Source organism: Ostrinia nubilalis, chromosome 14, assembly GCF_963855985.1.
Source record: "Ostrinia nubilalis chromosome 14, ilOstNubi1.1, whole genome shotgun sequence".
NCBI lineage: Eukaryota > Metazoa > Arthropoda > Insecta > Lepidoptera > Crambidae > Ostrinia > Ostrinia nubilalis.
The window spans coordinates 4,765,593-4,909,771 of record NC_087101.1 but is presented as its reverse complement, the minus strand read 5'-3'; the positions used below and the strand labels follow the sequence as shown (position 1 = coordinate 4,909,771).

The 144,179-nt window shown below is 35.5% G+C and overlaps 1 protein-coding gene and 1 long non-coding RNA gene across 4 annotated transcripts; one reads left to right on the top strand and one right to left on the bottom strand.

The window, feature by feature from the left end:
* Positions 1 to 41,063: 41,063 nt before the first annotated feature.
* On the bottom strand, positions 41,064 to 43,860 carry LOC135077992 (uncharacterized). The gene is made up of 4 exons (XR_010258557.1): positions 43,534 to 43,860; positions 43,194 to 43,347; positions 41,624 to 41,819; positions 41,064 to 41,215 (listed from the first exon to the last, which is right to left on the bottom strand). It is a non-coding gene; the product is annotated as an uncharacterized LOC135077992 (long non-coding RNA).
* Positions 43,861 to 45,639: 1,779 nt separating this feature from the next.
* Positions 45,640 to 132,487, top strand: LOC135077991 (uncharacterized). Of its 3 annotated transcripts, XM_063972530.1 has the most exons (3): positions 45,640 to 45,789; positions 95,131 to 95,176; positions 130,784 to 132,487. In XM_063972530.1, exon 3 carries the CDS (start codon positions 130,785 to 130,787, stop codon positions 131,271 to 131,273), a length of 489 nt encoding a protein of 162 aa, XP_063828600.1. In that variant the 5' UTR covers positions 45,640 to 45,789; positions 95,131 to 95,176; position 130,784; the 3' UTR covers positions 131,274 to 132,487. The 3 variants fall into 3 exon arrangements, with proteins under 3 accessions (XP_063828600.1, XP_063828599.1, XP_063828598.1); XM_063972529.1 differs by lacking the exons at positions 45,640 to 45,789; positions 95,131 to 95,176 and adding an exon at positions 121,773 to 122,022; XM_063972528.1 differs by lacking the exons at positions 45,640 to 45,789; positions 95,131 to 95,176 and adding an exon at positions 130,071 to 130,297.
* The last annotated feature ends 11,692 nt before the right edge of the window (positions 132,488 to 144,179 follow it).

The following is a 144,179-nucleotide window of genomic DNA, read 5'->3' as shown; positions in this document are numbered from 1 at the left end:
CAATATATTACCCGCCTTTTAAGGAATGACTCGAATCATTGCGCGAATGTGTTTAGTTGCTATCAAGTGAGTATTTATTGTTGAGGTAGAGCTAATTCCGTACAAATGCACCTGTAAAATAAGAGGGGAATATATCGTATGATTTTCTATACTTGACTAACTTTTCTGCATTTTCTGTGACATAAATATTACGTACTTCTGCGGTAGGATGTTACAGGGTATTTATTGGGCGTTCCACAATAGAAAGCTGGGTTGCACCATCTTACTTTAACTTTAATAAACATCAAAAATCTGTCAAACTCCAAACACAAAACATCGGTTATCGTTTTAGTTACGTTTAATGTTAGGCGGTGCAACTCAGCCTTAGAGAATTTAACAAAGCATCTTTTGTCCTACAATGAACTTCTTCTAGGTCAATTTTTTAACTTTTAAGACATAAATAAATGTATATTTTGGGTTGTCTTCTTTATGAATTCAATCCCCCGCACTATGGATCGAAATTGAGATTTATGGACATAGCGAATTTTTTCACAATTTCTATTTGAAAAAAATACCTATCGATAGGTTACGTTATTCTGATGAATAAATGCTGCACAAGTTTTTCTCTAAAACCAATAGTTTGGCTGGAAAAAAATATTTTCCATTTTCGTTGTATGGAATGAAACATAAAGTGGTCGATTTCTACTAAGCCTTGACAGATCTTGCTTTGAAACTACTTGAGCCTTGTTCTATGGCTTGTTGACTATAATCCTACACTATCAGCGCGCGCCCAAAGTTGCCCGTTCACAAGTTATGAGGTTCTGAAAAATTAAAAAAAAGTAAGTAAAAGTGACTTTTTTTTGGAATATCTTTAAAGATTTAACGAAAATATAAAAAATTCTATACGTTAGTAATGTAAATTATCCTTAAATTACTGATAAAAACACATTTTAATAAAATTAATAGTAATAAAACAAGCGATTTTTATTTCACAATTTCTGTTTAAAAAAAATACCTATCGATAGGGTATATTATTCTGATGAATAAATATCATGAAACATTTTTCTCTAAAAGCAATAGTTTGGCTGGAAAAAAATATTTTCAATTTTTGTTGTATGGAATGAAACATAAAGTGGTCGATTTCGACTAAGCTTTAACAGATTTTGCTTTGAAACTACTTGAGCCTTGTTTTATGGCTTGTTGACTATAATCCTACACTATCAGCACGCGCCCAAATTTGCCCGTTCAGAAGTTATGAGGTTCCAAAAATTAAAAAAAAAGTAAGTAAAAGTATCTTTTTTGGGTATATCTTTAAAGATTCAACTAAAACATGAAAATTCTATACTTCAGTAACGTAATTAACCTTTCTCTTGTCGTCTTGTCTAAAGAAAAGTCAATTTTACCTACTTTAATTTTCATTTTTCGGAACCTCATAACTTCTGAACGGGCAACTTTGGGCGCGCGCTGTTAGTGTAGGATTATAGTCAACAAGCCATAAAACAAGGCTCAAGTAGTTTCAAAGCAAAATCTACCAAGGCTTAGTCGAAATCGACCACTTTATGTTTCATTCCATACAACAAAAATGGAAATTATTTTTTTCCAGCCAAAATATTGGTTTTAGAGAAAAACGTTTCATGATATTTATTCATCAGACTAACATACCCTATCGATAGGTATTTTTTTAAACAGAAATTGTGAAAAAAAGTCGCTTGTTTTATTACTATTAATTTTCTTAAAATGTGTTTTTATCAGTAATTTAAGGTTAATTTCCATTACTAACGTATAGAATCTTTATATTTTCGTTAAATCTTTAAAGATATTCCAAAAAAAGTCACTTTTACTTACTTTTTTTTAATTTTTCAGAACCTCATAACTTGTGAACGGGCAACTTTGGGAGCGCGCTGATAGTGTAGGATTATAGTCAACAAGCCATACAACAAGGCTCAAGTAGTTTCAAAGCAAGATCTGTCAAGGCTTAGTAGAAATCGACCACTTCATGTTTCATTCCATACAACGAAAATAGAAAATATTTTTTTCCAGCCAAACTATTGGTTTTAGAGAAAAACTTGTGCAGCATTTATTCATCAGAATAACGTAACCTATCGATAGGTATTTTTTTCAAATAGAAATTGTTGTTATATTCCATGGATAAAAAGCGCGTGCCATCAATTTGTCAGTAGCTCGTCATTGAAGGACTTTATAAAGACGGCACGTGGCTATAAATTCACCTGACAAAAGTGGCCATTGTCGCCATTGTCCGACACAAAGGGGGCTTCAGGTTTGTACACTCGACTTTTGAACAGATAATCGTGCCAGAGTTCCAGAGATTATCCTTACACGTGGTTGTAAGGAAGGGGCGGTGTTATTAACAATATTTAGCGTTTATTAAAAAAAAATACTTTTTTTTTCACCAAATACAAATTACAAAATTTGTGTGTGTGTGTGTGTGTTCCCATTTTTTACCTGAGCTGAAATTGCTGATGAATTATTGGCACAAAAGCTGAGGTAACGATTCAAGCTTTTTGTAATGAACCTATTTATAAATGTACGAAATTGGACTATTGGCCAAAGCGATCTAAAAATGTGTTGTTCCTTTTTAACGAAATCTCTTCATTACTTAGGCTGGGTTGCACCATCTTACTTTAACTTTGACAAACGTCAAAAATCTGTCAAATACCATACAAAAAGCACCGGTTATCGTAATAGTTACTGTCAAATTAATCTCATCATGTCAATAAATTTCATTTTCATTTTCAAAATTAGGTGGTGCAACGCAACTGAGCCTTAAACTTAGAGCGTGAACCGTTGGGAAATAATAAAGAAAATAGTCCTAACGTGTAACAGTGTAACTGGTTGCGATTGCTTTTTCCCAGTGAGATATAAACTATAGGGAAGATATAAACGATGTCCTTACGAGTAACAGTAACAGTGTGACTTGGCGGGATTTTATCCCAACGTGTAACAGTGTCACTCGTTTGGGTGTGACTTGTTGTGAACAAGCGAAATCTAAATGTGCTAGCCTCTGTCTGCGGTTTTGTCCGCAGTTTTGTCGATTAAATCGAGTTTCGAGGGTTGTTTCGTAATCTGGCCTAATTAAGGATCGCATTTGAAACGAGATTCATAACTAGATTCAGTTTCAACTACTCTAGCATGTTATTTGTTTGATTTCAGTTGTTCTTTTTACAGAAACAGGAAGTAGTTTACGTAGTTTTTGACGCAGATTTTAATAACCGCAATGACTTGATTTTGAATTTTTTGAGTAGTGCTAAGTACCCTTCATCCAGGTGTGTGATAGTATTTGCATTCAATTCGATTGAATAACTGCTTTTATAACTCTAAATGCATACTTACTAATCACTGGTTTTTGAGTGCAGATTTAAAGTTGAATGACAAATACAGCCTAGGTCTATGGGATTTTATAGCGTATTAACACAGAAAATCATAGTAAACAAACATAACACAGCTTGTAACACCGTGCGCGATTCGGCGAGTTTTATCGGGGTGCAGTGGCTGAGGGGTTCCTCAGCCCTGAATATTTATGCCGTCTTGCCCTCCCCTCCTCTTTGGGATTCATGCCTCATTCTATACAGTAATCTATTTATTGTTGGAGACAGAGTTTTAATCGGCGCCTTTTTGCTTTATGGTGGTGATTAAATCCAATTATAATGTTATTAATCTTGTAAATGGTGTTTGATGTGATGAATTACAGGTTGATAGAGGTATGTCTTCTTAGTACCAGCTAATATGTTGTCCCGAAGCTAGTGGTAGAGCAAGGTATACTTTTATTTGGTGTTACGTGGTTGATACGTGACCTATGATGTGTCCTGAATCTTTTCAGGCCTACGTACTATAAATAATGGTAATTTATTTTTGAAATACTTTGCAGTATACTTACTTTTGTAAGTTTTGTTTTCAGAATGTGGTAAAAAAATGCATTTTTGTCGCAATAATTTCGCCTGTGACAAAAATAAGATGTAATACTTGGATGTCACGACTTTAATCTATAAATTTTAACGACAGGTAAGGTAAGTTCTGTTATAAAATCTACGTTGAAACTGATATGCTTAATTTGATATGAAATTCACTCGGTTTTACTATATCGGTTAATTTAACACTAATGTAGGTTAATTGATGAGTCTCAATTTAATAAACTGCTTCCACTATATTAATTATACATAAATTGAGTAATGAGAAGTAAGTGTATTTATTGTTAACATTAATAGCAATTTGTGACTGAAAATAGTCAATATTATAAAAAAGGAGAGTTTTTTATGTCACTATTGCACTTTAATAAGTACAAATAATACGTTTAGTTAAACTGTGATCTCATTAATTGTTTTCATTTCACTATTAAAATGTATGATGGAATATAACCCCCTTAAATTTAGTAATGCAGCTGAGATTTATCACCATTATTATTGCTTTTAATGGTCTATATTCAGTTTAGATAATCATAGAGAGATTTCCTCTTTAAGACTAAATTTTACACAATAAAAACGTCGCCTACGTCATATTTGCGGGCAAATTACGTCACTCTAGATATATGTTTTGAACAAAGGGTGTTTTTTCCCATAAAAACGCAATGCTCTCCCCATGCCCTGTAATGACATGACGTGGTAGATTGAAAAGAAAATGTGGCTATTGACGCACTGGCTTTGTCTCCAGCTTGCATTATGAAAGCTCTGTAAGCTCATTTTTAGCGTAGATGTGTCTAGATTATAGACAGATAAAAGCTTTAAGCACAAGAAATCTGTGAAAACATATTTATCGTAACAGTACAGTAAATATATTTATTTTACAAATAAATACAAATATAATCTATACTAATATTATAAATGCGAAAGTAACTCTGTCTGTCTGTCTCTCTTTCTTGCCTAAACCACTGAACCGATTTTGATGAAATTTGGCAGTGAGATAGTTTGAGTCCCGGGAAAGGACATAGGATAGTTTTTATCCCGGTTTTTGAAACAGGGACGCGCGCGATAAAGTTTTTCTGTGACAGACAAAATTCCACGCGGGCGAAGCCGCGGGCAGAAAGCTAATATTAAATAAATTAAGCTAAAAATGAAACTATTTAAATATTGTGTCGAAATATAATAATAATGTGCACGTGAAAGTTTTAATCGGCTGTTTATTATTTTTTTCAAGACTGTTGTTACATAAAATAAGTAAAATGATTCGTTTGGATTGTTTAAATAACAAAAAACAGCGTTTACTCTGTTTGGTTTAGCTCTACCAACATGTTTAGGTCGATAATGCGTTAGTCGTAAAAATGGGACCCCATTTTGTCTCTACAATTTATTGCTAATACAATTTATACTAAAATCACAATCCATAACATGCTAATCATAAGTATCATAGTTAAATATCCGTTTACTATTACTTTGTGTTTTATTTACTTAACTTCTCCAAGTTCGCCTATTGTACCTTATTATATGCGCAATAAAGTTTTTATTATAGAAACATCCCTATAATCCCTAACCTCTTGTATTCTTATTGTATCCTTAGATGACGTGACAACCATCACCTCTGAAAATAAAAGAGTAACCTTGAACAAAAGGACGTGTATCAAGGCCCAGTCTATCCACAAAAACTGGGTTCTACCTGCCAAGTGGCAGCGGAAGGACATGACGATCTATTATCAGGCAATAGAGCACATTGAACTATACATTATTGTAGCAAAATAAACCTTATTATAACCACATAAGACGCTACAATGTTTAGCTTGGTAGGCCGTCATTCGTACACCCGCCAAAATAAGTGGACAGTAACATTCGGCCGAAGAAAGGAAACTGGGTAAATTTCAATTTGGTTGGTTATGACTGCCGTTACCATTTGCTATTCGTGTTGACTCTCGCTGTGTAAAGTCTATGATAAATGTTTGTTTAAAAAATTTAATCTGATGTCTATCAAGAAGGAACATTCATATGACTGAGGCGACTGAGTTCCTTGCGTTGCTTTTCTACATTGGCCCAATTATTGTTCTGAAGCAGTGGTAAGGTTAAAGTAATACTAGGACGTGTAAAAAAAAGGCTTTTTAAAAGCCTATTTGCAGAAAATTGCGATTGTGGTCAAATATCTGACGTGTTATGCATTAAAAAAAGATTTTTATGACTTTTAATGATTTCAGAATATACTACAGATACATTTTCGTTGCAAAAACCCTATCACGACTACGAAATATTGAAATTGAGCATGATATGCTATCGTCTGTAGACTGTAACTGCTGAGATTGTGAGGATTTTTTATATCGGATGTAAGAAATTCCTTGTCTTATACGTCAAAAGTTGACCAGCAGGTATGGTACGGACTAGCACATCATGCTAATAACAGTAGCTTCTTATCTCGTTGGAATACGGGCTATTTTGCAACAGAAATGTGTTGTCTGATGTACTGCTGTACTTGCTCCTTCCGTGTTGTGAACCCGCAACCTTTTTGTGATGTGTGTCATCTAATTTGTTATCATTGTTGTCGTTTGGTTCGAGAATGCGCTCTAATTCGACCTCCACATTCACGACGCGATCGTTGGCGTGACATATAAAAACTGGTTAAGTGTGTGTCGGCACAGGCGGATAGATAGTTCCGTAGTATTTTATATAGATACTTTTGACGATTTTGCGTACAGGATCATTTTATTATGTTATGGTGTCGAAATTGTTAAATTTTGATCGACATTTGGAATTGAAAGCTTTTTCCACATTAATATAAATTTAGATTAGAGCCTCTAGTCTTAATTTCTAGGCTAGAAATGGCTCTAATCGAATGGTTTGGGTTAATGGAGAAAAAGTTGATTTGTTACACGAGAATGGATCCTCGTGTAAAAAATTAGCTGCAGCTGAAAATATTTTTTGGCTACGAAGGTTTTGTAGGCTCTTAAAAGCTTAGAAAAAAAAAAGACTAAAACATTAGGTAACTGTTTTATAATTTAATATGTAAAAGATATCAAATAACCAAACTGACGAAAAATGCAATTAAGTTATAGTTTTATCTTTTTAAGTTGTTATTACAAGCGAATCCAGACTTATCAGGATCGAAACGAAATTCTTTATTGACTGCGGAACCCTAAAACGGCGAGCTTGGGCAGGGAAATGAAACAGAACACGGTTATCAACGCACAGCTGGTCGGGGCGTTACGTCAGAGACTCCTACAAGTCCCACGCCATACATTGCCCACTCTCTACTCGAATACAAACGAGTCCGAATACTAAACCAGCGATGGACGTAATGTATCGACGTAGCCGTTACCCAGTATGTAATACGGCACAAAACGGTACTGAGACGCACACACACGGGCGATAGGAAACACAAAGAAAGCTGGTAATACTAATAATTAGTTAGAATCTGGTTTTTTATTATGACCAGCATTAAACCATAGATTAATAACTATGAGGTAAGATTAGTTATCACATTTTGGCCAATATTAGTCACACGTGTAACTGATCTAAATTTAAAACGCAGAAAGAAGCTACTGTTGAAAGTCAGTGAAACTGATTAACGCTAAAAACTTATCTCTTTTCATAACTCCAATATAAAAATTTGTCATAAATAAACATTATCATTAGTTAAAACAGTTCATAGCACAGTTTTATAAATAAAGGGATAGTTTAAGACAAAGAGTCCTTGACAATTATGTGAATTAGATATCAGTGAAGTTTAAAAGCTTGTATAGCATTAGATAAGACCTTGATAATAAACTTTTTTTAATAATTGTAATACGTAAGATGCGATACTATGTAGAAAAACATTTTAGTATAAAACCCTTGAATAAAATTGTAATAGGTACATAAGATGCGATACTATGTAGTAAAACATTTTAGTATAAAACCCTTGAAATAACTTTAAACGTTGATATTTCATCTATATTGCGAACACTGTCTTCACTAAATTGAATGGAGAATCAACTTTTTCAAAGGAACCTTTGTACCTAGATAGATTTACTGTCGCTACCTGTCGAACAGTACAAAAGGTCTATTTCTTTTTGTTTGACCCTAGAAACCTTACTTAAGTAACCAATTCCCTTATGTCTACTTACTAAACTGTAAATGTATAAAGACAAAACAATTTAATGCTGGAATGAGTAAATAAATTCATCAAACTGAAAGAAGCGTAATAAAAACGCGTATTGCAAACGTAAAATAACAAATAATCTGTGCACAGTCGTAAACTAATTTAGTTTTTAATTGCTTGTCATTCTTTTCATCTAATTCTACACTAAAATTAAGTAAAAAAGAAACTAATGTGACATGCAGTACAGTTACTGCGTAGCTTTGACTACTCCTCGGTAGATGGCGTTAGTCTCCTCGCATTACTACATAAAAGATAGAGCGAGCTGAAATGGATGAAAACTTAATATAGGCACATTTTTTATTGTTTGTTTGTATGTTGTTGAAAACAGGAGTTGGATAAACTACTACAATCGCACAATCTAGAAATACCTCATATTCATATTCCTAATTATCATGAAATTATGTAATAGAGTCAAAATGGAGAGTTTTGGTTTCTGTCTCATCTCTGTTTAACTGTTTCTTAAATGGAAGGTTAAATGATATCGTACATAATTATGTTTAGAATTGTAAATACAAATATCTAGCAACAATCTAATATTAATCACTCAATGAAAGTTAATATCTTTCTGAGCAAATTGACGATATATTTATTGTTAATATAGAGCACGCTTATGTCAATTCAGCATTCCTGCGTTGTTTCAATATTTATTGAAATGTTATTTATGTTTAATGTATAAAAAAATTTGTTCAATCTTATTTTAAATCGAAGATAGAAGATGCTATTGAGAGATCTTCAATAATAGAAGTTAATTTTGAGAAATTACTTAAGATTAGGTACGTTTATTTTAATTACTTAAGTGGGTGAGATTGAAAAGTACCAGAAAAAGGAGCCCGATACGTTTAATTCGAAAACATTTGTGCGATTTTGTGTACAAATTAAAAATGTAATGGTTTAAAAATACGTGTGCTAGGTTAGAATATATACCTATGACATTATTTCCTGGTTTCTGAATTGAGAATTTTAGCTTGAGCATGCTCTACTAAGTATGAACTTCATCCTATTTTCGTTTCTAGATTGTTCAGTACGGCTAGCACAAAAAACTTTCGAATTCAAATCGTTTGCGTACTCGAATCGCCATCAAAAGATTTAGTAAGAAAACTACAACAGCGACCTCGTGTCGTAAAGTGAACTTAGTATGAGATGTGGTTGCAAGAAACTTATTTTGAGAATCAAAATTGTCACGTTATCGTTTAATTCGAAGATTGAGTATCGAATTTTATCGAATACGCAAACGATTCGAAGACGAATGTTGTTTATGCTAGAGGTACTGAATTGAAAGTGTCAACTTTGAGAATTCGATTAGATGCAGAATTTAATCTCAAATGCAGGATAATTCAGAAAAGATAAGGCTTAAGTTTATACTTAAGTAGGTACAGAAAGAGCAATCTAGAGCTTAAAATCTAAATTCAGAAAACGACCTTTAAACTGAGCGAAGTGATTATATAGTGACCACCCCAGTTGTTGGTTCGAATCTCGTAAGGGACCAACTTATGGCACTTTTTTCTAAACACTAAAAATTAAAATCCAGAACCAGTTGAAATCAATAAACTTTCTGATATTATTTTTCACCGAACTTTTATTTCAATTACTTAACATACATTGTAATAGTGTTAAGTGATTTACGATACAGCCATTTTAAACATACCCTCCCATTCTAGCCATTTCTCCCCTTTCTTGTTATTTTGGGGTCGTCAATCTACAGAACGAGAGGAGAGTGTCACAAGAAGCACCTCTAGTGGTGATCGATTGTGACTTTCTGTTACCCTACCCTAATCTGTAATGTAACATGTACGGTGTATGCCTTGATGTAATGTATCAGGTATACTTCGCTACATATTTAAAAAGAAACAGATTGGAATGTAACAAAATGCCACCAAGATCCATTCACGCTAATGACATCACAATTGGGCGTCATAAAGATACCCGCCATCCAAACAACCACTTATCTCAAATCTCCGTTTAATACACAGGTAACAACTAAATAGTTTTCTACACTCCAGAGTTTTACCAAAAAAGGTTTCTAAAAATTTCCAAGCGTAACCAAGCATTGTAATAAGCGTCGTATTATGATCACAGAAGGTCGTTATTTCAGTGGCAATATCAAAGGCCAATGCCACAAACACATGTTAGCATCGGGCGACCAGTTAACTTGAGCTCCCCCGCCGCTCTCGTTGGCGCATGATATTATACAAGCCGAGGCATCATTGAGGAAAAATGGGGGTCTGCCGTGTTGGTTCGCGTTAGGAGCAAGGGGGCAGAAACGGAATCAATGAACTTGGTTGAGTCGACCGACAAAAGGACGTTTCGGCATGGCAGGTAATTAACTTAATATCAGTCCTTATTTTCTTTGATACACAACACACTCAAAGTAGTGTAACCGCAGTGAGATATCAAACGTTACCCGAAGCTTGCTTTAAGATAATGTAGGCTAAAAAACTTCGCTCAAGAATAAAAGGAATCCGTTGAGCGCAAATAGAAGACAATCACTGGCCGTTTGCTTTTCATGAACGTCTCTGACTGTGGGATGTTTCATTATGGTTGTAAATTAAATTGTAATTATGAAAACAGAAGTTGAATTGAAAAAGTTATTGAATGAGAGCAAATGGGCACGGGTTCGCGATGCAAATTGCCCGTGGGGTCAGTTTAATTAATTAAGATTCGAGCCTTAAACGAATAGTGTTTCGTCATTTCTTTGGACAAAGATTAATGACTTTGAATTTGGAATTCACGGTTATGGTTTCGTTTTACGAGACGTTTCCTAAACCGTGTAAACGTATTTTGGTTAATAAAAACCTTGTTGACATAATAATAAGGCTAAGAACCGCCGATAGAAGCATTGTTCGAGGCATAATCCCGAAACTTGAATGCTCTATTCCCATCACCATAAACGTCTGGCTTCAGTTACTATTGACAGCTATGACGTCACCGCATAACAATGTTAACGCAACTAACGTCCAATTACGCAAACCGATTATATCGAATGTTCAACAATGTTCGACTATAAACAAATCGGTGTATGAAAGTTATAAATCGAGTGTTAGTTAACTGCGTGCTATTGATTTTATTGTTAACCGGCTCAGTGTTATTAATAGGGTTCACATAACTTGCCAGAAGTTCCCGAGCTGAGATTAAAGTGTTTTTGAATACACACGGCCGTGGATTAGACAAAGGATACGGGTTCTCGATATGTCGAGGATCGAGAACAATGTTCCGATAAACTGGGTTACCTACGCCATATCGAATGACAAATGATCGAAAATCAAAATATCGAATACGTTTCATCGAACGATCAAAATATCGAACGATCAAAATATCGAATGCTCAAAATATCGAACGTTCAGAATATCGAACCATCAAAATATCGAACGATCAAAATATCGAACGATCAAAATATCGAAAGTCGATATACCTAGACGTTTTTATTAAATTTCATCATGCATCATTTCTTCAAGTTTATAAATTTTGAGAATAATGTCCGTGGGGACCTATTATAAGCCTAGCCTGTCCCAAAAAGGAAAGTTCAGAAATGATGCGTGATGAAATTTAATAAAAACGTCTATATCGACTTTCGATATTTTGATCGTTCGATATTTTGATCGTTCGATATTTTGATGGTTCGATATTCTGAACGTTCGATATTTTGAGCATTCGATATTTTGATCGTTCGATATTTTGATCGTTCGATGAAACGTATTCGATATTTTGATTTTCGATCATTTGTCATTCGATATGGCGTAGGTAACCCCGATAAACTTGTCGATTTTTAAATTATGAAGCTTAATCGATGGTTAATAAGTCGTTTACAGCAGCTAATCATCTTGTTCATCAATGGAAGAGTAAGTAAAGTATCTTAAAAATCGGATTTAGCTTAAGTTAGTATTAAATCTTGATTAGATAGACTAATAGCTTTGATTGCTTGCCTGGATTTCGTATCACGAATGGATGCTCTAATTGATGAAACTAAATAATTCCTCAAAAGCCAACAGACTCGCTCGCTTCTGAAGTCTGAACTATATCAACACTGACTACATAGATATAAAATTTAAAGTAACTCTACATAGAACTTGTAGACGATATGCCCTTGTTCTTAACATGTATACTTTAGGAATGGACTTAGAAAAAATGGATCAACCCTCGAGTCAAAGTTGAGGGACCCCGCTACCGCAAACCGGTTATCCTATCGGTATAATATAGTCGAAACGACGCCCTTATTATGTGGGGCACAGGGTTTAAAGTTATAAATATTATCGGGTCGATTATTGGCTTCGTACGACCACCCTGCAAGTTACACTTCTCTTTGGCGTTTTGGTGTTCGTGGCGAAATGGGTATTGGATGACAGCGTTTTGTTGTCAATTAATCGCGGTTTTTGTTTTAAAAGGCGATAAACACGCGATGGGTTCTGATAGCTTGTACAGATACAATCTTGGAGCTTATCACTGTGGCATTTTATGTTGTTGCATTAGATGCCAGTTTGCAGCAAAGATGTATATGTATACTCGTAGTTTGATGAGCAGTTGACTGTACTTTATAAGTAGTATTAAGCTAGTCAATTCTAGATTGCCTGATGATGTGTAAATTAATGATGTGCTGACTACACAATTTTGTTGCAAAGCAGTTCTGATTATAAGTACATTAAATGCTCAAGTATTAGCTTGATGTGCCGTCGTCTGTACCTTTAAAACGACAGACTTTCTTCATTTTACACACCTCCTTTTCTCTCTTTTACAGAAACACTTTGAAAAATCATTCTTCACGCCTACTTCCGTTAAAAAATAAACCAAACTTTCAGATATAATTTTATGTATGTAATGTAAACATAAAGCTTTTGGCTATTGAAAGATCAATCAGACATGACAGAACAATTTTATAGCATTATAGGAAAGCTATTACAATATTCATCGAGTAATTTTGTCTCAGTGTATTCAAAGCGAGTCTCTCGGCGCGTGGCTTCGCCTGAAACACGAAAATAGATTGATTTCGGCATACCGAAACAAGCATCTTATAAACATTATAGATGGATAGATACTTAATACAAAACGAAATGTGATCATCACGAAAACAAATACGAAAACGCATCATTTAATACCTGTGTAATTAGACCTAAGCTTTTTACTCCTAATTCGATTATTACATACTGGCTTCGCCCCCGTGGAATTTTGTCACAGAAAACGCGCGTCCCTGTTTCAAAAACCGGAATAAAAACTATCCTATCCTTTCCCGGGACTCAAACTATCTCTATCATCAAAATCAGTTCCATGGTTTAGTTGTGAAAGCAAGACAGACAGACATAGTTACTTTCGCATTTATAATATTAGTATAGATTTTATAGTTTACACATAGGCGAATTAAATGGAATAAGAATAAATATTGCAAAATACAATTAAGTGTCAATAGAATGTTCCTAATTATCACGACAAACTTACGTCCAGTACTTAGCTCTACATAGTTTTTATCTAGATTGCCTGAAATTTCTGAAGTAGTATTTAGGTATAGAGCATAGAAAATCTAGCGTAGACCCTAAAAGAGTTATGATTGAGTCAATTTGTTTTCCTTACAGACGTTACCATTTTGATTTGACACTTCAATTTCAAGTTTTTATCTATTTAAACGACATCCCTTATTTTTAATGACACGGTGTTTTCGAATTAAGTACTAATCGAAAAACACTGTACTGTACAATGAACTGTATGGGTAAAATACTGTAGCGACTTATGAACTTGCAATAAGGTTAAATTTTGCAACAAAAATCAACAGCTTGATGTGCTATCGACATGGTAAGTCACAAAAAGCAACATTTAAACAGCATTTGATGCCCTGATACTCACCACGTGCATTAAACAATGCATCATAAAATATCAATATTTCCTGCGATATTTTAGCTCCGATCCGTCGTTCGGATTCAGAATGTATTAAAAGGACGTTTCATTTGTTCTTTGATGTAGTAAAAAAATATTTTTAAAGGTCATAAACTGTTTATTTTTTAGTTAAAATTCATTGTGAATAAGTTAGATCTGCGACTTCGATTCTACACAAAGGCTGGGTTGCACCATCTTACTTTAACTTTGACAAACGTCACAAATCTGTCAAACTCCATACAAAAAATATTATCGTTTCTATAGTTACGGTCAAAGTTTGGTGGTGCAACTCAGTCTAAGCTTTGTCTACCTAGGAAAGCTCAGTGTCATACCTAGAAGTTTTTTCATGTAAGATATAAAAATACCCCTTGCTGTGTGTTGGTCACTATAATTTTTAATTAGGCCCGCAACACGTTGTTTAATTATACCGCGATTAACATTCGAGTTAACCCTTCGAGTAATAAAGCGAATGTGTCTGTATTGGTATGAAAAAATGGCATGACAAAATAATGAACAAAAAAATTCAAGAGCTTAAATGTTTTCAGTAGTATAAATAAAAACCATATGAACTTACGTATGATTATGCCCAATACAGCCCTAAAAATAAAATGCCTAAATGTAGAGTCAATAGTATGAAATTAATTAAAACTTACCAGAGACCGTCGCCGTCTACTCCACAAATAGGCTTATCGTTGTCTTTGCTATTTATTTACAATTGGATATTAGGTACACTAAAACACTAACGTTACACATTATTGACTACAGAATCAATCGTCATCATCATCATCAACAGTCCACTGCTGGACTATGACCCTCCTCCACTTTAGTGGAGGATTTTGTTAAAATCTCCACGCCATATACCCACGGTAAGAGTAGGGGTTGGTAACAAATGTATTCTACTCTGCCGTCACCACACGGCTAGCCATAAGTATGCCATAGAGTCAATATAATCTTTTTTGAATGCCTGTTGGAATTCAGTTTCATTAAACTGACACGGCTTCTATACTTTAAGTTAGTTTTCAACGCTAATATAACTTTTATTAGTAGGTGAATTTCTTAAGACAAATAATGATTCTCAAAAACCAAAAAGAATACCTTTTTGTTGGGTATAAAGGTTCTAGCTTAAAATCGTATCCCGATTATCATTCGCGTTAACCCTTTAATGCCATATTAGCGTCGTAACGCGACATTGGAGCCGGGCGAGGCTTACCGGGACTTGCTCGGCTCTGTAGCTCCGTTATAAGCCGCATTATTTTGCCGGCGATCTGCAAGTTTTTAATGCGCTCGGAATTGCAGTGTACGATTGAAGGGTTAACATTTGTAGTACTATTTTTTAGGATTTAAAAACCCTTACATTTTCCATTTAAAAACATTGAAAGGATTCATAAACTAATTAATGTATTTTTCACTGGATTATGTAATTGAAAACCCAAGCTCAGATCACCCTTAATAGACTTGTAGTAAGACGTACAAAGTAAAAACCTTTAATTTTATAGGTTTAAGTAAGTACTTACAAATCTTCTAATTATATCTAACAAAGTCGCTACTAAAAACAAACGACCATCACTAATTCATTGCAAATTACAGCTTTCGGATTCTATTCAAAGCTCTTTTAAAGTATGTAACTGGCTTTAAATTGCGCCTTTAGTTCGCACGTGTATCATGTAGTCCACAGTTTCAAAACACAAGTGAGATGAATCATTATTTCTCCAAGGCTATCTGCCCTTTCGAAATGGTAGAGCATTTGCGAGGCTCCGATCGTTTAACTATTGTTTGGTACAAAATACTTTAACGCATTCCGAGGCAACATTGAATAGTTAAAAAAGCTATTCACTGACGGAAACTTTAAAAATAAATATTCGTAACAGTGTCGGTCAAAGTTTTTTTTTACTTCATGTAGAGGTGTAGAGCGCATTGGTTAAATTTTCTATGGCAAATTTGGCCATTGCGGGGTTGATTTAACATCTATGAAAAGAAAAAAATACGAAGGTAACGCTAAGCTATCGGTCCGATTGAGTCAAATCAGAAGCTTAGGCGGTTCATAGACATTGTTAACAGGGTTGTGACCTCAGTGTTTTAATAGAAGGAAAGAGTGAGGATTTATAAGACAATATTTCTCTAGAAGTAGATACGTCATCAAACTCTTATCATCATTCCACGTTGCAAAATAAACTCGCATGTTCCTTTGTAATAAGTACAACAGTCATCAGGATGTCTATTTGGACTGCAAAATCGCCACTATTACAGCTGAATAAGGTGCCACACTGTTCCTGATGTGCCATCGTCTGTATACATAGAGGTGTTATTCCACTAAAACCTATAATCCCTATTTGTTCGGTTCCGCGACAGGCGCGAGCGCAGAGTGAAAGCGTGACGTCACGGCGCACGATATGCATACCGATTCCTACACTGTTCCGCGCCAATGGTCCTTGGTGCAGTGTGAGGAGTAGAAACCTAAGCAAATGGTGACGCAGTTTGTATGTTTGTGGGACGTTATTATTGTGTTTAGCAGGGCCATTATGGCCACAAATGGCTAGAAACAGAGAAGCATGGAGATCATTGGAGGAGGCCTATGTCCAAGGACAAACTGGAGATGAGTGCAACTAAATTGTAAAATGAAATGTTAATGTTGTAAAAATACCTTGTAATCCAGTAATAAAGGCTTATATTATTATTATGTTTGTACGCTTTGGAGCTCACGGGTCAAAAGTGGCCCGGTCCTTTATAAGGCTTGGGTGGGGATACAGATCCAACACGTAGAGGCCGTTTTAAGCGCAAAATAATCGACAAAAGTGAAAGTGGTGCACATGCTGGACCTAGTCTCTGACTATATCATGGGATGTAGCCAGAGACCATCCCCAGCCTGTGCACAGGAGCTATTGCAGTTATTGGAGACTGGACTAGGGTTATGGATGAAGGATGGATTGACTGGTTACTGGGCTATGGATGGAGACTACGGGTCACCTGCCTGGTTCATAGTCTCGGACTGAAAAAATGGCAGGCGGTGACTAGCCAGCGACTAAATGGGCCCCCCCTGGCGTCATGGGTCGTATAGACCGGACTGAGGGGCAACATTGGCGTCTGCCAGCTCAGGGGTGTAGAGAGGTGTGCTGCGCTTTCTCCGAAGTTACTCGCGGCGTTATGCCCTTTAACACTTCCACCCCTGGAGCATATAGCTCTAGCGACTCCACTCTGACCGGCCGGTTAAGGCAAGCCAGAGGTGAAAGTCCTGCAGACCCTCTCGGATTCCACTTCGGCAAGCCGAAGACGAGGGTCTTGACCGACTCTCGGGAGCACTCGGATTAACAACTGGCCCCGTGGTGTCGCTACTCACCAACAGCTCGCCACAAAGCTGCCCTGCGGGGCTTATTATTATTATTATTGTGTTTGACGAAAATAACAATATGAAAAGAGAATGACAGTAGTGACCGTATTGCTTGCGATTGCTTCTTCCAAAACTGGTCCACATATCCTGTAGGATGGATTAAAAGACGAGTAAAAACGCCTTTCTAAAAAGGCTAAATTGCAAAAAAGAGATGATTTTCAACCGACTTCAAAAAAGGAGGAGGTTCTCAATTCGACCCGTATGTTTTTTTTTTTTTTCTATGTTTGTTACGCGATAACTCCGCCATTTATGAACCGATTTGAACAAATCTTTTTTCAGCGTATAGGTAATACCTCAAGGGTGGTCCCATTTAAATTTAATAATAAAAAAAACAACCCCCAAGGGTGGAAAATTGGGGATGAACTTTTTTATACGCAATATCTCCGCCGATTATAAACCAATTAGAACGATTACTTTTTTGTTGAATAGGTACTATCAAAAGGGTGGTTTCATGCGAATTTGAAGAAAATATTTCACCCCCAAGGGTGGAAAATTGGGGATGAACTTTTTTATAATATACATTAAGAATATGGTCTCAATGTACTGCCTACCTTCAGTGGTAACATCAAGGTAATAATTAGTTAACTAAAAAGCAAGAAATAAGTAAAATTTTATTTAAAAAAATAAAACCGACTCCAAAAAACCTACACTAAAAAGTAGAAAAATAATTACTACTTACCTACTTATTTATTAGGACGAATTATTAATATTTATGTAGGTATACCATGATTGATACTTTTGGAGTCGGTGCAGGCAAACTTTACATGTTTCATAATCTTGGCACCGACTCTAGAAGTATCAATCATGGTATACCTACATAAATATTAATAATTCGTCCTAATAAATAAGTAGGTAAGTAGTAATTATTTTTCTACTTTTTAGTGTAGGTTTTTTGGAGTCGGTTTTTTTTTTTTTACGTCTTTTATGAATAATAAACTGTGCGAAATTGTTTTTGTTTAAGCCTAAGAAGTCTTACTTGATTGATAAAGTGGTAGGTAATGAGATCTTCTTAAATGGAATATTTTCCAAATACTTCATCATCATCATCATCATCATTTCAGCCATAGGACGTCCACTGCTGAACATAGGCCTCCCCCAATGCTTTCCATGTTGATCCAAATACTTATGTAATAATAAGTTTGCGAGTCTCGAAAGTTTTATATCACGTATACCTACTAAATTATGTTCAAAGTCACCAAACCTCCTTACTTTTCCATTCCAGAAGAAAACTGTAATGACCTTTCTTCTCACAGATTCTCACCCTATCAATAACCATTTCAACCCAATTTCAATTCCAAATGTCACTCAAACCATCTCAAGTTCAATACCTTCGTTAATAACCCACTCATTAATCATTAGTATTTGTTACATTGTTGTGCGCACTGCCGGGTAACGCATTGGGTCAAGGCGAGGCGGTTCTGCGCATCGCACGTTCTACGTTTGTCTGCGCGTTAGAAAAATATTGAGAGGCAAGTTTTTGTAGTAGGAAATAAACAGCATAACAGCCAAAACCAAAAATCTCTCTTTCTGTATGAAATAACCCTAGTAATAAGACCTATAAATTGTTACTTAATAATTTATTGCAAATCCATTATGTATGTACAAATGTACATAATGTGTCATTTCATTATTACATGGAAAATTGTAGAGTAGAGATGAGTTATACTAGGTAAATTTGATACTAGGTGCACCTATTCCTAGTATTTATTAATACTCGATCCAAATACCTATTCCACCTAGTACGTAGTAATTTAGCATACTTGACGCGACTAGTGCGGACTAATCCACGTAATATGACTAAAATACAATTTTTTTTTTAAAAGATACAACCGTAGTATGAATAATGCAATTTGAAATTGAATAATAATTCCTCCCTTCATACTTCAACAGGCTTAGGACTGACAATTTAAAAGTTGGCGTATTTAAAAGATATCAATTTCATAAAAATATTTACATATTTTTTCTTATTTACATGAATATGGTTTGACTACGTTTGTGTGCGTTTGCTTCGTCGCGCTCAAATTTGTTTGGTCAGACAGAGACGGAGTGAATCTCTACGTTCGCACATAAGCTTAGCGAGAAATACTAGGTGCGCGTAATACACGACTACGGATTACGCAATAATAACCTCTATTACTTTGATGGTAGGGTCGGAAATCGTGTAATTTATAAAATACTAGGTGGATCAAGTATTTTAAAAATTGGAATAGGTGCCGTCTAGTACTGTAAAATAATACCTAGTGTGTGGATCTGTTCTAGTAAATACGTCTCATCTCTATTGTAGAGTTTAAAATCCTACCCTTTAAATATTAATTCATTAAATTGTATATAATTATCCTCTCTCTAAAAAGAAAGTTATCGAGTGGCGACCACGGGCTGGAAGACGTAGCGTGGGCAGGCCTCCTACTAGGTGGACCGACGATCTGGTAAAGGTCGCGGGAAGAGCCTGGATGCGGACAGCGTAGGACCGTTCATTGTGGAGAGCCTTGGGGGAGGCCTTTGTCCAACAGTGGACGTCATTTGGCTGAAACAATATATCCTCATTAGACAGTTATTTTTATACGTTTTAACTGCAGTTAAGTTTTCACGTAAACTTTTGCTTGCAGTATAGTAATTTACTTACGGTTAAAGACATTTATTTTCTCAAAAGAATTCACAAAATCCACTTACAAAGAAAACACAAAGTTTCACTACATAATTATAGATCTATCTTATTAATAATAATTTGAATTATTACTGGCAATTTTACCGTATAAGCTTACCTCACGAATATGAGTAAGCCAACAAGGCAAACGGGGTACAGTATGCGAATAATTAGGAGTCGCAAGGGCACAACATGGCCGCCAAATTCGCTCGGCATTCTTATTTAATATGTGTGTCAAATTTTAAACGTTTTGGATTTACACACCGATCAAAAGATCAAAACATTTTGTCATATTCATAAGCCTACGCGCAGACCACCGACTTTGGCTGATAGTTGGGCCCGATTCTAATTTTTATGAAGAATCAGCCGATACCAAATCGGTGTAATGTGCGCACTTTCATACATACCCATACTGATTAACAGCTCGACCCAACTATCGGCCAACTAAAAGTCGGTGGTCTGCGCCTAGGCTAACAATTGCCTGGTCCAGTGGTAAGCATAATGGACTAATAATGGTTTGTGATGGGTTTGATTCATGTACTTATTTACTCGTAAATTTATTTACAAAACAAGTCTGTCCGTATTTACGAGTATACCTATCTCAGTTGACTGGTTGTGGTTTCCACTGCTTATTTTAGGACTAGATGAAAGCATGTTTAATATATAAAATATTCATTTATTACCAGCTGTTCCCGCGACTTCGTACGCGTTGTAATCCTGTCCTGGACTACAATAATTATTTCAAAACCAAAATCAGCCAAATCGGTCCAGCCATTCTCGAGTTTTAGCAATTCATTTTTATTATAATGTATAGATTGTTATTAGACTTTCAACAATTTAACACAGGATAATGTGGAAAGTACGGAGAAGAATCTTTTATAATTACACCAGGTATGCGTTGTCTTGAAAGTAGACACTCATTAAATCAACATTCTATCGGCTTCGAATATCTAAACCGAAACCTTTAAACGTTATGATTATATTATAATCAATTTCACACTGCCTTAATAGCCTACGGTTACTCAAGTAATAGTCACACAAGTAAAGTAAGTATACACTCGGTAGAGGCGTGCTTTAAACACAAGCGAAGTAAAGGAAAGCCTTCATACATATACAAATACAGGATGGGCCAAAATTTTTTGAAAATAGCAACGTATGATTTCTCGAAAACGTTTCGAGGTAGGAACTTTTGGGTGATGGGAAACTGTAAGTACATAATTTCACGAATTTATTAGTCACTATGGAGCAGTTCATGATTTTTTTTAAATAAATGCATCTCTCTCAACTTAACTCATCGTCGTCTCGTCTCTCGTCAATCGTTTGCGAGAAATCAAGCGTTACTATTTGCAAACATTTTTTCTTTTTTTGGCCCACCCTGTATAGGCCGTTATAAAATTGCTAACCGCTCGACAAGAGTGCGGGGGAGACGGAGGGGCGTTGCGACAATTCTGTCACTTTCAAAGTGATTTTCGATCTGGATAACATGCTTTTGTCATAAATCTTATGTCATTTTCATTGACAGAAGGCACCTTTTAACGGTAGGGCAATGTTAATTTAGCACTTTACATTTTATATTACCTACATTAGAATAAATTCATTTCAACTTTAAAGTTAATTCAAATATTGTTAAGTAATTCATTACTTTGTACATTTCAATATTGTAATTAATTTAACATGTTACAAAAAATATTTAAATCCATGCTCTATCACATCAATTACCTGACCCCAAAATTGGGTATTAGCTACTACTTAATAAATTACTATTAATAACATGAAATTACTTATTCTCGTGGTCATCACACTTGCATATGCTCTCATCGGGATTCAAATCCGCAACTGTACCTACCTAGCCAAATCGGCAATTAAAAGCTCAGCTCAAATCACTAGGTGATTTACGGAAATTTTGATCATTACTTTATGGCTTTAGAAAGATTATTCTATCGATTCCTGGGATAAAATCCTGGTTCAGTGAATCAATTCCAATCTGGAATTCCAGGAATCTTCGCCTGCAATATTTCCGGGGATCAAAACAGGATATTTAAACTTTGGATGTGATTTGCCAGAACGGGTGTCAAAGCAGGTAATATAACTTTACTATCTTTAATCCGCGACTTTGCGTGGAATGAAAGCTCTAAAAGTTTTTCTTGTGCGTCTCAATAGATCAAATTAATGTGAAATACTATTTTTATCTTACCTAATGCAGGATATTAATATATTAATTTTCATATCGACAACTAGAGAAATTATGACGCTCTACATACGAACTTTCATCTGCTATTGCATCCCATTCATTTTCTCTATATGTAAGACTGATTGGTTCAGTGATATATGTTGCCCTCCTGACCTACTCATAGCACGAGATTTTCATGGGACTAAATGCCATCGTCGTCGTTTCAGCCAAATGACGTCCACTGCTGGACATAATGAACGGTCCTGCGCTGCCCGCATCCAGACTCTTCCCGCGACCTTTACCAGATCGTCGGTCCACCTAGTAGGAGGCCTGCCCACGCTACGTCTTCCAGCCCGTTGTCGCCACTCGAGAACTTTCCTGCCCCAACGACTAAATGCCATAATGTTGAATATTCCAGGATTATCTGTTATATTTATTTATTTATTTATTTATATAACATATGTAATCCTAAATGATAGCGATTACTAGCTACTTATCCCACCAATAAACCGTACCCGAACGCTTTGGAGACGTTTTTAATTATCGAGAGTAAACATCCAGGAATCTGTTACGGGAGTTCATAAATGTAAATTGGAGGAGCGCATCCCGTTTATGTGGGGTCACCAGGCGACTGGATTTGTCTGGACTTATCAGGACTCTCCGGCCGGAGTGGGACATTTAATTTTTCAACAGCAGCGCTTGAAACATTTTTAGGCTATGCTTTTTTTTATAATAACTGATTTCACTTCTTAACTCAAATTATTCTAATGGTCGTGCGTTTCCCATAAATGTACTATTTGTCACCTTGGATTGACAAAAATACGGTGATATGGACATAATTATTTCACCAGATAGTCGTCCACTGAGTCCGGCGGAAAACGCAATGTGAACAGACTACTCCGTGGCGGTGTAAAATGTCCTGATGTAATGTGGACTTTTAAATATATGGTAACCCTACGCTTACAGGGCCCTCCCCCACTGGGAGGACTGAGGCGTCGCACTCACACTGGCGTACGACTACACGGACAACGGCACATCAAGGTAAACACTGTGGCACTTTATGACGTTGTAATAGAAGCGGATTTGCAACAAAAATGTCAAGCCTGATGTGCTTTCGAGGTACGGCGCTAGCATTCTTTGTTGCCGACAGATAATTGTGATGGTGAAACTATTAGGCAGTGCGCTGAAGAGGCTCATGGCATTTGCTGCGATATGCGAGGATTATTGAGATTTAATTATTAATAACTTGATTGCTTCATTAGTGAAGTTCTTATTGATTTCATGTTGAATATGAAACTGGATGGATGCTGGACGCAGGCCGCTACCAATCGATCAACATGGAAAGCATTGGGGGAGGCCTATGTTCAGCAGTGGACGTCCTATGGCTGAAATGATGATGATGATGATGATGATGATGAAACTGGATCAAAATTGGGACAGCAGGACCTTAACAGGTAAGTAAATAGTCGAAATGTTTAGAAACAACACAATGTACAATACGAGTTCAAAAGTTTGCACAAAATATGTGGGGGATTCTCCGCAGCACGTGCAAAGATGTGATTTCCACTTAAGAACTCGTCCAACCCCGTTAGCAGTTAACGGCAATATTACACCAACTACCACTTGAGTTTACTTAATCCTTAGGTCCAAATCGATAACTTCAATCCACTATACAACAACACACAACATCGGTCAATTAAATTAAATAATATCGCTGATTTTGCTATAACAACTGGTTGTTAAATCCTACTTTGTATTCAAGTATCTGCAACAAGTGACATAAATTGGGTATCTATTAAGATTTTATGGCGTGTGTAAAGGACACCTCAAACAAACTTTGTTGCTATTAATTAGGTGTAGTTTACTGGTCAGACCACACTGTTAATGCATGAATGTTCTATAGAGGAGATTAAACTCTACCCAGTTACAAATAGAGTACAGTTTGTAGTAAATTTGAGAGTTATGTTTGGGCAGAACAAACGTATCGCTACGCATACTTTCACAAAAGCTCGCAGCAGTTTTAATTCAATACTCGTAAAGTGAGATAATAAATATATAATTTATATAAATAGCTACTCGTAAAAGGCCATCATTGTACAGGTTTCAAAATGAAGCGCAAGAATTACCCTAATTTCATCAAAATCTGTTTGCTAGATATTGTGTGAAAGAATAATAAACATCCATCAATCCTACACCGCTTTGCGTTTAAAATGTAAGTAGAATAGTAGAATGTCAGCCATATTGCAAGATTTATCTTCATTGTTTTAATACTTTTTCATTACAAAAATAAGAATTAATTCTTAAAACCGGAAAACATGATTCATAAAATATTTTCCTTGTGAATTAAACCACAATCAAAGAGTCAATAACATTTAATTACGAGAAGAATAACTCTATCTACCGTATTTGTCGATATGCCGATTATTTTTTGTTAGTGCTTGCGATTGCCAATAATGCTAGCTAGACTCTAGGTACAATAACTACTTTCTCTTTTGATTCTAGGTCTTCTGATTTTGTGTTCAAGTACTAACAGAGTAGACATGAGGAAGACAAAACATTAAGGCTGAGTTGCACCACCTAACTATGACCGTAACTATAACGATAAACCGGTGCTTTATGTATGGAGTTTGTCAGATTTTTGATGTTTGTCAAAGTTAAAGTAAGATGGTGGAACTCAGCCTTAAAGCCCTGTGCTTTAAAAGTTGACTGCGACTAGTAGTTGTTAGACCATTATTTATTCCGTGTTTATTCAAGTATATTGACATGTTCAAATATACCTACTAAATAAGTTCCTAATTAATTCAAGGATTTATAAAAATCATGTTGGATGGATTAGTACGAAATTGAATAAAGATATTGTGAGCTGAATGAGAGCTCGTTCTCCTACAACAGACTGTCGCCCGTATTCACAAACGATGCGTGCTTAAGTAAACCAGCAAATAGAACGCACAGCGTTGAATAGAGCTCTGTGATTGGTTCGTATCATCCTGTGTGATCACTGTGAGATCTAATAGTAATGTTTGTGAATACGGGCGTAAATTATCTGAAGTTGAAGGAGTATGCCATATATCTCTATTGGATTTAGTTAGATGGAACTATAGAGTGTGTAAAACACTGTGTGTATCTTTTTCTTTGTATCTAAAAAATACCTGCTCACAGTAAGCCACAGCTTTCAACCGAACTCATGTCGGCCATTGATTCGCAAAGAGGCGTGACCGTTTTTTGTGGGACAATGGGTACGGCCACAGTGTAAATAAGCTCAGAAGACCCACTATTTCATGACTTTTGCCTATTAATTTTCGGTTGATAAATTGGTTGGCGCGTGCTTAAACTTTTGAGGTATTCCTCGAAGCTCACCCATTCTGAGGCGCACCTAATGAAGCGCACCTAAACTTATCTTCGAAACACACCTATGTTAAGTAGGCCTAGTACTTTTTATTCATCTTAGTAGACATAAAGTTCAAAATTTTTATATTAGTAAACATAGGTGCGCTTCAAGGAATACCTCAAACTTTTAAGTTAGTCGTTATAGAGCTATCAGTGACAAAGCCTCCTCATTATTTATTCAACTCTATGCTTTTTAAATTCTGTATCTAACAATGTTTAATGTGAAAGAATGAAGTATACATACAATTTAAATTAATGTTTTTTGGTACTTTTTCACAGCATATACCTAGCACATAAAGTTAAGCACATTTCCCAATGGACCTTTAACTTTTTTTCTTGTTCCCTGAATTTGACTCTCTATGAGTTGCATCATTTGTTTCAGAGTAAGCCTACTGCAATCATCTCTTTTTTACTGCAGTAAGGGAGCGCTAGCCGTGGACGGCAGGTAGAATAATTAATCGCCTGCAACTTACAGCTACCCAGGATCGAGGAATGTGGGTGACATGATTTAAAAAGATTGAGCTAATGAATTATTAATAAAAATCTGTCAGTATTCACACGGATAGGGACTGCTCCTCCCTTCTCTAGCTTCAAAAGAAACTTAGTTTGAGAGTTCCTTAGAGAGATGTACCTTCACGAGATTAAGCTTTATCTCATTAAGTAGAATGGTATCAAAAGTTAGTGCAAAGCGAGAAAACAGATTGTAAGCAATTTAATCGTCCATTTGCGATAACCAGTGTGACATGACTATAGTTCGAGATGTCACACTGTCTTGTGCTTATTACGTTGTCAATTTCTGCTACAGAATTGTTGTATCGAAGAAAAATGTAGCAGTACCTGTCATAAGAACTGTTTTTTAGCGTCAAAATTAAAACAAAGTATAGTAAAAACTTTTTCCAGATCTAAGTACTCGAGTACTTACATCAGCTGTCATTGGATGCAGTGACGTCATAATGACTGGGTGAGCGGGCCTACTCCGCAACGCGATTTCCGTATTTTTGACTGTGTCTGTCGCTTTCGCTCGCGTTAGCATCACTGGGTGAGTAAAAGAGAGGGGAAATATGGAAAATATGTCGTAAATAGGGCGTGGGGGCGCAAGGGTGTTTGCCAGTTGTTTTGGGGGCATTACGACGTTTATGCGAGCGGTATCAGACAAGCGATTTTAGAAGTGGGCAAACGATGTCACCGCGATATCGACGTGGCTGGTGTCGTTGCGGTGGATTGACACGATCGTTTGTTTGGGTATAAATTAGCGTCAGTAAGGTTAAAGTTGAATGTTAAAGCAAGGTTATAGTTGTATGTTGTAATACGACAGACATGCTGTTACAGTTATTTACCAACTCTCAATAAAAAGTTTCTGTTACAGTGTCCAGTATTAACTTAAGCTTGTTTTTAAGAAACGAGAATATTTGACCTTTATGAGTAGGTAGTGATTTTTGGCTGCTTTAAGTATAACATGTAGAGACTGTAAGAACTTGCAACAAAATACAGAACTTTTTCTTTTTTAACGGTGAAAAATTTATTTTAAAGAAATATTGAGACATTTCGGATCAGTAAAATTATTAGGTAACCTTTCAATACACATTGTAATTGTTAGTTTTAGTTAGCCTAAACTATCATTGAATATTCACTCCATGACGAACCAATACCAAGTTTCGGCTACATTCCAGGAATAATGGGAGATACACTGATGAAATTCTGTTTCAAAATACTTATTCGAGTATATTGTGAAATGTATAGGCTGGATCGAGTTTGGCCTATGAAACTTAACCAGTGAATTTTGAGCTATCCAGCAAGCGGACTGGCTATACTGGAGTTGCAGTGATGTAATGAGTTACTTACATAAAGTAGGTAGTACAGTCCCTTATTCGTTAAAAACGATAAAAAAAGAATTAATTTCTTTATGAATGTAGGCATAAGGGATTAAGCTTCAAGGCATAAATAATATCTATGAATAATATAAGATATTTAGGGTTAAGCTTGCAAATAATGTAGGTAAGTGATCTTTATGATTCAAAAAACTTTACTTGTTATAGAGTAAAGGACCGTTTTACCTACACTTGTAGTTTGTAGTCTTTATGACAGTACAATCGTAAGCGTATCAGACTATACATTTTTGTTGCAGAATAGCATTTACAACAATTAAGTTGCCGTCATCGTTACTAACACTTTAATAGAACCACATCAAATAGGACAAAAACTCTGTAAAATCGCACAAATGCAGTTCTATCACGAAAATAAGTCAAATAATTTGGTAAATAAGCACCTAATTCTCTGCTTTCGACTCAAATGGTGAATTTTCTCATCCGAGATTTCATTGTACCTATTGTCCATCATGAGCATCGATTCGCCACGTAATGAAGAATGTTCACTAATTTTGTTTTTTAGCTTTCTGTATTCTCTGTTAAAAATAAAAAATACACGTGAAAGAATTATTTCGATACGTCAATTAGTTTCCAAGATATTGAATTTTAAAAGTGCGGGCGGCGGCCGGCCCGCCATTTTATGCGCGTGACGTCATATTACAACGAATGGTTCATATTTGTATGGGTGGAATCTTGCAAACTGAATTAAGACCCACTTCCAGGCAACCGATTAAGCTGAAATTTCGCAAACACATGTGATTTGGATGACCATGCAATATTATGATGACATGGAGCTGATCTGATGATGGAGCTGGAAGGTGGCCATAGGAACTCTATAATAAAACGACTTAAATGCATCGAGTTTGGGCTCGTTCGTTTTGTATTGATGAGTATTTTAATTCTATATCGTAATCGGGGTCTAATGATGGAGCTGGAAGGTAATTCGCAATAAAACGACACAATCGCATCAAGTTTGGGTTTGGTTCAATTTTAATTTCTGTGATGCGTCTGGGTGTTAATATGTATAATAAGTTTGTATTTACAAAAAAAAAATATTTAAGTATGTATAGATCCGTTTTCTAGTGAGCGGACGCTGTGAATGTACGTCACACGGGGTCACGTGACCGTCGGCGGGACTCAATATTTAAGCGAACTTTGAATGCCTATAAAATCATAACTACTGGGTATTTTTGAATGAAATAAAAACTAATGTATTTGTAAATGTAAAAGCTTAACTGTAACATAAGTTTCAAGTGATTTTGCATACCTAGTAACATTCTCAATTTTTGTGCACCCTGTATTCTTAAACAGGGTACAGTAAGGCAGAGTTGCACCACCTTATTTTAACCGTAACAATAACAGCAACTGTGTGCCTACCATGAGTTTACGTTAGGTGAGCTCGCTAGCGAATACGTCAAAAAATTCTATGAAGATTTTATTTCTTGAAAGTAGCCGCTAGGGGCGCTGCACAATATGTCATACATTTAAATGTCATTTTTTTACGCAGTCGCTCAGTGTTGCCAGAAGGTCACTTTTGTAACCTTTTAGGTTACTTTTGAACTGCTGTGGTTACTTTTAGGTTACACTAATGAAAAGGTTACTTTTAGGTGATTTTTCAGAAATTGTAAAATTAACTTTACAGGTTATTCAGTAAAAAATATTAATAGTGACAATTTAAAAATTATGTCATAAAGTGCATTTAAACTTGAATTTGATTTATTATTTGTTAAAAAAAATGAGTTTTAGCGAATGTTTTTCGATAATAAAACGCAAATCCATGAAACGTTTTTATACGACTGGTCACTTTTCGAATTTAGATGATCAATTGTATTCATTTTCCATCCATGAACAACCTTACACAATCATCGCTCCGCACCCCCCCCCCCCCCCCCCCCCGTATGAAGGTTACTTTTTATTCAAAGGTTACTTTTTTTAAAATTTCTGGTAATTTCTGACTAGACCCGACTGGCAACACTGCAGTCGCTAGCGAGCACACCTAACGTAAACTCATGGTAGGCACACTGGTGCTTTTTGTGTGGAGTTTGACAGATTTTTGACGTTTGTCAAAGTTATAGTATGATGGTGCAACCCAGCCTAAGTAATACGCCGTGAAATAGAGTTGCCAGTTATAGCTCGCTCGCTGCGACCGTTAGTGGTTTCACTTTCGCAGACAAGTTCCTTGTACCCATCGCCTTTATTGCCACTGTTTTGAGAAATACCTTTTTTAACTGGTTCTTAACCAGTGAGATGCTTTATTTTCAGCGTTTTCGGAGCATGCTGTACAATGTAACATTATTTTACAAAAAAATTGTCTAGCTTACTTGACAGTTCTCTTGATTTTTTGGCTCTAGTCCAAAATGTTGCAATTCGACTAAAATTTTTCATTGCAACAGTATTGTTACTTTCACAGGTATAATCTTATTAATTCAAGCTAATTAAATAGGTATTAAGTTGCTTTCGTAGTTGAATTGAACAAATGTTTTCCTTGCAAAATGTTTATCAAACCAATGAGATTTTTAAATAAAATGTAGAGTAAAATCCACGAATAAAAAGAAAGTTCAACTTAAGTAGGTATTGTCGGATACTCTTTGCATCTATCAACTGAGCTTTGTACAAACTTTGGAACTTTGTGTTGGCTTGGCAGCGAGGACTAAACAACTAAGGCAGTATTATGGATTAAAAATTATACAGGTATAGAACAATAAAATATTGTCATTATTACAAAAAAATTAAACGCACGTTGAACACTGGTTCAAAATTAATGACATTTCCGTACTAAATGTCAATTTAAATAATAGTTCAACGCGCGTTTAACTTTTTGTAATAACGCCCTATAAAATTAAAACGTAGCTACTGCCAAAAACAATAATTTTCATGATGACCTGGTATTAATTTGTAATACCTACAGTAGAATAAATAAATATCCCATTGGACATTTTATACTGCGCCCATTTAGTTCTAAACTAAGCAAAGCTTGTACGAGTTGAGTTACTAGACTTTTCATAATTATGTGTTTGAGTTCTGTTGTTTATGATAGGGCATGAATATCGGAATCTCGGAATTTCGTAATATCGGAATCTCGGACTGCGAGATCCGATATTTCAATTCCGATATTGAGCGACCTAATATCGTAATATCGGAATCAGATAAAAGTTTTAATTGAGATTTTAAACAAAGCGTTTAAACTCGCCACAACCTGCCACAAAGCCCAAAAGTACATGATTGGCAAATACCAATGATTTTCTCATGTCTCTCACCATCACTTTTTGTTCCACTGCAAATATTTTAATATCTTTACTATTTATGGTTAATTTAACTTGTTCTAAATAAATTTTAGCATTTGCCATAGGTACTTGGTCAACAAAGAACGACATCTCAACTCCCTTTCAAACATTAATTTTACTGGCCTATGGACCGTCAGTTCTGCGTACTATGTGCCCTGCCCATTGCCACTTCAGCTTGCTAATCCGTCAGGCTATATTAGCGACCTTAGTTAGTTTACGGAGCTCCTCATTTCTGATTAGATCTCGTAAAGAAACACCAAGCTTATCCCTCTCCATAGCACGTTGTGCCCTATATTCAAAGGCCACGTTATCGAGCCGTATATCATCACTGGTAACACACACTAATTGAAGACTTTCGTCTTCGTATTCGACGATTTACCTCTTTCTCGAAATCGCACCTAACCTAACCTAACCTAGCTGATCGTTTGTCCGAGATAGACATACTTACTTGTCAACAATCTCGAGAATCGAACTCCTAACCGAAACTGGGTAAGGAGCAACATGGACATTCGACATAAGCTTCGTTTTTTCCATATTCATCCGAAGGCCTACCTGTTGGGAAACTCGATTAAGGTCTTCGAGCATTGTGATAAGGTCTCCCAACGGTTCTGCCTTAGTACGCAAAACAGACGGACGAAGAGGCAGCAAGGTTCTGAAGTGGAGGCCACGTACCGGAAAGCGCAGCGTAGGACAAAGTGGACCGACGACCTCATAAAGGTAGCAGGAAGGCGCTGGATGCAGGCCGCCACCAACCAGCCATTGTGAAAATCAGCATCGGAGCCTGTGTTCAGCAGTGTACATCCTATGGCTGAAATGATGATGATGATGGCTTGTGGTTTTGTGAGTTGTACATCGATAATCAAAAAGGAACAAATTACAAGCATATTCAAGTTTTTTACCACTCTCTACAATTTTTGTAACACGTGATTTGAATGACTCTAAAATTCGTTCCACCAACATAAAACAGGGTAATATAATGAAGGAGTAAAAGTTTGTTTGATACCTGTGATTTTACAAAAACACTTTAATTATTTGCTAGTCCATATAGGCTCATTATCAGTAACCATTCATTATCAGGTGATCCGTCTGCTCGTTTGCCTCTTGTCACATAAAAAACCAAATGCAAGGGATGCCCATAACGAAAAATATAACCAAATATTAATTTTATAGCACATGAACTCAATTCCGATATTAATATCGGAATTCCGATATTGAGATCTAATATCGGAATCCAATATCGGAATTGAAAACCTTCCGATATTACATGCCCTAGTTTATGACTTTAATAATATTAGATAGTAATTATCATCTGCTTAATGATCCCTTATTATGATTATGATTAGGTAAACTACATGCATACTTACCTTATTTATATGGAGACATCGGAATTTAATTTTCCCTTTGGAGCGAAGCGCGATCGATACTGCCCAAAAGTGTGCGTAGATGTATTTTTTAGCTGCGTACTTGGAAAATTCCAGTGGAAACTTGTTTACATTATAACGAAGGACTTTTGCGCCTGGACCCAACTTTTGCAAGGATTTAGTATTTTAATATAGGGTGAAAATTTAAATAAATTATTACGTCAATCATTTTTTTTTTGTAAATGCGAAAGTAGATCGAAGCCATTAAATCTGGAAATCATCGGTGAAGACCTATGTCCAACAGTGGACGACCCATGGCTGAAACAATGACAATAGTGATGATAGGACGTAACTTCTTTGTTACATTTTCACCTCTGAAAAAAATTGGGATTGAGATAGGAAGGACCTGGCATAAAAATATGACCGTATACCTTTTTCGCAAAAGAACCTGAGTGAGGTTACCTACGAGTAGAAAGTTTTTATGGACAACCCATCACTTTTTAGGTAAATATGAACATTAATATTTATGCGTTTGGTAACAAATAAAGACTTTTAGAATATTTTACGATCATAAGGAGCGAAAGTTTTATGCGATAGACTAAATTCAAAGCGGGCAAAGCCGCGGTGATGAGCTAGTTATGTAACGTTAATCAAAGGAACAAACGTAATTCGTATTAGAAATGGTACCTTCGAAAATCCTTACAGAAATACAATGGAGGAACATTTTTTGCTAATCAATTGTAACGAATGCTTTAGATTAAACAAAGATATTCCAATCAGGTTTTTGTATCGTTCCGCCGTCCTGACGCCCCACTCAGCAAACTGATTCGACATCATCCACTCCACCTATCTCTTTCATACACCCTCGGGTGCTTGTATGTGTAAAGGAGACGGATATATTGAGGCGAAATTATCGTGCGGGGTTGACCCGTTGAATATTTTACCTCATTATGCGTTTCGCCCATTTATGTCGTAAATAAAAGTTTATACGAACCACCGTTACGCATTTTAGGGTTGAGAAGGAGAAATGTTAATGTAACTCGGGGTAGATTTGTTTTTTATCTTTTTTTCATTTAACATTGTTGTAATGAATAATAATATTATTACTTACATGGTTATTTGTCTTGAGCACTTTTAAAATATCATTAATACCCTACAGAATGCAGAGTATCAGACTATTTTTTTTTTTGCAAAATCGAATCTAATTACCATTGTACTCGTATGATATGCCAGTGTATAATGTATGTATCGAAAGGTCGACAAATACCTAGTGCCTATATTCTGTCTGTATGAATACTGAAAAAAATACTTGTATAGTAGGCAATATCTAACTACCACAACGAAATGATTCCGTACGTAATGATGTAGAGTTCAAAATTAGTACCAAATAAATATTTTTCTTTCTTTCTCTCTTTCAAAATAATTTTACAAAATACGCTAATAACAGCTAAATCTATGTATTTACTGCAAATACTCGTAATAATAAATAATTTACGTATTTAAATTAATTTAGTCTATTTCCAATATAATGGCTAATAATGGTAGAGCATGACACTACACGTGCTACATAATATCTACACCCACACAGTATAAATTATCTTAGAAGTACTTGACTTTTGTCTGCTGAAATCATTGGCTCTGAAAAGAGATCTTTCAAATGAGATTTCACGTAATTGGAAAATAATTTTCCAGAAATCTTTTTCATTTGTTTGTAGTACTCTATGAAATTACGAGTGATGTAGATGTCGCAGTCGGATTGTATAATCCGCCGTTTTACATTACCACTAGGCATTTTACATTAAAGCTCTGTTTTGTAATACGGCGGTTTAACGTTTAGGCGGATTGAATACGGCTGAATGAAAATCCGCCGGAATGTATTCGGCGCCAAACGTTCTTCAATACGGCTAGCCGCAATGTAAAACAGCGTGTCATTACCCGCCGCTTTGACAGTTTTTAGTTCCCATTTTCAATAACGTGGCGCTGCCTGACATAACAACAACAATGGCGTCGGATGCAGAAAATGTGTTGCTAAATTACGGAGTTATTTCTGAATCTAATAAAGAAAACGTTATAAATATGTGTGTCGACAGTGAGTTTAAGAACAATTTTAACTTGCAATTGAATAATTTCTATTCTTCACAATGTGGAACAGTAAAAAACCGTGGACAAGGGACCGAGTTTTGGGGGTTATCAAAACCGCTAAAGTGGCTATGGATTCTGGTGTTCGGCGGAATCCTACTAAATATTATTGGTGCAAAAAGACTAAAGCCAGATATCTAATAATTTCTTAAAATTTTTAGAAAAGTTTAATTGTTTTGAGATATATTTTATTTCAAGATGTTTGTAGGTACCTTGTGATTACTCATTATGTTTAAAAATGACTAAAGCCAAATATTTTATTTCATTATTAATTTTCAAAAAAAGTTTAAATGACTAAAGCCAAATATATAATTTACTTACTTACAGTAACGAAGATAATAATTGTTACTTAATTACTAAGGAATATCGTGAGAAGCAATCTGTCTTATTAAAATTAATTTTCATTAAACATTGTTTTATTTTGTAAGTATGGTCACCCTACAATCTAAATAGTAGTACGATGCGGCTAAAGGGCCGCCGTATTGAAGAACGTATCGCAATGACAATCCGCCTAAACGTTGAACCGCCGTATTACAAAACAGAGCTGTAATGTAAAATGCCTAGTGGTAATGTAAAACGGCGGATTATACAATCCGACTGCGACATAGACACCGCTGAATCAATAATTCTTTTTGAAATTGATGAACGTTTCAATTCAACACTTCAACTGAAAAACGGCAAAATTAAAATAATAATATTTTGAAAATAGAGTCTTTGTTCACTATCCAAATATCTTCACCGTAAAATGTGGTGATGTGGCGTAGTCATGCAGTCTATTCTAATAGACATTAGGTACGCTTCAACTAATCAGTTCTAAGATCCAGTCTAGACTTGCCAGAGTTAAGTGTACTCAAGTACGTATAATTTGTTAAATCGGCCAAAAAATCTCAGAGCTGTTCGAATAAAACGTTAATATTTGAAGTAACCTAGACTATTGCAAAAAGTGCGAGATTTGATGCCCTTACTACCTAGGTATTTAGGACATCAAACTCGGTGTACAATGACCTCGTGGCAGCGTGTTCGCGCCAACCTTGCGCTCGACCGACGCGCCGCTATGGCGTTCGTTTAAAATTTGAATCGACACGAATGCGTTGAGTGATCCCGGGAAGTCATTCGGTTTTTTAAGTTTTTAATTTGGATGTGTGTGTGGGTTGCAAAGGAAACACAAATATTCATTGTAAGTAGGCTGAAAAAAAGTGGTTGTTAAAGTTAGGTATGTTTCAAAGAATGGTGTTTCTTCGAGAACTGCAAATGTTTTGATCTAAACTCACTATGTGAAAAGAATACCTACATTATAAGAATAAAAATAAGAAGAAAAAAGAATATACACTTTGTAAAAAGAATATACAAATAATTTTTGCGTAATAAGAAAAGAAAAGGTGAAAATTGTTTCCTGATATTATCTAATTTCAGCCGTTTCAGCACACAATACATTTGTGATAATGTACCTATAAGTTGCATCTTTTAAAAGATTAATTTTCAAATTAAAAGACTAGACTGGAATCCTAATGTAGCCCGTTACAATAATCCAAGTTCAAGTGGTGGGGTCCCGCGTCGCCTATTTTCCGGTGCATAAGCTATTATAATTGCCTTACGGTTTCTTTAGTAGCGTTGAGCCATTAACCAGAGGTCACAGGCATATTAGTCATACTTGGGCTTTATTGTATCAAATAGCAACAATAGAGTGGCCCATAATGCTGTTCTAAGACCAATTCTGGTCACACACTCAGGTTTGAAGGGTCATATTAATGATGACGTCTGTTATAGCATCTAATATACCCTCTTTTCTAAATTGCATACTTAAGAGCGCTGAACGAGCGAGGGCGTGGCAGCCGGGTCCAAAATAATTGAGTGTATAAATGCCCTTAACATGGATATAAAATTGTCGACTACGACTGCTGGAAACTGAATGATATTTTAAACTCTACATTTTGTAACAATCATTTGTTTTACAAAAATAAAATAAAAATACCGGAAAACTTCAATATTTGTTACAAATTATACGAAAGTTTGCATAATAAAAGATCGTCTTCCTAAACAGATGTCTTGTAGCATTTGGCAATGATGCACTTTTTTGACACGGCAACTCTGAACAAACGCTATGGGACGGTACGGAACAGTTGCCAAACGATTTGCATACGCTAACAAAGATTATATTAAAATTATTGCTTGTTACACTTGTATTCAGGTATTTAATCACTATTTCTGTTAGCTTTAGACATTTTGTCACAATTCCATGTTTTATTTAAAAGACCCACAATATGGAGAGAGTCAAGTTGAGAATTGAGATGCCCTCTGACCATTCAATTATAATTTCAGCTGACTCTACAAAAGTATTTTCTGTCACAGAAGAATCTTAGATTTGAGTAGGTAATCCTGCTGTGTGTCCCATTTGAAAATTGAATCCATAGTATCTAAAGAGTCGCGAGTATCTAAATGATAAATTAGCTCTAATTTCTAACAAATTTTTCGGCTAATCTAGGGTTGTCCTCCTCTCTCCTAATTGCCGAACCATACAGGGTCCATAATGTATATTGATTTTAAGTTCATATTGTCTGCAATAAAAGATTGAGCATTGATTCGAGTTGAAATGCTTTCAAACCATTTAGGCAGAGTTGCACCACCTTTTTTAACGATAACAATAACCGGTGGTTTTTGTATGGAGTTCAGATTTTTGACGTTTGTCTTTAAAGTAAGATGGTGCCCGGCCTTAGTTAATATCAGTTGAATCTACTGCCTCTGCTTTCACAGAAGATTCTCTAAGGAGACCAGGGTAGAGTTCTATACCATACTATATTGCACATTTCGTCTCAACCGTAAGTACTAAAACTTTCCAAGATGCCTTGCTACTTAAACTTTGGCACAGCCTGGCTGTCACCGAACCGGTCCCAAAGGAACTAGGTCATCTAATATCACAACAAATGCGCCAAAAAATCACATATTACCTAAGTAGGTTAATATGGAGTTATGTAACGTCATGCAACATGATCATTCGAAAATTCCAAATCAGCTTTACGTTCCATGTGTTAGGTATTTACCTCCACACTAGATTTTAGGCTTTATTTTGTTCACTATATGACTGTAATCAGAATGGAGATTATTTTTGAAGTAAAAAGTGAAATGTCAACATTGTATGTAAAAGTATTATAAAGTAATCATGCGAACGATTGTATTTTACACCGCTTGATAGGTGTTGTTGTTAATTAAAATGCCAATGCAGAATAAACTGAATTTTTATCTAGTCAATTAACTTCAACTTATGTAACACTTCAGTTAGAGCAATAATATTTTTTCAATTAAGTTAGTAAAGAGACTCAGAGAGGTAAATACGTTTTTAATTTAGTATTAAATTAATTTCAACACCCTTCGCGAACTTTCTAACTTGAGACTTAAGTTCAAGTAAGTCTAAATACCTTTTTGTACCTATTTTACGATCCGTAATAAAAATGACACTAAAGTTTTACACTAAAGGTTTACAGTCAATGCTAAAATAATTTCCTGAATAAGCAAAGACCAGTTAGTTATTTTGCAGCAAAATGTATATTTAGTCTAATCTACTATTTACTGCAGTTAATGTTTCACAGTTACTTATCGTCTCAAGCAGCTTCAATTTCTTTGTCTTTTTTCAAATTTCGAACGAATAATTTTACGCCAGTGCCAAAAATTTAAGACGCTTAATTTGAATGTGTATCAGAACAGCTTTTTAATTGACTCAACCTCAGAAGGTTGTTCAGAAGTCAAACGGTAAAAACTGCTCAACATAGTAACTATAGCACACTAGGTCCAGTACCGGATTTCATCCTAGCCGGCGGCAATTTTTAAACAAGGGCATTGTGGTATGAGACTGCAAATAGCTACTGACATGCAATATTATATGCTGCATATTCATATACGATTTTATACGTAACATCTTAATAACTCTACGTTTTTTTAGTATTGATCAGAGGTGCGAAATGACGCTACATATTAGCGGGCTGACATCATTATAGTCAAATCTAATGTAAAAAGCAAATGTATTCTTGTGATAGATTTAATAAAATCCCAAAAGTTATAGTTCAATTGCATTGTTAAATTGTTGAATCTATTTTTCAGTCTTACACCTTCATAAGAGTCTTTTTTTTTGCTGATTGTTTGTTAATGCTTCCAAAATCTGTAAGTGCAGTTTCAAATAATATCAAAGTGAAAACAGTCTTATAAACTTTTTTACAGTAGCCAGAACGTCTAAGAGGCTAGTCCTTGCTGATATTGTCCAAAATGTGTGTAAGTGTTATGTTTCTGCGAAAAGTGTCTTCACACCATGACATAGCGTAATCCCCATCATTGTTTCTTACTCATGGTGTCTAATCACATTTCAGTTGCACAACCACCAACAAGGCGATCAACCCGATAGCGACTGTTATATGACAGTTCGAGCAAGCGAGTGACCTAGCAACAGTAGCGGGCATCATGCTGAATACAGATACTGCCACAGTGCCACATCACCGGTGTTCACACGGTGTACGTCACACGATTTGAGGGCAACACTACGCAGGCAGGAGTAGTAAGGACTTTTTGGCGGGCTTTTGAACGCACTAGGCGCGATTTTTGAAGCCAATTTTGTATTTTTCTCTTTTTGTGTTATAAATAGTTATCTATCTATTGGAAGTCGTTAAGTCAACTTAAAACTCGACTATGCCGGACGGGGACGGTAAGGACCCGCCCAGGGGCAAGGAAAAAAGGAAGGCACCAAATAGAGATCACACCTATACGAGTGCAGATGAAGATTTCTACAAACCGTACGTAAAACCAGGGTATAGAAGGCTATTCGCGGAGAACACGGTGAGTGGCGAGTTTTCTGTATTTGTGGAAAGCACGAAAGAGAATGAGAAGATCGGGAACAACAATCCCATCCTGACTACCAACCTTTTCAAAAATGAAATCAAGGGCATTACCAATCTTAAAAGAATTAACGCCAATAAAATATGTGTCACATTTTCCCAGTCTAGTAATGCCAATAACTTCCTGAAAAACGATCCCTTCCTAACCAAACACCAACTCAAGGCATACATCCCAGCCACAGCAGTAGAAACAGTCGGCGTGCTTCGCTTTGTACCCACTAGTATCAGCAATGAGGAACTTTTTAAAAAACTCTCATCTTCTTATGAGATCATAGGTGTACGTAGGTTCACCAAAAGAGACAACGGCGACATAAAGCCATTCCAATCTGTGTCTATCACATTTTTATCAACTGTGTTACCCGAACATGTGTATCTAGACCTTTTTAGGTTCAGAGTATTCCCATACAACGCTCCATTGTTGCAATGCTTCAAGTGTTTCAAATTCAACCATGGTGCTAAAATTTGTAAATCTGTGCAAAAATGCTCAATATGTTCTGAAGAACATCATTTTTCTGAATGTACTTCTAATAAAATAGCCAAATGCATAAACTGTCAAGGAGCTCATCTTGCGATTTCACGGGACTGTCCTGTCAAAAAACAAAAAATGGAAGATAAAAAAAATAAATTAACTTACGCTAATATGGTCTCCAGCAGTGCTGCGGCTACTAAGAGTAGCCCAGTTATCAAAAACTACATAAGCGAGTTTCCGCTACTGGCTGCTCCTAAAACTAACTTAAAATCTATTGCATCAAGGAAGCCACAAGCTAGCTCGGTTTCAACAGCGACCTCTTCCACTTCAGCTAACTCGATGGAAGTTAAAGAAAAAGAACCACTTACCAATGAACAATTAATAGATGAAATATTAAACAATGATTTTATTCGCAAGGGCCTTGTAGGCGCCCTTGTCGCTATTGGCAACGAAACGAGGGCAGTTAATAGTTCTATTATACAGGAAATTCTTATAAAAAGTTTCAAAGGGCTTTAAATGGATAAAAGTTTCATAAGAATCTCTCAATTTAACGTCGAAGGTGTTATTAACAAAAAGCCATTACTTATAAAATTTTTGATTGATAATGATATTGATATATGTTTGTTAAACGAAACATGGTTGAAAGAAAACAGTTCTTTTCGTATTCATAATTACAATCTAGTTAGTAAAATAGGTAAAGAAAAAGAAGGCCGGGGTGGAGTCGCCATCCTAGTCAAAGACACTTTGAAATATTCAGTAATAGAGCTTCCCTTTTATGATTTTCTACAACCTGTAGCTATTAATCTGCGAACTGGCATAGGTAATTTAAGTATTCTATGTATATATTGTCCACCACCTAAAGAAAATAGATCAAGATTCAATGGTAGCAAACTGAAACAGATTATTAACTTACTACCTAAGCCACTTTTGCTATCAGGTGATATTAATGCTCACCACATCGCATTCGGCTGTGCTACTAGTAACGGTCGAGGTAATGAAGTTTACAATATATTTGACGAGAGCGACCTCTGTATCCTCAACTCAGGGGCGCCAACCACTGTTGGTAGATCTGTTCATAATCCTTCGGCTATAGATGTAACATGTGTCAGCCCTTCAGTAGCTCCATTATGTGATTGGAAAGTCTATGATGACCCAATGGGAAGTTATCACTATCCCACTGTAACAGATATCCAGACTTCTGTTGATAAATATCAGATAGGTGAACCAGTACACAAATTTATTTACAATAAAGCTGATTGGTTTAAATTTCATACTGAAACAGAAAACATGGTAGTTAATATTAATTTAGATAATACAGATCCATTAATAATTTATGACGATTTTTATAATAATTTAATTAGTATTAGAGACAAATGCGTACCTAAAGTAGTCAAAACCTCTCCCAATATAATGAAAAAGCCTGTACCTTGGTGGGATGATGAGTGTAATAGTGCAGTTAAAAAGAGTAAAGATGCTTTAAATTTTTATAGACGTAATCCAAGCATTGACAACTACATTGCATATAAAAAATTGGATGCTGCTAAAAAACTAACTCTTAAGGAAAAAAAGAAAACTGGATGGAAATCTTTATGTGAATCTTTTAATAGATATACTCCTGTTAGTACAGTATGGAACTATATGAAGAGGTTTAAGCGTGTTTCAATTCCCAAACTGCCGAAGAATGATGAATGGATTCCCTCTTTTTTTGAGAAATATTCTCCTCTATCTCCTCCTGAAAAACAAGTAAATAATTCATTATTGCAAACATATTTCTCTCAAATTGGTGATGAAAAAGCAGCTTTTTTGTCTCAACATTTTTCTTGGGAAGAGTTTATGACTGCTCTGCAGTCTCGTAGGAACACTACTCCTGGTTTAGACAACATTCCTTATGAAGTTATTCGTCGCCTACATATTAATGCCAAAAAACTTTTACTCTACATTTTTAATTTACTATGGCAAACACAGGTCATCCCAGACTCATGGAAGACTCAATGTGTCATTCCTATACTTAAACCAGATAAGCCTCCTGATGACTGTAACTCTTATCGACCAATTTCTCTGTCTTCATGTATAGGTAAAGTATTTGAGTGCATGTTAAAGACAAGATTAGATTATTATGTCGAATCAAATAATATCTTACCAAATGAACAATTCGGATTTAGGAAAGGCCGAAGTGCAGCAGAAAGTTTTACAGCATTGGTCTCAGATGTTAGGAATTCTCTTGACGGTCACTCTGCAACAGCTTGTGTCTTCCTTGATGTACAGGGCGCATTCGATAACGTGGTCCCCTCAATTTTAATAGCCATCTTATGTGATATTGGAGTACCCGGGGTAGTCTGTAAGTGGATTTTCAATTTTTTGTACAAAAGAATAATGTATATAAAATTTAATAACATTATTCATGGACCCGGATATGTATATAAAGGCACAATGCAGGGTGCTACGATTTCGCCATTATTGTACAATTTATACACCAGCCAAATTAATAAGTATTTACCACAAGGTGATATAAAATTTTTACAATTTGCTGATGATTTATTAATTTATACTGTAAATAAGAATGTAAACACTGCTGTGCATAATCTAAACCTAGCTTTAGTTGAAATTCATAATTTTTACTCTGGTAAATTAAAACTTGATATTAGTCCCAATAAGAGCGGCGCTATGATATTCTCGAAAAAGTATAATGACTGTAATTCTACTATTTATTACAATAATAATCCTCTTCCATGGATTCAGGAAAAAAAGTTTTTAGGAGTGTGTCTAGATAAAAAACTCACATTTGAAAGTCATATTAAGCTTCTAATTCGCAACTCTTCTAAGGCTTTAAACATATTGCGTTCACTAGCTGGTGTAAGTTGGGGCTCTGATCCCAAGATTTTATCAATGTTATACAAGAGTTTAGTACGCAGTCATTTCGACTATAGTACTTTGGCATATATGAACTGTAGCCCAACCTTACTAAAAAAATTAGACGTTATTCAGAATAAAGCACTTAGAATAATAACAGGAGCTATGTGTTCAACTCCTATCATTGCTATGCAATGTGAAACATGCATTCCACCTTTAGTACTGAGACGTATTCAACTAGCAGGAAATTTTTGCCTTAAACTAATAACTTCAACCAACAAACCAGTACTAGATAGAATCATGCCTCCCTTATCATCCCAAATGTGCTCTACTCCTCCTCCTCCAATTACAGGTAATGAGTTAATATCTGGACGCACTCCAGCCTTACTAAGAATTGCATTGTATATAGAGTCTCTCACTGTAAATATGTATAAAGATAAGCCATGGCCCATGTATAAAGTTAATTATGAAGATCTTGTTGTAAAAAATTTCACTATTTTAAGAGAAAAGATCACCAATCAAATCGATCTTAATAAATTTCTAAATAAGTCTTATTATAAAGTGTACACAGATGGTTCAAAGAAAGAGAATAGAGTAACCTCTGCATTTTATGATCCACAACTTAAACTTACTCAAAGTCATAAAATTGAAAGCCACTGTAGTATCTTTACTGCAGAAAGTTATGCTATCCTCTTAGCACTTAAACATATCTGTACATGTAATCCACCATCTGACAATATTATTATTCTAACTGACTCTAAAAGCGTATTACTAGCTCTGGAAAATAACTCTTGTAAATATAATTTGAATTATATAATTTATGATATTAAGAAATTAATTAATAACATATATAGACTTACTGGTAAGACACTGCTCTTCCTTTGGGTACCATCGCACCGTGGCATCAGGGGGAATGAAATTGTTGATCTGGCTGCAAGGAATGACTTTGATGTTGACCATTCTACGTTGTTGAAGTTACCTCACACTGACTATCAAGCCGCAATCAGTCAAGACCTGAAAAAGATATGGCATGAGTACTGGACAATTACTAGTATGGAAAAGGGAAAATGGTATGCTAAGATCCAAGGAAGCCCGCCCGCCAAACCTTGGTACCATCGGAGGAATGAGAATATAGATAACAGGAAGTTTATAACCATCATAAATAGGCTGAGATTTGGCCATTGCCACGCTCCCACTCACCTGAAGAGGCTCAACTTGATTCCGAGCCCTGAATGTACATATTGCAATGAAGAGCTTGCTGATTTGGAACACATAATCTTGAAATGCAGAAGTTTTGGAGTTCAGAGACTGGTCATGATCGATGACCTTCAATCTATTTGTGAACGTGTACCAGAGTCGTTGGACGAGCTCCTGAAGGATCCGAAACTTTTCAAACCCTTATATACTTTCGTGGTTTCAACTCTGGGAACTATTTGAGAAGAGAATATCAGTGAATCAGTTGGAATCATCAGTGCTGTGCATCAGTGCAGTGAACTCAGTGAAGTGTCAAACACAGATGTGATGTGTCAAATACAAACAAAAGTTCAACGGACTTCAAAGACTGGCTTAAAAGGGCTTGAACCCAGAGCCGTGAAAAACAATATTAAAAAAAATAAAAAAAGGAGTAGTAAGTTCTCGCCACAGATTAGATTAGAATACTAGTTTGGCGCCAAAATTGTAATGGATATTTGAATTTCAAAAATCGAATTGTACGTTCGGTAAGGCGTCGTTCGTAAAGTAGGTCCTATTGCACAGTTCTTAGGTACAATAATGCTGCTCATTTTAAAATCGAATTTACCAATATTCGATGTGATCGATCATTTTTGAGATACAGATTAAATCCTATTTAGTATCGTCAGTTCAGCTGCTGTCTGGATGCCTCTGTCTGGTGCTTGCGTGAGAATTCAGATCAAATTATCTAAATTTTAAAATAATTCTAAGAAGAACTACGAATAAAATATTAGATTCAGATTTCATTGGTAATTGACAGCTGAATGTTTGATACCTGTTGATGATTTCATTCTTAGAAGTTAATTCAATGAAAGATTTAATTCCTTATGCTTGTTTAATTGGTGCTCGATTTTATCATAATGCCTATTTTGGTTATCTGCTGAATGTTAGTGACAATCTATGGCTATTATTTTACACCTGCTGATCCTGAATCCTACTTACTCTACCTACACAAATCAATTCCGTCAAAGCCTCTTCCGTCTTCTGACGATGGCTCTACTTACTTATTTATTGAAGACTGACCGCGCCGAAAATACTGATCGGCCATATTATTTGACAGCTCTACCAAAAATCTACACAAAACGAGCCGAGCACTGATATGGGCTCTATTAATTCATCATGTACACGGTCCCTCTACGTCGATAGTTCGTTGGCGTGACAGCAAGAAGCTATTCCTTTCCAGCTGCTGTGAGTTACTTGGTTAATCCACTCACTTGTCTCGGACCGCTCTAGGCTCTACCAAACCATTTCCATGTTTTCTCTACCTCTTTGACGACAGCTCTACCTATAAAATCAAGACTAAAAATACTGATCTGGGCTCTATTAATTCATCATGTACACGGTCCTTCTACGTTGATAGTTCGTTGGCGTGACAGCAACTACAGCAAGACGCTGCGCCCGCGCCGTGCGGGAAAGAGAGAGTGCGGTGCACAGGTGTGCGTCCCAGCCGGCACATCAGCTGTTCGCCGCTCGTGCCGCCGCGTGCATTGCGGGCAACGGATGGGATGCCAGATTGGGATTTTTTTCGCCGTTTTGGGGTAATTTTTTTGGGAGACTATTTGGACTTGGTATTTTGTGGGATTTTTTGTACTTAATAAGTGACATGCTATGGGATGGAGTTCTTATATTCGAATCAAATCAAAGAAAGTAGTTATGAAGCTTAATTGAACGGAGGATGATAAAGAAAAATCAGAAGGTGAAAACGCTTTGATGCTCGTAAATCAAGTTTCAAATGAATAGGTAAAATTTTTTGCAGTGATAGAGACAAAATGTTGGGCGCTGATTCCCTTTAAATATTAAAAAGTTCACTGCTTGTTCTCATAAAGATACTGAAATAAAGTGATAAGGTTAGATTTTAATTAAAACGTAAATTGAGTAAGCTCAAAAGTTTTACTGATAAATTGTTTACTTTTAAATAAAATCAGCTAGCAGCATACCAATTAACATTAAACAAATTATGAATACTGTAAAAAATTATGAAAATGATTTGCCGGAAAATTACACAAAAGTGGGGAGATTTCACGAATTTGTAATGGAGACACTGCGGGCACCGGCCTACACAGTCCCCATCGATAGCCGCCCGCTGCCAGACGCAAGGCCCGAGCGGTCGCCTCCCTCTTTCCGCTCGCTCGCACTCGCTCGCGCCGAACCCATGTGTCAGTGTGTGCATGTTTGTGTAACGTGTTGTCACTGACGGCGATCGCGAGCTCTTTGTCTAATTAGCAGGTAGGAGAATGCTTCACTGAACTTTTTCGATTCCAAACTGTTCGGAACTCAAATTTGAATTTGGAACTTTTTTGAATTATGAAGTTTGAAAAGAGAACGTGTAAGCGATAAACAAAGGTTGCAAACTATAACATAAAAACCGAAACAGGTTTTATGTGGAAAGGCATCTGGCACGTACTAATTGATACGGCATCAACTGGCGCGTAATGAGTCGGATCATTCCTGAAACTTGCTATTGTTTTAATTGTTTTGTAAACAGCGCGTCGTGAGAACAACAAGAATGAGTAGGTTCATATAATTGATTTTTAATAGCGTTATCTTGGACGACCTTGAGTTTGGTGATTGTAATTACCTTGGCAAGGCCGTTTGCGGTTCTCGGGCCCCAATTATTGACCTCTATCTCACAATGACTGAGGAACTACTTCCTAAGTTGCGAAAAGTCCTGTTAATATCGCCCGAGTGATTGATAAAGGCACGGAGGGGGGCGGGGAGAGGGTTAGTGACGCCCATGACGTAACCAAATGGTATGCGAGCGAACAACGAAATTAGCGTTGAGTAGTTTGATTAAATTCTTACTAAAATCTTCATTTCAATAATCGTTAGCTTCACTTTTAAGTGTTCCTTTTGTTCCGGAACTCTACATGCTGATTTGAAGCTTAGTGTCTTCCAAATAAGGTTGAAATTAATTATGCATGTTTTGTTTCGAACTCTACATTGATAGTAATGAACCACGGCCTGTTGTTGAATTGAGATACTGTTTCCCACATGGAAAATTGAGTTTCTCCGAAGCGTTCCTAGTATGGTAATCGCTTTGTGTAAGTAAGTATGCATTATAACGTGGCACCTCAAACCGGTGTGAAGTTTAACGCCTTAAATGAGTATCAAGAATCTAGATTTATATCTTAAGTGCGAACTGGCAATTTAAAATAAACCTTATAATAACAAAATAACATTAAAATAAACATTGAAAAGTTCACGGTTCTGTTATCAGTAAATAGATATTATGCATCGATCAGTTCTCTATCGGCTGCATAATACAGGAATGGAAAATTATAAATTAACAATTATCAGTCATACAACGAGGAGCAGAAGTCTTACTAAATCGCTCTACTTTGCGTACCCTCAACGTACAACTTACACAAGGGCATAAAAAACCATAACCAAGCGAATTAAAGTCTAAAATTGACCGCACTTCAACATTCCTCAGCTCTACATTGTACGCGCAATACTCGACTTTGATACTGGACTTAACGAACAGTTCAAGTCGACAAGCGATTTTTGACTTTACAGTATTGTAATAGAATTCAGTTTTTGTCTGAATTGTGAACAAAAAACTAGTAACAAAATGTTAGAGGTAAATAAGTGATGTTGGTTCTCTTTGTTCAGGTTAATGACTAAATACCGAAATTTCAGTAGCACACGCTGCACAGCCTATTTATAAAGCGGCTTACAGCCCAAAATAATATCTAAAATTAGTGGCATATTATTAGATTTAGCATCTGTCGGTGAATATTCATTGCGTAATTGGAAATTATGTTAAATGGAAAAGTTTGTTAAAACAATTTATAATTTTGATCAAAAGATCTCTCAGTATTTTGAATAATGTATTAAATATAATATTTTGCGTAAAAATTATTAATTTCATTTAATAGCTCTAAGACCAAGATTTATTGCGTATTTTTAGGTAAATTCAGCTAATTAACACGTAATAAGTGCGTTTCTAGTTATAATTAAGTATTAGTGCATCAATGTAATTTTCTTAATAATAACTTTTAAAAATGTATAATTATTCCATAATAAAATAATCCCAGCTCTTTGTGTAGCTGAAAAATATAAATCAATTATCCCTATTTTATTTAGTACGCAACAGGCCTCCAATTTTCCAGTGTAAAATTCCGTTCATTACCTAAATAGCATAACGTACTTAAAATTAGCATTAATTTAATACTATTTTGCCTAAATAACTGAACTTCAAACAATACACTAACCTAGTGCGTGAACTCAGTTGACCTAGAGGTCTCAGGTTCGATGCCTGAGGGCGACGAAGGACAAGACACGTCTGAGACGCTTGCCACAAACATAATAATATTTAGAAGCCTCTACCATGAATTACAAGTAATAACCTGTAATCATTTACTGATTAATAATTAAAATGTAAATCGATTTGCCTTTAAGGGGAGAGATTATAAAATAAACGTGTGATTGTCACTCGTTATTCATTTATTAACGGCTGTATTTATTTTGGTGATGCTTTGTTTTTTTTATAAGTAAGTGCTATTTGGAGCTAGTGGAGTGCTCCAATTTATTGCAAGGCAGTGATTGAGATTATGGCTGTATAATTACTTATTTAAGTTCTGTTAAAATCTTTTACACTGTTGACATTGTATGATACGTACTCTTTAAAGCTTTTTGTTTTGTCTTCTTTTCTGGTAATTTCTTCAAGTTGTTTGCAAGTTTTAGGCTGAGTTGCACCATCTTATTAACTTTGACACAAAAATCTATCGGACTCTATACAAAAAGAGCCGGCTATTGTCAATGTTATGGTTAAAATAAGGTGGTGCAAGTGTGGTGTAAGTAACTTAATATAAAAAGTTTATACATAACTAGAAGCTGAAAATCTAAATTCAGAAACCGGTGGTTATATAACAAAAATAAGAAACTAGGCAGGTATTATTTACGTGCAAAATCGAATTGAGGAAAATATGTATATAATAAACAGATTAAATTAGGTTAATTCGGGAAATGAACCCAACAAACTATAAAAGCACTACACAGTGCACACTAATTGGTCTGTATTATGTTCGTTGCATTTTTTCATTACTAATTAATTATATTAATAACGAAGCTGTCTATTAATTATTTTTCTATAAAGTCGCAATAATAGGAAGATTTATAATCTAGAAATCAATGTCAAAGCGCAAATATCCATCTTGTAGAGGAAATTGGATGCAAACAGATAAGTGCGACCTCTAACAGGCGTAGTTAATGCCTACTCCGTTTATATGCAGTATTCAATGAATTTTACTATTTATATTCATTTGAAACCTTCGCCCTGGCTGTGCTTTGTGTCACGTAGGACTCGACCAGTAAAAAGTTACTGTAAACTCGAAAAAATACATTAAATTCCTTATGTATTTGCTATGCTTGTTAAACTGGAAGTAAACAACCATAAGTTCTTAATTACGTCTATAATATCGACGGTCCCTACGTATAAAAACGTATCTGAAAACGGCCAATTTTACAGGAGAGCGGTTTGAAGGTTTAAACATGTGTAGCTCGCGTTCTATTTATCATACATTGATGAAATTTGGTATAATAGTTTTATATGAGGTATATTTTATAAAACATGAAGAATTATCAAAAAATAATCACATTAAGTGTATTATTTGTCATTTACTCACTTATACAACGGAAAGTTTCTAATTACATATGACGTAAGTGGTACTTACTAACTTTTACGTCGGAGTAATATATTTGTTTAAATTATTAACTGCCACGTAAGTGATTGTACACGGGAACAAAGTTCAGCTACTAATGACCGTAACTCTCACTCTAGGCCCATAGTCCTGCTCAACGAGGCATAACAGCGTCCCGCCTCGTTTCCCAGATAGTTGCATATTGGAGGCACTCAATATTTTAAGATTCTTCCTTATCTAAGGGATCTTTTGACTGAAGAATACCTGTAGAACCGGTAAATTTTCCGGTAGGTTTGACAGCATGGCATCGAGTCCTAAGATCCACATGGCTCTTTTTTGAGTTCGAAATTGTGGAACATTGAATACGACTGGGTACTAAAGGGAACCCTTTTTAAGGGCATGGATATTTCAAGGTATCATCTGTCATGCAGATAGTTTCATCATTACAAGAATATCCTCATAAATAAATAAATAACTTTCACAGCGAGGCGGCTTGCCTGGGTGCCACAGACGGCATTATGGTCGCCCTAGGCCAGGGACCACATATATTTAAAGGCATCCCTGACACCTTCACCTGACGCCCACACCACTGTCAAAACTAAGGCCCAGATCAAATATTTAAGAGTTATCCTGTTAATCACCAGTGGCGCCAAGTAGTGAGCGCAAATACGGTGACCTTAACTGTACTGTAAGCTCGCACTTTTTCCAATCCGTCGCCGTGCGAATGGAAGACAGCTTGTTTTTTCGTGGCTGCTTCCCTGATTTGGAGGTCCGAAAACTCTATGTCGGAAGGCTATGGAGAAAGGCCGGGAGCTCTATACTGGCACCCTCAAAAGCATGATTCTGTCCCATCTAAGGCATCACCCTCATAGGGAAGGGTAACGCTGCCCATCTTCTAAGACCTTAACAGGCCCAGAAAGTCTACAGGGCTACATCGTCGGCTTTAACGCAGCGTGAAGAACGAGGTGAAAGCTCCGCCATAGGAGGACAGAGAGGCCGTTTGACGTGAGACTCGCTAGACTGTGCTGTAGTCTAATAGTTGATAAACCACCTCGGCGTGGGCCGTGGCTAAATTGGGTCGCCGAACCTTATTCGCACTCGTGCTGAAGTTTAAGGTTGCTCTAGCGATCGCACCATGACTGGGCACGGATCCTTCGAGCCCTACCTGTATTGCAGTAGCTAGGAGCATACGATACACCATATTCTTGCGGGATAGCATAGTCAAAGCTATTTAGACGGTAACAAAAGTTGGGTGGTAATGAATCACCTCTATCTGAGAAGACAAGGTGCCGCAAGAAGCTGCGGTACGATAGCGCGACTACGAACCAAGTGCGGGTGCATTTGAATTCGCTCCAGGGAAGGTGACAGTATGATTGCCTCCTATCTTCCTTCCTCGGTAATGGCCAGCGTAACGGGGTCGTGAGGCATTGCATACATAAGCCACCACCACCGTCTGCTGACGGTGAGTGTGTGTACGGGAAAGCGGTGTACTTCCAGTTGCTCTCGTCCCAACTGTCGCCGTGTAGGTGGGAGATCTTTGTCCGAAATCTCAAATTTAGCACTTATAGCGAGTGAAGGGGCACCAGGGTATTTTTAGTGGGTATACCTCATCCTTCTGACGGGTATATGTTTGCAATATCATGTAAGCATTATCATGTAATAGTAGATTCTAAATGCAGCTAATTTAAACTTTTGTTTGTATTTTATTTATTTATATGCTTAATAAATAAATAAAATCAATTTTACGATTTTTTACTTGTATCTTGTATTATAAAGTAGCATAGGAAAAGAACTTGGTTGCGTTGAGTCTAATAAATGACCCTAGATACTTCAGTCGTGTTGTATACCTATCATATTTTATATTGTTTTGTCTTTACTTTTATGTCCACCAGATATTGCTAAAATACAATTTCTCAGCGTAAAACAACGTTACTGGCACTAACTTATAGACATAAAACAAACTTTTCCAAAGTAAAACATTTAAAGTGGCAGTTACGGCTAGAAGATGCTTGAATTTTCCGACGTAAAAATAAGTAATTACCACCTACTTATAATAGTAACTTTAATTTTCCCTAGTAAAACAACGCAACTACCTTATGCCTACAATTAACTGATTAATTTTCCGTTGGTATAATGTCGAGTGAAATATATTAAGTCAGAAACCATAATAATACCTATTCCCTTCATAAATTACGTATCAATTTACTCGATCTGCGCGAATGAAAGTGGCAGTTGCGGGGCCGGGCGCGCGGAGTAAGGCGTGCGGTCCAACGTAAAATTTCTTAACTCCCACTAATGCAATTTTACTGCGGAAATCGTTCTAATTTTGTAGTTGCGGGATTTGTTTTTTGACGATTTAAGGTTCAATTTGAATAAAAACTGTATGTTTTTTTAACTGAGCCGAAACTGTTGGGTGCTCTGAAGGTTTTGCAAACAAAAACGGCAAATCACGGAACTGGTAGATACTGAATTATACGTAGGGACCGTCGATATCATTATTTTATGTGTCTTTTCAAAGTAAATATCGTTTTGCGTCGTTTATTTGCGTAACTCACGCCACCGTTATTACATCCGTAACACACAGTGAAAATACTCTGCAACTTCTAATACGTATAATCGCTACAGTTTAAAGTCGGTTCCTTCATTGATATTTCGATTGTAAAATTCATAAAGAACATCGAAATACACTGTTTAATGAAATGTTATAAAACCGCTTCAATTACGTTTATAAGTCATCGACATGTCTGTAGCATAAAAACAGGGCAACAATAGCGGGTCGAGCGTTGCCCGGCCTCCGTCGCTTCGCGCGTTCTCGCTACTTCGCGCTACTCGCGCAACGCGGTCCTCCCTCACTCGCGCTTTCCGCGTTCACGCGACTACGCGCATCGCGCAGGCCCGCGCGTTGTGTATAAGCCCGCGATTTCCATGCCAGCTCGACCAATCAGCCACAAATAAGATTAGGCGCGTGTAACCCATATGTGTTTTTATATCCTACACGCTTGCATCAACTTCATGCTCATAACATTAATTCTAGTATTTAATACACATTAAGACTACGGTCTTATAAAATAAATCGCTGTAATTGGCATGGTGGGAGATGATTTGTTACTTTATGAATTAATTTGACATAAGAACTCGATTTATTTGTTATATTGACTGCCAGTAGCAACGCTAATGACTAAGGGAAAAACTGAAAACGTTTTAAAATAGCTTAATAAATAACCGCGATCGATAAAAGTAACGGGACGCTCGGGAATGAAGAAAGTTTGTTTTAATCAGTATTTAGAGTTGTTTCTATCGGGCTGTAGTATTGCGATTGTTGACATCGCGTTGCGCTGTGACGACACGAGCTAAAACGATTTTTGCGCCACCGCACCGCCTTCGTACTACCTACTATCAAATACATTATTTGTATAGCAACGTTTTCACTATTGAATCTTACATCGCTGTCTGTACGCCGATTGTTTATCTGCGAGCAGCATGAAACTCTTCAATGGATATCGTCTCAATTTTCCGCCGTTCCGCTCGCGCCGCGACCTTGCTCCGCTCGAACCGCAAGTACATAATAACAAAAACTTTGTTTTGCTTCGCTTTGTTATTTTTTAACGTAAACTATTACTGAAGTGGCTCGCCATAGTTGTTATCTTTTTAATACTTGTCGCATTGTTTGAAAGCGGATCGACAGCGTTGACTCTACAAAATTAAATAGGATTATTCAAAAAGCACAGGGCAGAGTCTACTCTAGATAGAAAACTCATTAAATAATATTCCAAAGTAATTTTCAGTACCTAGTCATGACAATCTTTTGTTAATAAATTCTAGCGACACATTTTGGTCTCCATACGAAAAACCTGCAGAATGTCACTGAAGTCTACTCAACCGTATGTTACAGGCATTTTTTCAGAAAGTTTATGATAGATAGACTTAAAATGTACCTACCATGATGTGGTTTGGTGACTAAAATAAATACACACCTAATATATAGGACAGTTAGCATACATACTCAAATGTAACTGAAAACATATGTTTTTTTTTCAGACATAGAATGATAGATAATCCAATACTAATAAATTGTTGTTACATATGTCATTCATTTACCGCGAATTTACTATAGCGACGACTCTACATTTTGCAACTTTTCAATACTTAGTTTGAATAATGAAAGAAATTTTGATGCTATTTTGTCAATAATACCCTTAATAATCTTTATATTCTCAATTCATAACAAAAATGGCGGGAATTTACCCACACTAGACCCAGAAATCGGCCATCAATATTCATCTGCCCATCAATTAAAGTGAGCCGAGCACTGCGGCCGCTGCAGTGCGCTGCGCCAAACAAAATGCATCTTTATCGCCGCGCTCGGCATTTGGCGGGTTTTTATTTACGTTGTCAGCCATGTTTAAGATTTGGAACACTTTTGAATTTTCGAAATTTGTTTTTTTTAACGAAGTGCTTTACGTCAGAGCACATGATAAAAGTACGGAAATTAAATACCCTGAAACAAAATAATATGACTTCTTTTTGTAATTTTAAGACATGTGATTTTCTAGAAGAGATTTCTAACAGTTAAACGAAGATGAGCTTTGTTCTCTAATAAAAAGAACCATATACAGTTAAAACGTAATCACTTTTCACTTAAAACAATTTTATGCTGTTTTATTTGCTGCATTGAAATTTTGATACCATCATACAATTTTGACCCTTGTATGGTGTAAAATTAGAAATAAGTGTCTTGAATCTTGATCGACAGTTACAAAATACCTAGGTATCCAAATTATTTTTGGACAGTTTTACGGAAAGTTTTGATGTCAATGTCATGCATAATATGATGCACAGACCGTGATAAAAATGATATCTGCCATTTAGAGAGAGACAACATTCGCTCTGAGCGGGACTGTTCATCCCTATCGCTCATTTGTCTTTAAATAGCACTCTGTGTACAATGCATCCAACTATATTTTTGTTGCAAAGTCGCTCTTATTGTAAAGACTTAAGATGCCAGTGTTTAGGTTGATGTGACGTCTGTACATGCAACTCAATAATATTGTATTCAGGTCAAGGAATTTCTATACCAAGGTGATGTTTGTAAAAATCGCGATCTCAGAGCTTTGAGGTAAATTATGCAACTAAATCATACCGACATGACCTTCAATTAAGTATTATTAAGATGAGGGCTTCGAGCTTCAGCCCATTTCTGCTACGGTTACCCATCTAAGTTCTACCAGTTCTACCACCCAAGGTTTCTTATATTTCTACAATTCAGCGTGTAGTTCCAACCTGTCAATCTTACTTAGCTGTGATAATGAAATTCATACAATATTAGATTGGTAGGTACTCACTAGTTTTTCACCGCGGCTTTTCCCTCTTGTTTTTCAGTCTGTCAAAGTTTTTCTTCCCAATTTTCAGGTAAATATAAACTTATATTTGTTTAACTAAAATAATACACGTTTATTCCTAAGCTCTTTAGCCACAGAATAATAATGTAGGTTTAGTCTTTAGCTATGTATCAGTGTAGGTCCTGTTCAGCTCTTTCGGAGATTAACTGGAACTTATGATTCTTTTTCAAAATATTTTGTCATTTTCAGACGCATCTACTCGTAGCTATACATATAAATTCTCATTTGACTTTATTTTCAATGTGAAGTTATACTTAAATTTTGTTTATATGTGGAATGTGGATCAAAGACATATCTACTTATGTGTGGATAACTTACCAGTCTAGACTGGTGCGCCCTTTGCCCTACAAACAGGCTTATCGCGCGGCACGGAAGGCTACCCTCAGTGTTCAGTCGTCTCACGTTATCTCTCCTTCAGTGATTTAAAGCGATCCAAATGATTCCTAATTAAACCCTAATAAGGTCTACATTGGTGATGAATAAAGAACTGATTGCAGAAGTTGGAGACTCTTGAAAAATTTGGGAAAACGCTTGGAAACGTGCTGGCCAAAAGTATAATATTACATCATTATCATCAGGTGAGCCTGGATGGAAAGTGATGATCAGGCCGAAAGTGGTAGCGAGCTTCATTCGGAATCCTCAGTCACAGAGGATCTCGCTATCATACCTCAAACTGGTGGAACACAGCAATGCCGTTAGCATCATTGTTATGGCGACAGACAGATAATTTACTTCTTCCTTCACACAAAAACGGTCACAACAACCCTTATGACTGGTGGTGGTCACTTTATAAGCCGTCATAGGTACTAAGCGTTTGGCATGGCTCAATCAAATCAAATGCTAAATAAGCTTGATTGAATGTTTTGAATCAACCAGAAACAATGAAACAACATAAATTCATGCAGGCCAAGGAGCTTTCCCATTATGTTAAAAAAATATTTTCCAATTCGTGTCCCAACTGAGAACTGAACTCATATCCTCTAGAACAAGACTCCACTTTCCAACCACCAGACCTAGAAAGCTACTACTTAACATAGTAATATGATTAAATGAGAGTTTGATTACAATCTATTTACTAAATTACTAGTAGGAAGAATGCGCGACCTTGCGGGCAGACCTCGATCGCGCCCTACATTGCTCTTAGATAACTTGTGATGTACTATATTATTTAGGCATTAACTATCAAAATTAACTGAACTAGCATTTGACGAGTACAATTCATTTTGTAAGTTATGATAAATACCTAAATAACCCGTGACCTCTGGCCATCGAAGTCCAGTACGCGAATCGAGTAGGTAACCATCGTTTGTTAAGAATTAACTAGGTAATTAAACTAGTACAGGTAAATTAGTGTCTCATATACTCGTACTTATTGCAAAAGAACATATTAATAGTATGTTAACTTATAATAATATCCGGATAATTCCGACTCTTCAACTTATCTAGCCGCTAGAGTCTAGCGTATCTCTCTACCTACACACACACAAATGCAAAGTTACAAAAACATGTAAAAATACCCATTCATGCACTAATAATGTCATTGTTACAGTCTGATTGTGAATGAAAATACTATTACAACTGCTACAGTCACTTTTATTAAACAATTCAAATAAAATGACAAATGCTCGGCGAATCTATTTGCGAGTAGGAAGAGCGCGCGGCCTCGTGACGTCACCAGACCTCGAGTCCCTGTATTGTCTTGTTTAGATGCGTTGTTGTTTTAGATAATGTTTTATTTACTTTAGTCTATTACTAATAATAAAACGTGAAAGTAACTATTTGATACCGTTTCATGCCTTAGCCACTGTACCAATTTCAATGTAGAGACACTTTTCATTGATCCCTGGAAAAACACATAGGATACTAATATTTTGGTTTTTAGAGGATGGAATAGAGAATACAAGTTTGTTTTAAATGAGATAAATATCACATCATAATTAAATTGAGGCAAGAAATAAGCGTTTTTCGACTTAGTTTAATTATGGAAGTGCGCACCATCTGTCTGTGATTGTTCGAAAAATTGAGACAGAAGTCAATAAAGTAAGTATGTAACTGCCTATGTGGTCTCATGGTAACACCCAAAGATCCCGGGTTTGATTCCCAGCGGGGCAAAAACACATTAGACTCTACATTTTTGATGCACATTGGCACCACAATACTGTCCTCTGTCGTCCATACTACAGAACAACTCTCTAACAGCGTCAAGGTAAAAATATTTTCCGTAAAGGTAAATTTTGAGCACATCGCTAAATAAACCAGCTTGATTGAATTAATATCCAATCCCAATCTATTTGCGGCGCAGGAAGAGCGGCGATGACGCGTGACGTCACTAGGTCAGTACCGTCCGCGGTGGACTACTTTTGTCCTATGTACAGTCTGCATACCAGACTATAGTACACTTTTGTTGCAAAATCGCACCTATTACCAACTACATAAGATGCTATGCCACCTTGATGTGCCAGTGACTGCACTTTGAGCGGTTCATGAATGAAAGGGGCAAATCATTTGGTCCTGGCTTACTGTATTCCTTTAATAAACATATAAAAAGCATAAAGGAAGAAATATGGCAGCGTTACTTTTGTAGATGTTCCTTAAAAAGTCACTGGATGTCCTGCGTGTTCAGTATTATAATGCTTTTAGGACGCTGTTGGGACTGACTCGGTATTGCAGTGCGTCGGAGATGTTTGCGCAAGCCCGTACGGATGGTTTTCACGCTATAATACGCAAGAAAATGGCTTCTCTGCTAAGAAGAGTGAGAGATAGTCACCACAACAGCATTCTAAAATCAGTAGCGGAGAGATACAACTCTCCGATTATTGTTTTTTTCCAAAATTTATTGTTTACTAACCCTAAGTAGTTTATAAATAAGTAATTTATTATCTGTGACTGTTACTAACACAAATATGGATTAATCTGGTCCGAAATAAATAAATTTATAATTATAAAAAGCTCTTTTTTCGTCAAACGTGTATTTACTGTACCTACTTGTTTAGCTTTGGGCCTCGTGTTCATATACGAGTGCATATAGATTGTAGTAGGTTTTATTTTGCAACAAAATAGTCTGATGAATTTGTGACTCTACCTGTTGAATCTGATACAGCGAGAAAATATATATATTTATAATTTTACATGTATAAAATGTTCGGGCTTAACCGAGAGGCTGGTATTATATTCTATCTATTCTAAAGTCTGAAACTGTGTTAATAGATCTGTAAATCAAACAAAGTTTTTTCAGGACCACACTCAATTATTAATTTGATGTCAACACTCAAGTATCTTTTTTATTTTTTTAATCTGATTGTTTTAGAGACGTTTATATTTAACCTGAACCGCACTCACAGCTTTCTGCATGGCCCAAAGATTAACTGGCGGAGAATGATTTTAGCATGAAGCCCACCTTTTGTACGTTATTTTTGCAATAAAGTATTAAAATAAAATAAATCAATATTTGTTACTATGAATAAATTTCTATTTCAAGAGGTTTCAGATAAGAACACTGCTTCATATACCAAGCTAGATTGACTGAATATCCAATCGCACTCTATATGCAGCGCAGGAAGAGCTCGCTGACGCGTGACGTCACTGGGTCACGTCGAACTACTTTTGACCTGCATCCGCTGTACAGTCTGTATTATACATATTCTATGACTCCAGTTACAGTGGGTGACATGATTACTGTCACTTTTAACCTAGTTAGTGGCCAAAATGATTTTTTATTCGTAAATTCCAATCGCTAAAAGTGTTTGTTGCGGTTTCTGCGATAGAAACACTTAATTTCTTAAACTTAATAATAAGTATTGATTGCATACAAGCTTGTTCTAAGTCCGCCTGGCTAGCTACCACCATCTTACCTACGAGTAAGTCTGTCGCCATAACAATAATGTTAACAGCATTGTTGTGTTCCGGCAGTTAGAGATAAGATAGCCAGTTCCTCCGTGGTTGAGGATTCCGGGTGAAGCTCGCTTCCACCTTCGGCCTGATCATCACTTACCATCAGGTGAGATACAGGCCAAGAGCTTCCTCGTTGTGGATAAAAAAAATATACAAAAATGATACAAATATTCATGTCCTTTTGAAAGAAAGGTAGCGTGTTTGTAATACATCTAATATCCCAAATTTATATAAGTTAGTTCAGCTATGCAGGCGTGAAAACGAAACAAAAAGACAGTGTTTAATGTAGCAATTTTTTTAAATAAATAAATTAACTTTACTCTACATTTCTTACCATATTTTTTTCTATGCATCCCAGATTTTTCCAAGTCTCGGGAATCGGGATTTAACTAAGCTCACCAAGTTAAAGAGGCCTACTTTTGACATCTCGACAGTCAATTATTCATATTTTCTACCCAAACGTTTCAAGGTGAATGACACAATGACATTAGCTATGCCAAAAAGTTACATTTCGACATCGCCGTACATTCGCAACCTTGAGCAAGCCCTTTGAATAAATAGTCGTTACCTATGTGAAGTTTTACTCTGCCATTGCATTGGCAACATGGCATTTTAATTTGAGGATACGTAGCACCTTAAACAATAATACGAAGTGACAAAGATTTATTGATAATTCGTAAGGACAAACAGTTCGACGTTATAAAAAGGTATACATACTCGTAGCAATAGAGGCCACTTGGTACTACATTAAATTGAAAATAACATTTCAGAGGAGACAGGTACTTAGTTAAAAATAGCGTAAAGAATCACCTAATTTAATATCATACTTAGGATACTCGTATTTTCTTTTTAATTTAATAAGCTTTATGCTGATGTAAACGAGATATTATATTGGACATTGGTGTAGCTACGAGCTCCGTTCGCTCAGCATACATTATAAGAAATCTTAAGTAGGAAGGTACCTAACTAGTATTTTTGTAGTTCAAGGAATTATTTGTGAATAGTATTAGATTGAAATTGGTCTCAAAAATAAAACAAATAGTTTTCGACTGCGATTCGAGCAAGGAAGCACCCGAGCCCGCTCATCACTTATTTACGGCGCGCGCCGTTCGCTCCACTTCTTGATTGTACGGCAAGAATGCGCTCGCTCTGTATTCGTTTCATCATTTAAACATTATTTAGTGATGGTATTGGGGGAAGATTTGATTTGAATGTCTTTCTAAGTACCTATAATAGTAACTGTAATTGATTCATTTTCATCATCATCATCACATCAGCCACAAGACGTCCACTGCTGAACATAGGCCACCCCCAATGATTTCCACAGCGCATAAGACTTTACCTAAGCTAGAAGATTTATATGTTTCATCAAAAACGAGTTTGAATCAGCTGCCTTTAGATTTGAAGTTAGACAGAATTTACAATTTCTTGCTATCAGAAGTGTTTTAATCCTGCATATTACAAACGGTGCCTCTATTTTAAGAATGTACAAGTAGGCACATAGTACATACACGGTAATACATATGTTTTTAGGCTAAATGATCTTTCAGTAATATGTATAAAGACCTTAACTGTAGTGATACGTTTCAACTCATTTTCCTTAGTAAGTGTAATGTGTTACCATCATCCGTCTGCTTGTTTGCCTCCTGTCACATAAAAAAAATGTGTCAATAAACTCTACGATTTCGGCGGTCTTTCTCGAAGGATTAATCTTTCAGGCATAGTTACTAAAGTATAATGTAAATTAAAATAGTGCGAGATTAGACCAGTTAATCACAGTTAACTATAATCGTTTAAACCAAACAAATGTTCATTATAATGACTCCACCACTTTGTCTTTAACCTTGGCATGCTGTTAGCGGTTCAAGTTGTAGTTGCTATACTATTTATTCGATACAGTTTTCTGTATAACTCTAGGTGTTTATTTCAGGTGTGAAAGTCCCTGAAAAAATTTTTTGTGTGCTACTCGACAGACTGTATAATCAAATCAAGTAATTTTTGTGTGTTATTTAGGTAAAATTCCTAGTTGTTGAGAACATCTATCATCTTTAGATATTGACCTAAATTTAAATACCTACAAGTTTATTTTTATAAGTGCGTAATTATATTTCATAGTTATTATATTTTAAATTACGTTTCTGTTTAGGTTTAAATAATTGAAAATTATTTTACAAGTCATTAGTCCTGTCATTGAACAAATAAACATGTTTGTGTACCTTGTAAATATGACTGAATAAATAGGTAAGTACAGTCATCAGCACATCAACAAAGTTATCCTTCAATCAATTTTGAACTTTAAATGTATGTAGATAACTAAAGTTAAAATCTGTTCGCCATTTTGTGATAAGTAAGATCTGTTGACAATCGTAGTAGATAATAGTTTCATTTCCTACGCGTCTTATTTTAATAGCATGACGAAGAATCGTACTGTTTATATTGTCTTTGATACAACGATATTTTTAAAATCTGCTGAAATAAATTGGCCGTATGTCATGATGCCTACGCCACGTAAACAAGCGAGACAAGGCGCGCGTCACACAGTCGATTGCGCATTATTGTTACAACGTATACGTAACGCATTGTTATTGTGGCGGATTATGACAATGACGTATAAGTGTATAACTAGACAAGCCGCTCAGAATATTATGGTAATTGATGACATAAATATAGAGAGATTAAGATAGAATGACTGAGTAAGAATGAGTAAGAGTCGATTTTTTCTTCTATTTTTGTGCAGTCACCAGCATATTTTTTTGTAACTGTATAAGATGCAGTAAGTAATATTTACTTGGTGTGCCATCGTACATAGGTGTCATGATACAGTTTATAGTGGAGAATCCCCATCGTCGTGATGCCATAAAATATAAAACTTGTTTTAACTACTATTCTTTATTGTTTGTTTACCCAGTAGAGAGATTACTAAATCATAAAGTTTAAATGAAATTAAAAGTTTTTAATTTGATTTATGTTTTACCAATTTAAAATTTCATTAACCTTGATAAGACTTTTTCATTGTTTTTGGATGTATTATCATAATATTACGGAAAGAATTTGTACCCGACGATGACATATCAAAGTAGTCATTGTGATTACTTGTGTAGTGTTAATTTTGCAACAAAAGTGTAAAGTCAACTGCTGTCGAATCTACCTTACTATACCCACACCGTAAAGTACAAATTTTTTTAATGTTCAGTTAACTAAATCGTTTTAAACCACTTTACTGTGCCTTAAGTTAATAATTCACGTCAAATAGATTGCAGATAGCTACTTAAAAGGGGCAAAAAGCTTTGATGAATTGCTCAAGAAGCTCGCTTTCTGTAGACTTACAAAGCTCCAGTCTACAATGTGATTCAAGGAGGTCTAGTATTAATATTTGAGTCTACCCTCAAAGTCTGAGCTAGAAACAAAGAATTACTACAAATAATTATTTAATATTTCAACTCAATTCGGTTAAGGTTATAAATTTAATTTAATTGGCATCAAAGTTAATGTAATAACAGATAATATTATTGTTTTTGATCTTTAATGTTTAAAGGCGCTAAGTAATTTATTTGAAATTCTAATTTCTACCTGGTCCAAAGGTTGGCTGGAAGACAATACCTCAAGACATTAAGTTTGCCTATTGTACTCAGATTTATTGTGTAAAGTTTTAAATAAATAAGTGAATTGATGATGGTAAAGAGATGTATAAAAATGAATTGATGTTCGTTAGTCTGATTAAAACTCGAGAACGGCTGGGCCGATTGAGCTGATTTTGGTTTTAAAATGTTGGTTGTAGTCCAGGGTAGGTCTAAACGGTGAGCAAATACGCGCGGAATATTGTTTTTCTGTGACAGACAAAATTCCACGGGGGCGAAGCCGCGGGCGGAAAGCTAGTTATTAATAATTACGGTACCTAACAAATAAGTCGTAGTTGTAATTTAAGACGCAATATTATTTACTATGCGTAATATCTATTGACAGAGTTTTAGATAAGATTTTCATATTATCCTTCTTTGAATTAATCATTCAACTACAAACAAAAGGACAGCTGTTTAATAACGTTTTGATCTATTCTTCACTTTTAGATAAATTTTCTAAAGAGAGCTTTAAGCCTTGGGACATTAAGGGTACCTAATTTGAACTCCAAAGGACTGAAATATGAATTTACTTGTAAAAACATATCCTCTTTCAGTCTGTCGAGTAAAACAAAGACAATGCTATCGAACGGTAGCGGCCTTGCCTTTATCGCAAGTGTGATACAGAATGCAACTGCAGAGAACGCATATATGTATACATATGTATACATAATCGTACGCATATGCATATGCACTGCCAGTTCATTAAGTTGCAAACATGTAAACTGCTTAATCAAAGACTTACAAATTATTACTAGACACGCTGCTCAGAATATATCGAGTCACGGTGTTACCTAAAATAACTTTAAATCACATAAACTATTCTGACAATGACTACGTTTGTACGTTTCATCAGTCTCATTAAAAGATATTTGTGTAAATAATGGACTATACATCCATCACGTACCTAGCTACGCTATTTGATAGCCAACAACCAAACTCTTAGGCCGAGTTGCACCACCTTATTTTAACCGTAACAATAACAATAACTGGAGCATTTGTATGGATTTTGACAAATTTTTGACGTTTGTCAAAGTTAAAGTTAGGTGGTGCCACTCCTTACAAAGCACATCAGTCAAATCCAATTCAGAACTTAATAACGAACAAATTACCGCCTACATTAAATATAATACCTTATTATGAATAATATTTTAGTTTATTTGCCAAATAGTCTTCTTTAGTTAGAGCACTCTCAGTCCGTCCAAACTAAAAATAATAACACTTCAGAAAATTAGAAATTGATCTAAATTCACGTAAGTGTTTACCCGATCTCAAAAAGGTTATTATTATACTAATAAATATACGCTTGAACGATTGACCTTTACCCGAGTATTTATTCGGTGACCCGGGCAGAAAACTAGCCTTCCGAAGCTCTCCATGCTTCCATGGAGATTGTGGTAAATGTCAATAAATATGGACACTGATTACGCCTCCACAGTTTATGGATAGAGTGACAAACCCGAGTTTTCTTGGGCTGGAGTCTTAGGTTTGATTCCCGGGAGGAGATTTTTTGCCCTTCTTCAGCGTAATACGTCTGAAATTACTTAGAGTTTTTTCTGGAAACTGCTGTGTTTCCAGAAAAAACTGCTGTTGCTGCTGCGATTGAAAAGTCATTTCTGAGTAGATTAGCTTCCTTCCTAGATTCTGTTGCTCAAGTCAATACTCCTACTACCTACTTTCCATAACAAACTAGGATTTTCATCGAAATTCAAAAAATATTAATTTTCCAGTATTAACACTCTCGTCTCTCATGACCAACTGATACTTTTTAAATTGGAAAAGTGATTGTGTCTTGTACTTATTATCATTCATATTCTATACATACCTATATGCTTTGTTAATTACTGTTAAAAAGCACCACTCTACATTTTGTAAAACATTCCTAATGACTGGATGGCAGCAATTTCCTCACAGTGATTTGATTTAAGATTGAACGGAGATTACAAAATATTAAAACGTTTTTATTTCAACGAAGTCCTTTCTTTTGCACGCCTCAAATAATTATAAAACAAAATTGACTTACATTTTATAAACACAGAGGACTTTTCGGAATGGCTATGGTTTTTGTGGAAGCGACTTTTAGCCACATTATGGGTTAGTCCCAACGGCCCCGGTGGATCTGCCCCGTCAACGGGGTGGATGGGAAAAAGTGTTTCAACGTCCCCGGTAGTCATAGTCTTAGCGTTCAACGGGGTGGTTGGAACACATCAAGTGTCAACCACCCCGGTATATCGTTTAACGGGGCGGATGGATCAAATCAAGTTTCAACCACCCCGGTATTTCACTAATCGTGGCGGATGACACAGATCTAAAAGGTTCCACCTCGGTATTGCATAACGAAAATAAAACCTGTTAATAAAATAAAAAATAATAATATGTAAATAATAATCAGTTTTATTTAACAGTCATTGTTTAAAAAATCTTCAGCATAAAAAAGTAAGTTTAATTGTCACAAAATATTATGGTCATAAACTTAAAGATTACTTTTAGAATCACAGATGCGCAATTGCATTAATCGGTCAATTAATAACACTCTAATAGTCTAATGTGATAAAAAGTAACTCTAAAACTCCTCACTAACAAATAGTAACAAGGAAATCTAAAATTGTTACAAAATACAGTGTGAGTCACGTTAAAGTGTACATATGAAAATAGATAAAACTAGACCTATTTTTATCGACAAAAAAGAGGTCAAAAAATTTTTGAGAATTTTTTGTTTAGTTTCTTATAGAATTTTTTTTCTTCCAATTACTTATTGTAAAGAAAACGTAATAACTTTTAAACTAAGCCGTATATCCTGATAAAATAAAAACAGTAATAATGCTAAATAACAGGCGATACTAAAAAAATACTTCAAATACACAAAAAAGGCCAACAAATAATAAAAAATGATACTTTTTGAAAAAATTCTGCTTTTAAATTCGTGTTTTTTTTGGTTATTTGATAAATTTCTCCAAAAAATGCCTCTATAACCGGTGGTTTTTATTACTTTGTATTATTCTCTATCGTATTACCTTTGTAAAACCAAAAATCGCATGTCTATATCCCTATCACAACATTTGCTATGATCGTGACCCGTTTTTTTTTACAGACTACCTACTATTAAAAAATTGATTTTGAGGCAAATGAGGCAGTACAGAACACTTGACAAAATCAAATTTTTAACGGTTGGTGGTACATAGCTGCCCAGAGCCCTGACGATGGAAAAAGCAAGCTTTTCCGCAAATGCTCAGTCAGTGGTTACGAGACGAGTTTATTCCAATCTGGTGCGTATTTGGAGAGAGACACCGGACTACTAATATGCTTGAGGCATGGCATGGTACAAAAAGCTTAATAAAACAATAAAAAAAAAGCAACCGAATATCATAGAGTTGTTAAACACACTGCTCAGCGACGCCTCCTATTATGAAGTGATTTCAAAACAAGTAGAAAATCTGTCAGCATCTCAACAGTGTAAACGTTTACAGGAGTCTTATTATTAATTTCGCATCTGTGATTCTAAAAGTAATCTTTAAGTTTATGACCATAATATTTTGTGACAGTTAAACTTACTTTTATTGTTAATCAACAACTGATTAATGTAACTAAATAAATAAAATGAATAAATAAATATCCTTAGACATTTTATACTGCGCTTCTAGTCCCAAACTAAGCAAAGCTTGTACCATGGGTACTAGACAACGGATATAAACATACTTAAATACTTTTTTTTTGTAAATACATACTTATTATACGTAGAAACTAACCCCTACACACCCAGTCCAATACAAACAAATAAAAAATACGTATCTATGATTCTTAAATAATAATATTTTGTAACAATTTTAGAGTTACTTTTTATCACATTAGACTATTAGTGTGTTATAAATATTGACTGATTAATGCAATTGCGCATCTGTGATTCTAAACGTAATCTATAGGTTTATGACCATAATATTTTGTGACAATTAAACTTACTTTTATGCTGAAGATTTTTTAAACAGTGTTAAATAAAACTGATTATTATTTACATATTATTATTTTTTTATTTTATTAACAGGTTTTATTTTCGGTATGCAATACCGAGGTGGAACCTTTTAGATCTGTGTCATCCGCCACGATTAGTGAAATACCGGGGTGGTTGAAACTTGATTTGATCCATCCGCCCCGTTAAACGATATACCGGGGTGGTTGACACTTGATGTGTTCCAACCACCCCGTTGTCAACCACCCCGTTGAACGCTAAGACTATGACTACCGGGGACGTTGAAACAATTTTTCCCATCCACCCCGTTGACGGGGCAGATCCACCGGGGCCGTTGGGACTAACCCCACATTATCAGGTCGTCGCGTCGGTCCACCTTGTGGGGGTGGACGTCCCACGCTGCGTTTTCCGGTACGTGGCCTCCACTCCAGAACCTTGCAGCCCCATCGGCGCTGGATGCAGGCCGCTACCAACCGTGCGATGTGGAAGTCATTGGGGGAGGCCTATGTTCAGCAGTAGACGTTCTGTGGCTGAAATGATGATGATGATTAACATCACTAGTCCACCTTTAAACCGATTAAAGATTTTTGTGCGCATATTCGTTACAATGGTTTCAGAAGTATTAAAATTGCCCTGTAAGACCTCCAACTCTCCAATATGCGTTTGGCATATATTTTCAGAATAGTTTTTGTAGAAATAGTACTTACACAATGGACGATAGTTTCGTTGATGAGTAGGTATTGTCGCAATAGAACACTAGAACAACTTTTTACGCAGTTACAAAAGTAGTATTTACCAATGACCTCCCACGCATAGTTCTTGTGGATCTTAAAAACATGTTTACATGATTATTCTATGACCGACTGACTAGAATTAGATTTATTTATTTGTCATCTATCACCCACTTTGCATTTGTGAGAAGTCAATCTAGCTAGGTCCTCTGACATTGTTCCTTTTTTCGATTGTTTTCATTAGGTCCAATGACAGTTCAACCTTATTTGAACTTGCTGCTTTAATGTCAATCAAGGAGTCTTCCAGCGACTTGATCCACGGGTCAAGTCACTGGATCGAATTTCTAAATATTTTTCCAAGGCCTACTTTCAATGTGCATATTAATAAATTAAATAACAAATCAACAAAAATCTACTCAAGAATCTTAGAGTGGGCCCAGTTGCTGAAAGAAAAAATATTTAAAAATTCAATCCAACGACTTGGCCCGTGGACCAAAAAGAAGGCCATGTCCAAGGATAAGAAAAATCCTGGCTACGCAATATCTTGGTTTAGGCCGTTGTGTCTTATTATGGTGCTTATGGTTTGCAAAAAAGTACAGACGGAAAATCTAGACACTGGGGCATCTTTTAAGCAGTGATTATTAGTGCGCTTTTGCAACATAATTTATAATCTGATGTTCGGGCAACTGTACAATATTATTTGTAAATAAGGTTTTTGAACCCCATAATACACTAACGCGTCTTTGTGTTGAAACAAAACTATACACTGTACCTTCGTAAATCATTAATTTCACAATACAGACTGCAATGATAATTAAGAGCGTGCGTTAATGACATATTTTTCTTAATGTGTCGACCTTGCCCGGTGCGTTCACAAACCATTCTATTTAGATTAGAACATACGTTAATCTGTATACATATCGGATACATCGCTGGCTCTATGAAGATAGTAATTGATGATGTAGCAGTTAGCTCGACAATGGATCTGTAGCAATTTTTGTCTGTTGTTGACTAGTATTGGCAGTTCAGAGTTTGCTTTAGTACTTATCTAGGTATTGTGGTATTGATTGCCTATCGATTGTACCTATGTTAAAAAGACACGATGATTAGTTGTTAAGGCTGATTTGCACCACCTAATTTTAACCGTAACTATAACGACAACCTGCTTAGGCTGGGTTGCACCATCTTACTTTAACTTTGACAAACGTCAATAATATGACAAACTCCATACAAAAAACACCGGTTATCGTTATAGTGACGGTCAAAGTTAGGTGGTGAAACTCAGCCAACCAACCAGAATTCTATTGCTTTTTTTAAGTTCAAATATAGTTCTAAAAATAACAACTGAAAATCACAAACTGAAGTGAGAGAGACAAATAGAGCCTATCATATCGCGTATCATTGTTTGAAATTCGAAGTCCATTAACGAGCTGTGACGTCACAGCGCCGATAGCGGCTTTTTGCCGTTCATTGACAAAACATGCCGCGCGGTGCGTGGCCGGTGCGTTAGTGGGGCTGGGGATTAGCGGGGAGTGAACGACCCACATTTCGACAAACTGGGGCGAGATTTTATTAGAGGAGAGTTTGCAACGAGCTTGTGATTTAACCAAGAAAACTTTTTTACCCACAACTGAGAAACTATACGATTTTTTATAAATTAGAACTATGTATAAATTAGAACGATATTCGACTAAAATTGACATCGGATCTTCTGGGAACTCTACATCATGCTACGCCAATAGTTTCATTATTTTAAAATAGGTGAGGATAGGCTGTTATTTACATGTAAAGTTGTTAAAGCTGTCCTTCAGGACAAGTTCACTTGTCTACAACGGGACAGTGCCCGTTTTCACAAACAATCCCTTATTTTAAGTGACCCCTATGAACAAAATTTCTGTTATGTGTTACCATAGGGGTCTCTTAAAAATTAGGGATTGATGGTGAAAACGGGCATTAGACTCTTTGTTAATTTAAAAGTGTCTAACTCTGGATGATAAGGTTTTTTACTTTATGAACAACTTATCTACATTAAGCAATTATCTGGGTTGCACCATCTTACTTTGACATTAAGAAACGTCAAAAATCTGTCAAAATCCATACAAAATACACCGGTTATCGTAATAAAAATTAGGTGGTGCAACTCAGCCTAAGTATATCATGTAGGTACTTAGACGGGTTTTATTATGTACTTTAAACAAAGAAATCGATTCTACATTGCACTACGTTATCTTTATAGTGATGCGTATTGCGTCTTTGTTTTGGCCTAATTAGAGTGTTTCATTAACATTTAAATTGAAATGCTCATTTCAAATCCAGTCGCCAAACAAAGAAACCAATTGCGCATCACATGACTGAGCGAATATTATAATGATCAAGTAAAACACATTACTGCGTTTCTGCGGTAGGGTAAGACTTTACTAAAAAATGTTTATAGTGTAATAACAAAATATGAACAAGTTACTTATATTATGTTCATTATATTGGTTTTTCCCGCGGTTTCGCCCGCGTGAAATTCACTTGGTCACAGACCGTTTTAGGTTTAGGTTTAAAGAACATTATTTCTCATTAAAAACCTTACAGTCACTTACATGAGAAATTAACAAATTTTATGTAGGTAGATAATTTACAAGTTGTCCAATAGCCAGAACAAGCAGATGTAGGTACTTCTGCGGGAACCGTCCTAACAAACCTATAGTACTTACGTGAACTTTGTTGTGCATACGTATAAACACTCACTTTAAATAGTTAGATAGATAAAAAATAGTAAGTACTGTGAAGTTTTATCAAAATCCGTTCAGCAGTTTTTGCGTGAAAGAGTCACGAATATCCATACATCCAAACTTACAAACTTTACAATTTACATTTTTAATATTCGTAGGATACAAATAGGTTAGTACATTATGAATAGAAATAGTTTTAGAGCCAATATTTTAATGGTGAAGACTAAGGTTGGGTTGCACCATCTTACTTTAACTTTGACAAACGTCAAAAATCTGTCAAACTCCATAAAAAAACACTTTTTATCGTTAAAGTTACGGTCAAAGTTAGGTGGTGCAACTTGTCTAAGACATAAAATACTCGTACATGTGTGTTTACTGTCTGTCTTTATCTTAACAATAATAGATCCAAACATCACTTACTTACTTCCTATGTAGGTAATTTGTTATGTAAAGTGTTAGTAACTGTGTCAACCCAGACGAGATTCGAACCGGTGACGTAATGCTTTAAAACAATACGCCATCTTTCTACTAATCAACGATTATTATCTTGCTAATGGTTCTATTTGAACGCGAGATTTTGGTGGGTTTTATAACATTAGGCATCTTATTTTTATAAAATTACTGAGGATAACATTAAGCAAGTTATTTTTAAAACTACTTAAGGTATTAAATATTTATAGTGTTAATTTTACCGTTTCTTTATTACAAAAGACGGCACATTTCGAAATATAGAGCTGGAGAAATTAATGCGTAATTTGATTTATAATATAATAAGAACGTCTTCAGATAAGTTTATGTCATGTACCCTATCAGGTTTATATTTGGACTGTCTTTCCATAGTAGACAATAGTAAATAGTAATCAATAACTCCATAAAAAAACGAGTTAACGATTTATTTACATCCATAAATTTTTCGAATTTTGATCACTGGTAAAAATATTTAGCACTAGAAAAACTTTGTGTTTGTGGAAACCTCACGAAGCCATAAAAAAACTGTTTTAAAACATTTTTCTAAATGGCCAATCCTCCGTCAAATTAGAATTGTAGATGGACACGATATTGACTTATCACGTCGCTTTCGAATCACTTCACTTCAAAGTGACACGCATGTCGCTCTCAGTGCAGAGTGCAGAGTTCAAATGTGAGTGCCGCACACTAGGTCGCCAGTGGCAGCCAATAGTCACTAGTGGACGCCGTAGTTGCAGGTGAAATGCAATCGAAATATTATCGGTGTAATTTTAATAAAAAAATCAAAAATATTAAAATTTATGCTGACAGTCAAATGTAATAAAAATCACAACTAGTTGCCATTAGGCGAAACGGATCGTTTCCTAATAACAAGAATAAAAAATAACAAGATTTTCTCTTAACTCTAATGAACACTTTTTTCTTAATTAATGTCTATATTATACCTACGCAAGCAAGATGGTCTTTATTAAGGGAATTTTCTGCACTATAATTTAATTACCGTCTGTTGCATTGAATATTCATTTTAACTCTTAATTACCTACGTGTGCTGTCAGCATACACGAGGTCCTTAAGAAATGATACTGACGTATGAATCTACACTAATTAAAAGTTAAAATTAAGTTTTGAGATTATTTCATATCGAGCCTGTTCAAGTGACTTGTAAAGCCGATATGTGATCTTTCAAGCTTCTGTGTTCAGAGGCCATAAATGTTTGTGGTAGCCACCGTCCTAGTGTGCGCGGCACTAAAAATGTGTTGACAAAATTCATCTGAAATTTGACAGCTACTAACGTATGTGGCAGCCTTTCTAACTTAGTGTGCGGCGCTAAATAAAGTAGAGGGGTGCTTCGCCCCGAGCGGACGCGGGCTGACTATTATTTGATCTGCGGTAGGGCGCCGCCCCTCCGTATCTGATCCCGCGACTTGATTACCGGCTGGATTGTTTTCCGAACGCGTTTATTGGGGCTGATTATACATATCAACGGACAATTTAAGAACACTTGGGAATTTAAAGTGGAGATAGCAATGTCATTGTTACAGTCAATCTATAGGTACTAATACTATAAATGCGAAAGTTACTCTGTCTGTCTGTCTGTCTCGCTTTCACGCCTAAACCACTGAACCGATTCTGATGAAATTTGGCATAAAGATAGTTTGAGTCCCGGGAAAGGACATAGGATAGTTTTATCCCGGTTTTTGAAACAGTGACGTGCGCGATAAAGTTTTTCTGTGACAGACAAAATTCACGCGGGCGAAGCCGCGGGCGGAAAGCTAGTAAGTAATTAAACACTGATTGGTGTAACCTTTTTAACTTTAACTATATCAAACGTCACGTTAAGTACACAAAATTACGTCACACATACAAAAACACCGGTTACAGTTATAGTTACGGTTAAAGTTAAGGTAATGCAACTCAGCCTGTCTTTAGTAGCCTTTCTTAGTGTACTCCTATTAGATGATAGTGATCTATTTTCAGGAATTTCATTAAGTACTAGCAGGGAAAAAATGTGTTCTTGTGCTAACAATAGTTAAATACACAGGAAATATTATCAAATAATATTAGTAAGATTGCAAATCAAGTTAGTGATGTGTGTTAAACCTTATGAAATTTTCCAGGCTGAAATCGATTTTTGTTTCAATATGTGTACTGTAACTGTAGGCATTTCAATCCAATATCAACGTGGTGTTATCAGCATCGGAGTAGTAATGAAACAATTGACGTGGACCTATTACTAGTACTAGGTCATTCCCGAGTCGATTAGGTACTTACGTGGGTGTGTGCGTCCTTGACTGAATAAAGAACTGTGTTTTGTACTAGGTACAGTCAACGTCAAGTAGTTTTTGACACCAAAAGTAGTCAAAAAGCTCGCAACACGTCTTTGTTACAATGAGGGCTATCGTTTTAGCGCTCACCAGTTAGCGCCACTGTAGAGTAAGGTCCTGTCACTTGCTAGTAGCGAAGACAGTGGCACTAACTGGTGAGCGCTAAAGTGGTAGGAGGACTATCGCATTTGCACTCATCAAGATGCGCCACTGTAGAGTAAGGTCCTGTCAATCGCCAGGGGTGCCAACTGTTAAGTATAAAAACGATAGCCCTCATTGGAATAGGTTGAGTTGTCAACTTTTTGGCCACTTTGAGTGTCACAAACTATTTGAAGCTGACAGTTCTCTGAAGATACGAATGGCACAGATTATAATCAGTTAAAGTTAATTTATCTACTTCATTCACCTGTGGCAATTCAAACAAAGGCATCTCTCTTTCCTACACTCACATTTACCCCAATTCACATTCAACTATTTATACATATAATTTGTAGTTTACTCGATGTTTGTTAAAAGTATTAGGTAGGTATTCAATCAATCGTACTACTTACCTACTTATAAGCAATTTTATTAGGTACAAATATACCGAGGGTGTTGACTTTTGCGACACAGTTCTAATATTTTGTTACATGAGCTAATGTTATTATAACTTTCCTATTGGTAATAATTTATTGTTTGCTTACTACTGAATATCTGCTGAAAACCCTGTTCACGCTGATTTCGAGAACTATGCATTATAATCATGGACAGGGGAAAAATAAGTTTTTTAAAGTAGGTAATATCTTATCGATATTATCAAAACGAAATTAAGATTTATGAAAAAATCATTTTTAAAGTAAAAAAACTAAATAGTAATTTAATTATTATGTATTATTGACAGAATCACTGAAATACATAGTTTGATTTTTTATCCTGACCCATTTGACTCCTGCACAAAGAAGTACTATTGAGTTACCCCAATATAAAGCTATAGGTCAATTAATATTTAAGTAAGTATACGAAAGGACAAGGTTATATGACTAATTGCAAACTTATTGTATTAGTTACTAATAATCAGCGAAATAACAAACTATAATAATATGTTAAATACCTCAAGTTGTGTAGTTTCAGCTGTATAACACCTGTGTTTTTCTACAAAAGCATGTGGCGGGCAAATATTATATTATATGCTAAGCAAACAGTTGCATTGGCATGGTAACATTGGTTGATAGCGCAGTTATTTTATTAATCCGGTTTAGTTTGATCTTTTTATTAGCTTAAGGAGTTTTGTATGTTAACTTTTGAAACCTCATAACTGATTCTGAGAAACAAAACGGGAAACAGGAATAAGTATGTATATTTTGTTTAATAATAATAACCCTTACGCTAATCTTATCATTATCACTATCATTTAAAACCATAGGACGTTCACTGCTCAACATAGGCCTCCCCAATGATTTCCATATAAAGCGGTAACACTAAACTACTAGGTAAATGCATATGCCCTAGCTTTTATGATGAAATACGTTTTGTATATTAATCCAAAGTAACTCTATCTGTCATTGATATTAGAGAGCTATTCCGGGTTCTCTTCCAAATTAGAATATTAAAATTGTTGTGAATTGCGGCGAGAAATATAAAAAATCTCTCACCAAAAATCCAAAAAATACGTGATCTATTGTATAATGGTTTTTTTAGCTAAATAAGGTACAATATAGTGTACTCTTAAGGTTATTTCATTATCACCCTGTACCCTCCATTTTGCAGCAGAAACATATCAAGTTTCACACATCACATGTAGGTAGGTATGTACTAAGTATGTATGAGCAGATCGCGGTTACCGTTGAGATGTCTTAGATCCCCACCTGAGGTAGGTAAATAAGGGATTAGGTATTTGAAGCAGAGTCCATTTACATTTTAATGAACCGACTCGTTTATATTCCGCGCCGGATCTTATTTGTGTCTGTAATTTGTGACTATTGTTATGGGTTTTAATCCCATGGAGGTAGGGTATACTTTTGTATTTTTGTTGCTATGTTGACAGATATTATCTGTGATAAAATAAATAAAAGCTTTCTTTTTTTCCACAATCTAAAAAGTTAGAGCAAGCAGTATAAATAAAAAAGTAACTCTTTGATAATATACCCTGTATGGTTAATATTTCCATTTAGCCTATTTTCAGGGACCTACAATGTTCCTGAAAATAAGTTGCATTTTTATCAAATGGAGGTAAAATTCACTTCTTGAAGACAATCAATCATTGTGTGGGTTGATCTTAATTATAACTTGCTTAAAATTATAAGAGCTTACTTAATGTAATTAACAGATTTTTATTTAAATCCTTTAAACAACAAAATAGCTCATTTCTCGAGATCTCAACGCTAACTAAACATGGCACTGCTTTAATTTAATACAGTTAGTTTTAAAAACTGTTTTATAAAATAAACAAAAGCAGAAAGAGAGACGGATTACACTAATTAGAGGATACAATTTTCAACACAATTAATTACGGAATAGTATTTTAAAGTCAAGAATCAAGATATAAAATCATCTTTCAGCGTTAATTAACGCCCGTATTTACAAACATTACTGTGAGGTCTCACAGTGCGCGTGGACGCACAGGGTGACACACGAGCTCTATTCAACGCAGTGCGTTCGATTTGCTGCTTAAGCAAACATCGTTTGTGAATACAGGCGTAAGCTTACCTAATCATTAATAGTTAAATTATGTGCTAAAACTGGCTCGTAATTCTAGATTTAGGCTAGTATAGTAGAAAGCATGTCAACCTAAACACTGCGGCTATCTTATGTAGTTGTAATAGGGGTGACTTTGCTTTAAAAATGTTTGTTTAGTCTGATGTATTGTCGTAAAGTGCTTATTAGTAGTGATTTTTAATTCGAATGACATACTCTTTTGCGTTGCCGAAATAAAAATGCAATATAATCTCTGGTATGACTTCCAGCAAGTGACAATAAAAATGTTGGAAAACATGGTAAAGGAATGTGAAGAGTAGATTTAAATGTGAATTAGGCTGAGTTGCACCACCTAATTTTGACCGTAACTTTGACGATAATAATCGGTGGTTTTTGTATGGAATTTGACACATTTTTGACGTTTGTCAAAGTTAAAGTAAGATGGTGCAACCCAGCCTTAGTTAATGTTAATGATGAATTTTGTTTCTCTTTGAATTAGTAAGATAGTAAAGATTTTTACTGTGATAAAAATACGAAAGTAAACCTGTTTGTTTGTTCAGTTTTCACGCTTGAACAGCTGAACTAATTTTGATGAATTTAGCATAGAGAAAGAGAGAGATTAGTCTTTGTACACATTACTAGGTATAGTATTAAAAGAATACATGAACTGGAAATAGGGAATGAAAGTTTATGTTAGACCAAAAAAATTGCGAATATGAATAATACTTTAATTAGAAAATATAATTTATCGTATAAACCATGAACAATGATCTTAATTATGGCGGTTGTTAATTAACTGTTATCAAAAATTTCACCAATTACTCCGCACGTATAAATGTAACAATAAGCAATCAGAAGCACTTTGATAATTCAATCCATGATTTTAATAAAATTATTTAAGCAAACAGGCTATTCCGTTGTTTAATTCTCTTATATTTGGGGGCGAAAGAAGCAATTAATCGCGCAACTTCTGTCACTGGTTCCCAAGTAGGGTGGCCATAATTCGTTATTTACCGTGGATATTTCCTAAAGTATAAACAGTCTCTATTTTTTAATATCAAGTAAATTTATTACTACTTAATAATATTTTAAAAAGCACGCATGTATATTATACTCCTAAAATAGGTACAATAAAAGTCACTTTATGATTAAGTGCTCACAAAATAGGTTTATTCTAGAATCATTTTACCAAGCATGATTTTATTCGACTTGCATTTCAATTAGCTTGCGCTTCCAGGTTACATGATTTATCCAGCGGCTATTTTGTATCTAGTTTTAAGTATTTTATTCAGTAATCGTCCACCTACCTAAACTAATAAACAATTCATCCATTATCTTTAAAGGCACCCAGTCCCATCCATAATTATAGAATAATATGGCGACCCTACTCCGAACGTAACCTCTCCCTTGCGCTAACTTGCCGGCCCACAGAAATGTGCCCTTAATTTGAACTGAGCTCGCCGTCACCCAACATTACACCCTATCCCTAAAAACATAAAGTCAACTTTAGCAAACACTCCCCGAGATAATACAAAGGGTAGTTTTTCAAATAAATAATTGCGAGGGATTGTGGCTGTTAACCATTGACTATCAAATTATGCCGTATTGTATTGATTTCATGCTAACCGTACTTCTAAGCGGTAATAAACTTTTGATACTGAGGTGTAAGCAAGTTGGGCGTTTGGGAACTGGCTTGAATATTTTATATCTTAGCTACGTATACTCGTAATTCAGAATATAACTAGGTTTTGCCTGTGCTCTATTAGAAGCCGTGCGTATTAAAGTAGCGTTTACAGACAATGATATTTTATTTCTTCTTCTTTCTTACCTTCTATCTTCCAAAAGCATTGGAAAAAAACCTTACACACCCGCAGAAAGAGAAATAAAGATTTAAATCTTATTACAATCTGCGTACCTAGACAAAACGCACTTTTTGATCGAATCGAAAATCGAATCCGTCAAAACTCCATACAAAAAAGGGGCTTTTCGACCACTTTTCGACTGGTTTGCGATAATAATTTGCACTTTGTCTAGACCCACTGAACTAAACTTCTGACATAATTTGTATTTTTTTTCTTTATTTTTTTAAATTTAGTTTTGTTTTGCTGATGTTGGCATCTCCAACTTTAGACAGATGAAGTGACAGATTTGATAAATAATAAAACAATAATGCAGACAACCCAAAACTTAAAAAGTTACTGGCTGGATATTCGTCTTGAATGAATAAAAAGAAGAAAAAAAATTAGAACGCGTCCTACACGTTCCATTTCACTTTTTCAACACAAAAAAAAACTAAATAGAGTTGTGTATTTTCTGTATTCAAAGGTTATAGCGTGGAAAGGGATGAATAATGGAGTCCTAAACCTAGATGCCCACACGTGTTTGTTGCTGGACAAAAATAACAGAATATTATGCGCATACCAAATATTTATATTCATTCAAAATCAGCGTTTGACACAATGAATTGACATTATACACATCTGTGGAGCATAAGTTAGTTTTTTATAATCTATCTGAATGAACAAATACAGTTTTAAAAAGCAAAATCTTTCTCGTTCTTTCGATTTGAATGAATCAGTTACAATTATTTTAGAATCGCGATTGCGGGAGTGTTGTCATCCATCATATGTTATGTAACGAAAATAAGTTTATTTTTATTATGAAGTACTTACCGTTTTCTTTTTTTAGAAAACTGCTTAGAGATTAGGCTATGATTTCGTTCAAGAAATTAGAGTTGAAACAAGATTCTTGGTAAAAAGTGAGCCTGTTACAACCAAAAGCTTTACTAATTTTTAATTAAATAAACGTTACAAAATTGAAATTGATTCAGGCTTTTAAGACTAGGTCCGTTATAGAACTAAGCCGTCTGCGACTTATCGAAAAACAACTTAACTACTGTTTAATATTTTAATAACTAAAGGATACTTACCTAATTATCTAATAAAAAATTTGACGTTTGTCTCTAACAATGGTTTTTAGTCATTATTCTTCAGACGAATTTCTTTTATTTAGTAACATGCATGAATGAAACAAAAAACGGAGTGCAGACATGAAGTGAACTCTTTTTGCTCCCACATCCCGACCCAAACTCCAAGTCAACACAATAGAAACTTTGATTAATCTGTTGTTTTGTATCTAACTACAACTGTTTCGGACTTCTAGTTTCGCAATTTCCTTGGTAATCACCCACGCAGTCCCACAGCTGGGCAAGGTCGCGTTAAATTACGTAGAAGTTGCTGGTACTTACACTGCTTTTGAAGATATTATAATATTCTAAGATTGGAAATCTCTCTTTTTCCTATACTGAGTATAGCCTGAGTAAGTACGTAGTAAGGACGCAGGGTATCTTATCTTGTTGTAATACAGGCTATTTTGCAACAAAAAAGTGTAGTCTGATGCGCTGTCGACTGTACGTAAAGATTTTATAGGGCATTAGGGCAGACAGAATCAATGACATGAGTCAATAAGTATTAATAGTTTTTCTTAATGTTTTTTTGTTGTTGAAGCTGAAACAAAAAGAAAAGAATTGCGAACGATATTACATTTTCTATTTCTGTTGTGTTGTTATTCATAAACAAAAAATTTAATATAAATAATTTTAGAAACCTAGTAACACACCATAGCAGTATAAATGGGTTAATTAGTTCAAATTCAAATTCAAATTGTGTTTATTGTGAAATCACAGGTACATAAGTCAGGTCATTAAATTTGTATGATAGATCAGTAAAGTACAGTAGTTTGCTAAAATATTTAGCGTTGTTTGTTCAAGTGCTAGACCCCCCACTCACGCAACGCGGCATGTAGCGCGATTGTGATCCGACACAAAAATTGCCGCATGTCATCACCGACGACGTACGAGGCACGCCCTGCGGCGAAGTGTGGCGACTGCACACGATAGGGATGTAACGATATTCGCACTCGCATTCGGACAAACTATGCGAATATAGTTGACAAACTTATAAACTTACAAAAATGACTTCATAAATTACTGAAGAACTTGGTCAGTTAAAAAAAAATTGAACTGATTAAAAAAAAGTTTTTTTTGTTCGATAGGGTATATTACTGAGGTGGACAGACACATTGTTTCCAAGTCAGGATCTGATGATGGGATCCTAGGGAAATCGAGGGCAACCCTCAAATTATATAGGCACGTAGGTATTACTTTTAATTTTCGGTTTGAACATGGTTGACAAGAAATGTCAAACAAATATTATAGCGCTTTGTTGGAAACTCAATACCTACCTAATACGTTGGTTCACGAATGTGAAAAATCTAACATTTGTCACATCCCTAGCACATGAATCCTAGCGCAGTGATGAAACTTGTCACGTGTGGACAGTGAGCGTAGGACTTTATAGATTTATTTCCATACATCTTTAACGCTCGATGATGCTCACGAGTCACGACACGACTGTATATCCAGGTAAAAACTGTACGTCTAAACTGTGCGTCTTTGTAATAAGTGCTATTTTACGGCAACTGTACATCTGTTTAGGTTTCCACTAATGGTGGTTTGATAATGAGATACCTCTACACTTCTATACTCTATACGAATATTATAAAGCTGAAGTGTTTGTTTGTTTAGTTAAACGCGCTAATCTCAGGAATTTTGAAAAAAATTTTTTTGTTGGATAGCCCATTTTTATCGAGAAAGGCTTTAGGTTATGACATCACCCTACAGCTAATAGGGACGGAACAGTAAAGAAAAATGTTGCAAAAAACATAACCCTCCTTCTGGCGCAATCGGGTAAAAACGGGAAATTTTGTTCAAACTTTCACGCGTATGAAGTCGCGGGAACAGCTAGTTCATATTAAAGGTTGACTGTTCACAACAACTAAATGTCACTTGATAAAAATACCTAAAGGCAGGTCTGTACGCAACTTTGTGCGTTATAGATAAGTTAACGGCATTGCTCATTGAACTTAAAAGTTAAACAATGTTATCCCTGTAACAGTGACACAGATTAGTAAGTCCCCGCATAAAACCGCTTTCGTGTATCACAGTGACAGTAGAGATACGCGTTCCGATACTTTTGGCAGTTCGCGTGATTGCGTCGAGTATTTATCTCATACGACCTTTAGGAGCTGTTACTTTTACTTTTATGCTCAATTAGTTGTTGTCGTCACAGCTGTTTGTACAGTCGACAAGTAATAGGTTTGTTGGAAAATAGTACTTATTGCAACTGCATAAATGCTACCGTGTTTAGATTGATGTACCGTAAATTCAACTTTCACGTACAAATCCAAGTCTTTTCGATAACATTTTGCATTTTGAATTCATATTCAATAACAATTCAGTTTTACAACATTCTAATAGTCTTAATTCTGTGAGTATTTTTTTCTAAATAATAAACACAAAAACATTTAAGTTAAATGGTAATAATTTAATAATGCTGAAGACCTTTGTTCTTAAATAAAGACAACTCCGAAATATCTTTACAACTTCACCTTTTGAGTGGGAGCAATTAACAGCTGCTGCGATTGGTGAAAAAGTTTTCACTTTCAAAGTCAAGGAAAAATAGTCTTAATTATATCTTTATTCAAGTTATATCTTTATTAAAACCGATTTAATTCAACGACTGTATTCGTGGTAGCAACGAGCGGTTATGATTTTCAAATTTCAAACATTCAACAGCTTCGCAACTCTATTAGAAAAATATTATCGTTATTTGGATAATGTTTTATGCCTTTGCCACTTATTTTTTTAAAAGTGTACTTATGTCTTTCGCCTTACAGTAAAGACATAAAGTTCAAAATAAGTAAAGGAAAAAATAAATAGCGAATTGGAAGTTAAAAGAAAAGGAAAGAAAGGAATGAAAGAACTTTCGATGACACTTTAACTGTCAATTTTGTCATATTTCACAAATAAAATAATGTATCTTGGTAGTGATTGGTATAAATAATGAACTTAGCACGCTATACTACAACTTACATGTTATTTAATTTATAGTACTATGTTCATGAAAACAAGTCTAGCAGTAAATTATCAACCTAGTTACTTATAAATAAAATTGTCGTTAATACAATCAATATAATATTACTTTCATGCATTCTTTCTTGTGAGGTGAAAAGTGTTTTTATGTAATAATCATGTAATTCTAGATTTCCAATACAGTGTGAACAGACAGACATTTTTCGCATAGTATAGCGAGTCGTTGCCGTTCATTTGAGAACACATTCAAAGAGAGATACTATATTTATGTGAGAATTTATACATATACAACTACGTTTATATTACTTAACAATGAATGAAGTACTCTACAATTTCTAATTTCACTTATCTACTCAATTAATTGTTTTTTATTAAATAGTAGGGCAAGTATAGAACTATTTTTCAAAGAAAACATAATACATCAAGTGCCTAGGTACTCTTTCAGTTAATAAGTTCCTGAAATTCAGAGTCGCGCCGCCACAATCCAAAATCTCAATGGAACGTTTCAAATTCAAATATTTATTATACGTCCTCAGTAATCTCACAAGGAGCGACCTAGTTTAGGGCACAGACATTGTCTGGTGCGCGCCAGGCCGTTAAACCTGCAGGCTGGCTAACGGCACCCGCCATACTGCCTTGCGATGACGCTGTACATCGGCTATTACTGGCCAGTATTTCACTACGTAGGTTGGCATAGCTTTTTACATATTACTGGCTACGCCTACGCAAGCCATTTAAGGTAAAAATAGTTTGACGCTTGACTGTTCGAACTTTAAAAATGTGACCTTTACCTTTTTATAGCACTGGCCACTAAAGCCATAGCCATATTCGGAAAAAAATATAAATCGACATTCGGCACTTCTAATTTCAAATTCAAAATTAAATTGTTGCGGTTACGATTTTTACGATAAAAAGCGACTAGAGCCGCGCCATACACCTTTCCCGCGCAATCTCGCACGCTCGACGTGCATTTTCAATCACAATGCCTACGAGCGTAATGACAGGACTTTGAACACTTCATAGTGCGTGCAAGTTTGCACTTTATCTTTATCCAGCGATAGAGTTTCTCGTACTCCATAGTAGAATAACTATTAGTAATTTTGAAGTATTCAGTGGTATTCTGTTTACATTTAGGATTTGGCATAGAGCTTATGAACTCAGAGCCATAAAACATCATAATAATAAGAAAAAATTGACATTGAAATGTAAAATAATATGAATGTCTTACTACTAATATAATAAATCTATTAATAAAAGATATCCAAGTCCCTTAAGGTACCTAATATTTAAGTAGTTTGAGTGCATTTGGAACAAATTGAAATGATAATAATGTAGAGCAGTATAATTTGTCATTTCTCATCAGTTATAATGATCCTGGTACTTGACCACAACAGGCCCTTTCCTTACGAGAGGCGAATGCAAAATGCCTTATTACATTACACTGCTATTTTCTCCGCAAAATTATAAACCCTCGAGTTACTTGATTATTTTCTATAAGCAAAATTAAAGCTTTCGATTACTTACACACTTTAATAATGGAAAGTTGATCGAGTTTTAAACGTCTCATTATGTAGTATAAGATGTGGAGTAGATTGACTGGGGGATATTAATCGTTTGTAAGGCCACCATCCGAGGAGAACAGATTAGTGAGTAAATTAAACAGACCCAAAGACATGGCTATAATGTTTTAGACAAATTATCTTGACTTATATGCAGTTTAATCAGGTTGATCTAGCCGTGCGTTCTTAAAGTCGCGCGAGTTAAGCTCTAGCCGAGAGCTTTCGCGAAAAAATATATTTATTTTTAATTACAAATTTTACTTAACTAACTAACCTTATTGAATCTAAGTCTTCGACTGCTGTAAAACCGGGCTCGATGCTCAGGCGCAGGGCTGCTTATCGCCAACAAACGCAAGCTCAGCGTCTAGACGACATCGTCCGATCATTTCGTAGAACCGAGGTACATAGAGCTCGCATAACACCTCCCCGCCGAGATAGAGGTCCATTCTTTAGCTTATCTGCTGAAGATAGACCGAGGAACGGATTCAGTTTGTAGAATTACAGGGCGTTCCGTTTCTGTAGTTACAGCGGCTGCCCTGTTCTGTATGTATTTCCTCCATTTGATGTAGAGAACATATGAAGCTGCTATAATGAAGATTATGTAGAGCGGCGTGGTCCAGTATAGATGCGGCTGAATATCTACGTCTTCTAATTTCAAAGTTTGCTGCTCTCGTTCCAAAAATCCAATAGTATTATGAAGTTGTTTCAAATCCACATTTTCAATTTTCAGTCGCTCAAGGGGGTTCCTGATTTTCACTTCCTCTGAATTGAACGCATAGAGCTTTATAGGTTTTCCGTAAACGGTGTGATGTGAATTTATGAATTTCAGCTTTTCACTGGATGCACTGCAGTTTTCCGGAAGTTGTAGTAAGTATACTCCTTTAATTTTCATGTATTCATCCTGAACACACTGTATGTGAAGCTTAGTAGAGTTTGGACTGACAAATATGTAGTATTCCTCATTTGACTTGTTCATATTGACATTGCGACGATAGTTTCTGAGATATAATCAGGTCGTACACACAGTTACGATTTTGTTCCGGGCTCTGCAGGAGAGTGTTTTCTTGGCAGTAGTGAAATTTTCCTGTTCTTATGCAGGGTGATTCCAAGTACTGGTACGCATTTTCGTTCATAACCAGGTAGGATTTGTTAGGAATAAGGATAGTATTATTGGATGTGGGGATTGGGAACAATTGATAGTATGTAAATATATCCATATAGAATATCGGTACTTTTATAACAAATATCAACTTATTATCGCTAAAGTAAGAGCCTATGTCTAAAAAGCTACAAAAAATACGAGATTCTTTCAAATCGGTCGTTACCAATTGATCAGGCTTGTAATGTTTAGTAAGTTCTGATACAAAATATGCTACATTTGAGGACGATAGTATGTTACGATAAGCAATATGTTTCGTAGACAGTGATATCGCTGTCTCTAGATCAGTCAGGGTTTCCAAAATAATTTGTACGTTAATTTCCAATAATTTATAAGAACTGTCCAATTTTACAAAATCAATAAAAGATTGTTCAGAGTAGTTTACTTGTCTTAAAATTTCCGAAATCTTTGTTGATAATTTGTTTTGATTCTGAACAATAGACGAAATTGTTGTATTAAAATTTTTCAAAAAGAGTTTGTTCAAAGTAATTGCCTCATTAACATGGTGTGTAATTTCGTTTTGATTTTTCCGAAGTATGTTTATTGCTTTATCGTATCTTACGGCATCGTCCTGGTCTAGATTACCAGTAATACTATGAATAATCGTACCAAGTCCATCTATAAGCGCTCTTCTAAATCTAGATCGACTTAACAAATTAAACTTATCGAGGATACTTGTTAGTTTATCAGAAATAAACTGATGTAAAATAACAAATCTAAATTTATAATCCCTATTTAAATCGCTAATCAAAGCCTCTAGGGTGAGAGCCTGATTTTTGGTGATAATTATTTGGTCTCTAATGCTGTCTAAATTAATAAGATGTAAAAAGACGTGATCAGTTTGTTTAACTTTAGATAATCCTAATTTGAATGGCAATATTCCGGGGTTATCAGTCATCGGCGTTAGTTTCGCTTCCTCGGCTTGTGCCGGGTAGCTCGCCGTCGTCCTGTAACAAAGAACGTTGCATTTTAAGAGGCCTTCGTATGTTTCGCTTATGGTACTCTTGTTCTCTGACGTCTGCAACTTTAATACCCAAATCTCTCGCGGCGGTCCTAGTCAAATATCGCGGTTGGTCCTTGTGGCGGACAGCAAGTGGATTTTTTGAATAAATGGCCTTATCCTCTTCATATTCGAGGGGAGCTTCTAAGGTCTCATTACGTTTATTAATAGTATTTATTTGTTTAGAATTTAGACGTTCGTTAATTTTTTCGTACATTGTTGTTGTTATTTCTTTATGTTTATTTATGAAATTTTGTAAACATTGTTTTTCCAAAAGAATGTCAAACGGATCGCGGTTATCTAAATGGCCATTAATAATTTCTATAGGTTTTTTATCTGTGGCGGAATGTATTGAATTATTATATGCCAATACTGCAAACAGCATCAACTCAGTGATGGTGGACTGTTTGTGGTTTTGTTGTAAAAGTCGAATGTGTTCTAATATAGTCGAATGAAATCTCTCAATAGCTCCATTCGATTGAGGATTATTGACGCTGGTAAAATGTAAATTAATTTTGTGTAATGCGGCAAATTCTTTGAGGGGTAGGTTTTTAAATTCTGTCCCTTGGTCAGCGGTGATATTTAAAGGTAAGCCATGGTGAGTCATCCAGATCGTGAGTGAGTTAATGACACTTACTCCTGTCATGCTATCCAGGGGGTATGCTTGAGCATATTTTGAGAATGTATCTATAATTGTCAGAAACTTTTGGCCTTTAATTTGGAAAGTATCAACATGTATAATTTCGAATGGTTTTGTAGGGACCGGTGTGAATTGGAGCATTTGTTTATTGGGATGTCTTTCATATTTATTTGTTTGACAAGATGAACAGTTATTTATAATTTCGGTTACTGTTTTAGGAATATTTGGCCAATAGTAATTCCTTTTAAGTTGTTTTTCCGTTTCTACTATGCCTCTGTGATTAGATTTACCTTCGTGATAAGCTTTTGTAATACGATACTGCTCATCTGTGTCAATAACGTCCTGCAATTTGTTTTTACAGAACACAAGATCGTATGCGGAGTTTTTAAAAGTTGTTTGCAATATTTTGGTAAGATCTGGTAAGTAATTAAAATCTGAAAGCCAAACGCCATGCTGGATATCAGGTCGAATGTAATGTTTAAATAAATCAATAATGTTTTTCGATAAATCATTGAGGCCAATTTGAGCAATTATGCGGTTTTTCCCAGGGAAAACCTCTTTAATATCTACTTTGGCTGGTGAGTGTAAAACAAATTGAATAAAAATTTGATTTTTATGGGTGTTGACGCATTTTTCAGCGATAGGAATTTCTAAAACTGGCTGTTCCTGATTAGTGTGAACTGTTTCATCCTGTAATTGATCTAATTCTATATTATCTACGTCGGGAATTTCTGAAACGTTGCCAATAAGAGATAAGATGTCTTCTAAAACTTCTGAAGTACGTGGACTCTGTGGAACTGTGGGCTCAGGTTGATCAGCACGGGATTCTGTCTCATTGTTGTTAATAACGACCCTAGATAGAGCATCCGCGTTTGTGTTAGAAGTTCCTTTTTTGTATACGACCTCATAGTCGAACTCAGCCAACTTGAGCTTCCATCTCGTGAGTCGAGAGTTGGGCTCCTTTAAAGACACGAGCCATTGCAGGGGCTTGTGGTCGGTGACTATTTTAAATTTTCGGCCAAATAGGTATGGGCGGAAGTATTTTGTCGCCCAAACAATAGCGAGCAACTCTTTTTCAGTTGTGCTATAATTGACTTCGTTGTCGTTGAGCGTTCGAGAGGCGAATGCTATTGGTTTGTCTGAGCCAATAGGACCTTGCGAAAGTACTGCGCCGATGGCGAAATGAGAAGCGTCAGTTGTGACGTTAAATTCTTTTTCAAAATCTGGGTAGCTGAGAATAGGATCATTCATCAGGATTTCCTGGCAAATTTTGAATGTTTTTTCGTAAACTGGGTCGTCAATATTTATTTTGGCACCTTTTTTTAGGCATGAAGTGAGGGGTTTTGTTAATTTTGAAAAATTGGGAATGAATTTTCGGTAATAACCGAGAAGACCAAGAAATGACTTTATTTCTTTCGGTGTTTTTGGAATGGGGAAATTTTTGATTGCATGGACCTTATCAGGATTTGGTTTGACACCTTCTGGTGTAACTACGTGTCCTAAATAAGCGGTTTCATGTTTGAGAAATTCCGATTTATCTAGCTGAATTTTGAAATTTGCTTCTCTAAGTCGCTGGAATACTTTTTCAGTGTTGGCAATACTTTCCTGAAGGGAAGTTGCAAAAACAATTATGTCATCCATATAAACAACGCAGATATCATTGATCAACCCCCGCAGAACATTTTCCATTGCTCTTTGGAAGGTTGAAGGCGCATTTTTGAGGCCAAACGGCATGCGACAATATTCGTAATGGCCGTTTTCCACTGTAAAAGCGGTTTTCTGTATATCGTCGGGGTGCATCTCAATTTGATGGAAACCACTTGCCAAATCGAGCGTGGTAAAATATTGACAACGACCTAATTTATCTAATACGTCAGATATATTTGGGATAGGATATCTATCGCAGATTGTTTTTTCATTTAGCTTTCTGTAGTCTACAACTAGGCGCCATTTTTGCCGACCAGATGCATCAGGTTTCTTTGCTACTATCCAGATTGGAGAGGACCAGGGAGACTCAGATGGTTGTATAATTTTTTGTTGAAGCATCTTATTTATTTGTGACTGAACCTCTGCTTTGTGTACGAACGGATATCTATAAGATTTTGTATAAACAGGAATTTCGTCAGTGGTTTTTATTCGATGCTTGATGGTATTTGTGAAAGTGAGAGGGCAATCCTCATAATAAAAAATGTCACTGTAGTCTTTGCAAAGTTTAACTATTTTTTGCTTTTCCTCTTCGTTCATATGGTCAGTTCGAAGAAGGGATTCTATGTTAGATGATTTTGGCATCGGTGTCTCAATATTAAAACAATCAAAATTTTTTTCTAGGGGAACCGACTTCAAAGGTTGTGTCAAATTGACGATAATGTCATTACGACTTGGATTACTAATCTCAATGTAAGCATGTCCCTTCTGTGAATATGTAATTAATGGCGGAATAATGCACTGATTAAGGAGATTTTCCGGGATGAAAATTTCGCCAGATTCCGTATTTACGGGAATTTTAACAGTGGTAGTGCTATTAGCTTTGACTAACGCCTCAAAAAGGTTGTGAACTCCAGTATCCATCATACGGATAGGGTTTTTCGCAAATTCTGTAATCAACAATTTACTTGAAAGGTTGACACTTGCTTTGAGATTTTCCAACAAATCTAAGCCAATGAGGCCGTCAAAAACGTTGTGAAATTTGTATGCATAAAATTTACACATTTGTTTTGCGTTAAATTCGTCAAAAAGTGGTATATCAATTGTATATTTGTGGTGTGTAGTGCAATGCACATTTGTGACCGAAAATGGTTCGTGGTTTAATTGAAAATTTGGATAATATTTTTTTATGACCTCCGGAGACAAAAATGATTGGTTAGAACCAGTGTCAATAAGTAATTTTAGGGGAGGATTATTTATCTGTATATACGGAAGTTGTCTTTTCGAATGAACATTAACTTGTATCACGTTTCGTTGTTGTGGTCTGGGACTTCGCAAAAATTTTGTTCCTCAGGAACATTTGAAGTTTGAGAACCGGAGGCAGCCTCGCAATAGTTCATGTCATCACATGGAGCGGGAATAAATTCTGGCTCGAAATTATTTTGGTCACATTCGGAATAATAATAATTTTGGTCGGTAAAATCATCATTTATTTCGTTGTGATTTAATTCCTCAAAAACGAAATCGGGGTAGTGGCCAACATTTTTGAAATAATTTGGATTTTGTGGATTTAGTTGCTGCGGTCTATAATTCGGATTTGGAATAAATCTCGGTGTGTTATTTTGTGCATTTGGGTACGAAATTCCACTCATAGGGGTTGGTTTCGGCCTAGGAGTGCGTCTCGGGTCTTGATAAAAATAGTTTTGTCTGTTTTGCTGATTTTGGTTTGGTCTGTACTGATTAAAATTTTGTCTGAAATTCTGTTGGTTTGGATTATTATTCCAAGGTAAACGGTTTTGGTTAAAATTCATATTATTTGGTTTTTGTTGATACCAATTAGGTGGCAATTTTTGAAAATTATTTGGTCTGAAATTCTGGTTTGTTTGTTGATTTTGCGGTCTATTATTATTATTGACGTTGTTATTATTTTGGGGCTGAAAACGTTTCTGTAAATACATGATGTTATTTTCCTCTTTAATAAATTGCAACGCTTTAGGTAAAGATTCGGGGCGCATAGCCCGAATCGTAGAGCCTAAGGGCTCTCGCAAACCAGCTAAAAAGGTCTTCAAAGCCTGGGCCGTGAAAAAATCTCGTTTACATGCAATGACGTTTGGATCGTCATTGTGAATATTTATGTAATTCATCAAAGTTGTCAATAAATTCACACATTTATCGTAAAATTGCTGGGGGCTCTCGTTACCCTGATGTAAATTTACAAGGTCGCGATTTAAGGAATTTTCGTCTCTTTGGTCCGAAAAATTTTGAATAAGCACTGCTTTAATTGCAGGCCATGTATTTGCGGCATTAACGTCAATTATTTCGAGAGCTTTTCCCTTCAATTTTCCGATAATTCCATTAATAATAATCACATTTTGAAAATTATCATTATTTGCGGCATCAAAATATTGTAAATAAATGTTATCTACTGTATTTAAAAATCTGTACAATGAGTTTGCATCTCCACTATATTCAGGCACTATTTTAAGTGCTAAATCAAAAAGTTGTAACTGTGCCATTATTGCTAAAACACACAAAAATCAATTGATAAAATATAAAAATAAACACAATTATGGATTTCGATAATCCTATGTATTTTATCTATTTATTTATTACTCAAAGTGAACTCTATATTTTTTATTAATTATTTTTTACAATATTACAGTATTCTTGGAATTCGGGAAAGGAGAGTTATGAACTTGTGTAAGAATAACCAAGCGTACTCACAGTATAATCACAAACACAAACACTTTCGCCATAATTAGTCCTTATGAGAGTGAAGTGAACCCCCAAGGCGTCGCAGCTTCCACAAAACGTAAAGTCACTTTTCGGGAAAATAGTTCGCACTGTAAACCGTTGAAACGGACACTGAACACGATTTTTTGTTGTCCAGTTCAGCACGTCCTTGCGCCAGTTAAGCTCTAGCCGAGAGCTTTCGCGAAAAAATATATTTATTTTTAATTACAAATTTTACTTAACTAACTAACCTTATTGAATCTAAGTCTTCGACTGCTGTAAAACCGGGCTCGATGCTCAGGCGCAGGGCTGCTTATCGCCAACAAACGCAAGCTCAGCGTCTAGACGACATCGTCCGATCATTTCGTAGAACCGAGGTACATAGAGCTCGCATAACACGCGCCAGACATTAAAATTTGGTTAAAGGTTTCAAACTTGCTAGGGATTATTTGTCTGATGCTAAGTGTGATTTGTTTGTACAAAGTGTATGGTTTTGTATTAGCGCTACATTTAAAAAATGAAATGAAGAATAATCAAAATGATTCCAAGAAAAATAAAGAAAGGGAAATCGTAACGCCATTTGGCGAAAACTGAGAAGAAATTCTGTCAATTTTAATGGAAACTTCTGCGCCTATGTTATCGTCATACTAATATTATAAAGAGGAAAGATTTGTATGTTTGTTTTTTTTTTTTTTTTTATGCTAGCCAAGGCAGGTATTGTAACGAATAAACTCAAAAACTGCTGTACCGATTTCAATATTTCTTTTATCATTAGCATGTTCAGCATTTGTTTCCCTAAAGACTTTTGCTTACGAGTATACTTAAATTTCAAATAATACAACACATTTCATTTTCAACAGTGCGATCAGTTGACTAAATCATTGATTTAATTACATTATTTGGGATGAGTTTGAAGCGGGATGAGTTGACTACAGAGCATTTTTTGGCTTTGGCTCGCCCCCGATTACCGGTTCACCCGTATTTTCCTGGTCCCACGATTTCCTCGAGTCGTAAATCCGGTAATAACTTACTAAGGATGTAACAACAAATATGAGTTTGGAACTAATTTACTGAGTTTACTTCGGCTTGTACCTGTGATTAATAATGAAGGAATTCGATAGGATTTTGGGCTCTACTTTAATGTTAACTTTCATTAACCTGAAACCAGCTAAATAAATATAAATATAGCTATGTTCATGGGGACAGTATTTTCTTTAAACTTCTGTAAACTATTGTAGGTTCAAATCTCACATGGGACAAGTTAAAGTGACGAACTGACGATTATACAGGCATAAGTATTTGTGATCTCATTAATTTCGTATTCCTTTGTTTCTAATCTAGTTATAAAATCCATTACATAATACAAATTCAGTTTTTTTTTAGACTAGGATTAGGGACTTGACCCCGATTATAAGAGCTAATTGAAAGAATAAGTTATTTAAAGCGAAGCAAAAGAAACCATAACCTCAGTAACTAACCATTTCATACAATGAAAGTACAATGGATTTACATTATTGGCCTTAAAAAGTGTTCATTAACGTTCGTAAATAATTCCACACTACACTCGATCTGTAAACTGCAACTCAGAGCAAAAAAGTATTCTCTCGAGTCTATGGTAGCTATTAGCAAAACAAATCCACAATAAGTCGCGAAAGGATGTATATTCCCATGGATCGAGGCGCCGCTTCTATCGTCGGAGGGCGGGCGCCGCCCAACCACGCTTGGGCGGCCGCTGGGGGGACAAGGTTATAGCTTTTTGACAACTTACGCTTAGCATTATTGAGCGGGAGTTTAATATTAAACAGAAAACTTAGAAGTTTTTGCAGTTTTACTTTTCACTGCATTCATTGAGAAAGTTAGCGCGAATGGCCAATAGATGAAAATTTACATTTCATCGTCATTTCATTTATATTTCACTGCAGGAGCAGTCTTTAATTTTCCAGAGGTTTTTTACCAAATTAGAAGTATATTTAGCCTAAAATACGTTTGCTAAAGCTGGATGGTATTGGTGGCCTATTAATTACATATTTAGTCACAGAATACTATTTCCTGTTTACTTCTTGATCCAGCTAGCTCCGTTGGTAGAGCATAAGACTCCTAAATTTAATACAATCTTCTTTTTTAAATGAAATAACATTGTCTCGCAAATTCATGTAGATGTATTCCCAAAATATAGATATTCCCAGTTGAAGATTCAACATGAGCGATTCCCGAAATCTTATGACAAATATTAATTCCATTCAATCTTTGTCCATTGAAATACCAGTTTGTGTGGCCATCCTGACCCCCCCTTTCGGTGGCGACACCCACCCCGTTGCAGTATAAATAAGAAAATTAAAACCTACCCGAAAAGAAACTAACGGGACGCTTAACACATTATCCTTTCATTCATTATTCTTTACGCTCGTTAATTTAGTTTATGAAACTATTTTTGACTTTTACAACTGTAGTTTTGTGTTGAAGATGCGAAGTGAGTTAATAACTGGTATTTAGTGACTTTCTGTAAGTAAGTATCCTACTAATATTATAAAGGTGAAAGTTTGTGTGGATGTTTGTTACTCTTTCACGCAAAAACTACTGAACGTAACCCAGATTAACATATAGGCTATAATTTATGCGAATCTGTGGCACTAAATTTCACGCGGGTGAAGCCGCGGGCAAAAGCTAGTAAATTATATTTTTACAGCACATACCTCCTTATTAATAAAAAGTTACACCTAGGATGAACTCTGGATTAAAATGACATTTCCATACTAAATGTCAATTTAAGCCAGAGTTCAACTAGGGAGTAACTTTTATTAATAAGGGGGATACAGCTTACCTAATGCAGGTAAAATATACGTGTTTTGCAAGTATGTATTATAAAACTTTAATTATTGTTTTTAGGCTAAATAAAATAAAACTGGATTCTTACAGAGAGATTATTGTGAGTACATTAATTTTAAAAGTAATCCCAAAGTAGTCTCTTAAATAATCCAAGTAAATCAATGTAACTTTAACTTTTAACGTACTTTTCACTTTGAGCGCCACAAACAGTTTCTCTTTAGGTTACTTTGGAAGTTTATTACCTACCTATAAACATATTATCACCAGCGACGACAATGATCATTAAGTAACTAAAGTTAGGTACTTTTAGGCATATAAACTCAGGTTAAGTACGTAAGAGTACATCAGACTATAGGTTATTGTTTGAAAATAACACCTATTACAATCATTTTAAGGTAGCTGTTATCGAACCTAAGCTTTTTGGCCTATTTGTCAAGTCAATGTAATTTGGGTACGTTAAAAGTCATGAATTTGTTTATTACCAAACTTACAAAACGAAGTTACTAATTTAATAGTAATTTTGTCTACTTCATCATTTTATTTCACTATTTTTTTATACTAAAACAAAGACGCTTTCCGCTGTCTGTCCCTATGTATGCTTAGATCTTTAAAACTAAGCAACGGATTTTGATACCTACGTTTTTTTTTAATAGATAGAGTGATTCAAGAGGTAGGTTTATATGTATACTTAGCTCCCGCCTCGTTTGGTTACTTACTTTGGTACAGACAAGCTATACACAGTGGTAGGTATCTGAGACATATTTGTAAAAGACGCTATTTAAAAGAAAATAGAGTCTGATAAGCTAAAGACTGCTACTCCAATATTTTCATTGATATTGAATACGTGGTGTAACTTTATTTAGTTGTCCTTTTATATCTTTACCTTTCCTAGACTTCTTTGTTTTAAAATCGTTATCAACATTTTAACAATGAGGAAAAAAACAAAAACGCAAACGAAACCTGTTATTACAAGACTTGCCAGTTATCTACGATTGTAGCAATTATCGTTAACATTACATGTTATTTGCAAATAAAAGAAATGGAAAACAATACGTTGCAGAGTATTACCACAGTTGAACGCACAGAGAAAGCGTACGATAGCACTCTACTAAGTGTAGAGACGTCAAAGTGACTCGACTTAGTTTGTAATGCGAAAGAAAATAACTAAATTGGGGGAAATCCTAGTGAACTAGGTAAGTACTGTTAATTATGAAAAATCTAAAACGTTAAAATAGCTGTATCGTTATAGCCAATGAGCTGCTGTCATAGTGACATTGACGTATTGTCAATGTCACACGAGAATCAAACGTCAGAATAGAGGGACGCGCGGAGACGACTCCGCGCGCTTTTGTGCTAAGTGATGAATCGTAATTAAAATAAGGCAATATAATGTGAAAGATGAGTATCCAGTGTTTTATTTATGAGAATAGATCGACCGGCCTTTAATAGTACTTACATACTAAAATGTCCTAAACAAAGGTTTTCTTAAAATCAAATGAAAAGAGTTAAAGCCTAATCTCGAATTTCCTTTTTCTGAACACACTAATGTTGAACGGAGCATGTTGTTGAGGATATCAATTACTAAAAAAACTAATGACACAATAAAACCATAGGTAATTAAAACATGGACCAATAAATTTGAATAGGTAATCAACCTTTTTCAATAAAAATAATATTCACTCGAATAACACATAATATTTAATTTATGAATGATTTTGGTTACCTTACGTGTTACATAATAACCAAATAAAATACAACCATAAAAATATATTGATCTTAGTAATTTTATAGGTAGAGTCGACAGCACATCAGACCATACATTTTGTTGTAAAATACCAGTTACATAAGAAACTACAATATTCATATTGATATAACATCTTTCGTATCTTTTCTTAATTTTAAAGGTTAATCCTTATGACAATACCTAACTCTTTAACTTCAATGTATGACAGGTAGACATTAGTCACTCGTCTATCACGCCGCAGTGTAATGCTTATCAATGACAAAGACCTTACGAGGAAAAACCCTCAATATTGAAATGTTCACATAAACTAGGTCAGGGCTTTGTTCGTTACTTTTCGTCGGTAATTAGTAATTACTTGTCATAAGTGTAACGTAAAACATTTTAATCTCAAGCCCGTCCCGACCACTGCAGTCGCTGATACAGTCACAAACATTTAGCTTTTATCCCCTCAAAAATAAGGTTAAATATAGCACGTCACCGCGCGCTTGTCTCTAACTGTTTCCTAATTGAACCTATACACGCCCCACTTCGGTCGCCGCATCGATTTTAAAAATAGATGCTTAGTGCGTTTTCGATGTAACTACACACGTTAAACGCTTCATGCTAAAGGAATAACCTTCCGTCTTTATTATAAGACGGTAAGGTTGAATATCGCGGGAACACTCGCTACGGCTTGTTGAATGGAATCCGTGCGATATGCTCTCCCACGTCGAAACTGAGTTCAAACAAATAGAATGCTCGATTTAAGCTTGCCGAATGCTATTATGAATCGTGAACTCACTAATTTATGTGTTATTACGGATCATATTCCTACATACTCTGTAATTGTTAAACATAATAAGAAAACCATTTATGTAGAGAGAGACAAGGAATTTCAAATCTATTTTATTCTTTGTTTCAGGATAAAGGAGACGCCAAATAACTGGGATTCGGCGTTTTTATAACAGGTAATGAAACATTTTACTTTACAAATCGTGTTTAGTTCAAAGAGTCAAAGTACGAGGACTTGGTGGTTTTATGAATTATTTAGTGTCTGTATGTTGGTCCTCACTGCAGTAAAAATAGGGCTGCCTTCGGCTGAAATAAAAGTTGAAAGAATACAGCACTAAAATGGTTTATTTTATATACTTAGTAATATCGGTTTCGAAAGTATCACGTGTGGACGCCTCATTTCACTGGCCAGGGTTGCCACACATGAAAATTCCATATTTGAAAAGTCAAAATCGTAAACTTTTTATTTATTTAGACCAGTGTTTTTCAACCTTTTTCATGACACGACTCCCCTAGTATGAAAAAATTTTTGACCGTTCGCTTTTCTTTGTCATGCATTTTATAATGTTGCAAAGATGTTTGTAGGGACCGAATACTTCAATCCATACAACATTTTGCATAATTCGATTTCGGATTAATCCGTCTTAATAAGATTTTTTTTACTGAGGTAGTTTTTACGACCTCTATACATAGAGTATAGAGGTTAAAAAACTATTCAATAGTAAGCACTATTGAAGTATTGTTGTAAGCACAAATCGTCAAATATTTAAAGAAAAAAAAAACAAATAAAAGACTAATAAAAAAACTTTAAAGTTTTGCTCTTATAACCTTTACATGTCTCATAATCTTTTTGCTTGAAAGATTACTTACTAGTGTTTGTTTTAGCCGAGTGAGTTGGTAAAGAGAGAAGTTTCGTCAGCTTTATGAAATAATCGTGGCAGGAGTTACTTGAATATTGTTTTTGTAGACTTTTGTTAGCATATTTGCTTGCGTAAGTTTCAAGGATTTGGTACGTACTAGAAAAATCCTTAGGGAGTATTCTAAATTATTTGTGGGAGTATCGTAGGTAAAGTAAACTTTTTTATCGGAAAATATCTGATAAACTTAGAAGGGTTCCGTGTAGAAAGTAGTTGTGTATAAAGTTATTTCTTTCACAATGTAGGTAGATGTATTTCAAATGAGTGGTTTTCGTTTTAAATTATGAAGCAGTAGCTGCATTCAATTCACGCTTGAAAAAGATGAATCGTAGTATCTCGAAACTGAACTGTTATTTTACCAAATCGTCCCATAATAGGTAGTTTATTGAAAATCTTTGTTGGGGTAAATGTACCTTAGCAACGGCTAAGTGCGGCAACCCTAGCCCGGTGGGTCTAGCTATTCGTCATCGGCGACACTAACTGCTGCCCTCACGTAATTCGCAGAGACACTTTCTTCACATAGCCCCGGTTTTTATACAGTACCAACGGCTAAGCTAAGCTCTAGGCATCTTATGTAGCTGTATTAAAGTCTGTTTTACAACTAAAATGTATAGCTTATTATGCTTTAGACATTGCCTTCTTTGTCAAATGACTTGCATTGGGTCTCAGTGGCCTATTTTCTACCTATAATAAAGTGTTTTCAGTTAATAATTTAGTTATAGATTTTTTTATGCAATAAAGTTTTTAAATAAATAAAATGTATCGTTTCATATGAGTTCAACACCCAAGTCATAAAGTTGTAATAAACAACTAAGGCTGGGTTGCACCTTCTTACTTTAACTTTGACAAACGTCAAAAATCTGTCAAACTCCTTACAGAAACACCGGTTATCGTCATAGTTACGGTCAAAGTTAGGTGGTGCAACTCAGCCTAAGACACTAGTGTAGGTTTTCTTGAACTAAAGAAGTTGTTAACAGTCCAATAAATTGTATAACCAAGTTTAAAACCTATTTAATACTATCATGTAGTAACGTTTATAGGACTTTTAAAGTTCTACTAAAGTTAATGTTTCCTAACTGTCTGGTGTATGTGTGTATTTTACTTGAATTAGGTCAGACCTAGTTTTATGGATACCTCCCACGGTTAATATAGCAAAAACTGTAAGTTGTATTAGCAGAAATAATATTATTTACCTTACCTAGAAATATGACTATTATGTAGTACATTTTATGTGTAAAATAAATACTAACAAATATTTCTAAAAGATAACTTGGAAAAAAAAAAACAAGTTAGGTACATTAGTGAGATTAAAATATGCTATCCTATGTACAAAAGGTATACAACAGAAATATTTTGAAAATATTACTTTTCAAAGCAATATACCATAACCTCATTGAAGTTATTTGTGGCGAATGAAATCAAAACGAGAGAAAAACCCGAGGAAAAGTCTAGTCCGTGAAAATTAGGGTGATATTTTCAGACTTTATTTGGCTTTTTGTGAACTAAGACCTTTCAGATTCGGTGGAAACTTCGTGGACCTTGAACAGATTCTTATTCCACTCTTTTCCACGTGGAGATCTTTTCCAAGTCTCAATATGGCGGCCTAAATAACTAATGAAGGAGTCCCTTCACTCTGGAATAAGCCGCACTGCACCACATGTAGGGAAACAGGTTAAAATAACGAGGTTTCGGTGTAATAAGTAGGACATAGGACCTTACTAGTGCTTCTTCCAATTATAATTTTTTGGTATGTATATCGAATTTAAATCGATGAATTTTTAACGTTACAATATTGAATCGATAAAGTTAGGATTAAAATGTCAAATGTGTAAAATAGATTTGCGGTCAAATACCTGCCTTGTCTAGTATAAAAAAAATAGAACAGTTACAGAAATAACATTTCTCTAGTGAAAAAAAACATTAGCTATTTGTAAATATTTTTTTCAGTTAGGTAGGTACTTTCAAAATCTTAAAGATATTATGAGCGACAGATCTTTTACTGTCTAGTACGGCTACGCTACTAGGTACTGTTGTATTTTATCTGTCAATATCACAGTCTGAGATCTGCTTGGTTTGTGATAAGACTAGTAATTATTATTAAAGCATTGTCAACTAAGTAATCGTAGCAATAACCTCTTTTTATTTTATTTATTACTTTTGGCCGCGGCTTCGCCCGCTTTAAATTTAGTTTGTCACAGATCGTTATAAACTGTAGCCTAAACCTATGTTATTCTAATGTAAGTATAAAGAACAATATTTTAAGGCTTCATCAAAATTCGTTCATTGTTTTTCACGTGAAAGAGTAACAAACATCCATCTTTATGAGTTTTCACATTTTTTTTTTCAATTATTTTCATTTTACAAGGGAATTTATAATAATCTTATTAAACTTTCTTAATATGGGTAATTTTATTCTACTTCTAATAGATCAAATAAATCAGGTTACGTCCTAGCCTACCCCAAGGTGACGCAGACACGCCCCTGATGAAAACGGCGTTGAGAACGCTTTGTTTCAGCATGTTCTGTTCATAATCTTGAAAACCGTTTTGTGTTTGATATTATTTAGCGAAACGTTTATTAATCAAAATATTAACTAGTCGAACATTTGTACACGTTGGATTTCCAAGTAGAGTTTGCAACTTTGGAAACATACCAATACTTGTAAATGTAGAGTTCTACATGTACGCCAAACTATCGTTTTTGTTGTAAAATAAGACTTAATACAAAGGCCTACGACTTAACAATTTTAAACTTGATGCGACATTGTATACGATAGTAGAAACTTTTGTACTTTTATAAAATAATTACTTATTTTTTCAAGTTACTTAATCGCAAAACTGTAATTTTGCTAGATAATGTTTTTCCACTAAAAAACTCTACTGCTCTTGAATATGGGTATTCGATTTTTTCACGTGTAAAATCGTGTTTTAGATAAATTACGCGTTATAAATGTTGTAATTTTCCAATTACCAATGTTCCTAGAATAAATAAAACCACACTATAAACACGTAGCTATTAACAGCTGTGATATAGAAATTGAAAAGCCTACTTTTAAGGAAAAAAATAATTTCAAATATGTATGAATCAACTTGTAGTAAGTAACTACTTTTGTTCAAATTGTAATTGGACATAGGTAGTTCTATAAGTATACTGTTACTTCCTATTGTTAATAATTATGTATTGTAGGCCACGGCTCGTCAAGCTTCACACTGGGGCATCTTATCATAATGTACAAAGGGCAATTTTTAAAAGAAAAATGTATAAACTGAAACGCTGTCGTTTCTTAAATACTAAAGACAAACACTTTACCGGCGCTTAAAATATTTCAAATTACGTATAAAAACTTTTACAACGAAATAATAGTCTTGTAAGTGATTAATATTACGTTTCAGTGTTCGCTAAACTGCTTTATTAACGAATGCACTGTATTTTAATGATTTCTAAATAGCATTTCTGACTTAAACGTAAATGTTACATTATTGCAAGTTTTAATAGTAATTTTAGGCAAGGTTTAGTCACAAGCAGACGACATTATTAATATTATCTCATTAAAAGTTCAATAAATTCAATCTTATTTTTATATTCTGCATTTATCTATCTATTTGGTCGATTAGTGGGTAGTTAATGTTTTGCGGCATTTAAGGTTCGTAATAAACAGAAAGAAGCTAAAAACTAGTTTCAATTTAAGGCATAGATTGAGGCTTCTGATTGCTTTATAATTCCAGCGACAAGACCAATTATACGACAGAATTATATGACTAAGATTGATTCAGATAAAGCTTAAAGTTTTCAAATGGTAATAATATTTTATGTTATTTCTGCAAAAAAATGAATTATTTTATATTAAAACATAAATTCCATAAAGCATCGCAATTTTTTTTGCCATTAGAGATTAAAAAAAAACCGCGGAATCGAAAAAACAAAAAAAAATATTAGACCTTTGCCTACTTTCGGCTAGAAACAAAACAATAGGCGAAGACGTTCGCGCATTCTGCCCGGAGCGATGCGTTCCGATTCACAGGTGCACTGCACACGCGGAACGCTGCATGCTATATTGATGTAATCGCGATGTTACGTTCGAAAAAACTCACCAGAGCGGGGAAAGTGACGCGCCGCGCCTCAAGATCGTGAAAGGTGTACTCAGACGATCACCGTTATACGAAGACACGTTCCGTCCCTCTTGGCTCGAGGAAAAATTGTCCGAAGCGTACTCGTAGGCTAATTTGTCGGAGCTCAGATAAAAGCGGTCGGGCAAACTTACGACACCGACAGCGTTCGGAATTCGAACTACTTTCGCGTAATCTGTCTCTATAGAATACGGCGCCCTAGTTAGTGTGATTTTTGGAGAAATTGTAGACTCGATGTTAATGCCAGAGGGAACGTGAGACGAGTCGATTGAGGGATGAGTTGATAAGCCCTTAATAGGTACACATATGTAACTCAAATGAATCTACGCGCTATAATTGTCAAACCTATGATTGATTGAACTTGAATCTAAGCTCAAGATTGAATCGAGTTTCATGTGTCGTTTCAAAATACATACTTATAAGTTAAAACGTGTCATGATCAACCCTCGTTAGAATGTTGGCGGTTAGCGCGCATGACAACCAGACAGTCTGCGCTTAAATTAATAAATAAAACTTGAACTTCTATCTGTATCGTAGGTGGCTAGAATATAATCATAATTGAATCAAATAATACCACTTAAATGTAAAGTTAAATGTAAATATTACGCCCGTAATATTACGCTCTCTACATTTTCTGGAATCTATCGACGTAGAACTGACCAAACACGTTTTTCGTTTAAGTTTACGTATAATTTCATTAATTAGCTAATTACAAACATTTACTTTCATTTGAATGTTGTGTAATAAGAAGGCACCTATCTACTGTTAGCACTTGCACTTTCTATCTATTTTATCACAATTGTAACAATCAGTATTAATTTACACTTTATCTGATAATTTACTGATAGCTCGTTCACATGTTTGGTTATTAAATTAATCGATTTCTTTTATCCACACTTAACAAGGCAGGTTATTTGACCGCAATCGCACCTGGTGTTAAGTGAGACGTAGGTACTCTAGGATGGTACATATCTGCTCTGTGAGTGCCTATTAACTTAAAAGAAAAACGACCCCGACCTACATTTTTAAAATCCAATCTGGTTAACTAAATATTAAAACGGGCAAGCTTATTCTGAATCCTGAATAAATAACTTATAATCTTCGTCTTTGTTAATTTCATCATTCTAACGATCTACTAAACTGACTAATTGTTAAAAAGCAATTTCAAAAATGTCGGCCTAACATTACTTTATAAACTGAACATTAAATTGAACCGCTATAAAGTCAAAACGTAATCTAATCACAAACAATGTTTACTAACGCACGTTCTGATTAACCGACTCTCACTTCGGGGCGAATTAATACATCCGATTTTCAATTGAATCCGAGAGAAATAGACGCACCTGCCCTGTACCCCGGCATCTTTGAGCCTGCGGACTCCTCGTAAAGACTCTCGACCCGACCCGTCGGCAGACGTCACCGCCTGTCGCGCGACAAGTCGCGTGACGCGTCGCGACCTGCCCCCGGACAAAGAAAACCGATTGAAATCAACCAACTTGTCCCGCGACCGATCCACCGACCGGTCGGATATCGCAGCCGTTGCGCCACTCGTCCGCCGACCCGTCCGGTCGTCTTTTGTACCTATATAGCAGTTTAATTTACGGTGTTGAAGTGAAGATAATAGGTGCTGTTAAATTTGCTAAAACGATGCCCTTTCGGTATTTTTTTTCGGTGTCACGAGCTGTCCGCTGGAGTTTGGAGTTGAACTAAACCTTGTATGCCGTCTCGTTCCAACAATTTATTTGTGAGTAGCACGCAGAGTGGTTTAGTTTGTTTTCTTATTACGATGGCGATAGAGCCTTGAATGAGCTAGCAGTAACAGGCGCTGCGTAGTTGACCGTGCGTAAACATTAATAAAACTTTCTTTTGCCAACATTAAGTAGTGATATTTCCCTGCCAGTTTATATTCCTATGAACCACGGGACTAGAGAGGTAATCGAAACAAAGGTTAATTCGAATTCAGCTAACCTGGATTGATTTATAGAAGTCGGTTTGCTTAGAGGCTACAACAATACGAATACAATATTACTAGCCACTTAAGTGACGGGCGCTAATGCTTGCAGTGGGTTTAGTGACGTTTAATGGTTTTCTAGTTAGCAAAATGCATTCTACCTATAAGTATAAAGACAAAACATACATGGGTACTTGGATAATATAAGGTTCCAAAAGGGCATCGTCGTGATGTGCAATAAACGCATTTATATTAAAAAGTAGCTACAATTAAATAAATAATGTACACTTATCAAAATAAATCTAAACTTGTTACGTGAAATTGTAATCGATTATCGACTTACCGATATTGTTCTGAAGTACTCAATCAACAATACATTTTGATAAATTGCACGAAGTAAATATTTTAATTATACTTAACGATTCATTTTTTATATTTCGTAATGAGTGTATTTATTTTTTTGCGGTTTACAGACGCTGAAAAACTGAAATGAAAAAAATATTAAATAATATAACAAGTCTATACAGGCTGAAATTTAAATCGTTGGCATCCTTTTCAAATAAGACTTGACTTTACTCATGATACCATAGTACATTCGCCAAACATGAAACAAATCCAATTAGTTAAAATATCAATATCTTGTACAGACAACAAGCTTAATACTGTGGTATTTTATTTAGACGTGTTTTTTTATTTTTTTTTATTTTTTTATTTTTTTTTATTTATTTGGAAAACAAAACAGATTACATTCTTTACATGGTTTAAATAATACTTAAATGTAGATATAGACTAAAATGTAACCCTAAATATGTTTTCACAGATTTGTTATACATGCATTAGGTACAAAAATATATATATATAGGTAAATAAATCGGAAAGTGTTAATAAACTGCAGAGTAAACAAAACAAAGAGTTCCTCAACATTATTTATGACGAGTCATGGGTAGCTTGGCTGAGGGCATCTTTGACATGTTTCTTAAATGTATGCTTCCTTTGGTCGAAGATATCCAGGTGACTATCATCCAAGAATGCAAGTTCATTGTACAATCGGCACATTCTAAGAAGAGGCTGGTAGTATGAGACGTTTTTACGTTGAAGAGAAATTGAGAAGGTTTTAGGCCTGCGGGGATTGTGATTCGTGCTAAAGCTAAGTTTACCTAACAATTTGGGAGAGTATATGTGGGAGTGCAGTATTTTGTGGAGACAAATGACTCTTGTTCATTTCTGCGGATATGAAGTGGCACCACGTTATATTTACGTAAGCGATCCTCATATGAACGGCATTGTCTGCTGACTCCTTGTCGGTAGCTTAAGATTTTGAGAGCTTTCTTTTGGACATTTTCAAGTCTGTTGCGGTGAACGTGTGTTATATTGCAACAAAATGTATAGGCTGATGTGCCGTTGACTGAAGGTACCTAGTACCTACAATAGTTTTAAACTCTCTACATTAATAGAAATACCTATTAAAATAAAGACATTGATTTGTCTCATATTTGGGGAATACACTATGTATGTACCTACATATCACATGAGTAGAGTCTTATAGTTCAAGGATGCCAATGATTTAAATTTCATCCTGTATAAATATAAGTTATTGCCTCTTCCAAAAGTAAGCGACCTAGCCAATTGTTTCGTGCATCAAATGGAAAGTTCCCAATGAAGGGTGAAGCATCCAGGGTACACTGAACCCTCTGTCTGGCCTGGAGTCTAGATTCTAGCCAGACGTCTTTACGCAAATGCACTAGTCTGGCATTACCCGGCGTTGTCCGGAATTTTGTCGGTTAAGCTCGGACTACACATCGAGGGTATTTGAAAATTGTTTATCCAATTAAATCTAAGGCTGCTGTAGGACGGTGAAGGTTATGGAATACCTAGAATATTTATTAGTCGTTTAATGAGGATCATTTCGATTTTTAGCTGTGAATGCAGATTTATAGGGCTAAGAAATCCTTAATACACAGTCCAAAAATTTTTGTTCTACGACAAAAATTGACGAAGTTATGGCCAAATTACTAAAAAAGTTCACTGACCGCCCGGCGTGGGACCGTTGACGTCATTGTATCCGATCCGAACGCTGCCGGCGTACTGCGTGGATAGAAAATATTTTTTTCTAGCCAAACTATCAGTTTGAGAGAAAAACTTGTAATGACATATATTCATCAGAATAAAGTAAGCTATCGATAGGTAATTTTAAAATAGAGTTTGTGAAAAATAACGCAAAAAATCCATACGCTCATACGATTCAATGGAACGCAGAGACGCGATTGGGGTCTCCGCGGTGGTATATTTGGCGATTTATTCAAATAAAGTGTTCATAAGTGTTGTTAGAGTCATATTATCTTCTTCCAAGTAAAATATAAAAATGTATAAGTATTAATTTATTTACTTCTAACAATAAGGTATAGCTGAGGCAGATACACTCTGCCTAGGCTACAAGACATTTCTATGCAGATCATTTCGATGTACACGCAATACCTACCTGTTATTTAGTTTTTCTGAGTTAAACCTACGTACCTACCTACCTATTCGCCGTTCCCATGGGCGGACCAGCTGCTGCAGGAAAGGACAGCTGCTCCCTCCTGGAAATCTATTTAATCTTAGCCTAGAAGCTGGGTATGACTCCCCTGCCCCCCTCCTCTCCCTAGTTCATAAGCTGGGCATGACTTCCCCCTCGGCCAGAAGTTGGGTATGATTTACCCCCCCCCCCCCCAGGCCCGAAACTGGGTATGACTTGACCCCTCCCTCTCCCCCAGGCCAGAAGCTGGGCAAGGCTCGCCCCTCCCCCCAGGCCATAAGCATAAGCTGGATATGACTCCCCTTCGGCCAGAAGCTGGGTATGACACCCCCCCCCCATGCCAGAAAAGCCAGAAACTGGGTATGACTTTACCCCCCCCCTCCCTCCCCCCAGGCCAGAAGCTGGGTAAGGCTAGCCCCCCCCCCCCCCCCCAGCCCATAGAAGCTGGTTATGACTTGACCCCCCCCCCTCCCCCTAGGCCAGAAGCTGGGTATTACATACCCCCCCTCCCCCCAGGCTAGAAACTGGGTAAGGCTAGCCCCTCCCCCCAGCCCATAGAAACTGGTTATGACTTGACCCCCCCCCCCCCCCCCCTCCCCCAGGCCAGAAGCTGGGTAAGGCTAGCCCCTTCCCCCAGTCCATAAGCATAAGCTAGGTATGACTCCCCCTCGGCCAGAAGCTGGGTATGACTTACCCCCCCCCCCCCCAGGCCAGAAACTGGGCATGACTTGCCTCTCCCCCCCTCCCACCAAGGCCAGAAGCTGGGTAAGGCTTGCCCCTCCCCCTAGGCTATAAGCTGGGTATTAGCATCATATTATGTATTATTATGTTCAATACAAACAATCATTAAGTTACACTCACCCCAACCGCGTCTCCGCATTGCATCGAATCCTATCAAAATGTGGTTTTTGGACATAGCGATACTTAATTTTCACAATTTATATTTTTTTAAATTACTGGTCGATAGGTTACTTTATTTTGATGAATAAATGTTATTAAAAGTTTTTTTCTAAAACTGATGGTTTAGCTGGAAAAAAATATTTTCCATCCCAATAGTACGCCGGCTGCGCTCGATTCGGATATAATGACGTCACGCGGCCCTGCGTACGTTGACTTTTAGCGGCAAAAACGGCCTATGTTTATTACTTAATATCTTCGTAAGTAATGGTCCGATTTGGATAATTCAAAAAGATATATCTTTCTTATGTCTTAAAGATTAACGTAGATACTAGTTTTATTGAATTTTCTACAACAGTACTGATCCTCATTTAAGACTCTACCTACGTGTCTGGTAATGCAAGCACCAGGAATCTTCAAAAGAGAACATGATACGCATTAAATTAATATTAAATAGAAATAGAAGCCTGTTTGAAATTGGGGTGCTTCGAAATTCGAGTTGGACGATAAAATCTTGGTCGAATATCAAGCATAATAATTTGTCTTTGAGTCTATGCATTTTTACAAGTTTTTTCTAAGAATTCGTCCGGATTATACTCGTAGAGTAGTCGACTCTACCAATTAATGTAATTTACATAATTTTCATAAGCGTTAAAACGCGTTTATTACATTAGGTTCGTATAACTACAGAAACTTATGACGTCACTAGTTACCTACGCAAATTAACTACTTATTGATTTCAAAGCTTACTTTGACTGAAAATCTAATTTTACTGTTAATTGTAATCTAATCCTACTCTCACAGCTGAAATGAACTGCTTTTATACGAGTAATAGTCCCGTTAATTTAATTAAATGGTACAAAATCTGCTGCAATCGCTCTGGCAATTTTGAATAGAATAGAATAATGTTTTATTTGTGTCCATAACAACATAACAATGATTATACGTTAGGTATGTTTAGATACAGTTAATACAGTACAGTCCAATAAGCTTGAACCACAGCTTGAACCACGGCGAACCCTTGCCTTAAGGCTGGTTTTGGCTGGCAACCATTATTGGGCGAGCGCAGGCAACAGTGTGACATTATATTTTGAAGGTTCGTATGCAGTCCGAGCCTTACTAATAGGCACTGGCCAGTATGTGGGTCGCAAGACGGCTGTGCGACAATGAAAGTCCGAGCAGTCATCGGCAGTGCTCTGATACAACAGCACATTAACTTTAACACAGTGGCCTTAACTCGTTGTAATATAGGCTATTTTGCAACAAATATGTACAGTCTGATATGCTACGAATGTACTAAGGCTGGGAGTTTCCACGGCGACACAATACTCACTTTGGTTAAGTATGTACTTGCCGCTGTGTTCATTGGTTTTGTTGCATTCTTTATGACGTTGAATCAATATTACAGCTGACTCTATGTTACAAATTGATGTTGACTAAAGTATGTATAAAATATACTACAAGCTATTTTATTAGAGTAAGCAGTGGTTAAAGATCGAGTGACAAAATACCTCGTATTTTAACTGTGAATAAACTTATTATCATAGTTATATTTATTACATTCTAGAACGTTCATTTGGTACGAATTAACTAGGTACATACGAGTTCAGCTAATGAAGTGATCAGATGATTTAACTGCAAGCATAAATTGAATGTAACAATTCAATCGAGCACAGACGCTATAAATTACTTAATTAAGATAGGTACATAATGTTACGTTAAACTCGTCTTTGGACCAATATTGAGCACTTTCGTTGGAATAATTTCACTAAAACACGTTTTCACTAACTCTTTGCGCACTATCTTATCAGCACTCTTTATATCATGTTTATTCAATGAGTCATTACATCATGCGATTGCTGATTTGAGAATTAAACTAGCTTATCTCACAGATTGGTTACGAAGCTTCAGTTGACGGTCAAACAACCGATAATTACCGCACAAAACTTTCAAATCCAGGTTTCAACTCAGAGCAAAAGTGCATACAATGCTAGAAAGGTCAAAACTGCTCATCAGCTTGCAGTTCAATCTATCCATATCCCAATGTTGCAATAACTTAATCCAGCCAGGTTATCTGCGATCGGTAACTGGGTAATAGATATTGCGTAGTGTACCATAGCTGTATCTAAGAGGAATTTGCATTATTGATATACGTGTGATATAGTCGCAAGACTTTGGCGATTTCGCAAGCAAATAAAGATGAATTTCTATATCTGTAATGATACCAACCTCCCTTTGATTCATCACCCTACGGTAATTTACTCCTGAACGTAAACTTCCCCTAAAGAGCGCTACAATGCAAGATCTCCCATTTTTACTCCTGCTTTTTTCATCGACAATTGCTAGCCATCTTCCTAAGGTCATCCGTCCATAGAGCAACCGCTACATTTCATTTTGATTATCTACTGAAATAATGTAGAGAGATCAGTGTGACACTTGTCTCTTTTTCAGGAGATTTAAATCATTTCTTATCTACAAAATTGCCAGTCTTTTGGCGTGAATTGTTGATATATAATTTGACAATTACAATTGTGATATTTTATTGTTGAGGAGTTTAATGTTGAGGTTATTGTTAAAATAGCATTTAAAGTCAGTAGCTAAGTACAAAAAACCGAAAATATTTTCATTGAGGATTATTTTTACAATAGTGACTTAGTATTGACTATTTACTTTCACGTTTACAAGAGCTTTTCTCCGCTTCTGCGAATTTATTTGTGTCAGTATTGATTTTAAGTGACCTAAGTAGAGTTCTACGAAATTGAACCTAATTTTAGGAATTAATTTCTACTCGATCATTTTCTATACAACTCAAGTTGTGATCAATTTCTTCTGAGTATTTCCAAGTTATAAATAAACTTTCATGCCTCTACTATTACGCAAAGCTCTCTATTGATTGTAGAGATTTCCGTGCCCGAAAATACATTCGTTATTTACGTACGTTATTTACAAACAAACTAACTTTTCCCTTTATTCAAGACTCTACACATGACAAGTTTCTATGTTATTTAGGCTTAATTGCACCACGATACTTTAATAGTAACTGTAACCGCAACCGGTGTTTTTTGTATGGAGTTTGACAGACGTTTGTTTTAAAGTTAATGTAAGATAATGCAACCCAACTTTAGAGTACATTTGGCTAGCTGTAAGTCAAATAACAGTAGTACACACTGTCTCTACTAGTCTCTACAAAACGGTGTAAATACTGTACTTTAGGTACTGTCTCTATACCATTATGAAATTTTACTCAGCAGCTCGTACCATTATAATAGGTCACTACTAGAGAGTTTCCAGGAGTCCAGGCTGCCAGGAGGTCAAGTATATTCCCAGTAAAATTCCTCATTCTTCTCACTCAGTAAGAATTCTATTTAGAATATTCCTTACAAGAAGATTGAACTATAAAAGAACATGTAAACCTACTTGTTTTCAGGTGATACTTAGAGGATAGAGAAAAAAAGTCATAAAATAACAACCCCTTTTTAAATAAAACTTATAACAGATTTTCAGATTGTAAATGCTCTGTTACTCTCTGTCAAACAGTTAAATCTGCTGTGATAAAAAGAGACAAAAATGCGTTTTAGTTATACCGGTGTTATAAAACTGTTAGGGTATATTGTTTAAAAGATGTCCCTAAGTTATTGTATGTATTGTGTAGTCCGATGGTAACTTTATTTTATAATAATAACTTTGTTACAACTTTCTAAATTCAATTATGGTCCATTATTATGCCAAAATATTCTTAAAATGATTTAGTAAATTATGACATAAATACTTCAGACAAGCTAGACTTATTAACTTAATTAGTTAATTGAATAACCCGTGAGTCTTTGAGCACTAGAGTATCAAATACACGTAGGCTGGGTTGCACCAGCTTACTTTGACTTTAACAAACCTCAAAAATCTCTCAAACTCCGTACAAAAAACAACGATTTATCGTTATAGTTACGATCAAAGTTAGGTGGTGCAATCAGCCTTACTGTGCACGTTATTTTACAAAATACAGCATTACGTTACTTGTATTACGTACTGTGGTGCTTGGTAAGAAAATTAAAGATTCACAAGGTAGAGTTGTTTGTTTGAATAATTAAGACAAGCTTGAATACCTAAATGTCCACCTGCATAGTTGATTCATATCATCTAGATGAATAATTGTCTATGGAAGCGTTTTGCTAAACCCCATAGTAGACTATGGAGCATAGGATACACGCTGTAAACCGATATACGGGCCCGTTTGAATAATATAAGTTTATACCGAGATAAAACTGCGATGGATTTTGAAACTTAATCTGTTGTCATATAGCTAAATTTCGCTTGGAAGGAAAAAACATAAGCGTGTGAGAATTCTGCCGTCAATTCCAGCAGCGCAATAGTCGACTTTGTTAAAGCGTTGGTAAGAATTATTTCAGTTTGCGGTCTGCCAATATTTCCGCGGCACTGAGAACGTACTTTGTGATCGCTCAGCGCAGAATGGACTGAAACGATTTCAATTCAAATCGAACTCAATTTTTGTTGGACAATTACATCGGATATTTGATCAAATATCATAATTTGTGCTAATAATAGGAAACTTTTCATTTTTACTGAACGTTTTGTGATTGATATTTCATTCCGTTTGAAATAAGGTACTTGATACAAATAAGGCCTACCTAACTTTAAATGCTTATATTTCAATAAATATTAACGCCAGTCAACAAAAACAAGGTTAATTAACTACTTCCATCCTTTAATTTTAGCAATATTACAAAAAATAACACAAATTTTGTCTAAATCTATTCAAAATAAGCAAATTACGAAACCACCGATTTTGGCTTTAATAAATCACCTACACGGAATAAGGCCTATATGATTCAAATGCCTGTAGACCCCAAAATTGAGGTTGTATTAAACAAAATGCGGTCTTATAACATTAAACACGTCGATTTGTTTGCGTTATCAAAATTTTACATTCCAAGTTAACAGAAATATACTGTATATCTCTAGATAAACTTAAATTCCACTTATTAAGAATAATACATAAATTATAGATAAAATTAAATATTCATAGTAACAAAGTAATGATTCCTTACTTAAATTATCAAAAAAAATATCAAAAACAAACAATATTATTTTTTTGTATAGGGCTTATTAAAACACCGTGTTCGAATAAGGCCTACACATAAAACCTTTTAAATAAATCAGTTTAGGAACATCATTTAGTCTTGAATTTTTGTAAACAAAATGAGATCTCAATTATTGTTAGAACCAGGGCATAAAAAGGCTTCTGAATCATCTTTACGAACTCCTACACAATCTTTGTGATACCACCAAAAGCAGTTCTTTATGGTAGTCTGCTACATTGTCTTCGAGACAGGCATGATAATACCAGCTTTTATTCTCCTTTCTTTTAGAATTATACATACGGCTTTTTTTCTTATTTTTTAATGGTTTTGTATTTTGTTTCTTTTTTTTACAGGTTTAGTAATTTTTTTCGACTCTGTTTTCTTTTACTTTTCTATGCTGTTAGTAACATTACATTAACAACAATATTTAGTTACTCTTTGACTCATTTAGTTTAATGAATTTGTCCGTAATCAGGTGTTGACATAAGTATCTAATATGGCCTACCATGCTGAAATAAGGCCTAGGCCTTATTAGATATCTTGCTCTTGTTGTCTTTAAAAATTTACAAATAATGCATCTATAGCCAGTAGTACAAATTAAGGTAATTATTAGCTAGTAAGAAATATTTAGAAACGATTACTAAGAAAAGCTTAATCTAAAATAGCGTCATTTTACTGAAAATTTAAGATGAAATCGCCAGATTTTTATAAGAGAGCACGAAATCACCCACCACCTTAGAAGAACGCGTGCCAATTGGTGCTGGGATCGTGGATCGGTCCGCTCTTGCACTCTACTGGGTTGTAGGGCATATGAGTACGTGTCCTTGAAGTATTATCCCGGTTGGATTTATTTAACTGTGTTTTCTGATGTATAGGCCTTATTAGAACGTAGGCCTTATTTGTATCAAGTACCTTAGTTCTTTGTCTTTCCTGAAAGTCAGAGCTAGATTGTAATTGTTTTTTTTTAATACTACATTGCTTGCAATTATTTATTCGTTACACCGAGGCACTGTTTTTGTTAATAAAGCTTACGTGTATTTTATGACGTTAAATCAATTAGTTGATTGATGATGTAACAAAGCAATTACAAAAAAGCTCTTTAAAATACAGTGTAAGTAAATCTTCGGATCTACATACTGATTTGGTAGAGTTTGGTACATAGAAGCTATCTTACTAATGACGGTTAGTAAATTTTGATTTAGGAAATAACATAAACAATAAGAGCCTTATTAGTTAAATTCATTACTAAAGTCTAGCATGCATCTAGCTGCTACGAAAAAACGTATATCATAATTACCGGAGTCGCACGGTTTACCAATTTCAGTTTTTGTATCACCAAAAATCACAACACACAAACAATATTGACCCTTACAGGCTATTCCTGGAAGTATGCAGGAAAGATTTTCCTAAACAACAGCGACCTACCTCATTAACCATTAATAAATCTCGCTTCATATAGATTAATCGGTGTATTGATACATATTTGTTCAGTTCCCGAGCCTCTAAGTAGGTAGGTACAGTCGACAGCACATCAGATCATACATTTTTGTTGCAAATTAACACTTATTTCAACTGTTTAAGATTCTGCAGTGTAAAGCTTGACGTGCTATTGTCTGTTCCATAATTTAATGTCCGTATTCACAAATATGGGACGTCCGCCTACAAGGTGGACTGACGACATCGTAAAGGTAGCAGGGAAGCGCTGGATGCAGGCTGCTACCAATCGATCAACGTGGAAAGCATTAGGGGAGGCCTATGTTCAGCAGTGGACGTCCTATGGCTGAAATGATGATGATGATGACGATGATTCACAAATATTACTATGAAGTCTCACAGTGCGCTTGGACGCACAGGGTGACACACGAACCAATCACAGAGCTGTATTCAACGCTTTGCGTTCGATTTGCTGCTTCACTTAAGCAAGCATCGTTTGTGAATACGGGCATTAATGTAGAGACGTAGGCGTAGTCTACACAATGTAGTTGAACACTTAACAAATTTTCGAGGTAAATTTTTTCATTGAACTTCGACCTTTAAGACTGCTGCGAAAATCACGAACGGTAGTCATGCTTTTTTGACGTGATTCTTATATTAATATTAATTGTCTTTCTTACTTACGTAGTTAGACTTTAGTACTTCATGATTCACATACGAGAATATCTTACGATGCTTTTTTTTTAGTTTAACGCACAAAGTAAATGTTTAAATGTACATTATATTTCATAGGATTTTCCATTAATTGTTTGACTTTGAACATAGCTTTTTGTTCCTGATAAAATGTCAGTTATCTGACTTAACTCTATCGAAAATGGGACAGTTATAGGAATAGTTACGACAAAGTTAAAATAAACTAGCGGGTATTTAAATATGTACACACAGAAAGATAAATGAAACAAAAACGTTTAAAGTAGGGTAACCAAATTATAAAGAGAAAAAAATCATTTTTTTTAAAGTGTTCTGAAAAATCTCCATTTTGATATCGTTTATAAAAACGAGATGTAATTAAATATTTCTAGATTCTAAAACACTATAAACCACGGGCAACATCACAATAATAAAAAGTCAATGGTTTGGTATAAATCGTAGTGAACGGTTGACTGCGGCTCTATATAAAGTTTTATTGGAAAACATCTGAAATATACTGGTTTTCCATACTCTACAAAGATTAATAAATATACACAAAAGCGAAACGGGAACGGTGGATTGTTGAACAAGTACTTTTTGAATAAAGGAAAATTCTATAAAAATCGTTGAAATAAATTACGTAGAAAATAAACACCGAACTGAAATATTGGTTTTTGAGCTACTTTCATATCCACTTAAATTTTATTTTTATGAATTCAATTATTATACTCAATTATGATAACTTTTTCAGGATAAACGAAAAAAACTTTCAAATAACTCTATTACAGCGTTCTAATTACTTAAAATCTATTACTATGTTTTGTATTTAATTACAAATTCAATTATTATACAAAACCTAGCAACTTAGCTTTACAAAACCTAGCAAAACGCTTGTTAATTTTCGTATAATTTTAAACTAAAAATGGCTATTCCGATTATCTGTGAAATCATCGCATTGCTATTAGCTGTCAAGTTTTTATTGATTATGTCGTTATCTTACCGATACTATTATCTAAGGCTGGGTTGCACCATCTTACTTTAACTTTGACAAAAATCTGTCAAACTCCATACAAAATACACTGGTTATCGTTACAGTTACGGTCAAAGTTAGGTGGTGCAACTCAGCCTTAGTATTCGAGTACTTGCTCTTGCATTCGTCAGGGCAGATCGAATGTTATTCCGTTTGAAATATACTCGTAATTAAAATAATTATTACAGAAAATGATCCCGATGTCTGAGTGTTAGAGAAGCTGACAAATTTGGGTGCGATTCCCAAATGGGACACACAAAGTAAAACACTTTATTGAGTCTCAAATGCATTATTCGTACAAATATTATTACTCAACTGACTATCCTAAAATTATGTCATTTTTCCTTTGAAATGTTCGTAATAAAAGTAGAAAAATTATGTAGAAAATCCTTTTGAACAAAATTTTAACATGGAATACAGATTCAATGGAAACTATCAAATACGTACTCGGACTTCCACGTAATGTAAATTTGAGATATTTAAATTACTTTGAGACTCGAATTAGCTTCACTTTATTTGTACTTTGTACATATCTGTTTATTTATTACTAAATAATCACATAATACATACACATAAATATATTTAATCTAAGCTTCTACACTAATATTATTTAAAGAGGAAAGATTTCTTTTTTTTGTATTAATTTGGCTCCAAAACTACTGGACCGATTTGAAAAATTGTTTCACCATTAAAATCCTACATTTTTTATGGATAAATAAAATAAATAGTTTATTCATTAAAATAAGAGCGTTATGAGAACTTATTATGCTAGATTTTACATTAGTTCAAAGTCTTTTTTAGCCTGAGCTAGGTTAAAACCTGTGTTTCAGACGAAAAAAACTGATGAACAAAGGCAGTACGAGATTCGCCGGGTTTGCTAGTATTTAATTAATGTAAAGGTCAGTAAATACCCGTTCAGATTTCGATTAATATTCACGAGTCGACAAGTTTGCTTTATGTGGTTTTGCCAATTTAACATAGCAATTACTCGTATGTAGTATGTAATGTACCACGCTCACTTAGCGCAAGCATTCGGCTAGGATCGCAAAACATCATATCAAGCGTACATTATGTTTTGTGTGGTAGTTTAATGTAATACGCACTTAACGAGCCTTAATCACTTTCAAATACAAATTACCAATAATATCCCACGAATAATATTTTGTAATATTATTTAGGTGTACAGATTGCTTAGTTTCAGTTTTCGGGATACAATTTTTTACACCCTGTATATTAGTAATGCTTAGATACCCTACAGGACCTTTCTCGTCCCAAATATAGCTTGCTCTATCACTAAGCTACTTTGGAACTAGATACCTCGATTGATTCTAAAAAGGGGCAGAGAAAATTCTGATGCCTTTGTTAACCTTTTTGCACGCCTTATAATTTACAAGTTAGGTACATATTATGTAATACATATAATAGAGATGTGAGCTAAATAGCGAAGTGATAAGTCTGAACAGTGTTACATGGTTATTTAAAATACATATATTGTAATCAAACTGACCAGTCGTATTTAATTCTAACTAGTCATTAAAAGCCTATCAAAATTGAGGTCACAAAATGGTAAATACGGTCAATGCGCGTAATATTATGGCATTTTATAATATTTAGAAAACAATTTACTATACTGATAACACTCCTATTGTGACTTGTTTAATATAAGTTATACATAATATTTGTTTAACCGCGATAAGCCGCCCGATTCTTATTTATTTGTACTATTATTATCTACTTAGGCTTGACTCTTTATTTTTACACACAAGGCAATCTAATCAATTCGTTTTGCAAACAAAAACAAAGTGGAAAGTTCCAAACATTCGAGCATTTGCCCCCAAACAACTTAAAGTAGCACTTTATTTTGTAATTATCTATCTAAAAAGAATCAATTAAGTAATGAGCTTAATGGTAGAGTCATTTTTCACTGCATTTGCTAGATTAAATTATTATTATTGTGTTATTTAAAAAGTAAAGAAAAATCCAGTTAAAACAGGAATCTCTTATCTAGTTTAGTTTATGAAAATGTACCAAATCACGTGTTAGTACCGAATTGATGTAAGTAGATTGTATATCTCTTTTGTTGCATGAAACAAAGATAATACAAAGAATACCTACATTAAATGATATGCTTTCTTTTATAGCAATACTTGTGTGTAATTATGTGTAATGAGTCGAACGCTTCAACAATTTCTCTCAGATAGCATTTGGGAGAGTCACTGACTCTTTGGCAAATATCCCTGAAAGTGACATTGATGTCTAAAAATAAGGTTTCCAATGTTTGAGCCACTCCCGCCCATAATATTGTGCCGTAAGCTCTTACGTCACGAACTAATATTTTTAAATGTGAACTAATTGGAATCGAGGGTCACTGAACCTGTGTAAACGCGACCATTTTCAAAACTGACGCGTCTACAAATTAGAGTTGAAGTAAACCTTCATTGTCTTCGAAACCGCTGTGGAATACAAATGACTAATAACATAAATATGGGCAGCTTTAATATTTATTGTGCATCGCAATTAATTGTTCGAGTACACAGTCGATCCGTCTTAATCACTCCCAACAATTTAAATACCCATTGACATTTCGCAGACGTAATTGGTTCTGATTTACGGTTATTGTCTATGAAAGTCACGTTGGATGCTGAAATAAAGCAAGTTTATGCCCGAAAACTTATAGATAAAGTGTACAAAATCGGTCAATGTTGCGAAAATTGCACGTTTAATGACTTTTTTTTTAATAATCAAGGACTGCGCTGGGCTCGGGCGTCGTCAGCGAGCTTGAGGTATTGGTGCCGCGAGCGCTCGACTATTTTCGGATGGCATCGGCCAACATCGGCACCAAACACCTACTCTTTTTGTTTCGTTCGACAAAACGGGACGTAACAATGTTTATATGGCTACTTGATTAGTTTACGTACCGATATCCATACGCTTGCGTTTAAATAAATATTTGTAATTGATAATGTTTCTGTAATCTATTTCGCTTTATCTTTTGGCCGCGTTGTAGAGCGGAGTCTAAATAAGTCGCATCTGGGTGAGATTTATTTTTAACGGTGGGTTTATTATTAATCCTTATGAAATGTGTTTATCAATGAAGCGTACGTCGTACGTACGATTTGAGTGAAAGCGTTTCCAATATAAACTTTCTAAAAACTAAAGAATTACGACATCTATTCAATTTACTCTTTATTATCTCAAAGGCATTCTTTGTGTGAGCGTTTCTCGAGTCATTTCGTTTGATTGTTGATAGAGTCTGCCTATACTTGTTAATTAGTTTTAACTAGATTGACTTGACTACCTATCTATAATCCTATTTAAAAATATTTCATCTACTTACAACAAAAAGAGTTCGAAACAAAATCCATTATGTAATAAATAATAAACTTTCCTGAAAATTTTGAAGTTGCTTTTTTATTACTGAATCCTTGCCAATCTATTAATTAAGAGAATTACTCATTCATTTTCTAAATAATAAGAAGATAGCGGAGCTATTGATGATTGTGCTTCGTGGTATTTTCACACCAAAACAAATGATCGCCAGTGCGGTAAACATAAGCATTGGATCCCAAAATAACATAAACAAAACACTGCTAAACGGTTTTATCATAAGTTTCAAAAAGCTCCGAGAACGAGAAAACAATATCTGACAGCGGCACATCAACGTAAAAAACTGCAATCGCATCATTATTTTTGTAATAGAGCATTTAATTTTGTAGATAGTGTGCAAGATGTAGAGTCGATAGCATTTGAGACAATACAATTCTGTTGCAAAATCGCTCCTATAACAACCGTTTAAGATGCCACAGTGTTTAGATTGATGTGAAGTTTACAATGCATGGCAAACCAACTGGAGTTGCACCGGGCTTACGAAGGATAGGTCATAGGACTACAGTGAAGTTAGCTCTATTAGCTCTATTGCATCTGCAAAACCCATAAATAGTCTAAAACTTTCTTATAACAAGCTTTGAAATCCTGAAACGGCTTATTTTACCTGAGTACACACCTGCTACATCGACAACAATACGTCGAACTCTATGTAGAGTCTTTTCACTCAAATATCCGCTTCATTAAGACGACAGATGACTGCATATTGCTTGCACCCCTTTGTAAAGTTATTTTGTTGAATCACCTGCATCTGTCTCGTTTACTCATGGGAATATGTGAGGGAGACATCCGTGTTCCCTTTTTGAATATTTAGAATTCGTTTTGCAGATTAGGCCATGCGGTAGGTTGTAACAAAAGATCTACTAGGTCTGTTTCTATTGTAATATTTCTTTGCCGATGGTGTAGTTAATTATGAAAGATGTTTTACTTTTTCGAGTGACGACGACACGTGGCGTTATGACGACAAAGGCAAGTTAAGCCTTTAATGGTGTGTTTCTTGTAATCGGACCGCAAAACTTCTGATCTTTGTATTCTCAGATCTTGCAATTTGGAATAATCTAGGTATTGTGCTAAATTGTGAACGCGAAGCTTGTGTTTTATTTTAACTTCATCATATTTGAACTACATGTACTGAGTTGATGATAAAGTTGAATAACCATTTTGCTATGGGGTATCCTGTTAACTTTTATCAGATTATCTTTAAAGACTGATTCATTGGAACTTTCTGGCTATTGTTTGGGGGATTATCTACTAAATCAATAGAGACCTATCTCTCATTAAGTACGTACTAGGTAATAAAATCGATTGAATCACAAGCAAAACATAATCTGCGTAATATTTTCAAAAGCCGCGTACATGAATACGTTAAAACGATATGACGGACAGCTGTTCCGAGCGCGCTGCGGAATCGGTGCTACTCGTGTAAAGGTCATTGGACGCGCTTGTGAAAATCTTATCACCGCTCGATAAATTGCGTACACGATTACTTTATCGATGTAAAGCGTGAAATAGGAACGTAACAATAGTATTTTTCTCAATAACTTCACCTCGTTAAACATTTAGTTATGAGAATCGAACGTTCCGCGAAAAGTAGGTCAACTCACGACAACACTGCAATTAATTAATCTCGGATGAATTAAATGTTAATTAAACAAAGAACACGAAAGTTTCCTGCCTGACATATATTGTTTGAGACATCATCATCGTAGAGGTACAAGCAAACTTTTTATCGAACACCACACGGCGAACGCGACGTAAAAACTAGTTTATTATGAGCAGCAGCGTAAAGGAACAAGAGTAAAACTGCGAAACATAATTGTGCATTTTAAAGCCCTTATATCAGTATTTATAAGCGAGCGAGTTATAGCGACGCGACGCCGCGCGCCGGCCGATGTTGAAAAACATCGCAAGATCAACGAGTATTGTTTGTGTTGTGGAAATTTCCAAACAAATCATATGGTATCTCTTGCTAGTACTACTTTGCTATTTCACACTAATTTAATGAAATCGTTGACCATAATTCTTTGAGAAAAACACGCAGGCTATTTTTAGACATTTTCTTTGGAAATTCTTAATCGGTTAACAGCCATTTAGTAATGAGTAAGATGACCCCTTCTGAAAATAAGGTTAATATTTTGAAATGTATTCCCGAAATAGATAAAATAATAATTAACTAATAACAAGCACTTGGTACGTAATTGTTATCGCGCTACGTCACGGCGACACAATACATTCTTGTGATAACGATAACACTGAGGGAAACATGTCCAGTATTGTTGTCCTGACCTCGAAAATTATCGGTCGTTGTCTTTATGTTTGCGGAGGTTTTTTAGACCACCCTCGCGAACTTCGGTAAAGTGACTAACAATGCAGTGATGTTGACTCATGATGAAGGAAGCGTCATCTGAGCTGGAAGAATTTTTCCTAAATCAACAAGCTAATTTATTTTCTAAACGTAAACACCAGTTCAGATGTTCATGATCAATCTAGACGTTCATGTAGTCTTACAAATTCAAATATCCAGTCCTAAATTACTGAAATTTGTCACACGTGGGCTCAAAATATGAAATGACGATGACATATCCGTCGTTCAAATTGTCCAGCTAATATTTAACACGTGGCTTACTCTGTAAGTATAAATGTAATGAGACTCGCGCGATCATTTCTATTAAAAGCATCGATTTAACGAGCGGAATGAGATGGTACACTCCGCGTACAGTAAATATGGGTCGGCAGACGCTCGCGTGCCGCGCGCTCCCGGCGGCCGCTAAACCAACTAATGAAATAACAAAAGGTGCAGCGCCTCCGTCAAACCGAATTTGTGTAACTCCCAAATCTGGTTTAACAAAGCCGACCTTGTCAACTGTACCGAACAGAGTGTGTGCACTCATAAATGCACCAAAAAAGTTATCGCAAGATAATTCTTGTGCATTATCAGCAGTGTTCTACTTATGAGAGTGTGCGACGGTCATTTCCTTGAAAATCGTTGCGTAAAAGTGCCCGACCGTTATTTGAGCCTGAGGCCGTTGCACTGATAGCGCTTTCCGAAATTCGGATTGCAAAAGCGAATCGTCGCGTTGGAGAGCACGAGCGGGCGCGAGCGGGCGACGAGGCAGAGTCGCGGGCCACGAGCTGCGGAAGTTACGGTGAACGGTGCCTCGGCGGCCTTGGCGGATCGGCGGCCGCGCGCCGAAGGTGAAAGTCTTGACGGCCTGCAATTATTGAACCTCGACCCACCATCCTCGTATATTCGGGTTACTACACTCCACGCAGTTACGGTGACGTACGCTGTACGCACTCCTGACTTCCGCATTCTAAGCCCAGATTCGACCTCAAACGATACAACTACTTTTCGGCGAGCACTGCACTTTAATCAACCATTAAAATTAAATCTCAGCTGCACTAATGACTTTAAAGTTTCAAACTCGAAACCAAACAATAGCAACTAACGATAGATTCGTGTCAGAAAATGTATTTTTATTACGTCTAAAAGCAGTCGGTACCTTCACGCGTGATTGAATTAGGCAATTTGAGGGTCAATCTGGCAGCTGTTTGGCTCCTATTCAAATTTAAATGTGCTGATGTCTTTAGTCTATCTTGAGTTGTTAATTCAGTAGACGAAGCTAGTAAACGATTGAGGTAAACAAACAGAATGATAGCGCGTTGTAAATGTGTGGATGGTGATTTTAGAGCGAATGTCTACGAGTGTTTTACGATAGGCGGAGTGGTTCGTCAGCGGCCGACGCTCATCGCGCGCAATATTCGCCCTCCGGAGAATTCAACAATAGCAGGTACCCGGCGCATCCCATAGGCACAATTGTAGCTCCCAAAGATACTGGAATTAAATGCTAATTATGATTGCCCAGTTGTAGAAGCGTTTCGGAATTATGTAGGATTTATGGTGAAAGTTCTAAAGAGACTAGATTACTGTTTACCTCAACTCTAGCCAGTATCGTTGATTACTTATGCATATTAAAATATATTATTTTTACGAACGATCTCGCCGGGCTTGTTTCTCTCAATCGTTTTAGAAATATTTTTTTACAAATCTCTTTAGATTTGGATCTTTTTATGAGAAAATTGGCAATTAGAACTTTAGCTTTGTATCATTACACTTTTAAGTTTTCAGCTTTTGCAATCAAATTCTTTGGTATTATGTGTACAGGTATATCTATGTATTACCCAGCACTTATTGTATTACACCTTCAACAGAAAACACGTTGAAAGAAACACCTAGATCCATAACATTGTTATAATTCAGACTGACTACGTTACAAAGACAATGATAAAATTGTGGACCTAATAAAACTCCTTGACTTACCTACGTGGTTTACTAATTGAAATGAACCACTTGTATCCAAAATGGGACTTTAATAGTTAGCATATAATAGCAATCAAAACTTTAACAAAGGGTTTTACTTACTGCTAAGCTAACAGCAGCAATTTAACAGATCAAATTAATACAGATAACGAAGACAGAGACGTAAAGTTTTTCTCCCATAAAATCCAAGAAATAAAGTAGAAAGTAGAAATGTGCATCAAGTCGAAAATTGAGATTGGAAATAGCAAGCGAGTGTCACAATAAATAAAAATTATCAAAAAGGCACACGGATTAGAGTGAGGATAATGAGGTATCCTTCGCTAGGAAGGGGAGCATCTACGGCAGGGAGCGGCCTGCGCGCCCTGTGTAAATCACAAGAACTTATGTATGGGATAGGCGAGCAGGCAGTTTGGCGCGCGAAGCCGGTCACGGCGGACGTATCGAACGGGTGCTCTCGAGCGAGTTCATAGTAGCCTCCGTTGTTTGGACAAGTGCTAAGTTGATCGTTTTATGACGTGATACAGCTCGTTGACGTTCGGCCTGTTGGCATTATGTACAAATTAACCGTTCGACTTTTAAATTCTGTGTGTTGTTTTTGAACGTTTTGGATTTTTTTTTGGAGTGCTGTGACTTTTTTTGGAGTGTTCCAATTTTAAAAAGGTAATAAAAAGTGTTTTTTTTTAGTTTTTTATATTATTATAATCTGAAGATTTATTGGTGTGATTGTTTTGAATAGTTTTAAAACAAAGAAAGTTTTATTTATATTTCTTTGTTTTTTTTTCTTTTTTACAGTTTTTTTAAATACATTTAATTTGTTATTCTTGTAAATTCTTGGCGACAATTAAAGTAATTGCATTCAGAATTAATTATTATGACTTACCAAAGTGTTTGGCGCAACAGCTGTAACTTTTTTTTTTCTGTAACAAAGAGACAGTTATGATGTAGCAAAGCAAGAGCGTAATAACATTCTTACACATACATACGGATATGCATAATATTTATGAGTGGCTTAAAGATATATAGGTATGTGTGTGACGTAGTAATGCTCTAATGAAGTTAGGTAATAGTTTGAAATAGCTATTGAATTTAGCTTTGCAATAGTGATTGCGATATATTGTACTTATTTGTATGTGATATTTAAAAGTGATAATGCTGATTTAAACAAGTTTTTATTTTATTTTTTATGATTAATTGCTAACCGAATGACAATTAATTTAACCTTAATTTAAAAAAAGTTGCTTGATTTCTAATTTCTGTAGAAAAAAATGCAATTTTGACGTAATGTCTTTCTAAAAGTTAATGACACAGTGTAATTAGTTTAAATGTTGAAATCACCATGCGTTTTCAATTTCTACCTGACCAGCCCTTTTGATCGCTATGCCGACTAGTGCCGTCTCTTTCCCACTCAGTGAGAAAGAAAGAGAGGGCTGTAGCGTATGGATCTCATTCGGAGACTTTGAGAACTGAGATTAATTTAAGTGGTTCTGGTTTGACAATAAAAAGCGTATAAAGTTATGGGAAATTAGTTGGTTTTACTGTTTTCTGGACTAAATAAAACAAAGTCTTAAAAACGAGGCACCTACTTAAGTCACTTAATACCAATATTTATGAATAAGTGACAGTTTCACAGAAGGTCCACTTAACATTAGGCACAAATCATTATGAATAAGTTTTTTATGATATAATTTTTATCTTTGAATATGAATTTGAATAGCCATGTTATCGACCCAGCTCCATTATCATAACGATATTTCTTATCAGTTGAACTACAAATTGACATAACTTATCATTTACTACCTATATTCTTTGTTAAGATCGCTCGTTTTTAAATAAAAAATCATAGCTACTACAGATTTAAAAGATATTTGTAAAGAAGAGATAATACCCATCAACTCCTAGGTGCATTCATTTCTGCAACTAGAACCCAATTGATATCCTATTGTAATGGGCACACGGTTCACTTTCATCTACATGAGTAATATTAATTTAGGCTTAAAATATGAAAGTTGTTTAAAACAATTATAATTAGAATACAACCGTTTTTAATATCTTGAATATTCTATGAAATTCAGGGAAATAAACATGTAACCTTTTGATTTAATACATTTTATTGCTTTCAAAATGTCCTTTACGCTAATTCTCATCATTACAATAACAGTTCACTGTACTTTTAGCCTTTAAAGTTTAAGCGAACTTAAAAAAGAAATCACTGACTTATTATTTCTTTATGAAATAAAATTTACCGATCAATTTAATTACTTAATGACTCAAGTAGATATTGTTTATTACGAGCATGTTGATTTACTGGATTGTTGTACGTTAACATTACGTTAGGTGTTAGTTGAATCAGTGTAATCGAAAATGTATTTTATTCGTTGCGTAACAGATTTCTTTTTAACACGTTCTGGTATCGATTTGGGTTAAATATTAAAGGCCCGTAATACGAAACGATGATTAAACTCGGTTCAGACATGGAGATAAAAGCGTGTGTTTATTTCAAACAATGAACTTCACCAATCACATAAGTACATAATGTAGGTAATATTTGATGTATTTAAAGGGTAGAATCACAAAACACGGGCGTTAATGACAATAAAAACCAGACTAGCACTATTAATGGCATCATTTCAGTTAAGCATTACATTCCTCGTCACTTTCTTTCTAAATGTAGGTTAAAATTATGAATAAGGGAAGCGTCCAAAATATTTTGCAAAATCACATAGATTAAAAAGCTGTCAAAGTGCAAAACGACAATATTTTGCCTAAATACATTTCCCACTCAAGAAAGTGATGATTGTTTATTGAACCATAGCTTTAAATTTTACAAATCGAATGCAAGCGTAGAGCCACAATGACATATTTATTTAGCCCGATGATTTATTCATAGTGCCCGACATTACACCGTTTCATTTTACCGGCTCAAAATGCGTTAACTTTGTTATTTATTTCCAATCGCTGTGCAGGATTGGTTTTACATAGATTACGAGTATAATGTAGAGACGAGCACATCAGAATATGAACTTTCATTGCAAAATAACACCTAATACAAAAACAGAAATTTTTATAATGTTTAAACTTGAGGTGCTGTCGTTTTTTTTCTTAGTTGTACATTACTTCTATGAATTTAAAAAAAAAAACTTGATTTACTCTAATGCTCTGGATTATTCTCAAATACAGAATAGAGTTTGCTATGTTTTAGTATCCCTACTTTGTACATAAAGTTGGCACAAAGAATTTATGAAAATTGAAGCTACACCCACTGGGTAATTGACTCGCTCGTGTGGACAAAGCTCAGACTTTGAAGCCCTAAGCCCTTTTTCATTACTATTTCATACCTTTTCTGTATAATAAGAAATTGGTAAGCGTTGGTGATTTATATAAGGACTACAAACAGAGGATTTGCTCATATAACTTCCTTGGCCAGGCTTTCTCCACGGGAGAATCTAGATCTGGTTATGTAACACGGAAGCTTTATTGAATTCTCTGAAATAAACTTAAGGTTCTTTCTTTGAACTATTATAAAAGTTTTTCTACCATGAAAATTGTTTCGTTTGGCACAACTGCAAGCTCTATGTGTGCAAAATTAAATTTTGAATTAGTGGAATTCAAATAGGTAATAAATGATTCGGATAAACAAACTGACAGTTCTGTCGATTGCTTTTTGATTTTTTACAGACTTGGAATTCCAATAACACTAGAACGGCATCTAATTAAGGTTTTTTGTGAACAATCTCAGAGTAGTTGACTCAAACAATAATAAAATAGTGATTTCTCTCACAATTAAAGAAAATGCAGCAGTCTTGTATCATGTTTATTAAATTAATTAGTGAAAATAAAAACAAACACGATTTTGTACACAGGAAAATTGCTCTTGAGAACAATATTTTCATAAAGTATCATTGTACAGTCGACAGCATTTGAACCTATCACAAGTGACAGTTATCCTTTGAATTTGAGCCTTAAATTAGAAGGAATAAAGTTAAAAATCCATTGGGGAAATGACGTCACTTTGTGGTAAGTTGATATGCAGACTGTACAGAGTAGGTGTTTGCCACATACAATTATGTAAATAAGTCGATAAAAAGTTACCTACATACTGTAATCGAATCACAATATCTTTAGTACAGGTTAAAAGACAGAGAGCCGTGGTTCCGTCCCGCTCGCTCGTAATATTATAAACTTTACTGTTTGGGAACCGTGCCAAGAGCTTCTAGTATCGTTTTGAGAGCAAAAACAGTATTAATAAAGTTTGTTTTAATACTCTTTTGTCTCTCATTACGTGTACGTGAAAAAACGTCAATTAACAGATCGCTAAGTGGGCACGGCTTCATGATATTACATTTGTAATTACTTAAGTATTTGCTTTTCTTGGTGACAATAGCTAATTTGGTGAAAGAATACGAATATCCGTAATCCTAATCACCAAATACTGAAATAACTTACATAATTACAATATTAGCAAATGGCGTCGTTAGGAGTGACGATGACGACATATTTTATTTTGTCTACATGTTGACTGGTCGTCATCGGATTCGTAAGTTTCATAATAACAAAGCAAAGGAAAACTCCATTAATTTGAACAAATAACAAAAATCTGTCGTGACACAATTATTAGTGACCGTTAAACTAAATAACTTAAAAGAAGTAATCTAATCGCTAAAAAACCTTAACAACTAACTTATAAGGATGTTTTTATAAACTACAAAAAAAAACCACTTACTACCTAATTCCCAAAAAGTTAAAACACTGCACAAATCCCCGTTGCAGGGCAGTCACTTATAACTACAAATTCGTGGACAAAACGACTTTATATTCACAATATAAATAAGGCACAAACAAAGGCCGTAAAAAGCACGTCAACCGAGGCCATTACAGTTGATTTATTTCTGTAGCGCTCTGCACATCGACGCTACGGACTCAGAAAGTCTAGAATTTCTCGAATAAACCCCTCTATGGACGCGACTGCGCTCCGACAGTTGTTTTGAGAGCCAAACGAAAACGCGCTAACCATTTACTGCTACGTGTGACAAAGATTAGTATGCTCTGAAATAAAGCCCGCACTGTACGAGGCCTTTTGAAAAGTTTCTGAACACAAGGTCCTGTTAGCCGAGTGGATGGCCAACAATTTAACGGTAGTTAATATCGATGCTCATGAGAAAGCCAGGAGCTACAGAAATAAGCTCAGTTGAACTAAATTAATGAAAAGTATGTACCTATCTGAAACTGAACTGAAAGAGAGCAAAGAACATGAAGAATTTGAATTGGTTTTTAATGACGTGGATATTGATCCCTAAAATACCGTTAAATATTGTGTAAATCGACGTGGTAGGAAGGAAGTAAATGAAGAAAATGTTAATCAATTCTTAAGTAACGTAACTGATTTTAGACTTACAATTTCCTCGTCAGTATATTAAAACCTTTTGAAACACCGATAGACATAATCCTCGAATATGACCAGTAAGAAACAAAATGAATAATGATTTTAGGAACACCCACAAACATTATATAAATATTAATTTCGGCGACCTTGCCATGTAGTCGAAGCTTAATTACGAATGGCTCCTGACCCAGAAAGGTATTGTACTGGATCACAACTGATTACATAAAACATCTTTGTTTTATAAATGACATTAAACTAATCCACTCTGTTTCTGTCTGAAGGTAGTAAAAAAAAATTTAGCTCCATAAATAGGTACAGTTAAACCAACATCGTCATCATTTGGGTACTTCATCATTTGAATATTAATATCAGACTGTGTTTCTGTGGCAAAATCGCACTTATCACCACTGCAGGAAGATGTCTTAATATTGGCTTTGTGTGCCGTCGCATCGTCCATAATTATTGTTTGTCCATGTCATAACTTTTGTAATCCAAAAAAAAAATGTGTCCTGTCAAATTGTATAATATTTCAAATACATAAATTCTTATGGTTAAATTCTTATTGTTTCATGTTGGCCTATTATTATAATCGCTAGTAAGTAGGATTCTGATATAAGTTCTAAGATTAGCTCTTGAATTGATAGCCCAGCACCTAAATCAAATAGTTGCTTGGAATTATAATTTATTGTTCTTACCAAACCCAATAACTGCGTTTACAATAAAATTGTTCCATTGACTTGTATTGCTTTATCAAATTGTGATATCAGAATTCATAAATGTCATCAGAAATACAATAAATTACAAATAATGCGCGAGCAAACATTAATTCAATGCGAATTACGAAAAATGCCATTAACAAAAGGATATCTGGTTTTAATGGATTGTAATTAATTAAATGAAAAAGCAACTGTTTTTGTATTACCTTTTGCTAAAAGCAAGCAGAGAAAATGAACAAAAATGAATGCTCAGTCCACTGAAAGGCTAAAACTAATTTTATCAAGTGGAACCAAAATTGTGGTGAAACTACAAACCAGAAGATCGTTCACGGCTTTGATTTCATTGAAAGACACGTTTTCGTTTGTTATAAGAAGATAAAGTCAACTAAACGTAGAACTACTTTGATCCTTATAGTCATCACGATAAAGACAAAAGTCCACTGGCCACTAAAGTAAGTGTAGTTATGTTTACAGAGAACCGCGTAGGTATAAAACTGTCCGTCAACTTTTGTATTTAAATGTAAAATAAATGTTGTTTTGTTGGTCACTTACTCGCACTTTTGTCTGATGACGTTATAATTTTGAAACTTATTGTCTAAGCAATTAACACAAAAACAGCACAAAACATGTTCACAGGGAAGCCCGTTACTGCACATATTAAGGGCACGATAACAAATTAGATAAAAAGTGAAAGGGCGTTATTTGGTAATTCTGTTTGTCTCATAGAAGAATTTTACTCACAATTTTAGTTGTTAAAATTTCTCGGTATTAAAACACACTTTATGATTCCAAGCTAATGCGTTAGCTGAAAACTCTCTAAACTAATGGATGTTTATAATCTTGTTAAGTCTACATACTTAATTCACTGAAGTCTGTAAACATGTGTTTGTACTTTTTCTTTTTGATTATTATCTATTTGACTATAGCCTAATCAAAAAATCTTGAGCCATTTAATTTTTATGTTTTATTCCACAAATATGTTGAAATTTCAATTTTGCAGTAAAGTCAAATTCTATTTCGCATTTTGAATCACGGTTCATCCGCGTCAATATGTGACAGACGTATTTGACAAATTGTTTGCCCGAAAGCAATATCGAAAATCATCCTACGCGCGCTATTACAAGACAATTTGTGACGCAAATTCAACACCGGCTTTTATCAGGGCTATTCTGTAACCGTGATCGAAATGAAAAAGTGTCACGTCGGTAGGCGGCGTTTCGGTAGCGTTTGTGCTCGGAGCGATCGCGGTTGTGAGACAGAAAGGAAAGTGCAGGTAGTGTTGCCTCGCCGTGGCAAGCAAGATTTATTAGATCGTAACTGGTGGGGTCGGCAGCCGGCAGTCGGCACTCGCGCCGCCGTCGCGCGCTCTCCTAAAAAAAAACATGACCCGAGCAGCCGAGGCATACCACGCACGCACATTATCATAACTTTTTAAACCGCATTTGTTCACTATGGCTAAGCTTACGCGAAAGTGGATCACTCCTGCTTGATTACTAAACGTTTTTCATTTACGTTCCATAGCCGAAAATGTTTTTACTAGCATATTTTTATAATCAAAAGTTTTTCTGAAGGTCGTAACAGTAATTTTAACGTGCGTTATACTTGATAAAGCGCCTCGGTCGGGCGAGAGCTAGGTTATAGTCGTTTTAGCGCAAAACACGTACCGTATAACATCTTTTCGATAATAAGATTCTGAAAGAACGTGTTCAAGTCAGACGAAACACTAGTTTTATAGTCGCGGAGCAGTCGAGTGGTTTAGTTAGGTATTCTTATTTAATCTTTAAAACACCACTTGATTGAACTGTTGTATTCCAAGTGCCAAATTATGTTGAAGTAATACTTTTCCGGTTAGATCATCTATGAATTACATAACAAAAGAATTTTATTCTGTTGCTAAGCCAGGAAAACTTTGCAAAGCGTGGAGAGGAACATTGTTAAACCTCAAGTGCCCTCAATATGCTCTCGCTTTTTTCTCGCAACTCTACACAGAGGAATGATTTGATTTATTTATATTATTCAATAAATATTATAACAACAGCGATATCCTCGCATCATTTGTATTGTATTGATATTGATGCCATCTTACGAAAATACCAGGAAAATTAATTATTATCCTTTGAATCCCAAGTTCATCATCATTTCAAATTTTCCTCTAAACATAACATGTAAATTTTTGTGTCCGGTTGTCGGGGAAAATTGGTAATTTTTTAAGGATTTATTCCTTCATTTATGCTAACAAATTGATAATGGTGGCAGGAAAAAATACTTTTGTTTTCCTCTTCGCAGTCGTTCAGGCATTTCATCTGTTGATAGCGTTACTCGTATCCTAATTAACTCATAAGTATCGGTTGTTTGTTTGTCTATGTTCATTTGGTTAAATAATCTCATTACGTAAGCTTCAGAGGTTAATTCAGTGAAGGTTGTTAAATCTATTGCAATATGAGGAAATTAACAAAACTGGACTGAGTGCTAGTCAGTCAATAGCGTCTAAAATGACGGCTCAGCTACGTCACCCGCTTCCTCTGTGCACGTACGTAGCCGTACTGGAATGACGCAATTGGCTTTTTCAATGTCTTATCTACAGTGAGGTATGTTGTCACTCGACCAGCGACCGCCGCGCTGCGCACACGCTGGTCTCGCGCCGTTTATTTTTGTTTCACTTCTACTTGATCACTTTTTACTGTCGAGGACAAAGCGACGTGTTGCGCGGCCGTATTTTGTCAGTGTTTTGAACTTTGTGGCATTGAGTGATCCATTTAATAAATTAACAAGGTCTCAGTGGATTACTTATCATGTTGATGTCAGGATTTTTCATCATTTCCTCTGATTTACCCTTCAGGTGGGTTTCGAATTTGTTGTTTTGTTTTTTTTTTTGTTTGCTTTATTATCTTTGTTGGTGTCTCGCCTTTTTGAAACGATCGCGAGTGGAACGGATTGTAACAAGTTATGAACCTGATTGGCGCGTTCAGTCGTTGATGCATTGTTCTTTGATTGACCCAGTACTCGTGATTGCGAAATAAATAATTATGGTTTCTCCTTGATTTGAGTTACATACTCAGATTCTTTTGAGAGAAGTTTGGTGTTTTTGATTTTAACGTGTTGCTTTCACTGTTTTATTAGTTGGCTTACATAGTCGTATGTTTTGGGATTCCCACCTAGTTATAAAGTGGTATTTTGACCGAGGTTATCGGGGGATACCCAGGGAAATTTGTAATAATTATGACTATGATGCATTTTGTACTATTCCATATTATTCTTGTGACCCTGTTTGTTTGATTTTACTTCTTCAGAAAATAGCGCTAATGATGTGTTTCGTTTGTTCCAGAATGACGCCGCAAGAGGAGCGGGAGAGTGCGCGAGGGGCGGAGATAGCAGACGCGTTTGAGGACGAGATGTTCGGTCCTCCGCGGACGGAGCCCGCCGCCCGGCCCAAGCTCTCCATGATATCCGCCCGCCTCCGCGCCAACGAGGAGCGCAAGCGGGTCATCGAGATCTGCTCCCAAAAACTAGAAAATATCGAGGACCCCGCGCGCGACCTTCGCCGCTCCGTCTGCATCAATAACACATACTGTCGCTTGAGCGAGGAAGCGCGCCGCGAGAAGGAGGCGAGAAGAAGGCGCGCGCGCGAGGAATGCGACGACTCCTGGGTCGGCAAAAAAGCGAGGCGGGCCGTCGAAGACGAGTGCCTCGCGTTACTGGACGCCATTCCTGAGCTTGGAGACGCGAACCTTGGCTGCGCGCAGCTGGCGAGGCAGATGCCGCGCCAGGACGTGCCCCTGCTGCCGCCGGGCCTGCTCACGGTGCTGGACTCATGACCGCGTCGCAGCGCGCCCCTGCATGCCCCCCTGTGATGCGCCCCGTGCGCCCCGACGCCCGCGGGCCCGCACGCCGCCGCCCGCGCTCGCGGCCAGCCCGCCGAGAGCGAGGTGTCACTTGTTACCCGGAACGGACGCTCCGCGTTTAGCGAATACCTTGTTGTTTAAGAGTACTTACTTTGTTAGCGAGTTTTTTTTTTATTATTTAGTGAAAGTTGCTCAGGCGCTGCCGATGGGCGCGGTCCAATTAGTGTTCAATGATTATTTTTACTATCAGAGAACTCGGAGTGCTTTGTCCGCTGTCAACGCGTCATGTGTGAGACGCGTGTACTGAAGTTATGGAAGTTATCGTTTTTATTGAAGGATTAGCTAATAAGCGATAATTATGTTACATTATTGTACTTTAAATGATAGTGATTTAAGAGATAGTGCAAAACGACTGGGAACGGTTGCGTTGAAGCTCCACAATACTCTTCGTCTAGATGTAGGTAACGGTTTATATCACTTTAAACGTTATACACATTTGTTGTAATCGCTATCGCTTCGTAGCACAAACATAGCGTGCTCGGACGGCCGGTTCATTATTGTGAGCCGTTCGGCGAGTAGGCATCAAATTACTCTACTACACTAACACGCCTCTGTGAATGAACTGATTCAGCGTTTAATTACTTTCCGAATAAATATTGATGTGCCGTCGAGAGTATATAAATCGTTTAAAGAATTTAGTGAAAGGTGAAAACAAAAATATTGTCGAGTTTGGTGCGCGGCGCTGATGGGACTGGCCGAGGTTGGCGCGACATTGGGCCAATATACTTGGCCGCCAACACGCGAATGCTCGGCGATGCATTTTAGACAAGTCTGACTTTTGAGTTTTGTTAAATATTATCGCTTAAATAAGTTTATTTTATATTTTCGTTTTAGTTCGGTTACCTGATGTCACCATTTATGCTTTTGTTACCATTATGATAATTTGGTTGAACCTTCCGAGTTTAGGTTACATAATCCGCGGTTGTTGTTTATTTAATTTTTGTAAGAATGCGAGAATTTAATATAACCGTTATCGGATGTGCAATGAGTTCGTATTTAATGTGCAATTCGGATGAACAAAAACGAAGTTCCTTTTCTTTTGAAATCTTAATTGTCGCAAAATATATTGGTAGTGGCCCGTTTCGCCCCCTCTGAATAGTAAATAGGTAGGAGGGTGGGAGGGGGGAGGGGGCGCCGGCGGGCGGGGGGCCTCCGCATCGTTCCCAGAACTCCTGTGATATTAGCCTAGCCTGTGTGTCGTATTTGTGCTAGTTTCCCCAACCTTGTTTGGATCGCAATGTATTAAAAGATGCTTCAAAAAATAATTTCCACCTCTATTGGCCATTTTATACGGATTAACCGGATTTTGTAGTCGTTTAACCGGCTAGTGACGCATTTAGAAGTTTTGTCACTTATTGATAGTAGACAATTGTTTTTATATAATTTGCGTTTGAATGTATTGTTGATAATCATTATGTATTATAAAATTTTAAATGTTAAGAGCTTGTATACACTCGCCGCAGCCTATGTCGGGGCCGCTGGCAAGAGATTACGACTAAGTCAGAAATATAAAGAACACAAACTGTGTTCTGTATAAATCAATAGTTGTTAAATTGGGATACAACCAAAAATGTATTTTACAAAATGATTACTATTAAAACGCACATATTTAATTGTAAGTAGTTTTCATAACGTACTGCAGACAGAGCCACGTTCAAAAGTTGTAAATATTAGATGTAAAAAGCGTATGAATGACCAAAACCGTTTCATCGCCGTAGTTTTAATTTACAGCGTGGCTTCCATGGTGTCCTCCTGAAGTTTTGTGAGATTTATTTAGGAGATAAATAAATTATTTTGTACCGAGCCTTTAGTTTTAGTTGTACGTTAATTCCGGAATAAATTATGTCCTACATCGAACATGCAATGTGTCCGTGATTCGAAATTGAAAAGTCCTTTGTGCCCTGCGGAGTGGCGACAGAAATTAAATTAGAAAAAATGCGATAAAATGAGATAACACATTGTTTGCAAAGCTCGTATCTGCGAGAACAATACATTACCTACTATTTCCGCTAGTTACCTTTCAGATAATGCCACTCTTAAAGTGTTCACCTTAATGCATTTAAACTTAAATTTCCTCGTAAATTACAGACTGTCGAAAGATTTTCATAGCCACCTAAATCACTGCTAGCTAATTTATTTGGTTTTGCTTTTAACGATGACTCGAGTAAAAGTTTATAATATATAATTGATTTAATTAGTTTCAAACGGCGCGAAATAAAATGCAGTCTTAATTTATTCAGTGCATTCTGAAACGCGTTAGATCGCTTCTTATTCGCTTTGATTCGCGCCGAACATAAAAAGAGCAGAATATTGAACACTATCAGATTATTGGATCGCACGCGAACTGTCGCCCTCCCGCTCGCACCTACGCCTAATGACGAGAAGGAGCGACGATCGAATCTTTGCTCTCAAAGGAAAAATACATTAATGCCCTACCGAAGGCCAATTCTTTATTAATAACGAATAAACTGTATTTCCTGTTAATAACGTTTCATTAAAATCACGATACAAAAATATTGAAGCCGCTCGGAGATTTTTCTGTTTGAAAAGGACCAATTGCATTATTCCGAAAAACCAAATTGTAATGTCTTAAAAATTCAGATTGGCAAGCGAATAAATACGGCTTTCCATTTATTTCTGTTTTTTTGTTTATAAACTTTAGTTTTTTTTATTCTTAGCTAGGAATTCGAGTGGCCAGCACTTATGGTATCAAATAGTAAAACATTTTACCAGAGACTGTTTTATCTTTATAAGTTTTTATGCAATTTTATTTCGGGCAATATTGAATTCCTAGCTTACGTGATGATTTTATAGCACTGGGTTGTATTGTACAGACTTTGTGACTTAAATTTATATGTTATAACTTAAAGATAATGTATTTATTAAGTCTGTACAGCGACTTGAAGCGAGGTTTTGTTCTGATATGAAGTTAAGAGAATGTTCTGTAAATGTTATCATAATTTTATTATTGTGATTAGCTGCTATTTTATAAATGTTTCCTGTCTTAAGCTAAGAGATGATCATTAAATAAATATTAAATTGAAACAGTATTGTGGCATTATTTTATAAGATCCTTTTCCACGTAAAGCTTATTTGTGAGATATCTTAGTCAAAGATAATATTGACCTCTGGGTTTCTGAGCTAGCTGATAAAAGTTACGAGTCATCAGATCTTTTCAATTTCTGTAATTGGTTGATAAGGATTATTCATCCAGGTCATTTAACAGTTGCATAACAAGTCGTATAACATTTAAAGATTCTACATCAGTAAGATTTAAAAAAAAAAGAGAAAAACTGAAGCTAAAAAAAAATAAAGTTGAACTAATGTAATCCTTTTTTGAAGTCGGCTAAAAAGTGAATTGCTTCTATCTAAATATTCTGATTAGAAGCATTAGAAGTCAGAAGAACACTAGACGACCATTATTATACATAAGTTTTCCAACAACGCAGTCCATTTACAAAATTGGTCTGTTAAAGGCAAGACTGAATAGGAATGTAGCAGGTTCGTAGCCTAGACAGCATAGCAACCACTAAACATCAGATGAGTGGGATTAAAGTCAAATGTGGGCAGAAATAAAAAGAAAACCAGGTATACCATGTTTGTTTGTACTAATACTGTCAATACATAAATTCTTATAACAACTGGTCGTCATAAATTGATAAACCCGAACGAAAAATTGATTGCAATGGCAAAGAAGTCATCTTTTTCAATTTTTTTTTTTTTACTGTAATGATCGAAAAGATGATCAGTAGTGTGGTGCTTATAGTATATAAAAAAAATATGTAAATATGTATATCAGTTGTAAGTCCTACCTAATTGACACTCAACTCAACATGAGCAATTTTTTTTCTACAATACTGTTACTGCCTACGAGTACTTCTGAAATTAAAATTGGAAGCTATGTAAAATTAACTCATAAATATGTAAACTTATTAATTTTTGCACACTACTTAGCATAATAATATTCGTGCCTACATACCTCGTCTACAAATAAATACCATTATAGTGGATTATGTTCAAGGTTGCTACAAAATGGGAAAATTCAACAAAAAAATTGTTCTAGTAAAATTAAGAGAATAGGTAATCTTATGTAACGCGTAAATTTTATGATCGTGCGTGAAATATTTATTAATATTTTAATTTTTCAAAACGCTCTGATTTTGTCAAGTGCCATAATAAATATTGTTCAACGTACGATTAGTCGCAAACTAAAATAATAAGTAAATTCAAATTTTATTTTTCACGTGGGATTTTACAAATTTTGCTTGACTACTGAATCTCCCCCCAAATAGCACGAAAGTCTAGTTTAAATCGGATTATTTTGGAAAATGCTAACTTAACGTCTAACTTAATGGAATCTCACCCAAATTGGCGGGAACGTGCTAATGAAAATCTATGAGCTGCAATGTCAACTCCTCTGTTGTCTCTGGCCAATACGGCATGAGAGGTTTCTCTGAAGCAACAGAAGCCGCACATCGTGATATAATCTGTTGACGGTTGCCTCCGTAATGGAAGGAACTGATTCTGAATTTACTACTCGTAGATAAAAGTTCTGGGGCAAATTTTATGGTGGGAAAAACATCTGATTCAATACTATTACGAACAAAGGGTTGAAATAAAATATAGGACATGGTGTAAAAATAATATTAGGAAACCCGATACTTTGTATAGAAGAAGAAATAACGAAGAGGAAAAAGAAATAAACTATGATTAAGATACGGATACCTACTCCACTTCCTCGATTAGACTCGATTCTGCTTCAGGGTGTTTTTTTAAATCTAAAATGATTTTCTTTAGTTTCCAATTATTACTTAGTAGTATTCATTAAGACTTATAGAGTTGGATAGAATCAGGCTCAACATTACCCGTAATATCGGCAAGTTAAACATCCTATTAAGTAATACGAGTAAATGCGAAAGTTTGGATGTCTGGATGTCAGGATGTCTGGATGTTTGGTACTCTTTCACGCAAAAACTACTGAACGGATTTTGTTGAAACTTTACAGTATTATTGTTTATAACCCAGAATAACATATAGGCTATATGTGACAAACTAAATTTCACGCGGGTGAAGCCGCGGGCAAAAGCTAGTTTGTATTAAAACAATAGCCTTACAGAAGTATGCAAATTGCTTGTCTAAGTCAATCCTCCATGGTAACATGCGCAGGATTTTGGTATAGCGTTGTGAACGTAGCTTGAATATGAACGAAATGTATTTTCATTAATAATAAGTACCTACTTACTACTGTTACCGATCCTACATATGGTATGGTAATCCTGTAAAACTTGGACAAAATTTTCAAGGAACATTCTAGAATTTTAGAAAATTCAAGAATCAGTTCGGATTTAACTGAGGAATTTCACATCACGGAAACCCCCTAAAATGTACGTAGTTGTAACAAAAAATGACCTCCACAAGGTTAAACCAACATTCAAATGTCTCTCAGTCATCATCAGTACAAATAAACATATTCTTATTTCTATGTTAACGAATTTGTCAATATTGTGTATTTTTGCATGTATCATTTTGAAAGAAGAATTCTTCAATGGAAATCCGAGAATGAAAAACATGTAAGAAGATTGGAAGAAGTCAGAATAATATCTTGGAAGCTAACTCACTCGCCGAAAGTCCTATTTTCAGAAGTAAGATCCACAAGCTGAATAATAATGCAAATATCACAGATTTTTCCTCATCTCTCCATGTTAATTTTAGTTATCATGATTGTTAAGGTAAATTAATGAGTTTAGGTGTGAATGCTATCCAATTAATCCAGTATTCGTTAGCAACTGTCAAAAACATTGCAGACTGCATAACATAAACCATTAGATTATTTATGTTTATTGCAACGGCGATTGGTGTTCACTCTTTTATAAAGTGGTAGAGTTTTCATAAAAATCCTAACGTAGTTTTCGGAGAAAGGAACTCTCTTCTTGTATCAGAGTGATTTTTGCCATTTCAAGTTTTGTTTGTTTTCATAACTACACTTGCATAATAGTCAACAAATAAACGTGATTCATTTGTCACACCTCACGCTTAACAGGTTTTGACATTCATATTGTTTTGAACACATTTTAGGTGGGAGTGGTGAGAACTATGTAGTTGTGCTCCTTGTCAAATTTTCCATGACCATTTTAGGCAGTGGCAATGAACACAGGCGTGATGCAAGTATGTCCGTATAGCACTTTCTGGACAAACAAATAAAGTCACATTTGATATTGAAGGACAGTTAAGCAGGAAAGATGGTACGAATACAATTAACAAGGAAAATGTAAAACAAGCGCCATACAGAACAGCTTGTCTTTAATAGTTACGGAAATTAAAGTGAGTTTAATCTGACGTGGTGTAGATTGATGTTTGATAGAGGTAAATGTCCATAAACCATGTCTATAAAAGGAGGGTAATGGTTTCAGTAAATCTGTTCTTAGGCTACTGACACCGGCTTATGCAGCGTTCGTCGCGCGATAATAAAGATAAAGTAATAGCAGCCAATATTATAAAAATGAAGGCTTAATTTCTATCTATCCGTTAGCATACCTAACAAAAGCATAGAACCAATAATGATATTTTCTTGCAAAGTTGAAGATTGGACTTTGTAAAAGGAAATACAATTACAGGCTATTTTTAAGGAGAAATTTAAAGAAGACGGTGAATTTTTTTATTTATTTTTATTTAAAATGTTTTACGTAGACGCATGCCATCCAATATGAACTTTTAATCCTCAATATAATATCAATACTCTTGTGACAAGGCCGTAAACTTTCACTTTCATAACATAGAGTAGTTGAATTCTACATTCTTTTAGATTAGCACACATTTTTGTACTTTTTAACCAACTTTGGTCCAAATTATGAGCAAGTAAAGTAAAAGTCCATGGTGTTAAAAAAACAACGTTACGTTTCGATGACGTATGGCGAGTGCGGCAGCGTGTGCTGTCACAGTTTCCCGCCGCTGCAAGACACGTGCGCCGTCACACGTAGGTGGCGTTACTGTGTGAGTGCTGCGCATGTGAGACTTTACCGTAGCTGCTGTTCATATGTGTGAGACTTTGCCGTAGCTACTGCGCATATGTGTGAGACTTTGCCGTAGCTTATGTGCATGTGTGTGAGACTTTGTCGTAGCTCGCGTTAAGCATTTGCTTGTGTGCGTGAGAATGTGCCGTAGTTCATCAACATGTGTGAGTGCGAAACAAAATAAAGCTTGCACACTCGGAGGGCAAATGTTTTGATACCATACTTCGAACTTAGGGACTGATTGTGGATAAGAATAGGCGATCGGAAATTTGGGGGGACGAAACAAATTAGGTTTGATTATCTAACATACGCTTAGAAATAGAAGTTAAAGATAAAAAGTTACAATAATGAATTATACAACAATTAAGATTGGCAATGTACTTAATTAACTATAGTCTTCAATGGCCCAATTAAATTAAATTCTTTCCTACTACAACCAGTTTTGAATTGTAAAAATATTTTTTAAGTTATATAACATTACTATTATGTAACCTTTGCTATTTTGGTTTATCAAACTGCGCACCAAATTTTTTTGTCCAAAATAATGAACGCTCGGCAAATAACTACAAAATTCCACCGAAGCGCATTACTAATGGGACCGGTATTCTGTTCCGAGAACAACTCCACAATTTGATCATTCTCACAGTCTTGAGCATCTAGTACGTTTATCTAATAAAGCTTTCTTGTGAATTCTTTGATAACCGATGTACCTATTTGACTTAGCTCAGTAGCGTAGATAATGTTAAAGATATTGTAAATGACAGCACACATGTTTGATTAGCAATCAAAGACCGATTTTTACCAAATTTGTAGACTTTACCCTTAAGGGCCCTTTCCCAGAGCAATTCAATTTTGCGGGATCCTTCATTGCTGGGTCCCGCAAAACTGGATTTGTAGGTTCACACGACAGTGTCTAGTTTAATGCAGGTTCAGTTTTTTGCAGTACGGGAAGGGTGTTTGCAAAACATATATGCAGGAAGCTGCTAGTGGGAACACTTCTATTAAAAATACTTGTAATAAACTACATAGATCCTGTGTTTACTGGTCCAGTTTAATGACAAAACCGAGTTACAAATTCGAAAAAATCTGTTTTTTCTGGACATTGCAAACAGATATTCTCGTTAAAACACGCAAACCTACAAAAAACGGGCTGTCTCCGTGGAAAGAGCCATAAGAGATTAAATAAGATAAATATCTGTTAATATTACACAATTAGGATTTACAAACACTTAACGATATATTGGCTCGATCTAACACCCACACACGACCCACAGCCTTGTGGATGACACTTGATCAAGCATCCAAACTTTTGACCAAATTAGGTACGCGACCAAAAGCGGCTGTCTAAAGTATCCATTCATCATCTAGATACATAAATTATTTATGTACTAGCTTTTGAACATGGATTTATCTACCTAGATGTTATAGTATTTATATGTTACTAGCTTCTGCCCGCGACTTTGTCCGCGTGAAATATTTACTTGTCTTAGCGTGATAATTCTGTACCCCCAGTGAAAAGGGATCTAACTCGACTTAGATCAAAATTGACTTTATAACATAATGTGAATCTCTGAAAAATTAGCTATTTTTGTATCTAATCGGTATGTTTCTACGACGTATAGAAAAGAAAATAATTTTGTGCCAAATGATACAAGTAAGGCTTTGTGAACCAATTTTGAGTTTTCTTTCGTGTATATTGATACATGTCTACTTTTAACAAAGTGTACCGGAGGCTTCTTTCAATTTTTTATTGTGTCAAGAGGTACGACTCGTGTTACTATTTTTTACACGATTGAAGTTGTTCAGATTGAATTTGTGATTAACAATATAAGATGACTCATATTAAATACACAAAAAAAACTATGTATTGTTGGTTGGTGAAAAAGAATGTAACTTAATTTATAGCACAAAAAGTAAAAGACAAATGATTATTTATTTTGTGTATAATGATTCAATTAGACTAATACCATTAACCACAAAAGTTTCGTACATGTGTAAAATGTTATCAGTTACTTAGATCAAAAACGTTTGAAAATCGCAACTAATGATTTGGTTAATTATTTGGTGTAAAATGATATAACTTAGCCCAATTGTCAGATTAAAGGAAAACATAATGCGTAGTTTATAAATCAAAGAACTTTAGTTAATAGTTTTAATAAATAATGGTTAACATCTACTAGTAAAACATATAATTGAATTCATAGTGCCTAACGTTGTCAATAAAAGTACTTAATAAGTGCATTATAGAATTTACAAGAGCTCCAACTACCACAACTCTTTATAAACAAAACTCATCACCTTAGACAACAAATTGAACTGGGCGAGTCATGTCGAGAACAAAATAAAAATGGCCTGTATAGCATTCCATCAGTGCAAGAGACTCATTGGTAGTAGATGAGGTCTCAACCCAAAGATAACACTGGCTCTACACGTCGGTTATATGGCCCTCTTACACATATTATTATAGATCACTTGTGTGGTGGCACAGAACACAACTATCAACAGCAAGATCAAAACTCCAAAGCCTGCAACGCCTAGTAAGCATAGCGGCCACTAGTTGTATGAGAACCACTCCATCGACATCACTTGAGTACCTTCTGAATCTCAGATCTTTAGACCTCATCATTCAGGAGGAAGCGCAAGCAGCCGCTCTAAGACTTAAAGGTAAGAACGGCATATAGAAGCAAAAAAAGGAGACAGGACATTCCACGATCCTGCACAAAACCCTAATAAAAGAAATACCTCTCACCGAGGCACCTATCGGCAGAATTCCCTGTGTTCACTCTTCGACTGAAGATATAATATCCAGCTTACAGCGGAAACGCAAGATTGCTCTGGAATCAATGAAGTTAGGATATTACACTGACGGCTCCAAAACCCAAAAAGGTACGGGAGCTGGTGTCTTCTCGAATTACCTAAATATACTAAGAATATCAACAACACTAGATAAACACAATACAATTTTCCAAGCAGATTGCAATCAGAGCAGCACAGGCGGTTGCAACCATAGACATCCGAGGTCTGAATATAAAAATAATCTCAGATAGTGCAAGCAATACAAAGCAACTTAATATACTACATTATAATACTTATTTTGGAATGCCATGACGCGCTCCTAAGTCATTGCAGATGCAAATGGCGTTACCCTGCACTCCTGAAGTGGATCAAAGGACACAGTAACTCCTTGGGCAACGACGCAGCAGATGAACTGGCCAGAAGGGGATCGTACACGACGGTATTTGGTCCGGAACAATTATAATGCCGATACCATAAGCACAGATCAAGACCTGGCTGCGCTCCAAAATAGAAAAATAACACCACACAGAATGGAAAGATTGTGAAAGATGTAGGCAAACAAAAGATGCAGTTGTGGATATTATATCGAAAAAGTTAAAGACTCATAAGACTAAACAGGGACAACATCCGCAAGGTCCTAAGTGTAATAACAGGTATGTTAAACAAACACCTACACAGTATAGCTGTACAGACAGCCTGCTGTGCAGAAGATGCATGGAGGCAGAAGAAAAACCACAGCACGTGCACAAGGAGTGCAGAAGCGTAGCAGATCAACAGGCTCAAATTCTCCAATCACCAGGGTCGCTGCAGAAGGCCTGTAGAGACCTAGATAGGCTGCTGCTACCTGGGGGGATCTGGAGCGGTTGGAATAGGAAGATCAAATAGCGCACAATGGTCTAATCAAAAGGTTACGTGCAATATTCGATTGCCCTGCAAAACTAACTACGTAAGTCCTTATGAATGGATACTATGTATAAAGTAAATAATTATGTAAATGGCATGTGTTGCTGGACTTTATCTGCTTAGCTCGCAAGTATAACATGTCTTGTTAATCATGTCTCTATTGATTTAAGAAGATTCCCGTCTTAGGCAGTTCGATTTTTTCAAGTTATTTATGATTTAAGAAGAGGCTGACAAGGGTGGCTAAATATCTTGCGCTACTTCTTCTCAGCACTGACCTATTTATGTCCCAAAATAAAAGTAGGGTTCAAGTGATACTAGGACGTGCTTTTTAAAAGCCTCTTTGTTGAAAACAAATGCATTTTATGACTTTACTTTTATATTATCCTTCTGTAGCAATCAATATAGCTTGACATCATCATCTCTGGTCCAGAGTTTGATTCCTAATAAGGTAATTGTAGAAAACAAACTTTTCTCTGTCTCCTGTCTAATTAGTTGATGTGAAACCATTGTTGTTTCTGGTCTTTATTACCCAATTGCTTCAACTAATACTTACTTTAAAATAGGAGATAATGTATGTGATTTAGGCCGATATCATTCATGGTATATGGTGTAATAATTAATAAAATAGTAGTTTCAGATCAGAATAAACATTTAAGGAGTAAATAATTAGAATCCACTCTAAAATTCTAGCCTTATTCCTTTACAATCGCCACTTATATCACTTTACACATAATTATTAGGATACTTAGATCGCTATTATGTTAGTTAGATCAGTTTACACATTTTTTTTCTCATCACAAAAATGGTGTATATTGATATAAGTAGAAATTTTTGGACGATTTACCCTAAATAACCTGAAATAATGATTCCTCATAGTGTAATTACTAATGTTTGTTTTACAACTTTTTCTAAAATGAAAGAAACAAAAAAATATCAACAGAAATGGCGTAAAATGTATCACTTTACACTTGTTAGCGGGTGGTCAATTCAGTGTGGTGTAAAATGATTTATGTCCCATTACATCACTTTACACGAATGTAAAGTTGCCGTGCATGGCGATATAACTGGGTTTTTATTTAATTACGAAAAAACTACATGCTATAATATTTCCCAAACTGGCACACTGCCTAATTATATCTAACATTACCTTTCACCTAAAAAATATTTCACCAAGTTATCTATAATAGCGACGAAGCAGGATTTTTTTTAACTTCAAATGCGATTTCCCAAAAATCACCATTTTCGACTTAACTCCGTTTTCACTGGGGGTACAGATATTAAGTAGCCTTTATAAGCCTTCCTCGATAAATGGGCAAACAAACTCTTCAAAGCTGTATAATATTAGTATTATGTAGGTATAGATAAAATGCTTTGTGTTTTCTAACAATAAAATAAAATAAAATGCTATGAAAAATAGTATTGAGTGAATTTTCCGGGAAATAATTCTAGTAGTTTTCTCTTCAGTACGTCAAAGGTATAGTCTGGACTCATTTTTCAACTTTTAGCCCACTTTACACCCAAACAGATGAAAATTTCCGCAGCTTTCCTCACTCACTAGAACTAATAAGAGAACAGGTTTTTCTTTAGTAAAACGTCCACGATTTCTAGTATATTATACCAACAAATATTTTCTAAGAAACTTAACGCCAGAACCTAATTAGTAAGTGCATAATGTTCTGCATGGTCTACTTTCACTTATCGCCAGTGTTTTATTAAATCGTTTCATGCTAGATTGAGATGACTATCGTAATATTATATGTCTTACGCAGATATAATTTTTTCTCCTTTTTGAAATTACAGTGTAAAGTCTCTATAACGTGTCTCGATTTAACGACAAACTCCATATAACGTCGAAATTTCTTGACTTTGTTGTTTTCTATCTGCTCTACCGTGTCACTCCATTACGATCACTCTTTAGTTAGACGAAAACTAGATAACGTCGAAAAATGGTCAGCCCTTAAGTGTATTTAACTTTTTAGGAAAAAAGACCAATCTATAGGTATAGTATAAGGCTAGGAACATTATAATACGATCTTACAGATTCCAGACAAGTTAATAAGTACGAGTAGTTACTTGCGATACGAACACCTGAAATGAGACTAAGATAAGA

Bases quoted from the DNA above. Each gene is read 5' to 3' on its own strand.
- LOC135077991 (XM_063972528.1), top strand. From the start codon at position 130,251: ATGTTGATGTCAGGATTTTTCATCATTTCCTCTGATTTACCCTTCAG. The intron at 130,298-130,783 runs GTGGGTTTCGAA...CGTTTGTTCCAG, and splicing joins TCCTCTGATTTACCCTTCAG to AATGACGCCGCAAGAGGAGC.